Source organism: Fusarium vanettenii (genome assembly GCF_000151355.1).
Source record: "Fusarium vanettenii 77-13-4 chromosome 2 genomic scaffold NECHAsca_18_chr2_1_0, whole genome shotgun sequence".
Classification (NCBI taxonomy): domain Eukaryota; kingdom Fungi; phylum Ascomycota; class Sordariomycetes; order Hypocreales; family Nectriaceae; genus Fusarium; species Fusarium vanettenii.
This window is the reverse complement of record NW_003315867.1, coordinates 1748758-1872588: the sequence shown is the minus strand read 5'-3', so window position 1 is coordinate 1872588 and position 123831 is coordinate 1748758. Positions and strand designations below refer to the sequence as shown.

At 53.4% G+C, this 123831-nt stretch overlaps 31 protein-coding genes across 31 annotated transcripts; 20 read left to right on the top strand and 11 right to left on the bottom strand.

Annotated features, from left to right (window-relative positions):
* The first annotated feature begins 6784 nt into the window (after positions 1-6784).
* Positions 6785-8713, top strand: NECHADRAFT_66380 (uncharacterized protein). Its single transcript, XM_003046526.1, has one exon. The coding sequence runs from the start codon at positions 7003-7005 to the stop codon at positions 8245-8247; it is 1245 nt and encodes a 414-aa protein (XP_003046572.1). The 5' UTR covers positions 6785-7002; the 3' UTR covers positions 8248-8713.
* An 11917-nt stretch (positions 8714-20630) lies between these two features.
* Positions 20631-21739, bottom strand: NECHADRAFT_103421 (uncharacterized protein). The gene is made up of 4 exons (XM_003045953.1): positions 21385-21739; positions 21150-21334; positions 21049-21103; positions 20631-21000 (listed from the first exon to the last, which is right to left on the bottom strand). The coding sequence occupies exons 1-4, from the start codon at positions 21649-21651 to the stop codon at positions 20812-20814; spliced, it is 696 nt and encodes a 231-aa protein (XP_003045999.1). The 5' UTR covers positions 21652-21739; the 3' UTR covers positions 20631-20811.
* Positions 21740-22094: 355 nt separating this feature from the next.
* On the top strand, positions 22095-23796 carry NECHADRAFT_66377 (uncharacterized protein; the record flags this gene model as incomplete). Its single annotated transcript, XM_003046525.1, has 5 exons — positions 22095-22166; positions 22231-22366; positions 22422-22605; positions 22665-23374; positions 23427-23796. 5 exons carry the CDS (start codon positions 22095-22097, stop codon positions 23762-23764), a joined length of 1440 nt encoding a protein of 479 aa, XP_003046571.1. The 3' UTR covers positions 23765-23796.
* Positions 23797-24088: 292 nt separating this feature from the next.
* Positions 24089-25528, bottom strand: NECHADRAFT_66376 (uncharacterized protein). The gene is made up of 3 exons (XM_003045952.1): positions 25442-25528; positions 25103-25364; positions 24089-25008 (listed from the first exon to the last, which is right to left on the bottom strand). The coding sequence occupies exons 1-3, from the start codon at positions 25452-25454 to the stop codon at positions 24198-24200; spliced, it is 1086 nt and encodes a 361-aa protein (XP_003045998.1). The 5' UTR covers positions 25455-25528; the 3' UTR covers positions 24089-24197.
* Positions 25529-26482: 954 nt separating this feature from the next.
* Positions 26483-28014, top strand: NECHADRAFT_32861 (uncharacterized protein; the record flags this gene model as incomplete). Its single annotated transcript, XM_003046524.1, has 3 exons — positions 26483-26728; positions 26786-26994; positions 27051-28014. 3 exons carry the CDS (start codon positions 26483-26485, stop codon positions 28012-28014), a joined length of 1419 nt encoding a protein of 472 aa, XP_003046570.1.
* Positions 28015-31401: 3387 nt separating this feature from the next.
* On the bottom strand, positions 31402-32901 carry NECHADRAFT_33281 (uncharacterized protein; the record flags this gene model as incomplete). Its single annotated transcript, XM_003045951.1, has 1 exon — positions 31402-32901. A coding segment is annotated over one exon (1500 nt), but the record flags the coding sequence as incomplete, so codon positions are not given.
* An 11967-nt stretch (positions 32902-44868) lies between these two features.
* NECHADRAFT_58133 (uncharacterized protein) lies at positions 44869-46682 on the top strand. Its single transcript, XM_003046523.1, has 2 exons — positions 44869-45142; positions 45334-46682. Exons 1-2 carry the CDS (start codon positions 45061-45063, stop codon positions 46650-46652), a joined length of 1401 nt encoding a protein of 466 aa, XP_003046569.1. The 5' UTR covers positions 44869-45060; the 3' UTR covers positions 46653-46682.
* Positions 46683-49466: 2784 nt separating this feature from the next.
* On the top strand, positions 49467-50821 carry NECHADRAFT_58131 (uncharacterized protein). The gene is made up of 2 exons (XM_003046522.1): positions 49467-49563; positions 49614-50821. The coding sequence occupies exon 2, from the start codon at positions 50120-50122 to the stop codon at positions 50681-50683; it is 564 nt and encodes a 187-aa protein (XP_003046568.1). The 5' UTR covers positions 49467-49563; positions 49614-50119; the 3' UTR covers positions 50684-50821.
* A 758-nt stretch (positions 50822-51579) lies between these two features.
* Positions 51580-53974, top strand: NECHADRAFT_90990 (uncharacterized protein; the record flags this gene model as incomplete). Its single annotated transcript, XM_003046521.1, has 5 exons — positions 51580-51663; positions 51714-51882; positions 51943-52137; positions 52193-52385; positions 52438-53974. The coding sequence occupies 5 exons, from the start codon at positions 51580-51582 to the stop codon at positions 53972-53974; spliced, it is 2178 nt and encodes a 725-aa protein (XP_003046567.1).
* A 2151-nt stretch (positions 53975-56125) lies between these two features.
* NECHADRAFT_33053 (uncharacterized protein) lies at positions 56126-58075 on the bottom strand (the record flags this gene model as incomplete). The annotated part of the gene is made up of 2 exons (XM_003045950.1): positions 56126-56337; positions 56434-58075. The coding sequence occupies 2 exons, from the start codon at positions 58073-58075 to the stop codon at positions 56126-56128; spliced, it is 1854 nt and encodes a 617-aa protein (XP_003045996.1).
* A 1133-nt stretch (positions 58076-59208) lies between these two features.
* Positions 59209-59769, top strand: NECHADRAFT_28117 (uncharacterized protein; the record flags this gene model as incomplete). Its single annotated transcript, XM_003046520.1, has 1 exon — positions 59209-59769. A coding segment is annotated over one exon (561 nt), but the record flags the coding sequence as incomplete, so codon positions are not given.
* An 870-nt stretch (positions 59770-60639) lies between these two features.
* On the top strand, positions 60640-62214 carry NECHADRAFT_105900 (uncharacterized protein; the record flags this gene model as incomplete). The annotated part of the gene is made up of 1 exon (XM_003046519.1): positions 60640-62214. The coding sequence occupies one exon, from the start codon at positions 60640-60642 to the stop codon at positions 62212-62214; it is 1575 nt and encodes a 524-aa protein (XP_003046565.1).
* A 1424-nt stretch (positions 62215-63638) lies between these two features.
* On the bottom strand, positions 63639-64548 carry NECHADRAFT_76393 (uncharacterized protein; the record flags this gene model as incomplete). Its single annotated transcript, XM_003045949.1, has 4 exons — positions 63639-63643; positions 63740-63743; positions 63799-63902; positions 63954-64548. 4 exons carry the CDS (start codon positions 64546-64548, stop codon positions 63639-63641), a joined length of 708 nt encoding a protein of 235 aa, XP_003045995.1.
* Positions 64549-68184: 3636 nt separating this feature from the next.
* NECHADRAFT_286 (uncharacterized protein) lies at positions 68185-71864 on the top strand (the record flags this gene model as incomplete). The annotated part of the gene is made up of 2 exons (XM_003046518.2): positions 68185-68300; positions 68351-71864. Coding segments are annotated over 2 exons (3630 nt in total), but the record flags the coding sequence as incomplete, so codon positions are not given.
* Positions 71865-72988: 1124 nt separating this feature from the next.
* Positions 72989-74829, bottom strand: NECHADRAFT_66366 (uncharacterized protein). Its single transcript, XM_003045948.1, has 2 exons — positions 74649-74829; positions 72989-74588 (listed from the first exon to the last, which is right to left on the bottom strand). The coding sequence occupies exons 1-2, from the start codon at positions 74781-74783 to the stop codon at positions 73293-73295; spliced, it is 1431 nt and encodes a 476-aa protein (XP_003045994.1). The 5' UTR covers positions 74784-74829; the 3' UTR covers positions 72989-73292.
* A 1065-nt stretch (positions 74830-75894) lies between these two features.
* NECHADRAFT_4710 (uncharacterized protein) lies at positions 75895-77094 on the top strand (the record flags this gene model as incomplete). The annotated part of the gene is made up of 1 exon (XM_003046517.1): positions 75895-77094. A coding segment is annotated over one exon (1200 nt), but the record flags the coding sequence as incomplete, so codon positions are not given.
* A 595-nt stretch (positions 77095-77689) lies between these two features.
* On the bottom strand, positions 77690-78277 carry NECHADRAFT_29002 (uncharacterized protein; the record flags this gene model as incomplete). Its single annotated transcript, XM_003045947.1, has 1 exon — positions 77690-78277. A coding segment is annotated over one exon (588 nt), but the record flags the coding sequence as incomplete, so codon positions are not given.
* A 1458-nt stretch (positions 78278-79735) lies between these two features.
* On the top strand, positions 79736-81352 carry NECHADRAFT_90985 (uncharacterized protein; the record flags this gene model as incomplete). Its single annotated transcript, XM_003046516.1, has 4 exons — positions 79736-79889; positions 79937-80940; positions 80999-81120; positions 81211-81352. The coding sequence occupies 4 exons, from the start codon at positions 79736-79738 to the stop codon at positions 81350-81352; spliced, it is 1422 nt and encodes a 473-aa protein (XP_003046562.1).
* A 555-nt stretch (positions 81353-81907) lies between these two features.
* On the top strand, positions 81908-83279 carry NECHADRAFT_32404 (uncharacterized protein; the record flags this gene model as incomplete). The annotated part of the gene is made up of 2 exons (XM_003046515.1): positions 81908-82151; positions 82201-83279. The coding sequence occupies 2 exons, from the start codon at positions 81908-81910 to the stop codon at positions 83277-83279; spliced, it is 1323 nt and encodes a 440-aa protein (XP_003046561.1).
* Positions 83280-83312: 33 nt separating this feature from the next.
* NECHADRAFT_99207 (uncharacterized protein) lies at positions 83313-84181 on the bottom strand (the record flags this gene model as incomplete). Its single annotated transcript, XM_003045946.1, has 1 exon — positions 83313-84181. A coding segment is annotated over one exon (450 nt), but the record flags the coding sequence as incomplete, so codon positions are not given.
* A 734-nt stretch (positions 84182-84915) lies between these two features.
* NECHADRAFT_99206 (uncharacterized protein) lies at positions 84916-86118 on the top strand. The gene is made up of 3 exons (XM_003046514.1): positions 84916-85058; positions 85124-85760; positions 85814-86118. The coding sequence occupies exons 1-3, from the start codon at positions 85030-85032 to the stop codon at positions 86036-86038; spliced, it is 891 nt and encodes a 296-aa protein (XP_003046560.1). The 5' UTR covers positions 84916-85029; the 3' UTR covers positions 86039-86118.
* Positions 86119-88962: 2844 nt separating this feature from the next.
* Positions 88963-92014, top strand: NECHADRAFT_76384 (uncharacterized protein; the record flags this gene model as incomplete). The annotated part of the gene is made up of 3 exons (XM_003046513.1): positions 88963-89158; positions 89222-91878; positions 91940-92014. 3 exons carry the CDS (start codon positions 88963-88965, stop codon positions 92012-92014), a joined length of 2928 nt encoding a protein of 975 aa, XP_003046559.1.
* Positions 92015-93097: 1083 nt separating this feature from the next.
* NECHADRAFT_76383 (uncharacterized protein) lies at positions 93098-94476 on the top strand (the record flags this gene model as incomplete). Its single annotated transcript, XM_003046512.1, has 3 exons — positions 93098-93564; positions 93613-94072; positions 94135-94476. 3 exons carry the CDS (start codon positions 93098-93100, stop codon positions 94474-94476), a joined length of 1269 nt encoding a protein of 422 aa, XP_003046558.1.
* Positions 94477-97565: 3089 nt separating this feature from the next.
* On the top strand, positions 97566-99770 carry NECHADRAFT_32419 (uncharacterized protein; the record flags this gene model as incomplete). Its single annotated transcript, XM_003046511.1, has 3 exons — positions 97566-97934; positions 97990-99455; positions 99506-99770. 3 exons carry the CDS (start codon positions 97566-97568, stop codon positions 99768-99770), a joined length of 2100 nt encoding a protein of 699 aa, XP_003046557.1.
* Positions 99771-102148: 2378 nt separating this feature from the next.
* On the top strand, positions 102149-109277 carry NECHADRAFT_66361 (uncharacterized protein; the record flags this gene model as incomplete). The annotated part of the gene is made up of 6 exons (XM_003046510.1): positions 102149-103008; positions 103060-103233; positions 103289-103775; positions 103848-104746; positions 105275-105503; positions 105984-109277. The coding sequence occupies 6 exons, from the start codon at positions 102149-102151 to the stop codon at positions 109275-109277; spliced, it is 5943 nt and encodes a 1980-aa protein (XP_003046556.1).
* Positions 109278-110906: 1629 nt separating this feature from the next.
* On the top strand, positions 110907-112017 carry NECHADRAFT_66358 (uncharacterized protein; the record flags this gene model as incomplete). The annotated part of the gene is made up of 2 exons (XM_003046509.1): positions 110907-111340; positions 111393-112017. The coding sequence occupies 2 exons, from the start codon at positions 110907-110909 to the stop codon at positions 111790-111792; spliced, it is 834 nt and encodes a 277-aa protein (XP_003046555.1). The 3' UTR covers positions 111793-112017.
* A 32-nt stretch (positions 112018-112049) lies between these two features.
* On the bottom strand, positions 112050-112572 carry NECHADRAFT_76378 (uncharacterized protein; the record flags this gene model as incomplete). The annotated part of the gene is made up of 2 exons (XM_003045945.1): positions 112050-112232; positions 112288-112572. 2 exons carry the CDS (start codon positions 112570-112572, stop codon positions 112050-112052), a joined length of 468 nt encoding a protein of 155 aa, XP_003045991.1.
* Positions 112573-113777: 1205 nt separating this feature from the next.
* On the bottom strand, positions 113778-115151 carry NECHADRAFT_32356 (uncharacterized protein; the record flags this gene model as incomplete). The annotated part of the gene is made up of 4 exons (XM_003045944.1): positions 113778-113870; positions 113937-114738; positions 114794-115009; positions 115129-115151. 4 exons carry the CDS (start codon positions 115149-115151, stop codon positions 113778-113780), a joined length of 1134 nt encoding a protein of 377 aa, XP_003045990.1.
* A 2643-nt stretch (positions 115152-117794) lies between these two features.
* NECHADRAFT_90976 (uncharacterized protein) lies at positions 117795-119305 on the top strand (the record flags this gene model as incomplete). Its single annotated transcript, XM_003046508.1, has 4 exons — positions 117795-117839; positions 117971-118165; positions 118232-119044; positions 119090-119305. The coding sequence occupies 4 exons, from the start codon at positions 117795-117797 to the stop codon at positions 119303-119305; spliced, it is 1269 nt and encodes a 422-aa protein (XP_003046554.1).
* A 1214-nt stretch (positions 119306-120519) lies between these two features.
* On the top strand, positions 120520-121281 carry HFO2103 (uncharacterized protein; the record flags this gene model as incomplete). The annotated part of the gene is made up of 6 exons (XM_003046507.1): positions 120520-120665; positions 120724-120755; positions 120808-120823; positions 120911-120998; positions 121055-121117; positions 121171-121281. 6 exons carry the CDS (start codon positions 120520-120522, stop codon positions 121279-121281), a joined length of 456 nt encoding a protein of 151 aa, XP_003046553.1.
* A 765-nt stretch (positions 121282-122046) lies between these two features.
* On the bottom strand, positions 122047-123446 carry NECHADRAFT_32777 (uncharacterized protein; the record flags this gene model as incomplete). Its single annotated transcript, XM_003045943.1, has 2 exons — positions 122047-122918; positions 123338-123446. The coding sequence occupies 2 exons, from the start codon at positions 123444-123446 to the stop codon at positions 122047-122049; spliced, it is 981 nt and encodes a 326-aa protein (XP_003045989.1).
* Between the last annotated feature and the right edge of the window lie 385 nt (positions 123447-123831).

Below are 123831 nucleotides of genomic sequence, written 5' to 3'. Positions count from 1 at the left end.
GCAGCACAGCATAGCTAAAGACGGGGTCAGACGGTGGGTGGGCTCCGTTCTGCGACTTTCCAAGATTCTCGACGGTCTTGGCTCCCCGTTGATGCTTGTGTTACATTCAGACCATGCTTGTCTTGTGCCTTGCATGAGTTACCCCGTGCCAGTTTCAAGTGACACGGCAAAGTTTGCCTGATCGACTCGCAACGGATGTGGAAGCCTCGGCTCTCAAGACACAAACGGACAATTGCTTGTCTTGCCTGAGAGAAAATACGGCCAGTGGAGTCTTGATGGCTGAGACTCACTGATCAAGCTTCTAGACTTGCTGTAGCGATGACTTCGCCTCTTCCCCCAGGTCTGCCCCACCCGATTGCAATGCAGACCAAGGAGTTGACATTACGGCATCAGATTTAGCGCCGCCATTTCCGAGCTTGACCCTCTCCTGGTGGTTTATCACTGTTTGATGTTGTCCCGACTTTCCGCGTGTCCTAGCTTGCTACAGCTCGTCGACAGTGAGGCTTAGTTGGACGTGCACTGGAGACGATGAGACGGCGTGTCCTCTCAAAAACCCTCACCCGGCTAGATGCGGCGGCTCTAAACTGCAAGGTACCGAATACGATTCCAGTCCATGATGGGGCAGCGTGGTGAAAGCCCTGACTTTTATCATGGGTTTGCTGCCCAGACCCTGGGGCCTGGTCGAGGAGCTCCTCCAGGAGGCCTTGAGTCTGGAGAACCAGGTGCCCTTGAAGTAGTAGGGTAGGTGAGTTGCGGGCAAGCGCTAGGCCATGACACCGGCCCGGTCAGATAGCTTCGTCTGGCTGAATGAAGCCATGACCACGGCGGTTCTTGTCCCTTTTTTTGCGGGGAGACAGGTGATTCGGTGCGACAAGTCATCTCACCTGAGGCTCTCAGCACCCACACCGACAGCCATAGAGATGGGCGATTGGACTCGACTGTGCGGCTACTGTGCATCACGGCGGGCGCCAACAGTACTTGCACGGCTCGGCCAATGTCGGGATCGGGAGCTGGAAAACTGGGGATGGCCAGAGACTAGAGGCTCGGCAGCTTGCGTGCTGCTCGCTGCCATGCTGCAGAGGCAGGAAGTATTGGACGATGCCAGTGCAGATGGGCCAGCTTTACCAAGCGTGGCAACTCTCAGTGTCAGAGACCCCCACGGAGAGAGGCCTTTCATGCGACGCACGGCCAGGGCCATGTGAAGCTCTCCCTGGCCTTGACTGTGACAGTTGCTTTCAGCGCCATGCTTGCGCAAGATCTTGGCCGTCTTGCTCAATTGTCCCCCTAAGCGCCGTCTGGGAATGGTCATGACCATGACGAGCTTCATGGTCCTTTCCTGGGACTAGTTCAGCCTTCAATGAGCCGCAGGCCCCTCTGCAAGGGACATCATGGCACGCCGCTGCATTGTGCATGCAAAAAGCTGGAGCCCCGCGAAGGCTTGTTGGAGATCTAGACCCTGGGATCTGCGACGAGGGACCTCCCACAAGCCACCACCGAGGCTCTGGCTCGGTATGCCAGAAGCCGATCAGCGGCTTGCCAGGGCTGCTGTACCAACACGTTTCCTCACCGGATAGCTTCAACTCTCGGTCAACGACCGCTGCAAGGTCACGTCTAGCTCACCTATCACATGCGGCAGAGCACCCCCAGGTCTCCTTCTTCCGCCATCAACGATCCCAATCTCGCGCTGACATTGAAGCCCCCCAGCGGAGCCGCCTCCGATGGTGGTCGGATAGACACCTGGATAGCATCACGTAGCGGCTAGTAACGTAGTGTAGTCGACCCTGATGAAGGCGCACAATACCACCACGTGGGTGGGAACAAGCACTGGGAAGTTTGTCGCCTCAATACGCCCAAGATCCAGCAACCGAGATGACCTGCCCCTAGGAGTTCTCGGGCCTTTAGACGCCTAGTCGGCTACACTGGCTAAACGGCAAATCACACAGCCGGGACTGACACATGAAAAACGCAATTCCTCTCGAGTGTCGTGAAATCCCCAAGCCGCCCCAGGGAACGGGGCTGCTATCGTGGACGGGGGTGTAGTCAAGCGGTCCAGTCAGGGCCGACGTGGCCGTATCCGCACGTGTTGGGTCCCTGAAAGCCACTACTGTGGAAAAGTCGTTCGACGGGCTGGGGTACAGAGCCGGAGACTGAATTCTCTCGGGAGCAGGACGGAGTTGACTGCTGATGCGTCATTGAAATGAAAGTTGTACCCCTTTGGTGTGAAATAGATGACAACCATGACAACCACGAGATCTATCTGGGGAAGGAGAACGTCTCCGTGTGCAAGCCTGAGTCTTAACCGGCTCGTTGGATTCAGGGCAGGCGCATTGGCCGTATCGGCTGGACATGGTTTGCCGCATCTTGCATGTCAGCGCATTATTAACATCGCGGACTAGCAGGCCCTGCTGGATTCCAATGGAGCCCCCTCATGGAGGAGTTGCGCATGGACAGGCCGCTGATGAAAATGGAGGCTCTTCTCAAGCTGGACCCTCTCTCTGGGGCAGCGAATCCGCGACAGCCCAGGCGCAGGGCAAGGACAGTTGGCCGGCGGCGCTACGGAAAGCTGGGCAATCCCGTCGAAACATCTGTTTGCTGACGACAATGCTCGCCTTGTCGAGGTAGAGTTTCAATGCGTCAGGGGTATGGAGTAGAAATACGTGTATCTGTGTTGTCAACAGCTCGCGCCTCGAAGCCACGGCAACCCGAGTGGCCTCGGAATGGTTCATGCCTCTCGTGCGGGAGTTGGAGGCGTCAAATGCCAGCTGCCAAGATAAGGACCAAAAACCTGGAAGGCCTCTGAACTCCGGACCAAATCCGAGGTGTTGACATGCAATGGCGGACATCGCCGTTCCGAATCACCGAGGGTCAGGATAAGATCTGAGATCATTTGCCCCGGAATTGCCGCAATCGGCTAGCTCGTAGGGTTGCGACAGGCATCAGGGGCTCGGGTCTGGGGCGCCATCGCACAAGGGGAAGCTGGAGAAAGATGGAGCACGACAGAGCCTCCTGGCCTGGGGTTTTCTTGGCCGGGCTCAATTGCCTTATCTGCTCGGGGAAGCTCGCTCGCTCAGCAAGGCACACGATGCGGTGGCGCGCTAGGATTCTTGGATAAGGGCGGCCTTGGTCGACAGGCTAAACGGGCTAACACGACAAGGAAGCAAACCAAGCCAAGCAAAGCAAGCACACATCAACAAGGGGCATGGGTCGACCCAGACGCCCGCCCTGTGGTTTGCGAATCCCTACCATCTGCCGGAGGAGGGTGTCTCTCTGCGCCTGTGTTTGGGAACTTGGGCGTGATATCAGCCAGATTAGCTTATCACCCCCACGTTGGAATTGGGAAAGTGTTAGCACCCCTGGCCGGCTATCAGCAACATTGGCAACATTGGCTGGATGCGGAGGGGGGTGAGAGATTCATTGTCCGACACCAGACCAGACCATACTCCTGAAGCCTGGAATCTGGGGAAGACGTTGCCGTCCATCCGCTCTACCGTAGCCGCAGCCGCAATCTGGAGATATGAAGAGGGGATAAGAGGGGAAGGGGAGCAGTCTCGAATCTCTGGATGGATCTCGACTTATCTCGTGATGAAGTTGATTGCGGAGATGGGCAAGATAGGCCTGGGCTGGACGGCCCGCAGACACGGCAGGTGAGAGGAGTCGGCGGCAGACAGACAGAGCAGCGCAGCTCATTTGATTTGGCTTAGACCGAGGGTATTGCCCGGAGATGGGGCGGACATGAGGAAGCTTGCAGAACTGTGAGGAGGCGAATCAACCTCTGGAACCATGTCTTGGAACTGGGCCTCATGGGGATGCCTCATGTGGCTATCTCCCCCCTGGAAGGGACCGGCCCCGGAATACCAAGCAGCACGCGACTGACGATAGGGACCTCGAGGATGATGCACTCGAGACCTTGCAACTCCCTTTCCCCCCAGATGACGGCTTAAGGCGGAACTCTGGGGAGCGCGCTTATCGCGTTGAATGGCCCGATTACAATGGGGCCAACAACCTGATGATGATGGGATGGACTTGCGCCGGTCGGTCTCGTGGCTCCCCAGAAAAAGAGAGTACGGCCCGGGAGGGGTTCAGGAGGAATCTGGAGTTTAGACAACTGACAAGTCCGGAGTAGGGGTCTTGTCTGGTGATTTGATGCCGGAGCTCAGGCTAAGCGGGCTTATCATGGTTCGGCCTGAAGTGGTGAAAGGCCGGCTTGGTGTTGTGGGAGCAGATACCCCACAATCGGACTCGGTCCCGAGGCTGCGATGTCGCTCGATTATTTGCTCGGGTAATCATTTTCGAGCCTGGCTCTCCTCTGCTTGGATCTCACAACCAAGACTAGGACTTGAACCGGCCATAACGACCTGGACCTGCGGCTGATCATGTCACGAGAGAGTTTGCCCCAAATCCCGGGGTAAAAGTGTGTGTGGAATTGTGGTAACCTGGGGTAGGGAGGATACTATCATGAGGGATAGGCTATAGCCCCCTTTGAAGGGGCTGCTAGCCGGCAGCAACAACAGGGACACAAAAGTATTGCCGAAGGGGATAATAAGAAAAAGTAAAGATAGGCCGGATCGATTGATAATGAGAAGCCAATGCCAATGGACCCTGGGACGGGGTAGTGGCGATTCTGAAGCATCGTGAGGTCCTAACCAGGAAGTAATCAACGCCAGCCCTAGTGCAGTGTCCACCTGAGAAGAGGAGAAGAAAGAGGAGGGTCCCACTGGAGCTGTGAGACTAGCTAGCACGATAGCATCAGAAGACGGAGAAACGGAGAGACTGACTTTGACTGGGGGAGTGGCATTGGCATTGGCATGGCATGATGAATGGGATCGAGGACAGGTCCGACGTTGCAGACGGGCGATTACGTACGTTGAGGAGCCCATCTTCACCATGGTTACTCATACCAAGGCGAAATGCATGGCAGAGCATGACAACAGCGCCGCACAGAATGGGCAATATGCCTGATACAGGAGATCGACACGCAATTGCGTCTTCTCTGCCTACCAAGGCGCACAGCCATGGCAACACGAATTATTCACGAATGGCATGTTTGGAAGCAACCACTGCCATGCCATGCCAGCTCAGCCCAGCTTACAACACAGCACAGTAGCCCAGCCTCAACAAGACGACAACCACGAGCGAGTCAACGTGGCGGTCGCATATCGTTTCGGTACAGGTCCCGTAAAAACCGAAAAGGGCTTGAGAGCTCTGAGCAAAAAAATCACCGAGAAAAAAAAAAGGATCAAAGGGGGCAGTCGGAGCCGCTTCATGGAATGGAGACCAATCAGTCGAGCACGACATGAACAAGAGGCCTGATGTGCCCCACGCCCCGGGCCGGCCAGCAGCGAAAGAAAAAAAAAAAAAACCACAGAAGGCTCAGCGAGAGGAAGCCCACGGTGAAGTGGAGCGAGAGAAGGGTGGGCGAAAGGTCTCACCGTCGAACCTCTTCGGGCATTGGCGGCGGCCAGATGGGCTGGGGGGGATCCAAGGACCAAGCGGGCGAACGAGAGGGCTAGGAACAAACTCCACACGCCTCTCCAGGTCGGCATCCCAGGACGAAGGTGAGAGGTCGGCGTTCGGGGCGTGGAGGCCGAGTCTTGTCTCTCGAGGAGGGGGACTCCACGGGCGCAAACAGAGGCCAAAAGATTGAGGATCCTAGAGATGGGGAGAGACTCGGAGGATGGTCGGCGCGGAGGGGTGGACTCCGCGGTCGAAAGGCCATCTCGGGAGGGGTGGCCGTACCAGATCCCCAGCTCATCCAGTCCATCCGTTGTTGTCGTCCCGACACTGGTCGTGACTCGTTCCGTTCACTCTTGTCTCCGGGGGCGGGATCATGAAAGTTTTCTCAATGTTGTACCAGGGGAGATGAGGAGGTAACTTGCAAAATGGATGGATGAGGCTTGGAGTCGCACATTGGGTCCTCTGTGACTCTGACTCTGATTTTTTTCCCTTCCTTCCTCATCTGTTGCTGCTCGCCCCGTTAATGCCCCCAAGGATAAGGCCCGAAGAAACGGGGCATCCAGGTTTCCAGTTGTTCCAGAGCCCCAGCGCAGGTTTCCAGTGGAAGACCCCATCGCACCTTCCATTGGAGCCTCCTGCTTCTCTCGCCGGGGTAAGGAAGGGACGAGCAAGAAAAGGTGGAGGGGCAGGAAGGGTACGTACAGTCCACGCCCCACGCCCCACACGTACTTCCTTACTTGACCTCCCACGCTCATAAGATCACCCCTCATTTTTTCGTCTGGGTGGACCCTCCTTCTTGTATGGCTCTTGCGTGCTTGAGGTGAGAGAGGGAAAAAAAAAAAACTGTGAGAGCCCACTAAGGGGGCCACCCACGGGGCACTCCACTCACTGAACAAACCCACTGGACATTGACATTCCCCTGTAGCTGTAGCGGTGCACCGGACCAACCCCCTAGTCCTCTAGTGACCTGCCCTGCTGGCCCTGAGGGCGCTCCTGTTTTACCGCTGCCTGGCACAAGGCGGGCTCAGGTACCCTCGGGCGGTGCCTACAAGCCAGCGTGGGGTGCAGGGGGGCGTGCATCTAGGTAAGCAAGGCGTGTGTGCGTAGGTTGCTTGTTCCCGTCCCTCGTTCCTTCTTCCCCCCCTCCACGCACCCTCCACCCTCCACCCTCCTCCACTCGCTCCGTTCACTCGCTCGTCCTTCTCCGTCTCGATGTCGCAGTGCGTGGTCTAGTACCGACCCGGCCGAGCCCGGCATTCTTTATAACCATTGGATCCCCCCCGTCCCCTCCTTCACTCCAGATTCCCGTTCTCTCCAAATCGTTACGCCAGATCCTCCAGCTTCCCCGGAACTTGACTCCTCCACCAACCTGCATCAGCTTCAGCTTCAGAGACTTCGGTCCAAAGACAATCACCCAATACACCAGCAACCAAACCGCACACCAACGATCACTATATCGGCTCTCAACTCTGGACTCGATCCACCGACATCGCCAATCTTGATAACCACTATCACGTTGAGCGTTGGGTCCTCCACAAGTCGAATCACATGCAACGAGCACTGGATTTCTCAAGCCTACTGAATCCCACAGCATCGGCTGATACGGAACCCGAGAAACCCCAACAGGGCGACGTCGAGATGGCAACCGCAGCAGTCACTGTTATCAAACCCAACGGGCCCCTCCCGGGTGCCCAGGCCTCAGAGAGCTCCAACGAGCTGCCTCGACCTTACAAGTGCCCTCTCTGCGACAAGGCCTTCCACCGTCTCGAGCATCAGACTCGACACATCCGCACTCACACTGGCGAGAAGCCTCATGCCTGCCAGTTCCCCGGCTGCAGCAAGAAGTTCTCTCGCTCTGATGAGCTCACCCGCCACTCCCGCATTCACAACAACCCAAACTCGAGGAGGGGCAACAAGGCTGCTCAGCAGCACCAGCAACAGCAGCAGCATCAGATGCACCAGCAGCAGGGCCTCCCGCCTCACATGCTTCCCGATGGAATGATGGCGCCGCCTCCCGCTCCCAAGACCATCCGCTCTGCTCCCACATCCACTCTGGCCTCCCCCAATGTCTCTCCTCCCCACTCTTACTCGACATTTGCTCTCCCCGTCTCGGCTGTTCACTACAACCGAAGTGGTGACATTTCCATGCTGGCCAAGGCCGCTACTCAGGTCGAGCGGGAGACCCTCACTGCTCCTCCTCACCACAACTCGCGTCACCACCCCTACTACAGCCACGGAATGCACAGCTCCCGAGGCCACCTCCCTACGCTCTCCTCTTACCACATGTCCCGGTCTCACTCCAACGATGAGCCCAACGACGACCACTACTCTGGCGCTATGCGACACTCCAAGAGGTCGCGGCCCAACTCCCCCAACTCGACGGCTCCCTCTTCGCCAACCTTCTCCCACGACTCTCTGTCTCCTACTCCCGACCACACTCCTATCGCCACTCCCGCTCACTCTCCTCGCCTGCGACCTTTCTCCGGATATGAGCTCCCCAGCCTCCGGAACCTGTCTCTCCAGCACAACACGACCCCTGCCCTGGCCCCTATGGAACCTCATCTCGAGAACCACCACATGCAGGGACCTCCTCCCGCTTCTGCTCCCCGGGCTACTGGCATGTCTCTGACGGACATTATCAGCCGGCCAGATGGATCTCAGCGAAAGCTCCCTGTTCCCCAGGTCCCGAAGGTAGCAGTCCAGGACCTGCTCTCGGATAACGGATTCAGCCACAGCGGCAGGAGCTCCGGCGCCAACAGTCTGGCCGGAGGCGATCTCATGGATCGGATGTAGGACAGACGATTGCTTCGCAGCTCGCACGACATGATGACGAACAACATGGGTTATAGAGGTATAGAAGGAGACGGCGTTTACGGGTTACTACATGGCAATCGATCGAATTTCATCATCTCAAACACAGAATTGAGCACTCGAGGACTTGGGCGGCACTTGTGAAACGAAAGAAGGCAGGCATTTTTCTCCAGGGGCGGCGGACATTGGTTCCAACATGAGTCCCGCCCTCTACGGGGGGCGGCAGAAACTAGATTTCGAATTGCGGAGCACTTGGATTTTTCCCTCGGGCTTGCCTCGGGGCTGTCGGGGCCACCATACCTCGACCGGAAAAGCAGTCTATTTTGATATCCACGGCTGGTTTTTTTCCCTTTCTTTTTTATTTCTTGAGACAAAAAACTCGACTCCTGTCTATTCAAACAAAATTTTTATGTCAAATGTCTAATGTTCATGTCTTCTTCTCTTGTTCAATGTGCGGGATCACTTCTATTGCTTCGGTACTAACTGGAGAGGGTCTTGAAAGATAACTAATGGCGACCAGGGGTTGCAGTATCGGGGGGTCGGCATAATGGGAATGGGCGGAGACGTGCCCCCGGGGGGATTTTGCTCTCCTGAGAATTACGAACCAAGTGTATGATGTATGGTAATAGATAGACGCAGCGCAGCGCATGCAAAGCAAACTAGCTCGAGCTTTACCCACTCAACCCTGACCTGGCCTGTGACTTGCTTGACTTGATCTGATCTGACCTCTGTGATTTGGAATGAAGCACTTGATCCAACATGTGTAAACAACCTGCCCCGGTGACCGACGTCAGGATCTCCTCGTGTGACATAATGAAGACGGAGGGAAGACACTGTGGGAGGGAGCACCCAGATCAGATCGGATGGACAACCCTGCGGAACCGCAGCTGGGAGGGTTGGAATCTGGATCGCGTCCTTACTCAAAGGGGGGAGCAGTCCGGGGGAGAACCAAGCCCAAGGGAAAGCAGAAAAAAGTCAAGTTGAGGTGCTGTAGCTAGTGAAGCACACCTTGGGCCAGGCAACTTGCGCTTTGGCATGTCGTTTGGCCTGTTTGGGTAGCAGGGCCAGCGAGGCGTTCAGCCAGCCCAGATGGACGGCTTTAGTGCGCGCGTCCCTTGGGGGCTTGGGGGGGAGATCTCAGGATGCCGTCATTAGTCGGGGAGTTTGACAGCATCCGTCCCATGGTTGCTAGGGGCTTTGTCGATTGTTACGCACATGTTTTCCCCCTTTGATCCGGGGAACACTCCTTGGTCAAAGACGAAACTCTTTGCTTGTGTTGCGTGTCCCTCGAATCGATGTCCTTTTCTCTCTGGCCATGTCTCTCTTCTCTCCCCCACCCACACACGGGCACACACACGCACACACACACATGCTTCCAAAGGGCTGACGGGACGGCACAAATCAATCTGATCTGCCGCCTTCCCCCACCACTAGACAGCCAAGGCATGGGAAAATCCCACCACCCACACCCATGCCCCCTCCTTGGATCTCTCGTCCAACCCCTGCGCCGGTCAGCTCCAAGTGGGTGAAGATGGGTTGAAAGTCAGATGGTCGCAGTTATCACATGGAGACGAGAGAAAACCGCAGGTGATAAGAGCACAACACCACAAGGGCCTGAGCCTAAACACCATCCACTACCACACACACATAATAGAGAGGAGGGGAGAATAATCACAAATGTCTTTCTCATCCATCGGCTCTGCGGCTAAGGCGTGTATGGGATGGGTTGCGTTGCGTGCAGCACGCGGTGCGAGGTCGGCGCATGAGCGGACCGTAACCGGGCAAGAGAAGGGGAAGCCAGAAAGTTGAACCGGATTCTTTTTCTCCTCTGATGGAAAAAATATTCGCCAGCAGAGTAGAAAACCCCCTCCGGTTTTCGAGGCGCAGCGGCCGCACGCTTCCCCAGTTTGTGGACGCATATACTTTCAGGGCGCTCCAGCAGGAGAGTGGGCTCTGAGTTTCAGGGTACAGCGCCTTGGCCTCGAGTTTATCGGGCAATGGAGAGCCACGAGAACCTGGGAACTTTCAGTGTGCTTGCTTTGGGATGACAAGTCCCTGACAAGGCTTCACCTCGTTTCTGTCTCCCCCAGACTCTTTCTGTGTGTTGTCAGGGGTGGTGGTAACACAAAAAAGCAAAGAACCGACGTGGAATCCCTCCCCCCATACAGACCAAAAAGCTCGTAAAAGCAACTGCAACATTTTGGGGGGGCAGTAACCTTCTGAGTGGCACGCCTCAAAACCTCTGCATCACGTCAGCCTGTGAGGCTTTGGGCGGTGGTGGTGGATGAAAGCTGAGCCCCCTCCCCTGATAAGTGTTTGCCTGTTTTGCCCCCCCCCCCCCTTGGTGGCGGCTTTGTTTGATAACAGGGCCAAAGCGGCCGTCCGTCTTACAGTACAACCAGAAGGAAGGCTCTTGGTTCATCCAAAGACGATGAACCACGTAGGACGGAGAGAAGGGCTGGTTGCGCGTCCCCAAGCCTCTTACTCTTCCTTCTTTAGAACCGTGTACAAGTTCAGGGGTACAGCTATTTAGGATTTGGCAAAGGCAAGGGGAAGCAGCGTCATTGGGTGGACGAGCATTGGGGGCGTACAGTCGTCATGTTTGTGCGTTGTGCCTCTTACTTTACCCCATGGGCCTGTTTGAATGAGGCATCCAATGTTAGGCCTACGCAGTACACGCACGGCAATCCCGCCTATGAATTGTTGGGGGATGGATCAAGGGAAGTCCGCCCTGTCTGGTAAGAGGCAGGTCGGCCGGCTCGTAGGGCCGCTCCACGGTCTCGGTCTCGGGCCGGGATGGTCGGTGAAGGTGAAGAAGGGGGAGGGGAGGCGTTACGCGCGGAGAGGTCGCACAATGGGGCGTATCTCTTGCTCAATCCGGCCGCCCTTCGTGGGCTGAGTGGTCGAGTCGAGTGCTGGCACCCCTGGCACTCACCACGATAAGCAGTCCGGTTTAATTAGAAGGCGGACCAAGATGCAGCACAAAGCACCACACGTGCGTCCTACATACCACCTGCTGTACATGTACAGTACACACCGCCAGAACCGGGGCTGGCGAATGAGGGTTGAGCCGGAAATCGGGAGGGAAATAGAAATAGAGGGAAGTGGTGTGAAGAAATCTTGAGAACCCGAAGGAAGGAGAAGAAGGTATCTAGGCGAGTGTCAGAAATCCGGGGGTGGTGTGTGCGCGCGAAATGCGGGTGTGTAGCCGCCGCTGGCCTCTTTACTTGTTGCTTGCTTTTTGGAGGGTGGTATTCGCGGGGCAGAAAAGAATAAAAAAAAAAGCTGGGGTTGGAATGGGAGCATTTGGCTGGTGGATGGGCGATGACAACGGCATGTCGTCGACGTCAAGTCTTTGTCGATCTTTTCCCCTGGCAAGAAGGGGGAAAACAAATATTTGTTATCACGCCGTTAATGATGACGATGATGATGGATGTCTTATCTTGTGGGTTTCCGGGGCCCCGGAGGAACGGAGTCTCTAATGTTTGACTCAGGGGCCGAGCATTTCTTTTGTGCGTCAGTTTGCCTCTCCCCCAGACCAGGGCTCAGATTGAATTAATGAAGTCTACCATGCAGGTAGGCTTGGGTTTGTCCCACGTCCAGCTGCGGATAGCGGCGGCCGCGGTCTGGGGGAGTGTGTGACTGTGTCACCTCACCTGGGGATGGGTGCAAGCAATGCTGGGTGGGCAGTTGAACAACCTGATCCTGAATCCCGGTATCCTGATCTAACATTGGAAGTCGACCACCGCCGGCCCGCTCGACGATGGCCGAGTCAGTCATGGGAACGGCAGATCTCATACGGGCCGGAGTCTGGCGTGGGGTTGTCTCCCGGACTTTGAATGCCATCAGAGCTGACTAGTCAAATGCTTGGATAGAATAGCCGGGCGAGTACGGAGGAAGCTTTCAAAAGTTCTCGGCCGCCAAGGCGCTAGCAGCAGCCACAAAAAAGCAAGGAGAGCAGGTTTGAAACCCCGCACATACAAATTACCTAGAGAGGGGTTTTCTTGAGCTTCTTTTCAATTTCTGACCTTCCTATCAATGGCCCCGAATACAGATATCGCGACCCGGGCCTTAGTGGTTTCCCTTAAGTCCCCCTGCGGGGGGAAGACTACTGCCGAAGTGATCGAGATCACAGGGCTCTCAAAGAGCACAATTAACGATATCTACACCCGAGCGATTACCCGAGGGTTTAACCCTAATCATCGACCTCTTATTATTCGGAATTCCTTCCTTAAAGATGCCCCCCGGCCCGGCCGCCCGACGAAGCAGACAGAAGAAGCAAAGAAGGCAATTATCGCGAAGGTACGCCGCGACCGATATAGCCGGGAAAAAACCTACGCTGATATTGCTAGGGACCTTAGCTTAGAAGGCCACAACCTCTCTGCTATTACAGTCTAGAGGATCCTTAAGGCTACTGGCTTCTAGAAGACCAAGCCGACGAGGAAGCCTAGGTTAACGAAGAAGATAAGGCAAGAATGTTATAAATGGTGTATTGCCCATCAAGATTGGACCCTTGAAGATTAGAAGAATATCATTTAGTCGGATAAAACCTCTATTATCTTACTCTATCGCCGAGGAGGCTATCATATGTGGAGACGGGCTAATAAACGCTTCCTTCGTAGCTATATTCGAGAGAGATAGAAGGGGGCCAGCGAGTTTATATTCTGGGCCGCCTTTTCCTATGATAAGAAGGGTCCTTATTATTGCTAGGGCCCAGAGACTGCAAAAGAGAGGAAGGAGTTAGACCTACGGCTTAAGGAGATTAATCAAGAGCTCGAGCCGATTATAAAGGAAAAGTAGGAGCTCACAACGGGTATGCGAAGGCTAGGGCTACGAGGCCTGCCGGGCAAGAAGCCTCAGTGGAAGTAGAAGAAGGCAAATAGCAAGCTAACGAGGGGATCAGGGAAAGGTATTGACTGGTGGCGCTATCAACAGACGATTCTTCTTCCAAAGATACTTCCTTTTGCAAAGGAATATCAGAAAGAGAGGCCTAGCACGATCATTCAAGAAGATAAGGCGCCGGCACATAACCACCACGCTCAACAACGCGTTTATGACCTTCATAACATACAGCGGCTTCTTTAGTATGGAAATTCGCCTAATTTAAACGCGATTAAGCCAGCCTGGCCTTATTTAAAGAGAGCAACTACGAAGAAAGGCGCCCCTAAGAGCCAGCAGGAAGCTATTCGGGCTTAGCAGGCAGCTTGGAAGGAGCTTCTGCAAGAGAAGATCTAAGCCTAGATAGAGAGAATCCCTACATATGTGAAGAAAATCATTGAGCTTGAAGGAGGGAATGAATATAAGGAAGGCCGGGAATAGTCTCATAGTAATTTGTATATATGTGTACTTCTCCTTGCTTTTTTTCCTTTTTTGGGATAGTGGCGTATTTAGCGCGGCCGAGAACTTTTGAAAGCTGCCTCCGTATAGCATGCCAATCTTGGTCTCGAACACGGGTCAAGTCTCGGGATCAGCGTGTCTCACGACACAAATAGACATGAGCTCCTTTACGTTGTCTACAAGATGCCGTCAAATGGCTGGCTGACCCGAGACCAATTCACTTCAACTCCCTTCCCTGCGGGGGTGGAGTTTGTGTTGTCGGTTGAATGTAGTCGAGATCGGCCATCGCTTCTCATGCATCATCCCGCCTTGCGTCGCGCGGTTGAGACGAAGCGGCAGACGAGACGAGAAAAAGGGAGCTTTTGTTCTTCAAGGGGCGTGTGAGACGACCCTTTCATCCATTCTTTCAATGTCTAAATTTCTGGGGGAACTAAACGCCCTTCTTTCCTTTTCTCCAGGCCTCTCACCTGCCTACGTAGTAGGTAAGACTTGCCTAGGAAGGCAAGTTCTCGATGGATGCAATTTATGCGCCCACTTAAGCGCTGCCTAGGCTTTTAGTCGAATAACAGCGAGAAGAAGGGTCTCACCTGGTCGATCCCTTATCTTTCATCCTCACATTCATGTCCTCGGTCGATTGACACCGAGCCTGACTCGTATCATATCCTCACCTCGCCATCATTTAGCCGATCATTCAAAGGGCAATCGGCGTACAGAAAAGCCACTCTGCCTTTGTGGAGCTATCCGCGCAAAAACCCCAGGCGATCGGCAAACGCCCGCAGACAGCTAATGACACATCTCCCTGTCCTGCCCGGCCCAGGCAAGACTGTTTCCACAAAAGAAAAAATAACCTGTAAGTTGCGGTACCTGAAATCGGGCAATCTAGCCCGGGACGGAGCGCTGATCAGGGCACCCTGATAGCGAAGAACGGAGAGTCCAGCGTGGTTTTTCTATTGGCGCTAGTTCGATTGTCAAGCGACATTTGATGCTCCTCGTGGCCTGCTTGCGATGTCCATTGGATGGGGCTGCGGATACACACGGCATGAGCATGAGCATGAGTGAGCGAGCGGCCGTTCATCCACACAGACGGGGCGGGCCAGGGAGTTCCAGCGGCTGGGAAATGAGGCCTTCTGAGGCTCCTCTGGCGAAACCGAGAACTGAACTGTCTCGGCCGGCAGGGGGGCTATGAGGGAGAGGGCGAGGCAGAGAGATGTTACAAAGCGGACCCAGGAATGACGACAGGATCCTCCAGCGGCATCGACGAGAAAGAATCTGATGAGGCTGTGTACCTCTACGGAGTATCCGCCGCAGCGCCATCACCTCCAGACGATGGATATGTCCCCCACGCCGCGCCCCGCGAGATGTCAGAACAGCAGGGGTCAGCATGGGGAAGATGTCGTTGGAAACAGCGATGCCCTTGCTAGATAGCTCCATTCAGGGCCCCCAAGGGGTGTGGGTAATCGCACGGGGGTCCTCTGCTCTGGTTTCATGCCCACAGGACAGGCTCCAAGCACCGGGTTCTTTTCACCAACAAACACCTGCTGCTGTCTCGGCCTCTGAGAGGTTTATGCCGTTGAGCAACCCCCATCCAGCATCGTCTCATCTTGCGCCGGGACTGCTCTTGCTGACATTGAGACAGAAATGTATCCATTCGCACATACTGTACAGTAAACTCGCTGCGGCTTGTATGCCGGACGGGTTGCACCCCGATGCCTGACCGGTCTGTCTGAGTCTGCATAGATTGCCGCGAGCAAGTTTGCGCAAGACAAGTGCCAGGCAATGCACAACATTTCCCAGGTGCCCAAGGCAGTTGCTTGCATAAAGCGCAACCCTCTTGTATCTTTATTTGATAAGAGAGCAGAAACCGGCTTCCGGCTAGCGCACGTCGTTGGCTGCTGCTGACAAGCGCAGCGCGCCCGACGTGTTGGACAGCCCAGATTGCCTGTTCCCTGCCAGAGCATGGCATGGCTGCGATCCTGTCGTGTACGTCCCGTCCCGGCAGACGAAACCAATACTGAACGTGGCCTTTGCTTGGCGTGGGAGACAACGGGCTTTGGTCCTACGGGCGTGGGACGGAATCCCAACGTGACGGGACAATCTCCCACGGGTGGTTCGCGCATCTGACTATGGAGCAGGCATTACACAATTTCGCAGTCTGCCTACGACCTCGTCTGATACTTGGACAAGGACCAAATGATGCATCTGCCACCCAGGCCCTCTTTGTTGATGCCCAAGGCGGCCGCAGCGCAGGCATAACGACAAAGAAGCTCCGTGATTGCCCCGACTCGCTTCACGGGCGTATTGTCAAGCAATCACACAACCTTGCCGTGTAACGAAGAGCCTCAGACCGCATGTCCTTGACTGGCTATTGCGCAACCACCAACGACGATATGGCTTCCAGTTGCGCCCGGCATCTGAAGGAACGTGATAAGACGCTGAACTCGCAGCATGTGCTTTGCGGATACTGAGGGAGCCATCTGCATGTGCTCTATCGCGGAACCGAAGACTCTGGGGCCACGATGGATCTTGCGGCCGCGCAATATGGAGCTTATCATGAAGATTGAGACCTTGGTTGGGGATCCATCAACCTGACAGGCCTTATTTCGCCGAGCGTTGTGGGGATCGCGGAAGCAAGGGACCAAACATGGACGCCTGTGGTGAGATTGTAACGCGTGTCTGGGACCCTGAGGCATCCAAAAGCGAGGATTGATGGGATCTTGTTGAGCCGCCATCTATCGCTGAAAAGCTTTCGCAGGGCTGAGATTCCCACTACGAGTCGGTTCCGCCGGCAGCGTTCTGCCGCATCACGGAGCTACATGCTACCTATTGTTGGAACGTGCTGTAGCTATTTGTCACAATCACATGTGAGGAACCATGGCTGGTAGGTACTGTACGTGTACTGAGCAGATGTTGACTAACAAACTCGACGTCTTTCAGAGGTTGGAGATGCACGTTGAGGGTGTAGCAGCCCCGATTGGGCTCACTTGGCATGTGATAATGCTTGCGCAAGCTCTTGGTTTTTACTTTATTGAATAAGTGATGAGTCGGATCTTGATAGTCCATGACGGAAAGGCTCTGAGTGGGCTGATGCAGAGTCGTTGACGGCATCGGCATTGACGAAGATGCCTTGACTTGCACACCATTAACTTCTGTCAACAACCGGCACCTTCTTAGCTGTGGACGCATCCAAGATCGGAACGTTCGGGCACCACGGACCACATCCCGATCTAATCAGGTACGCCCCGGCATGAGCTTGTTGGACGATTCTTTCAGCCTCAATTCCAGGATCACCTCCCCGGGTGTTGGTGCTATTTGCTAATATTTTAGCTCCCAACAACCCAAACCGGGGAACGACAAAGCTGTTCGGACCTGCGGAAAGCCTTCACCTCTGGAGCTTGCACATGGCGAATTTAGCCCTGCAAGCTTAGCTGGTGGGCTCGTATCATTCTCGGCCATAATCCAGACGCTCGAAACAGCCAAGGTGGGCTTGCGTCAAGTCAAAGCCACCACGTTGTCCTCTTTTTTGCAGGGTCCAAGGCTAATCCAAGGTGAGCTTCGCCAGTGAGGAGCAAGCACGTTCTCAGCAGGGATCTTGAGAGGAGCAATCCAGGGTCTCTCTCTCCTCGGAGGAAGACGGAAGATCCGAGCAAGACTTCGGGAAGAGACGTGTTTGCTCGCGGCACTAATCAACCCCTTTACAGGCTCCCGATTCAAAAAGCCAAGAGATAACGTCAGATTTACGGGGCCCGTGGGGATGAATGAAATGCTGGGGGCCGCTCGTCCGAGGCTCTCGCAATTGCCGGACGGCAGCATTTGCTTTGGCGGACGACGCAAGACGCCGGGCGTGGACCGAGATTTGTCTTGAATGGCGGCATCCCGAGGTCAGTGACAGAGACAAAGATCGCGGATCCGACTTCGGATCATGGCTCTACTACGTAGTAGTGGCAAGCCTTTTGTCAATCTCTTTTCAATTTCCCCAGATTTCACTCCGCACGCCCTTGCCCCAGAAAATGCCGATCGCTGAGCCGCAGTACAGTGCTGTAGGCGTGGGCGTATGACGAGTGTGGAAGATGGCCATGATGACTTCGTCGAGGAACTCTCCTCGCAAGGTTTCGCCGACTGTCGACACTTGGGATTACTCCGTCCCAATTATGTAAATGAATAGGTGCTTGAGACGGTAGTGTAAGTGTAGTTCTCAACTTGTGTGTCAATCAATAGAAGACCACCAACCCAACTCCTCAACAAAGCAAGTCAAATCAAACCTCCAGCCTTGAACTTCTCTGACGTCGAGAGGCTCCAATGCGGCTCAAGAAAAACACGAGGTTGTTGGTTTGTCCCCCGCATAATCACATGCCTTGGCCCGTTCTTGGGGAAAAGATGGCTGCCCGGTGGAAACGCGGCCCGTATATCCCACAACCTCGCCGCTACAGTAGCGGGATGCCGAGGTGATACCGTGCACCGCGTTGACCGAGGTGTTTGTGAGTTGCTATGAGTATGTGATTTCGGCTTTGTAGTTCCATTGGAGTTTATGGGGGGTGAAGCTGAGGTGAACAGCTTCACGGCCAGGGTGTGTTGTGGGATGAGGCGTGGACAAACGACCCGAGGTTATTGCCGGCCTCGGTATAGAGTGGTCGATTCGGCATCATGGTTCATGTCACATTATGGAATTCTACGATGAAGGTGTCTGCCGAGGCTGGGATGATCCTGGATGTTGACGAACTACTAGTATACCTTGACTGTGAGAACCAGTTTCTTGGCAGACCAATATCGAACGGTTGGTCATACCACATCCCAATTGAGAGGACTGAATATTTCCGAATTACAAGTCGTTGTAACTCGCTCAGGCCTGAGGTTGACAAAGGTCAACTGGCAAGCTCATCAACGAAGCATCATTCGTCCTACTATCTACGATCCTGGCATCACCTTGGTGACGGAAGAACCCATACAGCTTAGGGATTACCAGCGACTGTCATATCATGGAACTAAAGAAAGTGGCATAACTAACCCATGACACTCGGTTGCAGCCGAGACTTGAGATGCCTTGACATGTCTACTTGATCTGGTTCATACAGCAATGGTTCCAAGGTAGTGAGGTTGATTGTTCAACAAGACCTATGAACCTACCACGTTCTTTTCTGCAGAGATGTGATTGTATTTAAGTCTTATAATAGTCTATAGTTGGTGCAATAACTAGAAGTAGTTGCAGGTACTAGATCCTAGGGAAACAGGCAGTTGTGCTTCTAACCACTCTCTTATATCAACTCCCTCAAGCGGTCGAAACAGCTTTGGATAGTCGGAGTATGGGACCTCAAAGCAGTGAAGTCGCCAGCAGCCACTAGAAGTAGTCTCTCCATTCTCAGAAGCTTACATACTGTTGCCAATGCTTCCTTCTATAGGCGTCAAGTCACCCTGGTGAACTTTCGAGAACACTGGGGGCAGCCATTCTAGATAGAGTCGAAACTCTTCTGTTAACTGTGCTCCTAGGGCTAGCTACAGGAGATCGAACGAATGAGTCGACACACTTTATGGGGCAAGGCTGGCCTTTGCCAATTCGGGGGCTATTGTCAACTGGCTAGAATCTAGTCGTGAGCCTTCTACAGCAACCGACTACGCCGCGACGCCATCAATCGCACAAGTGGAATATGGCCTTTCAAGGTAGGATCAGTGTTGATCCGCAGCTTAGCAGAACGGTTCGCCCCCTACTCACGGCCCAAGTTCGTTGAGCTAAGCGAATGCTGCATCCAGTAGTTTGAAACCAAGGCCAAAGGTAGCACCTTCCAGGCTGCTCATGTAGTGGGCATATTCAACTCGGACTAAAGCTGATGTATATAGCAGAACTGGCTCATTTAAACAACGGCCTCAACATGTTTTGTGCCTTATGTATTCAACTTGTGAGTGTCAAGGAGAAGTTTCTCGATATTTCTGCTCAGCCGACGACGCATGACGTAAACACCCTTTCTTATTCAAGCATCGGAGAGGTTCGTTGAGACAAGTTGTGTACATATGATATGTATGAAAGGCTGGCTAGATGTCAGCCACTCTGTTGAAGAGTATATCGTGGTGATATCATTGTGTTTAGAACTGCGTATCAGTTCTTAGACTGCCTTAGTGTATAGTTTAGGATAGCTCATCCATTGAGCCGGCAAAACATACGCTGTGGTAAGAAAGAGGCCTGGGGTATAGGCTAAAAGGATGAGCAAGCTTAGCCGATATCTTAAGAACGGTTGGATTATTCTTGATCGTTTGGCCAAGTCCTCTCAGTCGTGGGAATAGCCCAGTGGTCTGGGCATGACATTCCCTTACTTAGAAAGGACATGATGAATACAGTATTGACTAAATGTCAAGGGCGGAGCTTTTTATTCTCTTCGGTGATATGTAATTTGTAACGATGAGTAACGCCAATACCTCTTGCTTCTGTTCAAGGTCCAAGATATGGAATCAAGCATGCAACTGTAGTCTCATAGAAACTCATCTCGTCTAAGCGACGCCCGAGTGCGGTGGCCTTTGCAGGATGGAGACTTCAAAACGCATGGATGCCTCGACATGGATACTCCAGTACCGTTGAGTCGACACAACCTCATAAACTGCCCCTCTCGAGTTAAAGAAGACGATACTATCCATCGGTAGAGTGTGTGGCCTAGCAAAGCCGTACAAGGGTGAAATGTTGAGGTGTAGTTGATCAGCTATTGAGAAAGAAAAGGTTCTTATGTTTATAGCGAACACGTTAGCTAGCTATCTGTAGTCACTAGCAAGTAAGGGCTCGACAAAAATGCAGATCTGGCTCAGGGCCGTCTCACTTGAGTGTTGATGAACCAAGGTGAGGATAAGGGTTTAGTTGGGAATGACAGAGTGATTGATCAGAGAGAGGGTTTTAAAGGGGCGATGAGAATTGACCGTGGATTAGCAATAGATGCTGTCCTTCTGCTGCCCTATGAAAGACTCACTTGACATCGACGAGCCCAATGAAAGAGAACATATCTTTAAACATAGATGGCCCATCAAGAACTCCGCACCTGGGCATGAGAATATCCAACATCATCAGCCAAGTTAATAGATACAAGTGGAAGCTGACTGGGGGCCAAGCAACCAGGATATGATACAAGGAAACCACGCCTGCTCATCACATCGTCAACGCCATGGCAGAGGCTTTCCAGACCAAGGACAAATATCGTCCTTGGTGGGAAACGGTATTGATACACTTGGCGCCGTGGTTCAACCCCACTTGACACCAAAGAAGCTGAGCTTCTTTCCCAGTTTCGACGCAGCTGTCTCTTCGTGCTCGAGGTAGACCCTCTCGTGGCCCCTTACATCCACAAAGAAGTACTTGTACTCGTAATCGCCTTGTCCACGATGCCTGATCATGTGCAGTCGCGCAACGCCGTTGTTCAATGGCCCCTCGACCTGCTGTAGTTAGCGTATGTCTGGCTTTATGTATCATTGTGAACTTGCATAAAAATGCATCAGCAAGTGTTGGTTTCCTTGGGCATCAACAGACTCCGTGGACCTGACATTATCAGTGCTTGCCCAATGTAAGTATGCGATATACATACGCAACAGGGCGTGCCCGTCTCCACTTGTTGAACGTTTCGTCTCCATGCGCCGAGATCTTCTTGGCGTCGCCGAGCAGCTCTAAACATCGAGGGTCGTCCTTGATTCTGTCGACGGCGCGATTGAAGTTTGAGATTTTACTATCGGGGGAAAAGACTTCGGTCCACATAAAATATGTCACACCACCCTATTGAGGGTTAGCAACCTGTCGCATGTCTTGGTGGGAAAGTAACTTACAGTGAGCACGAGGCCGATCAGAATCATGCCAAAGTTGACAGTCTGCTGTGTAGCTCGGCCAGCCTTCTCTGCCACCGAGAGCTGGCTCCATGGCACATATCCCGTATCGTTGAATGGTGTTACTGCCCTCCGCTTAGGGCCCTGGGGTGTTGCGCCCACGCCTTTATGTGTCGCATAGCATCGCGAAAGTAAGAGAGGTTGTAGTTTGGAGGGGCACCCCACGAAGATGGTCGATCGGATCGGAATCAAGGAGGTGGTTGGCTTCATCCTGGCGGTCTCACAGCAGCCATGGTATCAGGACTTTTGTCCTGACAATAAATCCAAAGATTGAACCAACAAAAGGCTGACGTAGGAGTTGACTGCATCTCAGGCGTCTCTCAATTGGAGCTCCACGATGGGTTCCATGTTGTAGTTGCTTCACCGCCCGGCAGAACGACGTGGGGAAGAGATGTGGCCAAATCGGGACTAGCGTGACTGATATGCCACTTTACCTTAGAGACACCTGCCCTTGATGACCGACTCCTTATTATTCCTTGAACGATTCCGGCGCCCAACTTGACGTTAAGACCTCCCTAGCCCGACCGACTCTGTCTCTTGTTTGACACGTCGCCTATAGCCGTCGCACCTTAAAGTGGCCTCTCGAGCTCCCGAACTACTCGCCAACCCTTCCAGAACATTGTATCCTGCCTGATCGAGGCCCAAAAGTCAACATGAGCGCTCTTGCGACGAAGCAGCAGTCGCTGAAGATCTTTGAGAAGTTGAAGACCAAGCCTACGAACAAGGTGTGTAGCTGTCAGACACTCTTTGCGCAGTCGTGGCAGCAGCGCTGACCATTACTCAACGTAGATCTGCTTCGACTGCGGCCAAAAGAACCCTACCTGGACATCAGTCCCCTTTGGCATCTACCTCTGCCTGGACTGTTCCGCCAACCACCGAAACCTGGGTGTCCACATCTCATTCGTGCGATCAACCAACCTCGACCGTATGTAGACTGCGACACCTCCCTAATCGCCTACAAGACTGACGACCGAGTACAGAGTGGCAATGGGACCAGCTGCGCATGATGAAGGTCGGTGGCAACGAGTCTGCCACCAAGTTCTTCCAGCAGAATGGCGGCACCGCTGCCCTGAACAGCAAGGACCCCAAGACCAAGTACCAATCTAACGCCGCCACCAAGTACAAGGACGAGCTTAAGCGACGCGCTGCGCGGGATGCCCAAGAGTACGTTTTGATTCTTCCCCTGAGGCGCCCCTTGATATACATACCTGACATGTGTCTAGGTTCCCCGACGAGGTTGTCATCACCGATGCTGTCGATGACGGCTCTGCCACCCCCGCCGGCGAGCCTGACGACGACTTTTTCTCTTCCTGGGACAAGCCTGCCATCAAGAAGCCTACACCCCCCGTTTCTCGCACTGCGACTCCACCTGTTATGGGCCGAACGCCCTCTCCTTTCCTCAATGCTGGCAACGGCAAGGATATTGCCCGCGCTTCTTCGCCTCTTGCCCGAACCGCCTCGAGCGAGTCCAAGCCCGCAAGCAGAATCACGACATCGGCTGCCCTCCGCAAGACTGGTGGCGGCATTGGTGGTCCCCGCAAGGCCAATGTCCTCGGTGCCAAGAAGACTACCAAGCTGGGCGCAAAGAAGGTTACTAGCGACGCCATCGACTTTGACGAGGCCGAGAGGAAGGCCAAGGAGGAGGCCGACAGGATCGCGAAGCTTGGCTACGACCCCGACGCCGAAGAGGACCCTGCGACCAAGGCTGCTACTGGATCTGCTGCTGCCATCATTTCTCCCACTCCTGTCAGCCCCAACAAGAGCAGTTATTCATCGCATACACGCCAGAAGTCGGATGCCGAGGTTGAGCGATTGGGCATGGGCATGGGGCGACTGGGCTTTGGCCAAATTGGTGGTCCCAAGGCTGCCGCCGCCCCCAAGAAGAATGCTGGTGGATTTGGTTCCGTCGGACCTGTCAAGGCTGCGGCTGTTGGTAAGTTTTACCCATGCATCTATCTGAACAAGTATATCCTAACCTAAGACAGATGACTCGGAGCGATATGCCCGCGACAAGTTCGGTGCTCAGAAGGGCATCTCATCAGATGAATTCTTCGGCAAGGGTGCCTTTGACCCCAACGCCCAAGCTGAGGCCAAGACCCGACTTCAAGGCTTCGAGGGCGCGAGTGCCATCTCTTCCAACGCTTACTTTGGACGACCTGAGGATGAGCCTGAGGAGGAGTACGGTGATCTCGAGTCGGCGGCCAAGGATTTTGTGCGCAAGTTTGGCATCACGGCCGGTGATGATCTCGAGAACCTGACACAAATGGCGGGCGAGGTGTCCTCCCGGCTCCAGGGAGCCATCCGATCTTACCTTGGCAACTAAACAGATGTGCAATTGACAAGTTAGAATGTGAAGCATGAGGTTCCTGTGTCTCGAGGGGACGTCGAAGGAGAAGAAAGCAGGAGAGGCATGGACCGGTTCGAGAATATGGCATCGAGCAAATCATGGCGCATATACCCACGTGCGCTCGGCATGGCATGGCATGAATCTGTCTGGGGCGGTGTGCTTTTTGGAGCTGGCGTACATGCGATGTCCCAAGTTGGCTGCTTTGGTTACCTAGTATGAAATAGAGATTTGATGTTTGCTACCTAGTTTACGATAAAAAAGAGTTTTACACTGTTTAAATCTGTGGCATGATTAGACTGGGAGGTGAAGTAAAGCAATGAATTCATGGCGCAATGATGCGTACTACATGGTGATGCTATAGTCTACAATAAGGTATCCAGAAAACAGGAACGTCAAAGCAAAAGGTTGTTTACAGCTTGGCAATCATCTTGTTGCCCTTCTGCAACCAAGCGACGGCATCATCCACAAACTCGTCCACGACGGCCTTGGCCGACTTTTGCTCGTTGACCACGGCAGCACACTTACCCATGAGGTAAGGGCGGTACTTGTCAAAGATGTCCTCCTCCTCGTCATCGTTGTCGTTGGCGTTCTCGGACAGCTTGTCGAGGTCGGCCTCGTAGGGGATGACACCCTTGGCGGCGAGCTCCTTCATCTCAGCCACGCGGTTGGTCTCCCAGTCGTTGATGTACTCATTGTTGCGTACACGCATGGGTCGACCGGTGAAGATGATGGTGCGGACGTTGTCGTCATGACCTGAAGTGCGGACAGCCTCCTTGTGAGCCTTGGGGGCGCCAGCCTCATCAGTCAAGATGAAGCGGGTGCCGACCCAGACGGCGCCAGCGCCCATCATAAGAGAGGCAGCGAGCAGCTGGCCGTTGTGAATGCCACCAGCGGCAATGACCTGAACTGGCTGGCCGGTCAAGGGCGACTTGTGCTTCTTGCAGATGTCGACGACGGCGGGGATAAGGACGGTGGTGGGGATGTCACCAGTGTGGCCGCCACCCTCACCGCCCTGAGCGCAGATGATATCGACGCCGAGGTCGATACACTTCTGAACGTGCTTGACATGGCCGATCATGTTCATATAGACGATGCCATGGGCGTGGAGCTTGTCGACGACGGCCTTGGGGGGAACACCGACGGCCGAGACGAAGAGCTTGGCGCCCTCCTCGATAATAATGTCGACAAGGTCATTGAGCTTGCCCTTGGTGTAGTCGTAGCTGTTTCGGAGTGTCACGAGTCAGCAAAGTGCTCAAATTTGCATGTGATTGGGGAGTGGAGGGCCGGAATGTGGAGGATGTGAGAAAAACGTACTTGGTCTTGCGAGCGCTTCCGCCGACCTGGGGGAGAAGCAGATCAACACCAAAGGGAGCGTTCTTGTCGACGAGGAAGCTCTTGAGCTCGGCGATCTGCTCGCGCAGCATCTCTGGGGTGTAGCCGACGCCTCCGATGACACCGAGGCCGCCAGCGTTGGAGACTGCGGCGGCGAGCTTGGGGCCAGCAGCCACGTTCATGCCGGCGAGCAGAACGGGGTGCTTGATCTTGAACAGATCGGTGATGGGGGTTCGGAGCTTCTCTGCATGGAGGAGAGTTTGGTTAGCGATTGCTTGCGCATCATGGGGGAGAGAATGCGATTCTGGGGTAATGACGTACGTGGGGAGGCCATGATGTCTAGATTGGCGACAGAGGTTTTGTAGATGGAGGACAAGAGCTGCTCGCTTGTTGGATGAAGAAGAGGAGTAGAAAGAAAAGAGTATGGAGAAGTAGCAAGAGTGGTCAGCTAGGGAGTTAAGAGATTATAAGCAAGCCCCTAAAGTTGTTTGATCAGCTGAGGGGGGATGCAAGAAAGAGGCCAGAAGCTGCTTCGTGATGGACGACGGATGGACCACATGCCGAGGCTTGGAGCCGGAGATGGGAGGATGATGCGGGGGGTTAGGCCGGTTTTGGTTTAGCGTGTAAGTGAAAATGAAATCTGGGGAAGATGCCGAGGGACGAGAGTTGCGTGGCTGCCTTTTTTGGCTCGGTTTATCGGTTCATCGCTGAGGAGAAATGAGATGAAACGGACAAAATGAGTTCTTTTTTTTTATTCCCTGTTATAATTATCAGCCAAGACTTGGATCCATCCATTGTTGGACATTTTTTCTGTTTGTGTCTTTGACATGTGCTCTCGGTGCTAAAGTCTTGACTAAGACGAGTCGGACGCTATTCAAGACCCCGTGACATGGACAATGACAACCACTACAAAGTTCAACGTCAGCCCCAAAAGCCACCAAGAGAACAACGACTGAGTCAGATTGTGACAGTATCAGCTCAACTTATTCAAACGCCCAAATGTAAGGGTCCAAAAACTCTAAAGAGACGACTCATGGTCAGTCTAGACGCTTCTCCATGGCGTCCCCGTTCGACACTCAAGGCCCCACCAGCTCGTCAAATTTAGCGCCAAATTTTTGCAACCTCTCTCCATGTGAGGCTCACTCAAACACCATAACCTAGTTCCCGTGAAAGCAGCATGTAGGTAGGTAATAGCGGCAAGACGAAAAATTCGCCATGATAAAACCTTTTCCTTCCCGTCCGCTGATACGCAGCCTCGTCACCACGCGCAATGCTGCATACCCGTCCAGGCGGGCCTTTGCCTCAGCCTCGCCATGCCGGATGTCCTCGGCCTTTGCGGTGCGACCTCGCCTCTGCGCGACAATGCCTGGACTGAAACGCTCGGCCTGCGGGTGTGCGTGCTCGTGTGGTAGCGGCAATAGCGGGCCGCGCAAGACGACGGCGTATATCGCTTTGGGGAGCAATATGGGTGACCGCGTTGCAGAGATTGAGCGTGCTTGCAACGAGATGGACCGTCGAGGCATCAAGGTCAAGAGGACTAGTAGTCTTTGGGAGACGGAGCCCATGTATGTGACGGACCAGGACCGCTTCGTCAATGGAGCTTGCGAGGTGTGTATATCAAAGAAGAAAGAAGATATGGCTCCGGGGGGCTGACCAATCATCCAGGTTGAGACCGAGTTGGAGCCCATGGCTCTGCTCGATCAACTACAAGCCATTGAGAATGAAATGGGTAGAAAAAAGGTCATAGACAAGGGCCCACGCAACATTGACCTAGACATTCTCCTATACGGTGACGAAATGGTCGACAATGAGCGGCTCAGGGTTCCTCACATCGGCATCCTGGAGAGGGAGTTTGTCCTCAGACCCCTGGCCGAGTAAGTTGAATTTTCCTCGTCAACCGTGTGACAAGGAAATCTGACAACAGCCGCAGGCTCATCCCCGCAAAGTCATTGGACCCCTCCAAGCCGTGGAAGCTCATCCAGGACCATTTGAACGAGTTGCCTCTTGGCGAGCCTCTGTCGTCCATGACACCCCTCTCACCGTCTTCGAGTCCCCTGACACCACTCGCGCGCAAGAGAAAGACGCATATCATGGGGATTCTCAACTTGACGCCCGACTCGTTTTCTGACGGCGGGGTGCATGCTCAGGATAGTATCGCTCAGACGGTCATCAACATGGTTAGGGACGGCACGTCTATTATCGATGTCGGCGGCCAGTCTACTGCGCCTGGCCGACCCGAGGTTTCAGCTGACGAGGAGATATCCCGCGTGGTGCCGGCAGTGCAGCTCATCCGTTCCATCCCAGAGGCTCGCGATGTAGTCATCAGTATCGACACGTATCGGGCGTCGGTAGCTGAGCAGGCGATAGCCAGCGGTGCAGACATGATCAACGATGTATCAGCCGGTGTGCTCGACGCCGATATGCTCCCGACTGTGGCCCGGCTCGACAAGACCATCTGTCTGATGCACATGCGCGGGACGCCGCAGACCATGACGGAGCTCACATCGTACCCGGACGGACTTATCCCAACGGTGGCGTCGGAGCTCCTTTCACGGGTGGCGGCGGCCGAGGCGGCGGGGATCCGGCGGTGGCGGATAGTCCTCGACCCGGGCATCGGCTTCGCCAAGACTGCATCACAGAACCTCGAGTTACTCCGACGTCTCGAGGAGCTGAGATACTGGCCTGGTCTCGAGGGTCTGCCGTGGCTAGTAGGATCAAGCCGCAAGGCCTTTGTCGGGAGGATCACGGGAGTGACGGAGCCGGCTCGACGGACGTGGGGCACGGCGGCTACGGTGGCCGCGGCGGTGCAGGGCGGGGCCGACGTGGTGAGGGTGCACGACACGGCCGAGATGGGGGCAGTAGCCAAGATGTCGGATGCAATCTGGAGGTTTTGAGGCACTACATCTCGATTGGAATAAATCAAACAAAATGCCGTGATATGAAGTACGACTTGATGAGTGACTTGCATTCCAGACTTTCCTCTCCCCGCCAAGCTTTCCTCTCTTTTCCCCCCGTCAAAAGCTGTCACATATCAGATTCATCTCAACGAATCATGTCTTTACTTCTCCACATATACAAGACCACGCCCCTCCCTCCCTTTTTCCCTTTGGGGAGATTTTCTAAACCGGCGTCCGAGGAAGGCCTCATCGGTGGAGCCTCTTTTTGCAGGGTTGCTAGGGTGCGACCGGTGTAGCGGCCTGCATGAGGCTCAACCCTGTTTCTTTTGTTTTCGCTTGGCGTCTTTCATTCAATTGTTTTCTCATTCACTTTCGCTTGAGGAGTTGTTTTCTCAGCCTGATTTTGTCATCTACCGAGTGACATTTGCCTCAATACACTCACATTCTCATGTGATCCTTCTATACCCTCCAATTGGCTTCATCACCTACAAGAGCCTGATCTTAACAGGTCAATGCAATACTGCCCATCCACCCACGTCAGCGGGCTTCCTCTCCGCCTCCGCCGACCGGGCTGCTGGCATCAACGAGATGTGACGCTTGACGCAGTAACACGTCGGGAGATGGGTTGCAAAGTGGTGGCAGTAAATGGATGGCAACACAGCGGCACGCAGGAAAAGGAGGCTTGCATGATTTACCCGCCTCGGTGGAGGGGAGAAGGAGACCGGGTAGCAGGGAAGATGGAGGGGATGGCCCCCCTCCTTTGTGTGAATCTCGCCATTGTTTTTTTTTTTTGAGGGTATTTTCAGTCAGCAAAGGTACATAGGCTTGATGCATACAGGGTCTTTGTGAAGAGTGACACGGCACGGACAGTGATAGACCCTGATGCATCTTGTTGATGTGATCTCTCTGGTCGGCCGCCTAATGTAGACATGGCCTGACGTCTTCATGTATGCATGTCTGCGAGCAGCACTTGCAGTTGATCTTTTAGTGTACATACCTAGATAGGTAGGTAGCCGTGCTGAGCTGATCTTCGGTGGTGTTTTTGATTTTCACGCCGCAGTCTCGACTCGGGTATTGTCCAAGAAACTGCAACATCCATCTTTCAAGTGCTCCAGTCTCATCTCACCGTGTTACTCGACGATTAGCTGTCTACTACCATCAACCTCCTCTTCTATACCTCGTCAATACCCGTCTTGGCTTATTCCCGATCTTGATCCACTCTCCCGCTCCAGACTTTCACGATAGCGTCGATCCTCTTTCTCCTCTCAAAGCGCGCCCCCAACCCTAGACCGCGAACCCGCCCGCGCCGATCCCTTCCCCCTTACCAAATTTGTACTGTTTCTAATCCTTGCAAGTTTCTTAGCCACTAAGAAAAGAGAGACGAGCGCTTTCTTTATACAGTGCGTGCGTGCCGATTTTATCCCTGCCTTACCACATTTTTAGACTTCAACCTACCGTCGGGCTAAACTAGGCAATCGACCACCAAAAAAAAACCCATTTGCCATCGTTTGGACTATCAGATGATAATTAATTCCCCGTCCAACTTTGATTGATTGAAATTATTTGTTTGCCCTTCTAACGAATTAATCTAAAGGAGCGGTCCGCGCCGGGAAAATCATCTCTAGCGTGCCAACCTTAATCCAACTCCCGCTTCAAGCACGGGTCATCAAAAAACTCTGCTGATAAACACCATGTACAGGAGTACATACTCGTAACAGCTGAGGGTGGAACACAGGGTTCGGGGCCAGGGGTTCGCTTGCTGGTCTTTCCCCAAGGCTGAGCTGGGGGTGTTACAGCATCATGTTGGCGTGGCCGCCGTTTTTTTTTAAATGCCTGACTACTGATAATCACTATAATAACTACCGACCTCGCCTCCTCAACATATGCACTTGACAATCTTTGACCTCTGAGACCTCGAGATGCCGTCATCTTATGCCATGTTCGAGACAAGACAAGACGAGATAACCCCGTAAAATCACGTTCACGCCCCTCCTCCAAACCCTCGACAAGCCTCCTTTGACTAAATCAACGCCATCCTCGCATCCATCCATCCATACGACGCAGTCGAATCGAATCGAATCGAATCGAGACGATACGATACGACATGAGCTGAACAAGCATCATTCACTCACTCCCTTGCTTCTCGCTCCCTAGACCATGCAAGATCCCTCCTCACCGAAATCAGACGGAGCCGCCGTGCCGTCTTTGGTGGAAATCAAGTCATGGGACAGGCCAAGTGACGAGAAGACATGCATCGATAGTCAGAATAGAGAAATGACCAGACCAGACATCCGAGAAAACCTCCAATCATCACTGGTCCAACGGGTTCCCGCATACCACCGAGCCCCCCAGTATGCCTGTCTGTATGCCTGCCTGCCTAGCCATGTACGTATGTATCCTTGGACTCGACGCCCGGTTACTTCTCTCTCAGCTTGCCAACGCCCACGTCTCCCTCTCATGTCTCATCCCCCTCACACACAGAGTCCGCCTCTTCCTTATACCCCTCCCTCATCGAGCCACAGGAGCCAATCGAAATATCCAAGTAACCAAGCAGAGTATCAAAAGAAACGAAGACTAAGATAAGAACAAGGGGAGGAGCAAGAACACGGGGGAGCTAGAACACGGGGGAGCAAGAACACGGAGAGGAGCAACAAGAAAATACACCAGTTGACTAGGGGCTGTGGGGTGCCAAGATGAAAAATGACCAAAATTACATTCAGTTCAGAGAAAATGAAACTTGTAAATCCATGTGTCAGAAGAAGTGAAGAAATGCACACACTGGGTATCCTCCCATCCCCCCCTCTCTCTGCCTTTGCCTTTGACCTTCTTGTCTGTCGAGCCATCTGCCTCTCTTACAATCTTAGCCCTAGTCAGTCTAGTAGACAGACATCCAAGTCATGCCACACAACCAACTCCTGACCAAGTGTCGTACACATCGTCGTCATTTTGATTCTTCCCCCTGGCCTAGTCTTCCGTCCCTCCATGCTTGCGTACCATCAAAGGTAGTTCGCTTGCTGCTGTCCAAAGCGCCCCTGTCTTTTCAAACGAAAGAACTTTAACCTTGCATTGATCGATCTGGTTCCTGATCCCAAAACCCATGCCATTGTCATGCCCATGTCCATGCCCGTAGTCGTACCTGTTCCTGTTCCTGTAACCGTGCCCATGCCCATGATTCTTTTATTTGTTTTGTTTTGTTTTGTCTTCTTTTGTTCTTTTTTTTGGTGTCTTTTCTCCTTTTCGCTTGCAAAAGATTTGTGTGTCCAACGAAAGTATGCAATTTTGAACCTAAACTTGATTCTTCCATCTTCTTTTCTTCGCTCGTGTGCGGGTTCGTCTCGTCTCGTTTCGTTCCCTAGAGCGTACCTTGAGCCATCCATGTGTGGCTCATGTCATGGTCATGTTGATTCCAGACGAGGGAACCATGGAAGTCGGGTAGTAGCCGGTCGATGTCGACTTGCCCTCGAATGGCGCAGGTGTGCGATCCCCGAGATGTGCCGGAGGTTGAAAGATGCTTGGGAGTGTGGTACTATCGTAGTCGGTCTTGATCTTGGAGCCCACGTCTAGTCCCGTGGCCATGTGAGGAGGCACCACGTCGTTACGCTCTGTTCGAGGGTTGAACAGTTCGACCCGTTCGTTCTGCGCCTCGTAGATGGGTCCTGGGTAGTACTGATACTCTCTGACCGAGTTGATGGCCTTGGCTTCCTCGGTCGTGATCATCGACTCGGGTGGAATGTCATGTTGACGCACGCCATACACGTGTCCTCGGTTATCGAACGCGCCGCCACCGCCGCCGTATCCCGGTGGGTTCATCATGGGGTTGGTGTTGAAATCCATTCCCCCAATGGGTCCAAATGGCCCAAGATTACCGGCCGAGCCACCTGGTCCGCTGCTCTGGCTTCCGCGTCTGTCATTTTGATAATGTCCAGGGGATCGGCCCCGAACAATCATTTTGGCGGATTTGCGTGTGGCCACCTTGACAAACGAATCACCGTTGCTGCCGTTGCTGCCAACGTCAGCCCACAGCTCCACGACCAGCTGGTAGTATTGCTGAGCAGCTCTGCGCTTGCCATTGTTCTGCGTGGCCTGCTTGAACTGGATACGCTCAAAGGTGTGTTCGGTGGGAAGCTGCTGGCCGCCGGGCTGGCTGCTGAAGCTGTCCGAGTAGACTGGGCGGCTGGCCACATCTGGGTACATGCCCATGTGGTGATGGTGGCTCGCCTGGGGTGGTTTGACGCCGAGGCGAACCTTTTCGGGCTTCATGATGGGACCCTTGTCCCGCTTAGGCGTGTGCTGCACGAGTTCAATGTTGTGCTGCTCATTGTCGGATACAACGGCCGAGATGCACATGGCAAAGCCGTAGACTTGGACTGGCTGGTTGGAGCCGGTCGCGGTGTACTGGATAGACACACCGGGAAGATGGGGGTTCAGTGAGAAGGAGCAGATGCAAGAAAAGTAGTTTCTGCGGTAGCAGGTCCATTCGTTTTCCGAGAGGAAGAAGCCCTTGTCGATTACACCCTGGATTTCAGCCTTGACAGGCGTTCCCGCGCCGTCGGCGTACTGAAGATTGCCCATCATGTGGACTGCTTGCAGGGGAGGAATGTTGTTCGGGGCAGGTCGGCTTGTGTAACCACTAGAGCCCATGCTTGGGGCAGCAGTGGAAAAGACGGTGTTGGGGCTCGTCGTCGGAGACAGGGGATGACGGCCTCTATGCTGAGTTGCAAAGGATGGTGAGCGGGTAGCGTGTTCAGACGGCCTTCTGAACGAGGGCGTCGCAGGCGTGTACTGGTCTCGAGTACTGATCTGAGGTCCTGGGTGAGGAAGAGCTGCGGTGCGATGTGAAGGTGGATAGGGATGTGCCATTCCCGTCGAGGAAGTGCTACTGCTGACGGCAGTCAGTTTCTACCTGTTGCTGCTCGAGAGAGCTTCTCGCTGGTGCTTGACATATCCCGCCCGGCACATGTCTCGGACGAGGATGGGGGGAACGGGAGGGAGGGGGCGCCTGGGAGGCCGGCCAAACAGAACAAGCTGATCGGTCGGTTCTAGGCGGCTCCCGACGACTAAAGGGTCAAGACAATTGGGATGAATGATTGATAGACTGATTCTCTATCGGAATGACAAGTGGGCAAGGTAGGGTAGAAGGTGTGCGACTCTGGCCCTGACTCTGGAGGGTGAGGTTGAGGAGTGAGGAGTGAGAGTGAGAAGGACAAGTGAAAGTGAGTGAGAGGGAGAGGTTTAAAAGAAATAGACGACAAGACGTACTTGGAGCCAAGGCGTGAGCGGACGTCGATCCCCGAATACAGCTGAGGAGCGGCAGGTTGAGACTGGAAATAGGCACCGTCCTGGGGGTACTGCGCAGCCGAGTTAAGGACCGGCGGATGGAACAGGTTCAAGAGCGACGACGACTGGGTGGGCTCTATCGTCAAAGAGGAGGTGCTGGCTTCTTGGGGGTATCTGACGCCTCATCAGCGGATCGGTCTTAGGCCAGGGAGTGGCAGACAGCGGTCGCGGTAGCGGTAGCGAGGAAGACGCGGGCAATAGGTAGCAACAGCAACGGCAACGGCAACAGAAGCAGCAAATGGATGGCAATAGCAGCAGCAACGACGGCAACGGCAGAGGACGCGGCCACAGAGACGCTGTATTGCCATTCCCTGGAAATACAGTGTTCCCCGTATCACAGCTTGCAGCGCACCTCAGGTATCACCGTCCACCGTTGGTGTGCCACAGGCAGCCAGCACGGTTTCGAGAGGCTGCGGGAAATGCAGCAGCTCACGGCACTGGGCAGCGGGCAGCAGCGGGCAACGAGGCAACGGCAGCAGGCTTGCAGAGGAGGGGGGGAGAAGAGGGAGAAGAAGAGAGACAAAGTAAGCGCGGGAGTGGCTCCGGGGTGAGGCAGAGAGCCATGGCAAGGCAAGGCAAGGCAAGGGAATCAGAAAAGGTAGCAGAGCCCTCCACCATGCATCCCGTCAGTGGACGGATAGGATATGCACAGTGGATGAGGTTTGATAGGCAAGGTAGGTAGGTAGGTCGTGGGTAGGTCGAAGGCAGGTACGTAGTCAGGTAGACACCGAAGGATAGACTAGATCCTCAGGCGAGGCGGCAACGGCAGTGACAGCGGCACCCCGGGCGTTAAAACAGCGTGCCCATTGCTCAACCTCAAGCCACCGACGAGGGGGGTATGGAGGGGAGGGAAGACGACGTTCGTGGGCTGCACTTGATGGTCGGCGTGTGTGTGTGTGCGTGTGTGTGAGTGTGTGCGTGCGTGCGTGCGAGCGAGAGTGAGTGAGTGAGCAAGCGGGTTGGCTGGCTGGCTGGCTGGATACACCGGCTGGCCTGGTTGGGAAATTCCAACAAGGGAGCGAGAGTGGTGGAGGGACGGGCAGCAGGGATTTGCTCTGCGGGCGACAGCGGGGAGGGGGATAAGAGAGAAAAAAGCACAAGCAAGAGAGAGGGGGAGGCTGGATGGCTGGCTTGCTTGAGCGACTGGATGGATGGATGGACGGATGGGCTGGGGTTGGGGAAGCCGAGTTAAGAATGGGGATTGGAATGCTCGAATGACAAGGACGGGACGACAATGCTGGGGAACTAATCCGACTTGTCGCAGCTGAGCAAGCTGACTCGACGGGGACTGTTGGTTCCAGGGCCTGGCCTGTCTCTGTGTCTGTGATCTGTTCTGGCCTGGTCTGGTTTACAACTCGTATCTTGGCGAGTCCAAGACAAGTTGAGTTGATTTGATTTGATGCGAGGGAAGCCGACAATTGAAGCAATAGCCATCCATGACCATGACCAACTTAGTCTCGGCAGAGATTTCCCCTCTCGCTCGCTCGTTGCCTCTAACTAACGCGTTGAGCGGGGAGGGAGAATAAAGCAACAGAGAGGGTCCGTCCTCGAATCGAATCCAGTATAAGCGGCAGAGACCAAGGCCAACAACCTTGTAGGAAAAAGAAACGAAAATTGACAGGGGTGGTTCTGTAGTGCTAGATCCCGCAGAGAAAACTGCAACAGCAAAATTGACAAGTTACTGAACGAGGCAACTAGCCCGTCCGTGTTGTGTTTATGCCGTCTGTCCATCCATCCATCCATCCATTCATTGTCTGAGAAGCCCGACAACGCCACCACCGACGTGCTGAGGCCTGCAATGAATGACATCCATCGGCTCAACTCGCCAAGTGATAGCTGACGCCTGTAGGTAGAATGTGACGGGACAATAAAAGTGAAATGACGAGACAGGGCAAGCCCAACCTGCAGCAAGGGTGATGATGATGGATAACGTCAAGTACAACACAACGGAGCTGAACGCCCAAGCCAAGGGACAGACGGCAGCACGCACTCGAGTCAACCATTGCCGCCACCGACGTGGGTTATCACATCCAAGTGGTCCCTGGCGGAGCTCACCCCAGATCCTAGATCCCAGTTCCCCGTTCGCAACTTGCGAACGTTGGTGAGCCACTTGTTCTCGAGCCATCAATCAAGTTCAAGGGAAATTAAAATGTGCAATGCGCCTACTAAGCCCACCGCACCGGCATCCATGTTTTGCGGAGTACCGGCCAAGGCGTCAAGAGGTAGGCTGGGGAAACAAGGGTAGAGATACTCAACCAACAGAGTGCGCAGTAAAGAGCTCGAGACAAACAGAACATGCCGCTGACAAGGAGGGTAAAAGGATGAAACAAGATGCAAAGGAAGAAGCGCATGTCATCAAAACTCACCTCATTTCTCCCGCGTGCGTCGCCATATCCATGTAGCCCATCGTGGGCGGCGAAGATTCGAATTCCTGTTTAAGTGACGGCGCATTAGCCCCTGGTCCCAACGGTGATGACAAGTCTCGCGAGTCTTCATTTCCTCCCCCAGAAGGTGAGGAAACCCTCTCTGTTGTTGAAACAGCCATGGATGTGTGTCTGTCGTCTGAGCGGCTACATGGCAACGTGTCTTGCTTTTCAGCCCGGGATGTCTACTGTCTTGTTCAGTTAGCCGAATGTCAATCCATCATCAACGTAGATAACAGCGCAACAACGCCTCCAGGTTGCCCCAGAGTCATGCAGATTGTTTGTCATCCAATCGTAGTTTGTCATGACAGCTTTGAGCACCGGATCCCTCTCGCCATGCGCCATACAAGCATGCCCCGGTGCAACAGAGCACTCCAGACCCCCAGACGCAAGTCCAACTGGGGCTAGGATCTTAGGCTTGCCGTTGTTGGCGCACGAAACACGAAGTACAAAGGTGCACAGCACTACAGCACACAGAACTGCAGCCGAAAACAGGACGCCACAGATTGCTTGCAGAGGGCACAATCCTTGCGTGGATTGGTCTACCCCCAGCAACACTTGGCACTGCTCGAACGACGCAGCTGTCTATTGTTGACCTTGATTGACTGAAAGCCGAGCCGGGGCGGGCATTCAAAGCCACTGCAAGGAACAAGGCGTAGCCGAATACCATTGACTGCAGGTCTGTCTTTCCGAGCTGCAGCTGAGGAAAGCGGCAACAAACCCACCGCGTCGTGGTATGTCAGGAGAAAGAAGCTGATTGTGTTTCTGAAGAGGCAAAAGAAAAGTATCATACGTACCAGTATTGAGTGAGAGTCTTGAGAGTGCTGGCCCTGGTGTACCCGAACCTACTAGATGCCGTTCCCACTCCAGATGGAGATACACAGCCAAGCATCGTCCCCCCCAAATTGGGAACCTCAACGATCCATGAAAGAGAAAGACCTCATATTACCTTGGGAATTTGAGAATTCATGCGCGGCTCTCAAGCGACGCTTCGTTGTCGCAATCGAGATTGTACACCACCTAGCAATTCGCAATAGTAGTTGGCCAGATTCGAACCACCTGTGGTCAAGGCTGGGTTCCGGATAAAGCACTTATCGGCAAGATTTCTTCTTAGCTAACCGCAATTCTCTGCCCGGATCGTGGTAAGTTTGGATAGCGCTCGTACCTGGAGAATCGATAGTTGAGAACGATGAGGGTTCCTTGTCGTTGCCCTCGAATGTGAAGAGCCCTTTGACCCCTATTGTTTCTTAGATGTTCTTGGACCTGCATGAGCGAATAAGTTAGCTCTCAACCTCCGAAAAACTCATTTATACCAGAAAGTGCGTGTCAAGGGCGTGGATGAAAGTCGAAGACGCCAGTGCCATGTTTATGAATCCAGTTACGAAGCTGCCATATTGGAGATGCCAGTCTGACCCTGCTTCCAAGGCATTCTTCTCCAAAGAGCCAGCCTTCAGCATTCTGCTGCTACTGACTTTCGAAGAAAACTGCCCAGGGCCGAGCTGAGGGGGAGAGGTGTGCGTGCCAGATTCGACAATGCTGTAGAAACTGCCCAGCTCAGCTCGTAAGCACGTATGGGTCGACTGATCTTGGCAAGGAACTGGCAACGCCCGGTCCCCCAAGCCCAAGAAACCCAAAAGAGTTTCCGTTGGTTGCGGATAGCTCAGCGGTTGAAACTCTAAACAAGCCCGTCAAAGCATTCAGGGACCGCCAGGTCTTCGATAGTGAATCGAGGAATTCCAGAATAATAGTCGTGTCTCACCCTTGTCTACCTCGTAAATCCTAAACGAGTCTGTTCGTGCTGATAAGGTTTCTCCTTTGTAGGTTACGTTGTTCGAGAGAGGTGGCTGTCTTCGATCCACGGCCGAGTGACGACGTCGTTCGATGAGTTGGTGTAACGGACGACAGGCGGAGAGCTGGGCTGCTGCGAGGGGATTGTGAACAATGACGATACAAGAGAAGGCACAACCGCGCGAGTGCAGGATCTCGCTGTCTATATACCCTCGCTGCGGCTTCAGGCGGCGGTGGCTGACTTAGGATCGTACAGGAACAGACTGAGAAGAAGGGATCAGAGAGGCTCAAGGGGGCGACGGCGAGAACATGTGGTACAGGTCTGAGCAAAGAGTAGAAAGGGAAAGGAGCTTAGTCCCAAGCAGGCAGTCTGCCGATGGTCTCGAAGAAATAATGGCAGACTCGGGGTCACCGGCCGGGGGCAGGGACCTTTGGATGGGGATGACTTTGGGTTGTGCGAGCCTGAGACAACGGGAAGGAGACATGAAAATTATGGGGAGCTCGATGATCCTGGTTCTAATAAAAAGCCAAAATTCTGGACATCTCTTGGATGATCGAGATAGGCAGATCCAGGAGCGGTGTAAGGCATGGCCTAACCTCCATCAATGACTGGCAGCAGTGGAGAGCCGCCGAGGATGCCCGCGATGTTGACGGAGCTCACGGTAACAATCAAAGGCAGGAAGCCGTGTCTAAGTGCAGGGCCATGCTGCAAATCCCCACGGCTCTCGCCATCTAGGCCACACAAAGGCCTCGAGAGCCCTTCCTTGACGCACTCCGGGATGAGATCACGGGCCGCCGAGACGCGGCGAACCATGGCCGCTCGAGAAGAGATCCGTCTGCTCGAGCTAGTCTCGATCAACAGTCTCCCCATAGTAGACATAGCAATTGGGCAGTTGTGCTTCGGTAGGTGAACGCAGAGACCAGCCTCAGGACCGAGCAGAGCGGCACTTGCAGTCGCCGTGCTTCGTATATGGTACAGCCGTGGCGAGAACCATGAACGCTGCCCTGAGCCTGAGAAGCGTAGCCATCCATTCCGGGCGCCAGCCCGAGTGCATGAGTATGCAAGCACCCGGCCGTCAAGGCTTCTACGATACGCCACAAACACTGGCTTTGATTGGGAAAGGTCCGGCTTTGACGAGAGAAAGACGCCAGAGACGGGACACAGCAGGCCAGACCAGGTGTGAGGCGGTGGAGGGACAGCAGCCAGCCACTTGGATCGAAGTGCCTGATTTCTGGGCATTCTGTCTCTGATACGAAGTCGAGGTGGGTGGTCAAGACCTGCGGTCACGGCGCAGGAGAAAATCCGCGGCGAGAACCATTCTGCGTCTGATGACGATCAATATTGACGCAGCGACTGACGGCCTAGCCCATGCTTAATTCGGGACTTTTCTTTTGCCAGGTGCAGCGTTAGGCCGGAGAGTCCTCTGGGAGCATAATCGCCGAGAGATCAAGGCACCGACCAACCAGAGACAGAATAAGCATCCGAGGCCACCTTGAACGGTTCAAGCTTTTCGGCCCTGTGAGCACCTCCACGCGCTTCGACAACCGGGTGGCTTTAAACCCTGACGCCATACGCAGGCATTGCCTGACGTTCAAGTCTGAGTAGGGCGGAGGATGATCGACGGCCCCCTGTCAGATGCCCAGGCCATGTTTCAGGCCCTGACGAGGCTAGTCATCCTTACACAACGACACGTGAGGCCGAAGAAGGTTTCATCTCCACGTACGGCGGATGCGGCATAACGGTTAGGGAACAGCAACACACCTGGCTCTCTGGAGCCGAGAGTCAACGGCTCTTTGGCATAGGGGTTGAAAGCTCTGACCAGGCCAGGGCTATGCCGGATGCTCGTGTGGAGCTGGCCAAAGGGAACGGGTGATCGATCTCAAGATCAGAAGTTCCGAGGGGGCGTTGATGATTGCGTAGCTTGGGGGCGGGCCAATGATATTCTCATCTACCCGAAGTGAGAGGGAGGGGGCGGCGCAGGCGCTTTTCATGCTCCATCGTAGCGAGGACGGACTGATGAGCATGCCCAGAATTGGAAGCGGCAGGAGCTCGCAGACTTGCAGACTCGCAGCCTGCAAGCTCTCGTGTTTCTCCAGTATAAGCCCATCAAAGCCATCTGATGTTGGTGTCGGTTCCCGCTCGACTACCAAGCCTTGGGCGGGTGGGCGTGCAAGATCCATACGTCAACCCCGAGGGCGCCGTTGTCACGCTCCCCATCCGCACAGGGCGCGTACCTTGAAAGGCATATCGTGACATGCATTGCTTTGTCGCCTGAATCACACTTGACCATGGCAGGCCGGCGGCGCAAACAAACGAAAACATAGCGAATAAAATCCAAGTTCGTCCTTGAGTCGGATCGGGCCGTCACTGGAAGCATCTATCAGACCGACGGCTGTAGCCCACAGTGTAGATGTTGTGGCTAGAAGGGAGTGGTGAAACTGGAGCCGTTGAGACCGCTGCAGCAAGCATCAAGCGCGTGAGTTCGCAACAGTAAAGCTGGGGATTTTGGACCGTTCGGCGTGATTCCAGTCAGATCTTTGTACTATGTGACATGTGACTGGGTTTCCAGGTCTCAAGTCGAGCAACCATCCTCTTGTTATGCCTTGCTGATTGAGGCTGGACTGGGCGCGATCCTGCTGCAGCGAGGGAGAGGTGATACAAGAAGCAAGGCCGTACTGTGGGTGTTTCGAAGCAGAAGCAGAGCAGAAGCAGCACGGCGGCGGTGAAAGCAGCAGCTCAGTGCCTAGCAAGCAGGGAAGCAAGCAAACAAGCATGCCAGTGGTGCACTGGGCTACAGGAGGGTGCTGCGCCAGTCGTCCAGGATTCATCTCTGACCAGGCTGCCGGCAGCAGGACCGTGAGTGCTCTCGTAGATGGACAAGGGTGGTTGAATTCCTAAGAGATGCAGGCTGGGCAAATCAGCAAGGATGGCCGATCCTTGCAGCACATCTCACCCAGGAGGTCGTGTTGATGTTGAGCATGGTCCCAGCTTTCTGGGCGACCCTATCCTTCACGCAGGTGCCGTCCGAATAGAACATTGTCGATGTCAGAATCTCCATCCATTGACTGATCAATTCTCGTAGGAGCAAAGTCAAAACCGCCCAGGATGCGAATGACAGACGGGAAAAGGCCGCGGATGGGCCGCGGACGGGCCCGTGATAGAAAGTAGTCAGCCTGTTGGTAATGGGCGTTGTGGGCGCGTCATATCCTACTCTGGGGTCTAGATGCGAGTGGATGATGGTGTTGTTGGAAGCGAAGAGAGTCGTCACGCACGGGCAGTCCCTCACCGGTCAACACATGGCTCCTGCCTCTTGATCTTCGGAGGCGGCTCTTGGCGAAGGCTTTCGAATCGTGATTGGTCAGATCACCCACACAAAGGACCCACCGTTCAGCGCTGCCAAGAGCCTGTCAGAGGGGAACGGTGTGGGTTTGTTCGGCCCCAGCTTGCACTAGCTCAGCGTCAGTGCGCTCTTGGTGGGAACCCCGGGCAGGAGCCATGATGGATCCAATCCAGGCTGAGGAAGTTGCTCCTAAGACCGACTTCCTTTCATCGAGCCAACATTGGAACTAGGGAGCTTCCATCTCATGTGCCATCATCAGCGCTAAACCAGGCACCAGAAGCTTCACTCTTGAAATAACATGACTTTGAGTTTTTCTTTGCTCCACACCGGATGATTTTAGCCTTGGCATCTCGGGGTAGAGCCTGCACTTCACCCAACGGAATCCCTTCTGGATATCCATCCCTCCTCCGACTTGACCAGAATCGCACGGGCTTGATCAAAGATCAAACATGCTGCCTTGACCTCTCATCTCTGTGGCGTGGATGAAGTCGTAAGGCACGTAAGCACAGCTTAGCCAAGTCAGGCAACTGCATCTCCGGAAGCTAAGCTTGCCGACATGCTTGAGACTGGCTTCGAAGATCCCCGTCACAGGCATCTCATGAGCAGCATACTCACGCCCATGATCTCCGATTCAATTGACACCTTGCGCTGTTTGGATGGCCCGGCATAAAGGCCGTCAATAGGGCACTTGACAACGGCTGGTCAACACAAGCACAGTATTGTTATCACGGCGTCGAAGTTCAGCACAGACATGAGGCCTTGTTGCCTTCCTGCAGTGCGAAAATGACCAGTCTTCTCTGTTGACCAAGGTGAGGGGCATGCAGACACAAACAGACCGTGCGTTATGGCTGACATGAAAACTGCCTCTCTAGGGATGGAGCTTATGCCTTAGGCCTGTTGACCCTTTCCCCTGAAGCTCAAGATTCGGACATTGCAAGTACTTCTGCAGAGCATCGCATCTCGACCGTCCTTAGACAAGTGTGCCATCCAACGGCAAGCCGGGGAGTCAGCCGTGGACACTCGATCATTACTCAGTTTCCTATTGCCCGAGAACGCCATTGCAATGGGTCCTACCTTGACTCCAAGACAGGTGGACCTCCAATCATCAAAACCTGTGGTCTGAGTGGCACATTCTTCCCAACCTGGAAGTCAAATGCATGAGATCGTTCCCAAGGTCGCACTACACTTGACGGATTTCCTCCTCCGACGGCGTTAAACCAAATGCAACATGAAGATCAATCAGAAATCCAGGCTCGATACAAGTGTCTCACTTCAAATCAATCATTGCAGCATGCCCGGTTTACCCCGGATGCGAAATGACTGGCGCAGACTGCTTCATGCTCAGAAACACTCGGGAGCGGAGACGACGCCATTCAACTGCATCTGATCTTGGCGGACAGTTGGTTGAGATGTGACTTGGCCTTCAAGATAGGCTATGAGGCCAGCAGAAGTGCATTTGGGCTCTGACAATTATCTGGGACATCTTCATTTCAAGACATGTCGCCTGGAGGGGGGCCGAACCTACACCAGCTTAGTATGTCCCCATCTCGAGTCTCATTAGACTTCGAGATGGGAGCGTCCATGAAAAGACGCAGACAACATAACTTCGGCTATCTTGACTGTCGCGACTGGGGATACAACGATTCCCAACTCCCACCCCTTATTTGGAGAACGCTTTTGGGCGACAGTCCTTATCATGAGTCTGAACTCATGAGGCCTTCGGTTGAAACTACACGGACATCCAACATCCGTTGGAGGTTGAGCTTGAAGGTCTAGACCCTGGGCATGTACCCAGGTAGACAGCCATCCCGACACTCCCTGTGCGACCCAGAAGGAGGAGGATGATGGCTCTCTCTGGACCACCCTGCTGGGAGTGCTTACAACAACCTATGCAGGTCTTTTAACACCAATCTACCGAGCGATATTTGTTGGCCTCAAGCATGCCAGGAGAAATCGCTAGAGTGCTCCATGGTTGCTCAGCTGTCCCCTTGACCTCAAATCGGGCCTGCATTAGAGCCATTTGCCGGATTTGTTCGCTTCTTCTTTCCTGATAAAGCTCTTGTCAAACCAAACTACCCAAGCTAGCTTTGATGCCGGAAACAAGCTGCGGCAAGGAGGCTTTGGCCAAGGGGCCATGACTGCTGTGCCCGCCCTTCTTTCACGGGTGCTTGCCTCTGCGCGCGACAGGGTCTCTAAACAAGCCTGGCGTGACTGAGGCATCATTCCCTATTCAATTGATATCGCAATGGGATGGGGAAGTGATACGTGGCGAACGCCTGGGAGCACAAGTTAAAGCTGAATTGGTAACCAATGAGCCACGCCCAAGCAAGCAGGGCGGCGTATTGGCGCTGCAAATACCCCCTCGAGCATGAGATGGATGTGCTGTCGATTGCTATCCTGATTGCCATGCTCCCTTTGAAACAACACGGACCAGGGTGGTATGGCATGGACCGGCTCATGACCTCTGCTGCATCCTGAGATGAGTCGTCACGGATATTGTTGCCTTAATCTAGGAGACAAGCTTGTCCTTGGATCTGAACTGACTATGAATGCGAGTATTCTTGAGCCTTGAGAGGCACATGGCCGCAAAGGCTGCAGGCACCAAGCCACCACCTCGAATAGAACTCATCATGCCGACTTGGCCAACAACAATGCGGACATTGACCACCAAGCTTCGGCGCCACCCAGCGGTTGTCCGCCATAGATGGCCGGAAGGATAATTTGTACGACCCCCCAGCTTCGATGGATGAAACCAGGTACGCAGGCGCCCGTGGTTCATGAACCCTTGCCGACGGGCAAGGCTTTTCCTGCCTGGGACGATCGAGAAAGTAACGTTCATTGCCACTTGATCCCAACCACGAGTCACTTGCACGCAAAGATTCTTAGAATCGAGACTCCAAAGTTGATGGAACGTAGCAGAAGGCCAGCAGCTATTTCCGGATATCCATCACTGGCCTGAGATGTCGGTCCCCGAAAGTAGTCAAAGCAATCGGGAGGATTTACCAATAGCAACTAGCCATCTCATGCCTACCTATCCAACTCTCCTATGGCAAGGGACCTAGATTGCAGGGTTGGGTGCATGCTGATTTCAGAACTGGATGCTCTAATTCTGGGCGCATGCAGGTTTCCGAACAGTCCATGTCATATATCCTTGCAAGTCCTTAGACACAGCCGTCACTCGTCAACACACTCTATGAGCCCGTCAGGACATGGCTGGTCGAAAAGAGCATGAATGCTCTAAAAGCGGGATTTGGTGAGTGTGCACGACATGATGCTCTTTGAAGCATGGAATCGCGATCCGACATGTAGGGGGGTTTCTCTCCAAGGCTCCAGAGGCCGTTACCCACGCAACAGATGATGACCATCACCCGGTGTTTTCTCGATCCTCGGTGTACACCGGCTTGGTATATGGACGAGTATGCATGCACGTCATTGCTGGGGGCCAGTTGACGCATGAAGGCTGCATTTGGGCCGCGAGACGGCAGCGAGGCGAGGTGAAGCGAGGCGAAGCGAGGAGGCCATGGCGGTTGCGGTTGGCCTTGAGGGCGTATCGGCAAGAGATTGAGTCGGCTGTGCTATTTGCTTAGACATGATCTGACCATGCTCTACGCTGGATCCGTCCAGATGTCAACAATTGCCGCGTGTGATGAGCAACAATGGATGGATCTAGATATCTGCAGTCACATCTCACAGCCTTCCCTCTATGCCTATCCCCGACCAGGACTCCACGCCCAGACGGACTGTCTGCCGGGGGTTTGGGGGCTCTGTCGGTAGTGGCGTTAGCGCCTACTGGGGGCGTGAGACCACTAAGCCCAGCCTGGAGTCACCCTGCCGTCATGGCTTCTCTCCAGTGAGACGAAGCTGATTAGGGCGGCGGCAGGAGAGCTGGAAATGGATGGCTTGGATCAGGATGACTCTTTACGCTGATGACTCTTCCACGGATCCATCTCATCATCGTCATCCCTCAGTTCAACTCCACTATCTCCCACGCGACAAACAGACGCTGGGCGTCAGCTTGACTCATCGAGGTTGATACACGATCCTAGACAAATACCTCTACGTTGCACTTCGATTTCCAGAGGTACTTTCTGCCCTCACTCCCTCTCGGCTCGCCTGCCACTACCCATTAGAGAGAGGCAGCTTCTTCCCCGGGCATGCCGAAGAAAAGAAACCACATCAGGTCCTTCAAGCCAACTCCAGCGGCTTTTCCGACAGCCTCTTCATCTGGCAGCTCTGGTAAGCTCATCCATCCATCCATCCAGTCCCCTTTCCCCCTTGGCTTCTCGCCACACGCACCGCACGGCACCGCACACGCCCCTCCTGTGCTCGCCCGAACCCCCGGCCACCTCTCGGCTTGCTTCCTTTCGAACCCCTCCCCAGATACCTCAGGACCGCGTGGCAGCCAGAGTCTCACAAGTTGTGCTCAGCAGACAAGCCCTCCCGAAGCGTCAACGAGCTCCTAGCAAACCTACGTCGTACCTCGACTGGCCCCTCCGCCGCCGGTGCCGCCGCCTCCCCGTCAGCCCTGCCTGCAACAGCTCCGAGCGTGCCCCCCGCCATCAGAGAGATCCTCCAGATCCCCGAGACGCCAGCCCCTGCTCCCCGACACATCACTCGACAGAGATTCGACGGCCATGGTAGAAGGCTCCCTGCTGGTCCTCCTCCGCCGGGGAGCTGGGTCTCCCGCGGCCCCGCGGATCCCTCTGCTGAGGCCTCCTCAAGCTCCTCACGGTTGAGCCAGAGGGGCCTGCAAGATACCTGCCTGCCGGGGACCTACCTCCCTTCCCGTGGGAGTATGATAGATATCGTTTTGCGGAAGCTCGCATGCGACTGGAGCTTCCACCGAGTCTACAATCAGTACCATCTGTACTTTGTGCCCAACCATCTCAAGTCAGCCCTGATCCGCTACGTCGGAATCGCGAGCGAGGACGGCTTGTCCATCAGTGATCTCAAGATCATTCTGCTGCCGCCGCCGGATACCTTTGATGAGGATGAGTTGGATGAGCTGGCTACTTCAAACCTAGAGGTCAACTATCTTGATCTATCGGGGTCCATTGGCCGTTCGATGAGATTAAAGGATATCAGTGACTTGCTGTTTCCCGTGAAGGAGCAGGAACCCGCGTCAGAGCTTCAGGAGTCCTGGGACGCAGCCGAGGCGATCCCCAGCCCTCCTCGGACTTTGCTGCCCAACCTCACCCACCTGTCGCTCGCCTTGCATCCTCAACATGCCTCGTCTGCATCCTGGAGGCAGCTCATTTCGGTGTCCTCCAAGCTCACGACGCTCACCCACCTTAGCCTCGCGTACTGGCCCGAACCGTGCTTTACGCCACGGGCTCGCATGTCGACGGTGGCCACTCCCCAGGGGGGCCAGATTCCCTACGGCGGCACGAATCTGTACTCCCATTCGCTCGATCACGACTGGAGCGAGGCGTTGCTCGTATTGCGCATGTTTAGTAGGAATCTATACGCGCTCGAGTTTCTGGACCTCACCGGTTGCTCACCCTGGTTCAAGGCCCTGTGTGCTGAATCTGGCCATGACTTTGTCAATTGGTCCGACAGCTGGGGCAAGATCACTGAGCTTCGGCTCTACACGGGATGGACCCCTGGTCCGGATGCCTTGCCTTCTGAGCAAGCGAGTTTCAGGGAATCTATCGAGATAGCCAAGAGCGTGGCGAAACACGTTCGAACGATGAGGGCTGGCAAGGGGCGGTTTATTGCTGTAGAGCACGACCATCTAGACACATAGAACACAAATCTGAAATACAACAACATAATTAATCATCTGATATGGTCTACGTCTACCAATCCCGAGAGTTGGTCTTGACTTGGGACAGGGTCTCGAGTGTGCTGCTTGATGGCAGAAAATCCCTTACTTGTCTACCTCGATAGCGTAGTGTTCCTCCACGTTTCTACCCATGACCTGACGCTTCTTGGTCAAGGGGTAGTTGCAGCATGTCGATGTTAATGCTGGAAACTACCATACGATCCTGTCAAATCACTCATTAAGACAAATTTCGTACCTGTTCCCTAAACCAGTTCTTCCGGTCTCGCCTGGCAGGTTTCTCATGTGTTTGGTCAAGTACCTAATTCAGGCTACCGATTCGATCAAAGTTTTGATCGACGCTTGAAGCTAATTGAGTTTCGCTAAAATGAGCCATGGATGTTATGTGGTAGATACGCCCGTTACACTTGCCTCGTCGTCCCCTCGCAGTCGGACAGCAGAGCCACCGAGATCAGAACTGGTGTATGCCGTAACAGGGCTTTATCTTAAAAGCACAAAAAGTTAAGCTTGAGAAAGTTTCGAGAAACTCTGCGTATGTACACCATCGCTTCGAGGTGACAGGGGCAAACCCAGGGGGAGGTTGAGCAGCGGACATGAGGGCTGGATCGAGAGGATCTAGCACTAGAGACAGCCAACAAACCTGTCCATGTTTACGATAACGCTGAAGAAAATTATTTAAACTGTGATGGTATATACACAACTATTTAAATTGGATTGGTAACTAGAAACAGTTGTGATAACATCAACCGTTCCAGCATTTTGTGTGAATATAGGGTATGTGTCAAACAAGGCAATGACTACAGTTTACGCTAGCCACACTTTGCTGTGATGTGATCTATTGTTCCAAGAAGTCTGAGAATGTTATAATCTCTTGTCAATCATTCCCGCACCAGAATCTTGACGAACTAATGGCTGATCTCAGTTGTGGTTGTAACAAGCTTTCTAGAGTCATGCTTCGCTCGCTTACTGGATGCCACTTCACACTTGACGAAAGGGGCAATTTAATAATCATTCAATTCCTCCTAAAGACGTAGTGACTAGCTAGAGAACTCTCTAACAGCCCGTCAGAACGGCGTGACTACGCAACAACGTCTCGGAGGAGCTCCGGCCGTAATACCGGGCGAGTGGAGCCCGGGCCGGCGACGAGAGTATCTTGGATGCGGAGCTTTGCTCCACCTTTCAAGAACGACAAGTACGGAGTTCAAGAATGAGGTTGGAACGAAGGTAGAATAGTGAGTGTGAAGAGTCAAGATTGAGAGTTGTGGTAAATGGGGAGATGCTATGGTGAGGTACCAAGGCGGGTTCCGCAGAAGACCAAGGATGAAAGGATATGGAAGGGTTTGGCCAGCAACTGGGACAAAAGAGGGAGACAACTGGTTATTCTATTTTGACTTTTAAGATCACTACCTTTGGAAATGTATTGTTAAAGGGAAGTCTCTTAACTTACCCGTTGGCTCATGTGGGTCTAGCGACCCAGGCGAGCCAACCTAGCAAGCTAGGTTGGCCACAAAATTGTGAGACAGCCACAAAATTATGAGACAGCCCCTCACTTGATGATGTCCTCATTTCCATGCAATTACCACCTATTTTGGCCATATTTCACGACATAAACCGGTAGAAATTACCTCTCTTTTGTCCATCTTCATTATGCCGAGTGAGGCGAATCTCAGGGCCGCCCGGGAAGTCGTGGCATCACGTGCCCGGCATGCCCGGGGCCTCCACCGAACCTCTTCCTCCGGCACAACTCAACCTCTCTCACTTCGTGCCGCCAACGCACGCCACCCCGGGTCCTCTGTTGCTTCTATCCAGAGGATCGTGACGAGGATGGAGACCGGATTTACGCCTCAGCAAGTCGGCAGACCGCGGGTCCTCACAGACGAAGAAGATGAAGCTATCGTGGCCTTCGTCATCTGGATGGAGAGGTCCGGATTCCCTGCCTCCAAGCCTGAGTTAGAAGATGCCGCGACAACCCTCCGTCAGCGCAGGAACCCTGATGCCGATCCCGTTAGCAAGATGTGGTATGCTCGCTTCCGTGACGATCATCCTGAGCTTGAGCAGGCATTCCTCAAAGCCGCAGAACAGTCTCGTGAGTCCTGGGAAGCCGGCGGTCTCGATGACCTCAAACAATGGTTCAAGAACCTTGCTGAGACCGTCCGGAGTCATGATATCGGCGCCTCTGAGTGCTGGAATACTGACTAGGCTGGTATTAGGATTGGGATCCTCAGGGAAAGCGTCAAAGTCCTCGTCGTACGGACAAGGCGAAGGACAAGGAAGCAGGTTCTCTCCCCTTCCAACCGGGAGACCTGTACCCTCATCGGTACAGGCAGCGCGGCGGGTGATACGATGCCGCCGTGGCTCATCTTTAAGACATGGCCTACACTAGATTGGGCGTATATAGATGCCGATCCTGATATCCGCTTCGCCCAGTCCGACACGGCCTTCTCCAACGGCGAGATTACTCTCGAGTGGATGATACACTTCAACCGGAGTTCCTGGGCTAAGTCCGCTAAGGCACAGCGTACGGGACAGACATTTGAAGAGTGGTTTGGGTGTGACGAGTTCCTTAGAGATCCTTTGCGAAAGTATATTCAATATGACGTTCCTCCCGTCTCTCAGGCCCCTGACACAACTATCTGGAGACTCATCGTCTTTGACGGCTTCACGGGACATGGAGTCTTCGCCGTTAGAGAGTATTGTGCGAAGTTCTACATCATCATAGCTCCCTTGCCGCCTCACTCTACGCATGTACTACAGCCGATGGATGTTGGAGTCTTTTAGCCGCTGAAGAACGCCCACCAGAAGCTTCTCGGCAGGTGGCTTCGAAAGGGAAATATCTCCTTCTCCCGGGCTGACTTTGTCCGCGGCTTTCAGGCAAGTTACACCTCTTCTTCTATGTCAATAGAGTCACTGAGTTGAAGCAGGAAGTCTTCGAGGAAGGGTTCACGGCACACAACATCATCTCAGGCTTCGAGAAGTCAGGCATCTATCCACCAAATCCCGAGCCGGCGATAGCATACCTAGCCAAGAAGCAGCTTCAGGCGAAGCAGGCTGTGGACCCGGCCTTCGCCTCCCTCCTTCCTCAGGAATCTCGCTTCCAGGCCGCCGCAGATACCGCCAAACGACTCTCAGACCGCTACGGCGATACCTTCAGCTCCCCCACGCGTGCCGGACTTCGTCAGATACGTAATGTCGTCACGGAAGCTGTGGTTCTTGAATCTACAGTCACTGCTTATGTCGATGACCGCCGGGCTCGGATTGAGAAGAGATATAACGCTAAGAAGAGAGGGAAGAGAGCGAAGCCGATAGGAGACTCTAGTCATAACGTCAGTCTACAGGAGATTCGAGACCAGCAGGAGGAGGTTATCGCCGAAGCCCGGCAGAAGGAGGAGAAGGCACAGCTCCGGACCGCTCGCAGCTTCGTCATACAGGAGATGAAGAAGATCAAGGACCAATGGCGGCAAGAGAAAGAGATCACCGTCGACGGCGTAAAGAAGAAGGCATCGTGGGCTCAGTGGTTGGAGCACACAGGGAAGGACATTGAGTATTATTCTATGGAGACACAACGCTCGACTATGCATCAGATGCTTACCCAGAAGCCTAACCCTTTCATGATAGATACCCAACTGCCGCAGGAAGTTCACGAAGCTATTCACAACGCCAGTTTTGCCCCGAAACCCCTCAGCGCGATGGACTGGACCGCTCTCGCAGGAAGTGACGATAGCATCACTTTCCAGCTGGACCCGGCTCCTGCCGAGGAAGAAGAAGAGGAAGAGGAAGAAGAAGATGACGAGGAACTCCCTCTATTCGAGCCTCCACTGCGAATGCCCTCATCGCCGCCGGTTACACCCTCGCCGCCGCGGCTGCCGTCTTTGCCACCTGAACTTCCCTCCACGCCGTGCCCGATACGGCCTCAACACCACATATCAGGGATACAGAGGATCACGAGCATCATCACGCAAGCAAGGGCCGCACAAGAAGCCAGCCCGGAGGGCTGAAAAGACGCTCTCACAGCCAAATTTGTATGAGGAATCGTCCAGGAAGGCGGCGGCCTTGGAGGCTTAGGCGGCGGCTTCTATCATAGCTACAGTCAATATCATCAATATCATCACATCAGGCATCGCCAATAGCTTCAACTTGCTCTTTTGCACCTTCACAAATCACTTTGGACGGCTTCCAAAACCGAGAGACCGAAAAAGGCGGCTTCTCAAGGGGGGAAACGGGGCCCCGGGCTGTCTCATAATTTTGTGGCTGTCTCACAATTTTGTGGCCAACCTAGCTTGCTAGGTTGGCTCGCCTGGGTCGCTAGACCCACATGAGCCAACGGGTACCTAGGTGGGTAGGTAGTTGACTAGTTCGTCTATTGGTGACTTGCCAAGGAATGGGCCGAGGCAAACGCACATCTCGTTGTGACAAGAATTATGAGTCAATCAAGCCATTGTGCATATAAAAACAACAAAACCGACATTTTACACCCAATTCCACATGCTGATCTCTCTCTAACCCCTATAATATGGCCTGTGTGGAGGTTGACTTGCGAGTCACTCGGTGTGAGTCACTGCATTTATTGTGCGGCAAGATGGCGGCATTTTCAGTTGAGCCGGCTTTGGCAAGTGGCGCCAGAAGAAGAGACGGTTTTTGAAAGGGTGTGGCTGATGAGGAGAGAATATCGAACAATTGTTTACCCGCCACATTCGACTCGAGACTTTCAATGATTGAAGAATCTACTTAAACAGCAGCGATAGAATGTCATTTCGATGAGAGCCTGTTCTTTTAGGGCTTTAATCATCAAAGCAAGAGCATCCCTCATTGCACCTTCTCCAAATTGTTTTATTCCCGACTTTATTCCCCTTCCATCTTGCGCCTCGTCTGCTTCTAATTCAACATCTTCAACATGACGTCGATGGCCTCGGAATCCGTAGCAACCATCCTCTGCAACTCCAAGCAGACGCGATTCCAAATCACCAACTACCGTGAGGTATGGCGCCTCTGCCAACCAATTCTTGGTTTAAATGCTAAAATCTTCAGCTCGACATTGAAGGTGTCACCATCACTGTCACCTCGGGTGAGAAGCCCGTTGGCAAGGGTAAAGGCAAGGCCAGAGGTGAAGGCATCGAGATCCTTGCCGGCGCCAAGTTGCGACTGAAGGAGGGCCAGCGCTATGCCCTCGTAGGTCGGAATGGAACGGGAAAGTCCAGTAAGATGAGCCAACCGGAATCGATATTGTACTATTGAGGACTAACACTTCTGTGCGAAGCCTTACTCAAAGCAATTGCTGAAAAGCTCATCCCCGGTATACCCGAGGAGACTCGAATTGCTATCCTCCAGCAGACGAAACTTGTGGATGAGAAACCTAAGGACACGCCAGAAGCTGGTAATGAAGGCCTATCTGTTCTCGAGCAGGTGATCGAGAAGGCCACGGCCAAGCAGGCTGTTGAACAGGACATCAAAGGTAATCTTGATTTGAAACCCCAGAGACAAACAAAGCTCATCTCAGGTGATTTTAGATCTTTCCGAGGGCGTCAACGCCCCTGACCCATTTGCCCCTGTTCGAGCCCTTAGACGGCTCAAACACGAGAAGCACCAGCAGCGCCTCTTTCGTCTCGATAAAGATGCTCGACTTCGCAGTGGTGCACGTGGCATGCAGGCTCGCAAGGCTTTGACGGCATATGAAAAGGTCGTCGCCGAGTCAAACAGTTTGTACGTGTCCCTCGAGAGTTGGGAGTTGACCTTGCCTCTGACACACCAATAGGCTTGAGCAGTCGAACGAGGATATTCCGTCCGAGACTCTTCAAGCTGAAACGCAGGAGGCTGTCGATATGCTTGCTGATCTTCAAATCCAAGTTGACCCAGCTCGAGTTTCAGAGACTGAGTCACAGGCCAAGAAGATCCTCACTGGTTTGGGCTTTAGCGATGCCCTCATGGAGAAGCCAATCTCGAGTCTCTCGGGCGGCTGGCACATGAGAGCTGCTCTAGCAACCGCTCTAGTCCAGGAAACTGATATCCTCATCCTGGACGAACCCACTAACTTCCTCGACCTGCTTGGAATCATGTGGCTTCAGCGCTATCTTCAAAGTCTTGAAGAGTCTGACCAAGCTCCGACGCTCATTCTCGTTTCCCACGATCGCGACTTCATCTCACTTTGCACTGATTTGCTCATACTCAAGGACAAACAGCTCACCTACTTCCATGGTGACTTGCCTACCTATGAAGCATCGCAATCTGAGCGCAAACAATGGCTCACCAAGATGAAGGACGCCCAGGACAAGCAAAAGGCTCACATCGAAAAGTCCATCGCCGCCAACATCAAAGCCGGCAAGGCCAACGATGACACCAACAAGCTCCGCCAGGCAAAGTCGCGACAGAAGAAGCTCGATGATCGCTGGGGACTGCAGGTTAGTGCTAAAGGCGGTCGCTTCAAACTAAACAGGGACCTCGTTGGATACCACTTGACGGCCCGCGAGGAGATTGATATCCCACCCGAGGACCGGCCTGTGGTGGTTTATCTCCCAGAACCCCCTGATCTGCGTTTCCCCGGTGCTCTGATATCCCTTGAGAAAGTTGCTTTCCGATATTCGCCCAAGACACCTCTTGTGGTTCAAGACGTTACCCTTTCTGTTGGCATGGGTGACCGTATTGGTGTTCTCGGCTTGAACGGTGCAGGAAAGTCGACGCTCATCAAGCTCCTGGTCGGCGAGACGCAACCAACATCTGGAACTGTGACGACACATCCTCGCTTGAAGCTTGGATACTACTCGCAGCATGCCGTTGATGCACTACAGGCCCTCGGTCGTTCGGAACCTACCCTAACCGCCCTCGCTCTTCTCACTCGAGAAGTAGATGGGGAACTCACTGAGGGAGATCTTCGCGGCCTATTGGGTCAGCTCGGTCTCCCTGGCCGCATCGCTTCTGATGTACCCATTAGCAAGCTCTCTGGAGGACAAGTAGTCCGCTGCGAACTTGCGCGCCTTTTCTGGCGTCGACCACACTGTCTCGTGCTTGATGAGGTAACTACTCATCTTGACTATGAAACAGTGACAGCTTTGCGGGAGGCGTTGAGGGATTGGGAAGGTGCTGTAATCCTAGTGAGTCACGACCGATGGTTCATGCGCGGTGCGGTTGAGGGTGCGATGGAGGATGACGAAGACGACGAGGATGAAGATGAGGAAGAGGAGAGCTTGAGAAGGCGGGTGGTGTTTCGGTTGAAGGGAGGCAAGATGAGCAAGCTGGAGAACGGAGTGGAAGAGTTTGAGAAGCTCATGGAGAAGAGGGTCAAGAAGCTGCTCTAACGGTGCAATTGATGTGCCAATACGGACTTTGCAAGGAATCTTGGCAACCTATCTCAGTAGTTACTAGTAGCTGGAGCTAGACGCTATCATAGCTCTGAGGACCTTTGTCCCTCCCAGAGATGAGTGTCGGCCAAGACTCTAACAATGATGTGATCCAGCATCTTAACACTCATCTCCCCGCCCTTGGGAATTTCCACAATGGTTCCGTCGATGCAAACCTTGCGCCACCTCTCGTCATCCTCAAGAACAGTAATTCTGACCTCGTCAACTTCATCATAGCCAACACGCTCGCCATCATCCCACTTCATGTTAACATGGCTTCCCTCCTCATATGCCTTTAGCATGACATTCATGGTACGCTCACCGCCGATGGGACCAAAGTGGACAAGCCTGAGCCGCGAATCCAAGGGCCGAGTCGCGGGTGAGATGGTAAACTTGCGCTCGAGGTTCGACACAAGGGCCGTCAGAACGTAGGCGTGCTTGTCGCGAGGGATGACCTCAAAGGCGGTGGAACCACGACGGCGGATAGACACCTCTGCGGCGTACGCGTGAGACTCACGCAGGAGCTCCTGAGCGACCATGCCGAAGCGCTTGTCACCGTGGACGCGGTGCTCAGGGGTATCACTCTCATAGACGATGCTCGCGTGAAAGCCGTAGCTGGCGACGATGGCCCCCTGGAGGTGCGACACTGATGTCTCTTGCTTCTGCAGTTGGGTTGGGTCGACAGCGGCAGAGGGTGACTTGGCAGATTTGTCGGCGAATGTGACGATGCGGGATCCAGGCGAGAAGGATGCCCGGAAGACGGGGAGGTCATGGGCTACTCCTCGGAAGAGAGTTCGCAGACCATGGATGAGCGGTATTGGGCCTGGGTCAGAGTATAGAGGCTTGTGAGTTGAATGGAAAAGAGCATTCCCCGTTCCTAGAGGCAGCAAGGCAATCACAGGAGGGATTTCAGGCGGTTCATCTCCATCAGAGCCATTCAGGAGGTCCACGACACCACCATCACCGCTGAGAAGCACGACAGTCCTCCCACTAGGCCGACCACCCTCAGGAACCCACAGTTGCCGTGAGAATTCCCGAACAGTCTCTGGGTTCTCTGTGACGGTGACCCTGTAGTGCGACTTGGATGAATCGACCGTCAAACCGTCGGTGCGTTCCTTGTGCCTAGCAACCAAGTCCCACAGGGGCTGCAGTACGTCCTGCCAGGCCGTCAGAGCCAGCCCCGTGCCAGACTTTGTCGAGACGATGATGTCGACATGGTTTGTGATTCCAGACTTGCTGGTGACGCCGTGTTGGAGATGAGGAGGCAGGCCAGTGACCATGAGGTCGAGCAGTTCGGAAGGGATCTGCGTGGTCCTCAGGACCGACAGTCGAAAAGGGTGTTCCTTGTTTTCGACATCTTGTTTGAGAAAACAGAGCAGAAAGTCGAGACCGGTGCCGAGTTTGCCTGCCATGAAGACAAACAGGAGCTCATGGCGAGGAGCTTGCTCGGAAACTTCGGCCCGAGTCCATGTCAGATTGTCACCGACGATCGAGACATTGTCGACGATTACAATCTCACTGGAGAGATCAGTGGATGGTTGTTGGGAGCCCATTGTGCCGAGGTAGGGTTCAAGGGATGCAAAGAAGACGATGTGAGGAAAAGAAAGAGGGTCTCGTTAAAGGTGGAAATGAAACAAGAAAGGCTGCGGTGTCTTTAATACTAGGTAGCTAGCAGTGCGATTTGTCGATAGAGGTGATATTGGTGTCTCTTGCTGCGGATAATGCGAGCTATCTAACCAATCGCAAGAGTTAAGGAATGCGACAGGACGCCATCAAGTCGCACGACTCGGCGATGGGCGATATCTGGCAAGACTGAGCGAGGCAGTCGAGGGAGGTTTCGAGAAGCGTGCAATGGATGAGTTTGAGGGTTATACCAAGAAATGCATCTTGGCCTCCTCTCGGCGGTTTTGGTGGGGCTAGCGGCTTTGCTGACGAACATTGAATATCCAATGTCCATAATCGCCGACGCTTGCGCAATCCGTTTGCCTTATTACAGGCCTCGCTCGTCTCGTCTCATCTCGTCTCGTCCAATCCGCCCGCCCGTTGTCGCTTATGATAGCCATCATGAAGAGCAATCAGATCCAATGTATCCCGTCTAGTTGCACAGTATCACCGGCTGCTTGCCTTGCTCAGAGGTCCCCAGTTTTCTCGTGGGTTCATCTGATATCGCACATACTTCTGCTCTCTTGGCCTGCGCGCAAGACGAGCCAGGCTCTCATCAAAGACGAGAGTCTTGCGCAACTCCATCTCGCTTGGGGCACCTTCATCTTTCCCGTTTGTCGCCGTCGCTGTCGCATCCGAAGGCTTTGTGTCGGCGACTGCTGAAGATGGAGCCGACTGTTCCACACCCTCCATTTCCGATCCGTTCTCTGCAGTCACAGTCTCGGCCTTGTCCTGCCCAACGATCCCAGCATCACTCAGAATCTTCCAAGCAGCCGAGTTCTTCTTGATATTGGCTTCCTTGATGGGCGACTTTTGTCGGATCCACTCCGTCATGACCCACCAGATGGTCGACCATGGAGCATCTGTCTTGATGCTACCTGGTCGGCAGTGACTCCGTGCAGTACGGTATCCTAGGTGAATCAGTGCGCCTCGGACCATGTCCTCGCTCGGGGTTGAGCAGCTGACCACATTAGCCAAGCGGCTTGGGATGACAAAGAAAGGATACAGGTCGCGTGTGGCGAGCTGAGCGTCCTTGGGGTCCACGGGCTCCTTGACTTCGGGCCCGGGCAGATATTCTTCAAGCGCCGTTCGGAGCATGCCCTCGAGTCTCGGCATAGTGCCATACACGGAGCGATCGGCGCCAGGAATCTGGTCAAGTAGCCTCTGGATAAACTCCTGAGAGTGAATGTGTCCACCGTACATAGGACCGTTGATATGCATCCTAGTGCCGCAATGTTGGCAGTGTTGATCTGCGGTTGGTCCCTGTACCATGCTATGCTTGTAAAATGCGCCAGTGCCCTTCTTGTTGGGAGCAGGCTTGCTCTTCATCATGGGCTGAGTCTCCCAAGCACCGCAGCCTTGGTCACAGCTGTAGACCAGCATGGTCTTTGCTGCCAAGAACTTGACAGCTTGCGGAGACTTTGTCACCTTGATGAAGAACTTGGTATAGAAGTCGATGGAGAGAGAGAGGAGAGGCTCGATCGAAAGACCGTATCGAGCTGCCGAGGTGGCAACCGCGTTCAGAACAAGTCTCAGGCCAGCTTCATGTGAGTGCAATCCCTTGATCGGGATGCCTCCATACAAAGCAAATGTCTTCTCGCAATAACTGTGTCCTGCCCACACTGCACTATCCGTGCAAGTAATGCAGAGAAGACCCCCGTCATCTCTCACTGACTGTACAGCAGCATCAAAGAAAGGCGCAGCGGTGCCATAAGGGTCGAGATCGATAACGTCAAACTTGTTGGCTCTGCCAGGGTTGCCAGTCCTGTCTCTATTGGAGAGGTCGTCGGCAATCCCCCGATACATGAGACCAAGAGCATCGCCCTGTGTGACAGAAATCTTGTCCTCGAGTCTATTGTGCTTGACATTCATCTTGATCGTCTCTGCGGCCGAGTCAGACAGGTCGTTGGCCTTTACGGAGGTCACGAATGGTAGCTCGTGAGCATATCGGAGCGCGCGTAGTCCTGACGCCGACAGTGCGTCGAGAATTCGGAACTGAGCCTTGTATGGCTTTGACTGTTGAGAGTTCTGAGCTTCCTCAGCCTTGGGGCCCTCCTCAGCCGCTTGCGCATCCTTTGGCGGGGGGTTCGAGGTGGACTCGGTAGGCTTTTGCTCGTCATCGTCGCGCTTTCGCTTCTTGCCCTGCTTGTTCATCCTCGACTCGAACTGCTCCTTTCTCTTCTCGAGAGACATCTCTCCATATGTCTTGATCGCGAGAACCGACAGATCACGGTTGTACTGCTGGATCGGGTTGTAAAAGACCTGCTGCACCTCGCCGCGATCCTCACCAATCTTGGCGCCCTGAGGAACGAGGATGGTCGCCTTTCCCTCCGTTACGGTTCTGTACTCCTTTCCGTCGAGGCTCACGACCTCTGTGTCGACTTTGCTGTCCGCCATGTTGCTCGTGGTTGTGGAAAACAAGCGTTGCGCAGGTGTTTTGTCGCAAAGAATTTGATGGCGGCGATTCAAGTTGGAAAGAACAGTGCGCAATTGGAGGAGGAGGGATGGGTTCCTTGGTCCAAGTCCCGCACTGGCGCGAAGAACTGGCCGTAGTATCCGAGCACTTCGAAGCATGCAAAAGTGTTGCACCAAGAGAATTTGCATTGCTCTTGAGTAGAGCTTCTCGTGGTGGAAGCTGAAAAAATGGAGATTCTGCCACTGGCAGGACGACAACGGCAGGCGGTGAGCGCAAACACTCACATAGAAATCTGGGTGCCTGAAGAAACCTCGTTCTTGAGTGCATCGTTGGCTTCCTATTGGATGTTGTGGATGTCATAGGTTGAAATGACATTCATTAACGAGAATTCATCAATTATGAATTTAATCTGGTCTTCTCGTTCATGCTGCATAGAAATATCCTCTGAGTGAGTAGTTACGTAGTAATCGCCATTTAGAGAACGATGGCCCAGATCAGCATCCTGGAGCATAGCGTCAGGCTAAACCCCCAATCCTTCCTTACCGAGTCTATAAGATCAAGATGAGGTCGAGTGTCCTCGAGTGCCCTGAACAGCTTAACCGAATGCTCTTGCTATGTGCCTACCTTTCCCAATAGCTACTACTCGTGAGGTAGGCGCGAATCTTGTGTTCAAGGGAAGAGCGTACCAGTCACTAAGATGGAGGTCCTCGTCAACTCCCGAGGTGCCATCACACAACTTCTTCATCTTGTGCTAGGTAGTCATCAAAACCTCAAGCATCCAATCGCCTACTCTAATCTCATCAACATCGACACTCTTTTTCTCTCCATCCCTTTCGCCCTGTGAGTTACAAGAATAGCCCATCTCCCCGCGAGACCGGATCTCTAACACCGTCAACAGCCTCGTTCAATGAGCAATAACGCCTCAAATTTCCATTCACTTGGTCAAGATTGCAACATAAATAACATCCCAATGTCGGATCATTCTAGTTCCAGCAAAAACGGCGGCCCGCCAGAACTTCCGCCTCTCCCTCTTCACTCTCCCCGTCAGCCTCCTGCATCTAACGAACAAGGCAATGGGCGTGCCTACTTGAAGACCTCCCGAGAACAAGACCAGATCCAGGTTCCTCGTCACAGATTCCTGACAGCGAACGAGTGGATTATTCTCGCCCGCGGTGTTGGTGCAATTCGAGATGCAGAAGAAAATGCACTCGTGGTTCCGACCAGCTGGTGGTGGCCAGCCAAGGGTATCCCTCCAGGACTTTACTCAGATGTCATTCGTCGGAGGTCTGTTTCTTTCTACTTCTTTCACCTCGCCAGCATCGTCCGCTGGGGTCTCTTAGTTGTGCAGCTTTTTCTCGGCGCCAGTCTCACTGCGCTTGGTGCCTTTAGTTTCGCCAATGGTACATCTATCACTGTTCTTGGCGCAGCAAACACCATAATTGCAGGACTGTTAGCTCTCTTGCACAACAGCGGACTTCCGGATCGATACCGTTACGACATGGCCGAGTTTGAAGAGGTGGAGGACCACATCAGAGAAATTCTCACGACAAGATTAGTGCGCGCTGATCTGACGCTTGATCAAGTACTTGCACAATGCTACGACCTCTTCCACGACGCAAAGACAACCGTCGAGGCCAATATGCCGGCAACGTACACACCAAGCCAGGCCACCCCAGTCAGAAGAGGTAGCGTCTCATCGGTGACACCTGGGACGGTCACACCACCAAAGCCGACTAGAGCTAGCTCTGAAGACGACCAGAGTCCGGCGACGCGACCTGCCACTGGCAAATGATGCAAGGATTGAGAGGGTATGCGCTCTTTTTCAGGGTCGAAGTGAGATGGGTTCCCAAAATCGACTTAATTCGCAATGGCACTTGTACCTGCGTTAGCTTACTTTTGACAAACACCATGTTAGCCAGGCTGTCTACAGCAAAGAAGGGAATTGCGATGTATCATTGAAATCAAAAGATCTGCAACTTTGATACATGCAGGCTCCACGCGTTCTTCAAGATTTGACGTCAACTGGTGATGGCATGTTGAATGCGGCCAACGGCCTTGATATGGAAAAGTGATCGGCTGGCTTCCACGCCATGAACCCTGTCACAGTTTAATTGCCTGCCCTGGATTTCCCCTCTCGAGACGACATGACACGACCAGGGTGCGCAGGGTCATGTCACGCCTAGAAACTGGGGCGCTTAGTTTCATGATGGCCTCGAAGGATGGCCAACCCCCACTGCACCCTATCTACACTAAACAAGGGGACGATGGACCTTTACAATGACTGTGCCGCATGGGGAAATTCGTCGCAACCGTTGATTATCTAGTGTTAATTTGCTTTAAATGGCTCGATCGCCCTTTCTCGCGTGCGACCTTTTATCCCCCCCGTCTTAGAAGTCGTTCATTACTTTGCTTTGCACCACCATGCCTCTGTTGTAGTCGTTGGACGACAACCATCCAGATTCTACCCACCCAAGTCACTCCTTTTTTTACTGGATAGGTAATCAAACCGTCTTTTGGCGGTTTGATTTCTCTTCATTTTTGAACCATGATTATGCTTTCTGGCTTCCCGTCTTTACCCCCAAGAGTTGTTCAGCTGGTGTTATTGGTCGTCTTTGGCCTTCTCTTTATTCATACGCGATGGCTATCACAGTCTCGAGAGGACAGGATCGGTCTCAACCATCGTGAAATTGCCATCAACGGCCCCGTACCGGAAGAGCAATACTTGGACCGACTGACACGACAGATCGGTCTCTCGAATTACACATCATGGACCGCATGGAAAATACGAATCTCGGAGCAGGACTCTGAGTGGACGTCACTTACGAGCATTGACGCAGACTTTCATTCAAACCAACCTAGAGTTGTCGACGTGCGCGAACCTGTCCGCCGAGACTTGGTTGCGAACCAAGAGCTCACCATCCCCGTCCCTGGAGGCCCTCGCCCTGGACAGGTCGACGCTTCGGATTTCTTGTTCGCTGTCTCGACGAGCTTTGAGCGCGTCGCTAGAGATGACTACGCCGTGGTCAAAGACTGGGCGCGTTGGATGACGGGAGGAAATCAACACGGAAACGGAGCAAGCTTTGTGCTTATGCTTGATCAAGCTGATAGCCTGCAAGTCAAGGAGCTCAACAATGTCCTACATACTTTTGGCATTGACGCCCATGTCACCTCGTCTACGAACCCAATGTCGGCGGCGAGGAGATACTTTAGCATGATCGACGCTATCAAAGGATTCGGTGCTAAGCTTACGCAAAACGGCCAGAGGAAGAAGTGGTACGGCATTCTCGACGAGGAGATCTTCCTACCCAACCTGTCATATCTCCAGGAACGGCTGTTTGCCTTCAACTCTGATAAGGAGCTCTACATTGGACTTCCCAGCGAGAGGGGAGACTGGGCTATCGGAGAGGGATTCATGACTACCTACGGAGGTGGTGCCGTCTTTCTTACACGACCTGCTATATCACGCATCCCGCAGCTGCCTTGCTTCGGCGACGCTGTTGATAACCCGACAGACAAGAAGCGATGGGATGGTGTCCTCCAAGAATGCTTGACGCAGCATACGAGAATGAGGATGCATATCCTCCCGAGCTTCTACTCGCCCAGTCACAACGACGAATATACAGCCCACATTGACAGCTACGAGACAGGCGTTCAGCCCCTGGCGCTGCACGACTACGAAGAGAGGCACCACCTCACTCCCAGCCTGGCACACCTCGTTACCGATGTCTGCGGTGAAGCATGTTTCCTGCAGCGCTACCGCTTTCGCGACAACTGGGTTCTCGTCAACGGCTACACCATCACCGAGTACCCAGATGGCATGAACCTAGCAGACATGCCACTGTCCATGGTAGGAAGGTCAGCCGAAGCGAGACGAAAGTCTGTCATCGGCCCAGTTAAGCTAGACGAAGACCCAACAGACCGAAAGATGCTGTTCTGGACTGGGAGACGCAATGTCTGGAAGCTGATGGACTCGGCAATGACCAAGGAAGGAGACGTATGGCAGGCGTACGTCAAGAGGGGCGCAGTGGAGGATGCGACGTCGCGCAAGAGGTCAGTGGAGGATGTGACAGACTCTGTGATTGTGTTGATCTGGGAATCGGCTGCTTCTGCTGCGTCATGAGTCAAAGGAAAGGAATTTCTTACGTTGAACGTGTATCATGTGTATGGCGGGTTAGTTAGTGTCTTTCAAAGCAAGAGAATGATATCCTACGAGTTCCAAAGTGTCGCCATGAGAGGTGGTAACTTGTTAAGCGTTGTGTGATGTTTGTATGAAGTTAGCCCCCGTATCAGAAATGAACATGCACTTAAGAGGATTGATCAAAGTATAGAGTCTAGGTAAGAACGAATGTTATATTGGCTGTCTATTGTTCTCTTAGGCATGTTCCCTGAACAACCCAACTATCTCCTTGTCTTTGTTCACCTAGCTCTTCATGCTCCCTCATTTGTATAGAAGTGAAGCTCCAGCTTTAACCCTGCTAGGCTACCCGTGCTCCATGCATGAAGATGCTTCTGCCTCAACTGCCTCTCCGACTCGTTGAGCAACTCCTTGAGTGTCTCAGACATTTGGATCTGCCACTCAGCTTCAGATCCTGGGGGGATCTCACTTTCAGAGGGCTTGACACAAAATTTAACATCTGGCAAGTGGACAATGGCGCAGATGAAATGATCGGCAGGCGCTGGAGTAGTCAAGATGATCTCGTGGATCAGACATTCGACAACTTCGGCTAGCTCACACATACAGCAGAGCTCTGCGACCTTGCCGCCTTCTGAGAGGGTAGGCAGAACAGTAGATAACTGGGTCGGGCAATTGGGCACGGGGATGCCCAAGCAGGCATGGGAACATTCCGCGTGCTGAAGCGTAGCTCGACACGTAGGACAATTGGGAACGCGCCCCTCCTTCTCCTCACACTTCTTGAGGTACTTGGTTATGCAATTGTCCCCAAAGATGTGTCCGCAGGCCAAGATAGATGCCCTGTGGTCTCGTTCAGGGTCGACATTACTATATTGCGGCCCGCCAACTGTTGTCGGCTCGAAGCAGATCTGGCACGATATATCGAGCCTGCCAAAGTTGTTACTGTCTTGCTCCAGCTTCTTCTTTAGTGATGGCCAAAAGCTATCGCTTACCTTGCTGGATTCCTGGGACATGATGGATACCACGGAGGGCTTTGCTGGGAAGATGAGACGTACTTAGTCAACGTTGTTAGTCAAGATGAAGAAATGTCCAAAAACTGGTACAAAGGTGAGTCTCGAGGCTTGCAGGTGTCAAGACGACTTTTAGTAGAAAGTGTATGAGTCGGCAGGTGCGAAAGTGTCTGCAGGAGTAGGTGTGAGGGGGAAGGAGAAAAGTCAGGGGCAAACCGAAGAGTCAAGGTCTATATATATAGAAAAGCAGAAAGCCTTTACTTCATCTGTGAATTTGCGGGTTATTCCACTTATGTGACTTGGCGGGTCTTATTCTCGAGTTATTCATCTTTGTTCAGCTTCTTTTAAAAACGTTCAGGGTCCCAGCACATGTCTGAAACTTGAGGACATGCGTATCACATCTTAGTCTGTATAGTAAATAGGTTTGTATTAACACACATATAGAAGTTGTACTGTCTTTTTCATGTGTTCTTGTCTTCAATACCTCACATGCTTTAACTTACCCACCTGAACACGCGTCGTTCTGTTACGAATCTTTGATCTCGTCCAGCCTGCGACGCACCGCAATCATTTCGATAGGACCGCTGTACTCGAAAAGGCGAACCTTGAAGTCTCCCTCTCCTATAGACGGGCTAGGGCAGTAGTAGAGAGTGGCCAGGCTAGACTCTAAGTTTCGGCAGTGCTCGCGCATGGTAGCCGGTATTTATGTCTCGGTACTTTCACGCTCATCTCCATCAAAAGCCCCATAGATCTTGTTTTTGATCTGGATCCGATAGGCGAGCTTGAACGATTCCAGATCCTCAAGCATCTTCCCTTCGAGTGCGCCGGTGAGGAGCGTCAAGCTCTGCAGCACATCATCGGATGTGCACGTGTAGCATTTGGGCTTCAGTTTCAGACCCTCGGAGGCAGTGCGCTTGCAGACGCCAACGTCTTCCGCCTTCTCGGGAAATGGCCAGCCCATAAAAAAGCATCCGCACACTGGGTGGAATGACGGCTTGCACGTGTTGAGGGGGCATCCAGGAGGAAGACCATGAGTTTTACGGTACATGAGATGGTCGGCCAAGCAACTAAAGCCGATTAGGTGGCCGCATAGAAGGATAATTGCTCTATGATCACCCCCGTTTTCATCCTTGACATGCTCGTTCTCCTTGGTTGACATGGGAGACTTGCACATCATGCATTCTAGGCTCAGCCGATCCATCCCTGAGGGATCTTCCTCGAGAATCTTCCGAAGGGTTGGCCAGTAAGACTCGTTGATCTGGTTCTCCTCGGGAGGCATGGGGGCGTTCTCGGGCGTCTTGTCTGAATCCATATTGAAATGTGCAGGTGCACTTTTCTAATAAGTAAAAGTTCGTGGGATCTGTGTGTGTGTGTTGTGTTTGGTGTGTGAAAGCTCGTTAATATTGCTCAAGTTCAGTGAGGGAGGCCAAATTGTCGTCTTCTTATACATGGCCAAAATATCAAGCCTTTGTGGCACCCAGGTCAAATTCGAGGCCGGAGATGCTCTGCCGTTCAGAATTTTGGCTCGTTGAGTTCACAGAACAGTTCTAATCACAGAAATGGAATAACAATATGAGCCACCGATGAACACTTGGTTTGAACAAAGGCCATCGCCATCAAGACCATGAGAGCCCTTCTTTGAGCTTAGAATTGTTCATTCCGTAAATGTGATGAAAGATCTCATTGTTACTTTGTTAATCAAGGTATGGACTGGAGACGGTAGTTTCCTTGTCGTTTTTTGCAGGAGGCCACCTCGTGCTTGGGGCATACCTAGAGTTACAGCAACTATTCAGGTAGGTAAACCATATTCTCAATCTCATAATTTCATAACCCAAAGTATGCATCCCTCCTATAATTATCGGTTTTGGAAAAAAGAAATTTGGAGTTGGCTCGGAAGACGGCAGGAAAACAATAAGCTGCTTGCTCATAACCATTTCGGCTGATTTATCCTTCTTAACCTATAGTCTAGGTGATGATGGTGTATAACAGATCGGGCTTAAAAATCTACATGTCCATCGGTTAAATCGAAAAGGCTTTTCTTAAGTTTGGACCTTGCTACGATCTAGTATCGTAGCAATGCTCTTTCGTAGGTGCGCCGGGGTAACTATGCTGGTGAAGAGTTTCAACCTCAGTGTAATATCGGCCAGCATTCTCATCGTCCCATCTCACTTCCATCCAGGCTTAGCATGAAGCAAAGAGATAGAAAAGACATTCTTGTATTTGATAATGCTCTCTTTCCAAGGGTCAGTCTTCCTTTGTCTGTCGGCACATGCACGATTGATGTTGGAGGCAGGACCTCAGCCTCATCCTCCGCAATGGCATCCTGATATGGCGGACGCCTTGAACGTGACTGCGCCACGAGGCCTTGCCCGTTTATTCTATCTGGCAGCCCATAATTAGACGTCAGCCACCTGCATGGCATTCCTCGTATAAGCTCCTAGAACCTCGCTTGTTATGTATCCTGCCCCTATCTTTAGTGGGCTGCATTGCTACCCCAGCCAGTTGAAGGATTCAGCGACTTGGCGACTCCAATCCATCCAGCCAGGTTGACAGCCTCAACCAGCTAAGCTTTGCCGTCTGTTATTGCTCTGGCACTCTTAGCAACGGAGCCTTAATAGAACCTCAGCCCGGCTAGACGTGCATCCTTCGGGGGAGCAGCATGGAAGGAATCACATTCAGTGACCAGGTCTGATTGATACTCACTATTGGGAGCGTTGTCATTGTAACTAATAAGAACACTCCTGCCGGGGCTTCACAGCCACCTATAGACGCCGTTTCTAGGCAGTGATATCTTGACATGGTACCAACAGTGCCTCACTGTATTGTTGTCAGGCACGAATGCGATCATCTATAAAACCTCAATATGCCATCATGTCAGGGACGGAATGATAACTCATCAGACTTATCCATTCAGTTACAGCCGTTAAAAAGGTCCCCCTTTCATCCTGCACGCCATCAGCTTAACTCTACCAAATCTCAATATGCACTTGGCACTACTCATTACCTCCGCCGTTCTCGGCTTCCCATGTTGCATCTCGGCAATGGCCCTAAGAGGTCTCCCATCCAACTACAGAGTCGGAACCCCAGGCATTGCCCACAACGATGGAAATGTCACCAAGCGCGGCGATACTCCCAAGTACTGCTGGGTATCAACCATCGGGAAGGGCACCTACTGGTACGTCCCATATTTCGCCGGAGACGAAAACATTGCCTCTATTATGGGTATGCAACACTATACGGGCTTGTGGTGCCCTGAGGAGAAGTGGTAGCCAAGTGAATACGTCGACGATATCATCGCTACGGGCCAAGAGCAGATCACCAAGAACGGTGGCGGCAAGAGATCTTATAAGGGTGTCTTTGAAGCGCAATGGGAAGGATGGATGAATGCTATCCCTAGTCACGCACCGATGCAGGCCATTTTGGATGTCTACTTTTGATTCACGCTCCCCAACTGCGATACAGCGCCTTTGGCTTGTAGTCACCAGAACCGTCATTACTACTACAACTTTAAGGGGGAGGCGAGTACTTCTTTACTATTGACATCAAATAGAGTACGCTAACAATAATCACGCAGTCTATCGGAATCGTTCACAAGGATGGTGATTGTGGTGGTTTCCTGGGTATTGGAGGCGATCCCCTCGCATATTGCCCAGGAAAAGACCATTGCAAGAAATATGTGGTCGAATGATGCACCAGAGTAGACACACAAGTGTACCATGTAACGATAGACGATGGATTTGACAGCGATGATCATAATTGAAACGATTAAACGTGCCACATTTCCCTGCTTGGAGCGTGTCCTTGATTGCCATATCGACCCATGTCGTTTGGAGATTGTTGAGTGATGCATGGTCCATGTGCCCGGCCCCAGCCGAGAGTGCTGATCAATTCGAAACGAAGGAGCGAGATACAAAGACGAGGATACTAATCAAAGTTATACAAAGGATGAACAAAAAAAAGAACAAAAGAAGCAAGCCGCGTAACGCTCGTGGCGGCAAGCCTTTGATATGAATGTTTCTATTCTAATCCATTTCTTAGGCGCCCAAAGACTTCAACGGCGCTTCACCAACAAGCGCTCACAATACGCGGTAACCAACCAAGATACGACGCACACGAAAATTCCAGGCACAGGGGCCTGTTTCATCGCTGGAGGGTGGCCAATGAAGCCTCTGATGTCATACGGCCTCCCTTACAGCGTCGCATCGCACGGCGTGCCCAGTTTTTGCTGCCTCCCACTCTCAGGGCCTTCCTCGGTGGGGGAGTTGCCCCGTCGGCCAGCGCAGCCAGTTCGGTGGAGACAGCATCACAGCCATCACAATCCGCCAATCAGATGCTGCGCTTCCCCCAACTTGGTATGGACGGTCCCACAATGGACTCCAAGAAGGCAGGGGTCTCCAATCATGACGCGACCGAAGGCGGCAGGCCAAACACCAATATCTTGGAAACCAAACCTTCTAATCGCCTACTCCTGTCTCTTTTTTCTTGACTCTTATCTCTTCTCATGACCTCTTTTGAGACCCTTTATCGTTTAATTTGTTTCTGTTAGTTATTCGTGTTGCTGGCTGCGAGAGCCTTTCACTTGCAACAAAACCTCTGATTATCTGCAGAACATTACAACACACATTGGGGAACATACTTTCGGCTCCCTCCCCCTACTGGGGCACAATAACCTCTCCTCCTCCACGTTTCACCTCCATCAACTCTCTCCTCCTCATCCAACATGTCTTCCACAGCGACAGACACTGCGGACTCGGTGACCGACACGGCGTCGGCCACCGGGACCGATTCCATTGTCAGCTCCCTCGCCAGCTCCATTGCTAGCACGATAGCTTCCTCTGCCCTATCGGCCTCAGAGACTCTCAGCGGGTCAGAAACTCTCTCAACCGGAGCTACCAAGACATCTTCAGGAGGCACAGGTATCACTCCATCGCAAACTAGTGCCGCGGACAAAGACAAGGGCATCGGCATCGTCAGCTTCCTTACTGCGGTGGCTGTTGCCATGGTCGTCTTTGCAGTTCAGATCTTGCTATTCTTATTCCTGCGTAACAAGCTGGCCAGAATTTTGTAAGCTTTGGACTCCATATACCCAATGCGACTCTCTAACCTTTTTGTAGCAAGCCAAAGACATATCTAGTGCCCGAACGCGAACGAACCGAACCTCCTCCCCGAACGGTAGTAGGCATGCTCAAAACCCTATGGCACTACAGCGACCGCGAAGTCATTGAAAAGTGTGGACTTGACGCCTACTTTTTCCTTCGCTACCTCAAGACACTCCTCATCATCTTCATCCCTATCTGTGGCATTGTCATGCCCATCCTGATTCCCATCAACTACGTTGGTGGAAGGGGCAAGAACATTGACATCAAAGACGACGACGCTGGCAGAAACGAAACCGTACCGACGGGCCTGGACACACTTGCGTGGGGAAATGTTAGTAGTAAGAATACGAGCAGATACGGCGCCCACTTGCTTATGGCCATTCTCGTCGTCATCTGGGTTTGCTGGGTCTTCTTCTTCGAGCTTCGAGTCTACATCAAAGTGCGTCAAGATTATCTCACCAGCGCCGAGCACCGACTCAGGGCATCCGCCACCACGGTTCTTGTCAACTCTATTCCCGGAAAATGGCTCAGCGAAGAGGCTCTGATGGGCCTCTTTGATGTATTCCCCGGAGGCATTCGAAATGTCTGGATTAACCGAGATTTGTCGACGCTGCTGGATAAGATTAAGGATCGGAATAAGATTCACCTCATGCTTGAGCAGGCTGAAACGGATCTCATCAAGGCCGCGAAGAAAGCACAGTTGAAGCAGAAACAATCCCAGGAAAAGAAGGAACGCAAGGAGATGAAACTTGGCGCAATCAGCAAGAAAGAAAAGGCCGAGCGTAACGCGCGCGAGGATGCCGAAGCCCAAAGAACTGCCATGAACGCCGAAGGCATGACCGCTGGAGACAAGCACGAGGTACCACATACCATCGACGCCGGAGTGCGTGAATCCCGATACGAGATTCTCAACCAAGCATCAGCAAACAGCACCGAAGAGGAAGACAAGGCCTCATCGAAGGGCTTCAAGGTTCCCCTCCTGGGCGATCCCCTCGCAAAGGTTGGCCACGGCATCATGGGCGTTGTTTCTAAGGCCGGCAACAACGTGGAAGATACTTTGGAGACAACTAATGGCTTCATGGGTCTGAACCAAACCAATGATAACCGTGCCCCCTCTCGGAGCTCTGATCGATATCGAGTTCGTCCTTCGGTTGATGAAGATGACAACCGTATCTCGGCCTCGGAGACGCTCCGCCAGAACAACAATAACTCCCGAAACACTTACAGAGCGTCGGTCGAAAGCACGGCTGAGATCAACCCAAAGCGTTCGCGCGAGCCTATTGGCCTTGGGGGAAATACTGTACGGAAACTTGAGAACCCGGAGGACATCTATACCACCAAGGATTCCAAGTGGTGGCAGTTCTGGAAGCCTCCTCCTGGTGCCTACACGTCTCCTGTGCCCCAGGGAGCTGCAGCTGCGGCATACAAGCAACTAAGGGAGGACAACAAGAAAACCCTCTGGCAAAACATCAAGTACGCGCTCCCATTTGTCAAGCCCGACGTCGAAGAGGAACCCATCGAGTATCCCTTGGCATACAACCCTGATTACACCGAGGAACAAGACCAGCCTGCAGAGTGGGAGAAATATCTTAAGAAGAAAAATCGCCCGTCGCATCGTCTTCCCCTATTTGGCGTCAATTGGCTCTTTGGGGTGCCTTTCGTCACCAAAAAGGTCGACACAATCTATTGGTGTCGAGAGGAGCTTGCTCGTCTCAACTTGGAGATCGAGGAAGATCAGAAGCACCCTGAACGGTTTCCCCTGATGAACTCGGCCTTTATCCAGTTCAACCACCAGGTTGCCGCCCACATGGCTTGCCAGAGCGTCATCCACCATGTTCCCAAGCAGATGGCCCCGAGAATGAACGAGATTTCTCCCAAGGACGTTGTCTGGGATAACATGGCTTTCACTTGGTGGCAGGAGTGGATGCGATCGGCCATCGTTTTCGTTCTTGTTGCCGCTATGGTCTTCCTGTGGGCAATCCCTGTTGCTTGGACGGCGGCATTGAGCCAACTGGACCAGCTCATTCAGGACAATGAGTGGCTTCACTTTCTCAAGGACAACTCGACTGTACACAACATCGCCAAAGCTGTGGCTGGTGTCTTGCCCGCTGTGGTGCTCGGTCTGCTGCTCTTCCTCATCCCCATCATCCTCGACTTTTTGGCCAGTTTCAAGGGGGCCAAGACTGGATCGCAAAAGGTCGAGTTTGTCCAGGTCTTCTACTTTGTCTTCTTGTTCATTCAGGTGTTCCTTATCGTCTCTATCGCATCTTTCTTTGCGGCATCTTTCGACGAGCTGGTGAACAACGTGAAGCAGCTACAAACTGCCAAGGCTGTCCTCGATCTTCTCGCGACGAACCTACCCAGCGCTTCCAACTACTTCTTCTCATACATGATTTTGCAGGCCATGTCGACAAGTTCTGGAACCCTCCTCCAGATTGGAACGCTGGTCATGTGGTACGTCATTGCAAAGATCCTCGACAGCACTGCACGTAACAAGTGGTCACGAAACACCAAGCTCAACCAGGTCAAATGGGGCGCCTTTTTCCCCATCTACACCAACTTTGCCTGTATCGCGCTGATCTACTGCGTGATCGCGCCGCTCATTTCCATCTTTGCTATCATCACCTTTGGGCTCTTGTGGTTTGCCCAACGATACGCGATGCTCTACGTCACCCGGTTTGAGCATGATACCGGCGGTGTCTTGTACCCTCGTGCTATCAACCAGACTTTCACCGGCATCTATTTCATGGAGCTCTGCATCGCGGGTCTGTTCTTTATCGCCAAGGATGAAAAGGGCAGATCTGCATGCACGGCCCACGGAATCGTCATGATTGTTGTCCTCATCCTTACTATCCTCTACCAGGTGCTCCTCAACTACTCTTTCTCGCCTCTTTTCCGATACCTGCCAATCACATTCGAGGACGAGGCAGTGCTGCGTGATGAAGCGTTTCAGAGAGCTCAGGATCGCCGACTCGGTCTTCTTGAGGAGGATGAGCTACCAGAGGAAACTGAAGACGAGCAGGAAAAGACACACAAGCCAGAAACCACTCAAGACATTGAGATGCGCAAGTTCGGTAGCATTCGTCGCCCAGTGAAGCAGGTCGGCACTTGGGCCAGGGACGGAGGACACCAGATTCGCAAGCTGGCAACGGGGGGCAAGTCGAAGGACAAGAACAAGAGGGCCTCGGAATACCGGCGACAACATCGACAGAAGGATATCGAGGCCCAACGAGCTATTGGAGAGGCACTTTTCGGAGGAATTCACGACGAAATCGAGGATCTCACTCCAGATGAGAGAGATGCCCTCGTTCGACACGCGTTCCAACACGAGGCACTTCGAGCACGCCGGCCTACCGTGTGGCTCCCTCGTGATGATTTGGGCGTCAGCGATGACGAGATTCGACGAACACAAGAATACAGCGAGAACATTTGGATCAGCAACGAGGGCACAGCTCTCGACAGCAAGGTCCGCGTCGTCTACGGCAGGGCACCACCCGACTTTTCAGAGGTGGACCTGATCAATCTGTAAAACACAAGACAAGGAAAGGAAAAGACAAGACGAGAAGGGAATGTACAATGATTTTTACGGCCAGGCCTTTGTTACTCTTTTGCGCGGCGTCTCTGGAAGAAGAAGGTTTTCTGTGGCTCGGAGCAGCATCACAAAGCACCTTGCGGGCAAGATGCAGTTTCACTGACAGAATGAACGGCAACAAATACCCTGGCTCTGGAAGGGGGCATTTTGGTCTCGATAGAAAAACAAGCAATGGAGCTGGGGAGATTTCGATATTTTGCTTTTTAGACTTTATGAATACACGTATAACCACGACGTTGAATCGGGCTCTTGTTGTTCTCCTGGTGAGATCCGAGAAAGGCACCTAGCCGTTCGGGGAATGAAGGCGATCTACGGGACCTTGTAAAGCAGAGCCTTAGATGCTCTGCCTGAGACTACGATCGTCACAGTTTTTTTTTTTTAAAATAACAGTCTAAGACTTAATGCAGCCCAGTCAAGGAGCTCTAGCATCCTATGATCAGGAACTGAATAGGTGAGACCCCCAAGGCAGCAAAAGTTTCATGAATTTGGCTTCTCGGGCCGTCCCGACGCCTCATTGTGCCTGCATTAGCCCAAGAGGAAGATCTAACAGGCACAGAAAGAGTTTTTGACTGGTTCAATTCGTACAAAGTGAAGAGGAGAGCCTAGCTACCTCCGGCTTGGGAAAGGAATGGTGATGGGATTCGCCCAAGTTGGTCATGGGCTAGACTAGCCAACTTGGGGGCTCTTTGACCTACTTATTCTCTGATGTATTTCATAATTATCACGTGATAAGAAAGGCGTAATTGGTTTAGTGGTAAAATTCTCCGTTGCCATTCGAGCAGCGTCGGGGAGCCCTGGGTTCGATTCCCAGATTACGCATTACTTTTTGCATTTTTTGCACATTCTCTAAGCCAGGAGAGTGATTTGTATCTTTTTGCAACATTATAGAGGCATCGCTTGACATGATGCGTGTTGTGGTGGGCTCATGTGCTCATGACTATCTGGTGACTGTTTGCCGAGATCACGTACAGCTCTTGAACCATCACTCAACGCCAGTCTTGCAGCTCATATCATGCTAGGAGACCCGAATCAATGCAGGTTAGAGTAGAATTTTTTATGTTATTACAGAAAATGAATCTTTATACCGCTATCTACAACTTTATAATAGCCATGTTAGGCTGTGTATGTCTGTATCCAAGTCTAATGATGCAGCACAAGTGAAAAAAAAACGCCCCTCCAAAGCGGCTCAGCAAACCGGCATGTCGTAACGGTCTGGGTCTCTCTCGACGCGCACGTCAAGGCGCCGCGTGCAAGTCACCCTGGCGCTGGCCTTGGTCAAGCAAGTCCCATTTCAACGCCGATCCAATGAAGCCTTCCCTTATCCTTCTCCTTTTGATGCTCATGGCATATTGAGAGTCATGTCGTCTATAGTTCACGCTTTCGTCGCTCGTCTGCCCTCGTCTCTTCAAGCTCCTTGCGTATCAGGTCGTTAAACTCATCTGGGTTGTCCAGGTACAGGTGGTGGCCGGCCTTGGGAACCAGGTGCACCTTTGTTGTACCGTTCTCATTACGCTTCTCCTCTTCTGTTCCATGGAGCAGTGCCTTGAGTCTTCTCTCATTGAGCTTCTCCTGTGCTGCTAGACCACCAGCCACATCCATCCAGTCATTTTCACCGTACATGAAAACGATGGGGAGACCTGTTTCCCTCTTTGGCGGGGCGCCGTCAGGTTGGGGAATCAGTTGTCGGCCAACCTCCTGGATACGGTTGATGACCGGACGACGAGCGTATGCGCCAGGGGCGAGGATGTATGCCAGCGCATACTCGCCGCTACCCTTTTGCTTAAAGATGGAGAATGAGTAGTCATGGAGAGCCTGAGACTCGAGCTGTGGGAGGTGGTTGAATCTCCGATAACTCCAGCCCGAGACAAATCGGGGGCCAAGAGGGCCACTCATACGAACAATGCTGAAGGGCGAAATGTTCTGATCCCAAAGCCAGACGAACCAGCCAGGAAGAGGGCGTCTCAAAACATTGGAGGCAGGCTTGTGCTTGGAGAGCGTACCGGTAGGCTCGGTGGTACTCTGCTGGTCCTCGGTAAATTCGTTCGCCATCGACGAAGAGTTGGGGTCAGGCATGTCGGCGTTGACAGCGTAAGGGTCCTCCGGTACACCGACCGGCGAGGCCAGAATAAGCTTCTTGAGGCGCCCAGGATACTTGATGGCGTAGGAAACAGCAAGATAACCACCCAGAGAATGACCTAGCAGGGTGAACTGCTCCAGCTTCCTGGCCTTTCGCCATTCCTCCAGTGCGTCGACGAACCAGCTCTCAGCTTCAAGAACCTGGTCCTCCTTCTTCTTGGCATGAATCTTGAATGGCGGCCGGGTCGAGTTACCCATGCCGAGCATGTCCAACGCATACAGCTTCAGTCCCCTCATGCGAGAAAGGGGTTCGAAGTTCTTGTAAAAGAAGCCGAGACCGGCGCCATATCCGTGGATCATGACAAGAGCATCCTCCGTCTCCTCCCCGACCCGTTCGACCGTGACTTCGTTGAGGGCGCGATTTTTGCCGGACAGGTGGACCATTGTCCGTCTCCATACTCGGGTGCCATACGGATCGGGGCGGTCGGGGGTATCGATATTTGTAATGCTGTCGTTGGCCTCCTTAAGGTGAGGCATGAGCTTCAAAAGGTTGCGCTCAACAGCCTGAGGGGCAAGACTCGTCCACTAGATATTTTGTTAGTGCTATTCCCACTGCGCTCCGATATTGCGCCGACTTAGACTTACCCATTGGTAGGCAGCGTCTTTGTAACCAAGAGGGAACAGAAAAGCAGAAGAAGGCTTGAGTTCAGGCTGATGTTTAAATTCCTCAGGGGCATCAGCGGCCCGAGGGGGTCGCACAGCACCGTCTGCGGTAGACATCTTGTAAGAAGAAGCGGGAAGCGAAGCGGCGAGAGTAAGACGCGATAGTTGCAACGCCGCGAAAGTCGGTTGAATCTTGAGCATGGGCGACAAAGCCGGGGCCCTGGCCTCTTTATGAAGCCCCAGGCAGCCAAAGCGACAAAAAAAGGGAGCCCCAATCAATTGATGACGCTTCGACCGTGACGCAAGTCGAGAACCGGAGTTAACGCAGAAATCGGCTTTTGGATGGTCCCGATGCCGACGCCCGGCGGCTGTGTTAATGGTTAATGTGATGAAGTCCGCTGCGGAATGGATGAGACGGGGATACCCATTGCCAAGTCCGCAGCAATGGGTAGGAAGCGGATTGTAAGATGAGGCAGAGAAAAGAGTGTAAAAGGGCTCGCCCCCGAGGTTATGGAGTTGTTGAGCCAAGTAAAAAAAATAGTAGAGAACGTCAAGGAGCCTTGTTAGTGGGAACCTGGAAGACGGGAGGCGGGATATATCGGTTTCTGCCGCTCTTGCCTTGGCTTTGCCTTGTACTGGGTACCGGCTGCACCAACGATGTTTCCCCAACGTGTTGGGAGAATCCACTGCAATTGGCGCTCGGATCACCCTAGCCCAAGAGGTACCCCATACAAGTACCGACAGGCCGAGCTTGGGGCTTTCAAGTTCTTCAACAAGGCCTTCCATCTGCCCTGCGCTGCGCTGCACTGCAGAGCCAGAGGCGCTAACCTAGAGGGGAGCTCCCTGTTCTTTTTGGCTTGTGATGACGATGGACCACCCACCGAGAAACGTTCCACCACCCGCCACGTTCCCCAGAAAAAGTCACCAGTAAAACTAACATCAACCACCACCACCACAACCAACTCTCGCATCGCCCACGTTTTACGCTACCCTGAGCCGTCAGCGGCTACAAGTCCGATTAATCACCCTCGAAGCGACGAATCCCCTTCTCCCGTTCTTCCTTCCCGTCGCTTATCGGACCCGAACTTGACCGCCCATCGATCCCCTCCCTTCGACTCGAACCTTGGCTCCTCTGCAGTGCATGGCCTCGTGCTCTCCCTAATCGGCTGCTCTTCAGCCTCTTGGGACCGACTCGGCCGACTAGACCTCTGGATTCCCCCATTGCGACATGGCCGACGACGTCGATTCCATCGTCAAGGGCGCCTCGGCTCCTAGCCAGGGCGTCAAGGAGGTTGCTGGCTCAAATTCTTTGGGCAAGCAGGGCGACCCTCTTATCCATACTCCGAGTTCGCCTTCCATGATTTACCTAAATCTGTTGATTCTCGAGGCGTCACTACGTGCCCAGTTTCTTGAGCTGCGCGCCAGGAAGCGTCACCATACCTTCTTCCTTGCGCTGCTTACAATCTGGATCGCCATGTTTGGATATGCTCTCTTCTTTGCCCCCCGAGAAGACGGTAGGGGCGTCGGTGGCTCCATCTACTGGGCCGTAGAGGGTGCCGAGAAGGTGTGTTTTATGGGTGGCATCATCACCGCAATTCTTGTGTGGGCAACTGGGATCTGGGAGCGCGGCATCAGGTGGCCGCGACGCTGGTTTGCCGTCTCCAACAGAGGACTGCGCGGCTTTAACTGCAAGCTCGTCATAATACGGCGACCGTGGTGGGCTGAGGCGCTCTCGACCCTTGGGTTTTTCTTGACTTATGGCCTCTTCTCGCATACCGCCAGCTCCTCCTACCGATACGTCGAGCCTAGCCTCTTGCGCGAGGTCGAGAGGGAGCTTCAGATCTCGAACGATAACCATCCTACGTTGATACTCCCCCACGAAGATGAGGAGCGGGGTGGCCATGAAGAGGACCTCGCGCCAGGTGGCGACTATGTCAAACTGCTACTCCTTGCCAAGCCCTTCTCAGCTACCTTTAGAGAGAACTGGGAGCTTTATCGGACCGAGTATTGGGAGAAGGAGAATGAGCGACGCGCATTGCTACGTGAAAAGGTCAAGGAACGGGATCACCAGCTAGCAAGGCAGCAATATGGGTGGTTATGGTGGCTCCCATGGCGACAGCCTCAACTCCGACGACAGGACCCTGAGAAGGCGGCTCACCACCCGCGCCATCCCGTAACCGAAAAGGAACGTAGGCGCCGGGGGAGCAGTGTTCGTCGTGCCTCAACCAGCTCCACCAGGAGCCAGACGCCGACTCTGGATGGTGAAGATCTCCAGGTCAGTCGTCGATCTAGTAGTGGCTCGATTTCTGGACGCCGGAAGAGGCTCTCGACAAGCTCCAAGCCAAAGCGACCCGGAAGCGACTCACGATCCGTCACTCCGGATTTCCCATCGCCCCTGGCTCGAGAGAGCAGCGCAACGCATACTGCAGATTTAGTACCAGAAAGCGGAAGGGAGCTGCGAAGCTCGGGATCGAGATCGACTGTTGGTTCGAGAGAGAGCGCGATAGTTGAGGGACGCGAATAAGTAGGACAAGGGGTTCTAATAACTAGCAAATGATATGTTTACGACTACTCTACGCATGTATGGCATTCGAATATCTGGTGGGGAGTTGAGTTTCTATGGTGAAGTCTCAGAAGTGCGTCACGGCCACCCTGTCAATCTCCCTTGACTCCTGGTCACTGAGAGGTGTTCCCCCTAGGGCAATGAGTGCTTCAGCTGTGTATGGTTTCCATCGCTTGGTTAGGATGGTCACCAGCGAGTGACGAGATCCCGGGTAGAAATCGCTAGGGGCGATATAATTGATATCAGCGCCGAGGTCAAGCAGCGGTTGCATTGAAGCGGCTGAGGCGTCGTTGTTTATGCCCAAGTATCGGGCCGCCCAGAGCAACGGTGGGTATCCATCAGCATCTGGATCGTTTGGTCCTGCGTGCCCTCCCTCTATGATCATCCTGATAGCCTCCACGTTTCCGTTTATGATGGCAACATGCAACGCCGTGGTGCCGCAGGGCCGTTTACTAGCCGTCTCGCGGATCTCTATCGAGGCGCCACGGCGGAGGAGCAGTTCGGTCACATCGTTCCGCCGGCAATGGATGGCTGCAATGAGAGGCGAGAACGAGACGGGAGGCGGCAGCTCGAATATTCCACGGTCTTGGAAATCAATGCTGTAGGAATCTATACCGATTGCAAGGCCCAGGTCTCGCTGCGTCAAAGACTGAGCATCGATATCGGCGCCATGATCCAGCAGGAACTCAACAGCATCGACCTGTCCATGTTCCGCAGCAACGTGTAACGGCGTCCAGTACCACCCGGCCACGGCATCCGTCTGGGGGTCAAAGTCGCCAGAGGTGTCGTATACCCTGTGCGTCCACTCCTCAGCGGCGACGACGCGAACTGTCATGCACTCGGCGATGTGCTTCAGAGTTCCGAGACGACCATGCTCAGCAGCCCAGAATGTGATGTCGTGGTTTCCCTGCTTCGCTTGTCGCTTGTAAAGAAGCGGTATGGCGATGTCATAGAGGTGGTGCGATGTCGCTGCGGTGCTAGCGACTGCTTGGTTCGAGCAGCACTCTAGGACACGGCAGATTATCTCGTTGGGTAGACGCTGAAATGAGGTCATGGTAGTAGCTGCTTGTGAGTAATTATCTCAATGTTCAACATTCGATGCTTTGGAGTTGTAGATCTGATCTGCCAATTGAGGCGATTTAATGCAGGAGGTTGAAAAGGATCATGATCCCCGCTTAGGCAGATGTGCTGTTGTGTCGTCCATCTCGACTCGTATGGCAGAAGATGAGCACTCAAGATGAAGTGAATCTGTTTCATGTAAACAATATTTCACCTGAACAATTTCACCTTGACTGACGATGATTGACAGACAAAATCTTCGTCGGAGCGTCATCTGGCCCGGGCGACACACTATTTCCTGAGTTTTCGTATAGGTTTGAACCAACATACCCTGGAATATGTCGCAATTTCTCTTAACCATCTTGATAACGAACGGCATGACCGAGCACTATAGAGTACGTGAAAGGCTTATAACTTTTCTTATCTTGCCCCAAACCTTATTTCTGCCATAGTGAGATCCGTGCCGTTCGTTATCATGGCGGACTCACCGAGACCAGACCAACTGCCGGAGTCTAGATATACGACCGAACCGCCAATAGCGTCTCAGATCCCGAACCTCGAGGACCAATAAGATGGCGCCCTACCTAGTAGGAGCCATAGCAAACTACCTAAATTGTCGGGGTAGGCAATTTTCGCCGGCAGTGGTTAATTGTTCTTCCCGCAGACACGACAATACACTCAGGCAAGACTCGAACTTCAAGCAAGCATCTTCTATCCGAATAAGTAACCGCGTACTCGGATCAAGGGAGAGATACTCTCTTATTATTACATGGTACAACTTATTCATCTCGCTGCGGGATTTGATACGACCCAACGATCGTCAAACCTGACTCGCTGTAACCCTGACCAAGATCCTGGACCCATATGACACAAGAAAACAGAACCGCATACGTAAAAAACCTAGAATAGAGGGGGCACGGGACTCGTAGACTAATGAGGACGACTCCTGCATCTCACCCCAGCTTTGTCCTGGTCCATATGGTACGAGCTTTCTCCGGGAACCCATACTACCTAGTAGATACCCGCCGGGCACACCTCGCCGTCGGCCACCAACGACGACGAGGCATTCATATCAAAGGTGGACATGTTTTGCGTGCCCAGAGTCTATCATTTCCTCTTACTAGGCTAGCTTATTCGTTGAAATCCGGGGTAAAAAACCTGCATGAGCGGTGCCGCCATCCGCCCGCCGCCCGTTATCTCCCCGGCCTGATCTTGAATTCTTTAACTGCACAGTCACTATCTTGTAGGTCGATCCATTTGGGGTAAGATCAGAGATAAACTATGGAACGAGGTTTTTCTATCTGCAGGTGGGAGGGGATGAACTGGTCTTGTTGGAGTTAAATAAGCTTGCTTCTGCACTACTAACAACGGTTTCTGACCCCTCATCCCTCGTCTTCCCTATTCCCCCAGTGCCGCCTTCTAGAAGATTTTGTAGAAGCTGCTTGCAATGTTTAGCTGGGAAAAGTTTCTCTCTGCGAAGCCGTCTCTGGACGTTCCAAGTCTGGAGACGGTGGATCTCAATGACAAGGAGATGGAGAAGAGGATCGTCAGGAAGCAAGATATCCGTATCCTGCCCTGGATCTGCATCACCTACCTGCTGAGTATGTTCCCATACACACTCAGCTAAGCATCTACTGACATTTTAAAGACTACCTCGATCGAGTTAACCTGGGTAATGCACGCACACTCAACAATGACACCCCCGAGGACAACATCGTGGCCCAGCTCGATCTCACCGGCCAAAAGTACAACATCGCCGTGGCCCTCTTCTTCGTCCCCTACGTCCTGATGGAGTTCCCCAGCAACATTCTCCTCAAGTACTTTTCGCCCAGCAAGTGGATCTCGAGAATCATGGTCTCGTGGGGAATCGTCACCATCTGCACCGCCGCCGTTTCGACATATGCCGGTCTTCTGATTGTCAGAATCTTTCTCGGTCTCGCCGAGGCTGGTTTCTTTCCTGGTGTCATGATGTACCTTTGCTTTTGGTACAAGCCAGAGGAGCGAGCGACTAGAATGGCCATCTTTGCTTCCAGTGTCGCAGTCGCCGGCGCTTTTGGAGGTTTGCTGGCTACTGGCATCTCTTTCCTCAACGGAAAAGCTGGCTTGGCCGGTTGGCAGTGGCTGTTTGTCCTGGAGGGCATTCCCGCTGTTATTGTTGGTGTGCTGGTGTGGTTCTGGCTCCCCGATTACCCCCAGACCGTCTCGTGGCTCTCCCCCGAGGAGCGAGCATTCGCCGTCAAGCGCCTTGGCCCCTACGCGCCCTCAATGGGTGACAAGCACTGGGACAGCAAGGTCGCCAAGGAGACCATCATGGAGCCCTTTTTCTGGCTCTTCGCCATTCAGTACTTCCTCATGACCAACTCGCTCAACGCTTTCGGATACTTTGCTCCCTCGATCGTCGCCTCTCTCGGTTTCGAAGGATACACCGCCCAGCTCCTGACTGTTCCTCCCAACGTCTTTGCCCTGTTCATCATCATTGGCAACTGTCTTCACAGTGACAGGACCAAGGAGCGCTCGAAGCATGTTATTGGTGGCTTGGCCTTTGTTGCTACTGGATATCTTTTGCTCGCTGTTGTCACCAACTGGCGTGTCCGCTACTTTGCCGTCTTTATCATTGCTTGCACCAACGCAGCTGTTTTGCCTTTCGTTGCTGTAAGTGAACTCTCTAGCATCTTTACACGCAGGAATTGGTTATTGACTTTATATCTAGCACCGAACGGCCACTGTCCGAGGCTCAACTGCTACTGCCCTGGCCACTGGAGGCATGATCGCCATCGCAAACACTGGCGGTATCTCTGCTCCCTTCCTGTTCCCCAGCAGCACCTCTCCCATGTACGCCATGGGCAACTGGACAGTCTTTGCCTTCCTCGTCGTGGCAGTCCTTATGACTGGATACGTCTGGTACGTCTTTGGCAGCCACAGCGGTTACCGAACTGGAACGGCGGATGAGGGCGGCAACCTCGAGGTCCTGGACGCGGGCGATCAGGATCCCAACCAGGTCATGAACGAGGCGCTTGCCGTGGAGAAGAAGAAGGAACAGATCAAGGATGATGGCATGGCTTGATGACTTGTGTTAAAAAAAAGTTGGATTTTGGCTCTCATAACTTACATTGTTATGATTCATGAGAACAGAGTATGAAGTTGCAGATGACAAATCAAAGATGCTGCTACTACCGACTTTTCATCCCGAAGATATCTGATCGTGTTCATTGACAGTGTTAGTGACGTTGGTATTGTCTAGAACCTCCGACTTCGCTTGGCATTTGATGCAACTCCTTGTGATGGTTGTCTACTTACAACCAGTAAGCGTACAGTCATTTCCACCCTTGACAATGACAAAGGAAAGATATTGCAAAATCTCAAGCTAAAATCCAACTTGTTCAATTCGTTACGAATTGCTCTTGTAGAAGAGATGACCGAAAATCGGGAGTAAAATGCCCCATTCAGGTGCGTCGGAACTCCCCCGCATCCCGGCATTTACTTCGGATAGTAACTCGACGACGGATGTATAATCGGATAAAGAAACAACCAGTCCAGCCTTTCTTATAAATGCTTCTTATTGTATTTACTTTGATTGATCGAACCCTCGATTATCCAAGACAACGAATTCATCGCCAACATGTCTGACGTTAGAGACTTGGAGATCGCCATTATCGGCTCGGGCATGGGTGGCCTGGGAACCGCCCTCGCCTTGGCCAAACGAGGCTTCAAACACATCAATGTCTACGAGGCTGCCAGTAACCTCGGGTTTGTTGGAGCCGGTATTCAGATGGCTCCCAACATGGGGAGAATTCTTGACAGGCTGGGTTGCTGGGAGGGCATTGAGAAGGAGTCAACCTGTGTGGCAGGGAGCAGCATCAGACGTATACCTCAATCCATTCGCCTCTTCAGAACTTAACTAACACTGATTAGAGGGAGCCACAAATGTCGAACTTGCCCATGTCGATATGCCTGACATCAAGGCCAAGTATGGCTACTCTCACCTTTGTGGCCATCGATCCTCCTTGGCTGGCCACATGTATGAGGCGTGCAAAAAGGAGAGCAGTGTCAAGTTCCACTTCTCAAGCAGCCTACTGGAAATCACCGGCTTCTCCCCGAGGGTATCATTCAAGATCCAGCCCAGAGACTCGGAGCCTTACACGTGCCACGCTGACATTCTGCTCGGCGCCGACGGCATCAAGAGTGTGACACGAGCCCAGCTGCTCCAACAGGTGGGTGCCGAGCCTGAAGAGGCTGAGACTGGACAAGCTGCCTACAGAATCATGCTCAAGAGAGAGGACATGGCCCATGACCCAGAGCTTCTGGCTTTGCTTGACAGTGACGAGGTGGTTAGATGGGTTGGAGAGAAGCGTCACATCATTGCCTACTCCATCGCCAACAAGTCCATCTATAACCTGTCGACAGTCCAGCCAGATGAGAACTTTGCCACAGCTCCATCTATCACCTACACAACCAAGGGGTCGAAGAAGGTCATGCTCAAGGTCTTTGAGACCTTCTGCCCTCTTGTGCAAAAGATGCTCAACCTGGTCCCTGAAGGAGAGGTCTGCGAGTGGCGTCTGAGGATGTACAAGCCTCTGCCAACCTGGACACAAGGATCTGTCGCTCTTGTCGGAGACGCTTGTCATCCGACATTGCCGCATCTGAGCCAGGGAGCAGCCATGGCCATCGAGGACGGCTCGACAATCGCCGAGGTGCTGCTACAAGCCCCTGATGCTCGGCCCGAAACTCTCGCCAGATGCCTCAAGGTGTATGAACTGTCTCGGAAGGAGTGGACCTCCAACCTCGTCCAGATGGCATACATGTCCGGGCGAACGTTGCACCTGGGTGAGGGCAAGGCCAAGGAGGAGAGGGACAGGATGTTCAAGGAGCACAAGAGCAACGGCGCGGTGCCAGACAAGTGGGCATCACCAGACGTGCAAAAGATGATTTACACAAACGACTGCGTCGAAAAGGTCAGGGCGGAATTCGAGACACTCTTTGCCGGGGTGTAGTATCAGATCGGTTTGAGATCTGCGGCCAACACATGCACAACACACACAGCACATACTAGTCTGCATTCGTTCAGGTGAATTATATGATTAGAAGTTCGTGCTTTGATATCAAGGAAACAAGCAAAAAACAGCTGAATGAGTCCTTTCCAGGTACCTAATCAAAACGAAAACCCCAACGCCTTTAACATTCCAGTGAATTCTGCCCCATCTTCAGATGCGCCAACGCTGCGCTCGCCCCCTTAATCTCCTGCCTTTTGCGAAATAGGGCGCCCAATTGCCATCAAAATCTTGAGAGAATCTTGCGCAGTGTAGTGATGGTGATATCGCGGTGGTAGGTCTTTGCGTAGTCGGTTTTTTGTTTTGTTGTTTAGAAGAGGCAGTCCAAGCAGCAGCAGCAGGCTAGACCAGCGAGCAATCCAGTCATGAGGCCACCTCCGGAACCACCACCTCTCCTATCGTCTTCGGGATAGTAACCTTGAGGAGGAGGGCCACCGGGCTGGCCATAAGGACCTGGCTGAGGAGGATAGGGGCCCTGTCCAGCTGGGAAGGGACCTTGCTGCTGGTTGTAGTATCCCATCTGAGGGCCCTGCTGATAGTAGCCTTGCTGACCTGGCGGAGGGCCCTGCTGCTGCTGGTATGGATCTTGCTGATAGCCACCGTAAGTAGGCTGAGGGGCACCTGGGGGAGGGCCGTAGGCGGGCGGCTCGTCTTGCTTGTAGGCCATTGTGAAGCGGTGATGCGCTGTGTGACTCTGAAAAGGAGAGGGAGTGGTGGATTGCGACTAGGGAGCGCGTAGGAATGAGGGTCCGATCTGTGGTTCGCGAGAAAGGATAGGATATCAGTCGATATGAACAGAAGGAGAGATGTAGATATTGAGGAGACGAGACGAGACGAGGAGAAAGGAAAGACGACGGTGAGGAGAGGAAGCTCGTAACTAGTAGTAAAGTAAGTGTGTCTGGTGTCCGTCGGTCGGTGCTAAACTCTCCCTCTCACATGGCCCCTTGCACGCCACAGGCCGCGTTTGCGGGACTACGCGGCACCGGATTGGTGTGCGCAACGAGCTGCGCCACGCTTGGCCCTTCTGGGCCCGAACGCCCCCGTTCACCCAAAAGCTTGGCATCTCAACTCGGAGGGCGCTTGGAAGGCCTCCCACTGTGATTGCCAGCGCCAACGTGCATCTACAACGCTGACTTTTTGGAGATTTGAATGCACATTTGGTCGTCCTCGATGTGTTTCAAATTTCCACCGCTTCTTACACGAGCTATTTTCAAACCAACAGATGCATGGGACAGTCTCGGTTGGGCGAGTATACGAGTTCAACACTGCGCCACTCCATCGAGGCGCTTGTCGCTTCGTGCCGATATTCCCGTGGGAATCAGTGACGTTCTGGCTTGACAGAATGGCACGATTCCAAATCCGAAAGCGGCATACGCCTCCAAAGGTTCAACAAAAAGACTCGGACTTGATGTATCACACTACAATGGCTGGGCAGCTTCTCAGGGGCGGAATAACGTAGGCCCTGTGGCTGGTGCACATCATGTGACTTTGCTCCTTCGGAGCTGCTCTGTGGCTTGACACTTGCCCCACCACCGTTCAATCGCCGCACCACGAAAAAGTGATTAAATTCATCCATCACCGAGAAACCCCACGATCACGAACCGACGCCCCGACGAAGTTCTACGACGCATCCCTACGGCACCGCGAGAAAACGACGATATAGAAACAGTCGCCCGGATACGCTCGATTCATCATGGCTGCCGCCGTTGCGAACAAGCCCAAGTGAGTCCAGCGCAGTTCGGACTGGGGTATCGATATGCCCTCTGACTAACCCCACCATCAAACAGGCACGACTGGGCCGACGACGACGATATCGAGGAGACCTCCACCGAGCTCCCTCCCCCCCAGACCATCTCCAACAAGGACGGCACCAAGACTGTCATCACATACCGCTACAATGACGACGGCGAGAAGGTCAAGACGACTCGCCGCATCCGATTCATCACCCACACCGAGACCGTAAACCCCCGCGTCGCCGACCGAAAAACCTGGTCCAAGTTTGGCCTCAGCGCAAAGGATCCCCCAGGCCCTGCCCCCGATACCACATCCGTCGGTGAGAACATCATCTTCCGACCAAGCATCAACTGGCGCAAGGATGCCAAGGACGAGACGGCCGACCCCAACGCCCAGGCCATGAAGGACAAGCTCAAGGACAAGAAGGTCAAGTGTCGTATTTGCAATGGCGAGCATTTCACTGCCAGGTGTCCGTACAAGGACACCATGGCTCCCATCGGAGAGAGCGGCGCCGCCGACGTTGCCGCTGGCATGGGCGACGAGGCTGCTGCTGCTGCTGCCGCTGGTGGTGCTGGTGCCAAGAAGGGTTCATATGTGCCTCCTGCACTGCGTGGCACCGGAGGAGCTGGAGAGCGGATGGGATCCAAATTTGGAGAGAGGGACGACTTTGCTACGCTGCGCGTCACCAACGTGAGTGCTGCCGCCCCGAGACTGTTGCCTTGTATGCTGACTTTATACCACAGGTCTCCGAGATGGCCGAAGAGGGAGAGCTGCGCGATATGTTCGAGCGGTTCGGTCGTGTCACCCGAGTGTTCCTTGCCAAGGACCGGGAAACCGGCATGGCCAAGGGATTCGCCTTTATCAGCTTCGCAGACCGCGGCGACGCTGTCAAGGCCTGCGCAAAGATGGACGGATTTGGTTTCAAGCATCTCATTCTCCGGGTGGAGTTTGCCAAGAAGGCTCAGTAGGGATTTTAAATTCTTGTCGTCACGGGTTAGTTAGGGGGCACGGTAATGCATTGGTTGAGGGTTTCAACCTCATGATTCGACATCTGGGTATGGTTCTGAGATGGGGACACAAAAGTGATATTGCCTGCTTCGATTTGTGATTTTGGACGAGGCGAGAATGTCTGGGGACCAGATCGTTGAATGATTACTGTTGCATGACAAGTGCTGCGATATGCCTGTGACCAACCTGCGTCGTATCTGTCTGCTCGTGGGTCGTAGATGTCCATGTCGTTCAATTAGGCTCTGGAGAACCCTGGGCAGGTAAGCAGCCATGTTCAGGCCAAGAAAGCTTAGACTTGACAAGGGCCTGGTTATGATGGGGAAAGGCTTCTGCCCATGACTTGAAAGTGTATGTCCTCTGAAGCTGTTGAACACTTGGTTCCGCACTGTTGGAGCCAGCTCACCAAAGCTGTCTGCCAAACACCGACCAGGCTTCATTTCAACAAAGAAGAAAGTACCCAAGACAGAGAATAACACTTGTTTAGTAAAGCTGAAAGGTCTGTTCCAATCATCTCCGTTGCCTGGAGTTTGATGGTCCCTTTGCCTGGTTTCCCTTCTTTGAGGAAAAGGGAGTGGGAGGAATTGCCACGACCAAGCCCCTTTCTTACCAAACAACTTTGTCTGGTCAGGTACTTCAAGTATATTTTGATCAGGAACTTTAGTACCGTCCCAGCTTGCCACTTATTACTTCGTACATACCGAGATAGTCCAATGACCGAATAAAAACTCGATGACGAAATCAGAGAAGCCCAACAGAGTCACTAATCGTCTTTGATCCCCGATCGAAATTGCGGTGTCCTCTTAGTAGGGATAATGCACACCGAACTTGAACACTGCGAGCGGTGATTGACGTGTGGTATGCAAAAGGTCCAATGCATTGCCGAGGCCTTTCATCATGACATTCTGTTCTTCCAACTGGACGATTCGTAAAGCAGGGAACTGCAGACTTTAGCCGTGCCAATAGGGCTCCCTGAGAGTCGGCCCGTGACTCGACCCAAAGATAGGAATTATTTAGCGATTTCCTAGACTTGAGAATTATGTGAGTTGTTAAGAGCTCGTAATTTCAGGGGACTACCGCGAGCTAGTATCCTTGCCCACCAGCAGATGTCTCGACTCCGAGACGGGTGGAATATCAAGGAAGGAGAAAGAGATAGCAATTAAAAGATGACAACAGACCAGGGGCCAATAAGCTTCAGCTTCCCAACAACTCGTGAACCGCTTATTCTAGGATGAAAACTGGCTCAATAGCGGGGACGAGACACTGCGGGATAAATGTCTCTCTCGCCTCCAGCAGTCGGGTCAACGGGATTCATCGAGGCGGATTAGAAAAGGCCACTGTAAGATTAGCCATTGGCGTGTTTTGCTCTCAACAGATTCGACTAGCTCGTGAAAGCAAGGGTCGCAGGTCGAGACCCTTGAAGGCTTGATGACTAGGGCTTGGGGTGATGGACGATCGCGAGAGAGTCGCTTCCGGATCCAGCTCAGGGTCTCGTGCTCACGGCCTTGGGAGGGCTTCAGAGGTGAACAAGCGAGTCTGGGCTGGAATTGAGACTTTGACGGCAGCAACTTTGCAAACGTATCGAGTCACAATGACCTCAATGTTGACTTTGAATCTCAGCCCGTAGCAGGGCGAAGCATTGATCTGAGATGCTGCCTCTTTCCTCTCTGCTGCTCAGATTCACATGTGATTGTACCCCACGGATCTCGTTTAAATGAGGGTCCATTTTGTGTGCTGGCCTTCAAGGATCAGTGAGACGTGAAAGAAGCCACTGGACCTCTTCCATGGTCGAAGCTCACAGGAGTCGCATCCGAGCCCCCACCGCCGACTGGTGGGGTAGCTCCCGCGGTACCTATCGGGAGGCGTCCTCCATCACGGCGCCGGGCGCCGGCTGCAGTCCGTCTCTGCAGCGGCAGGGCAGGTTCCGGGTAGAATCGGCGTCGAGGAGCTGTCGTCGGTCGGGGTCATGTGAGGCCGTAGACGTCAGGAGATGTTCGGCAGAGCAATGGTTCGAGCAGGGAACTCATCCGATGGAGGCTCTGTTCCCAAGTAACGGACCGAGCAGGGAGGGCACGCGACTGAGGCGCCGAGAGGTGGAGAAGTTGATGGAAGTCCAAAGTCTTTCTTTGAGCGGTGTTTGGAGCCATTCCTAGCCCCACGCATTGAGTAAGGCTGGCGGGCTCCACGGTGTCACAGTGGGCTTAGCGGCTCCTGCTCCCATGCAGCGCTCACTCAGTGGCCCCAGGCCCCGTTGAACGGTTGCAGCAGGAGCTGCAGCCGGGAGGGAAACCACTCCCCGCCTGTATTAGAGGTGGCATGTGTTACACGGCGGGCAAGTCTGTCTGCCCGGGCTCTTTGCCTCCGTCAAGTTCTACCACACCCTCTTTCTTCCTTATTCGCATCCAATCCCACAGACCAAACAGATCAGCGACTAACCGCAAGCCCAGACGAACCTTCAAAGTCGCGCCATTGGTGGCTTCTTGCACGTTCTCCTGCAACAGGTCCGGGGAATAAATCGAGGCACAGCGCGGCTCCCCTGCTAAATCCCTCCTCTCCCTCCACTCACGACGCATCAGCTAGCCCCAGCTTCCAGCAGCTCAAGCTCCAGACCCTGTCCTGCCCTGTCGTGTCCAGTTCGGAGCAGACAGAGCAGAGCTCAACCAACTGGCCCCGTGCTCTTTCAGCGGAGCCCTGACGTCGTTTCGAGCGCACGAGGGGCCTCCCCAACAGTTGTCCGTTTCTAGGTTCCGTCCGGTCCTCACTCGCCATTTCTACTTTCTAAACCCTTTCTTTCTCTTTTCCCTTTGTCCTCAAGGGCGTCCAATTCATCAACAACGTTCCGTCAATTCAACATTGCTCTTCTGCTGAGCTCCAAGCAACCTCAGTCATGAGCACTGCCGCCGATCTGCCCTCCACCGGCCCTGGGCTTCGGCTTCGGCAGCCTGGGGTCGAGCCGTTGGTCGATCAAGACAAGCTCCCCTCACAACCAGGGCACAGTCGCGAGTCGTCAGATGCCAATGCCGATGCCAATGTGTCATCCGACAAGGCAAGCAAGACGTATGGACGAACCCCGGACGGCACAGGTACGCTTTGATCGTGGCAGAAGATGGTTTGTCGCGTTGGCTGACTTTCACATGTCAAAACAGTCTTCATTGTCCCCACCACTCATGACATGGTTTCTCAACTTCTTGATCCTCGACAACCAAAGAACTTTTCTGATGCAATTGTCTTGACTATCCTTGGACTTCACATCTTGGCTGCCTATTTCCTTCCCTCTTCCTACAAGCGCATCGTCTTTGCCTTTGTCTTTCTCTTCTGGCGAGCCTGCTACAACATCGGAATTGGCGTTCTCCTTCAGATTCAGTCAAACCATCGCCGTCTCGTCACTTGGGCTCGTCGCTGGAAGCTCTTTGAGAACCCTGCCACCGGCAAGAACCCCCGACCATGGCTCTACAACCTGCTCAAGAACGAGCTCGAGACAAAGATTGAGGAAGATTACGAGTTCGAAAAGGCCCCCATTGAGTACAACACATGGCTGGTCTTCCGGAGGGTAGTTGACTTGATCCTCATGTGTGATTTCGTATCCTACTGCCTCTTTGCAATCGTCTGTGGTCACAGCCCCGAGGGTGAGAACCCCCTGATTGGTTTCTCTCGATGGGCCATTGGCATCTCTCTCATCGGCTTCAACCTCTGGGTCAAATTGGACGCTCACCGCGTCGTCAAGGATTTTGCCTGGTACTGGGGAGATTTCTTCTACCTCATCGACCAGGACTTGACCTTTGACGGTGTCTTTGAGATGGCTCCCCACCCCATGTACTCGATCGGCTACGCGGGTTACTATGGCATCTCCATGATGGCCGCCAGCTACGAGGTGCTCTTCATCTCTATCCTCGCTCATTTGGCCCAGTTCGCCTTCCTCGTGATTGTTGAGAACCCTCACATTGAGAAGACCTACAACCCCCCGCCCCCTCGCAAGCGAACTGCCTCTGAGAGCCAAGGTGATGTTGTGCCCGCCGATGTCAAGTCGCTCGAGGGCGCATTCGATCAGCAGACTCTTGCCCCGACACACAAGGAATCGCCCGCCCCGGTCCACAACCTCGTTGGCTTGAACAACATTGACCTGTTCCGGGTTCCTGACTTTACCGTCATTGTTCTGCCATCCTATGTAGCTGTCCTCACCTTTGTGACGCCCGAAACCCCCGTCTGGCAAGCCATCTTTGTCCTCCACGCACTGGCGTGGCGCGTTTGGTATCATCTCGGCCTCGGCCTCATCCTGGATAAGCAGTCAAAGACCAAGATGTGGACGCGTCACTTCCTCAAGTTCGGCGAGAGTGCTGGCGAGGCTTGGCGTCAGTGGAAGGGCCTTCACCACATCAGTATGATCATGTGCAACACCGCCTTCATTGCTGCGTGCTGGAAGATGTACTCCCCCCCTGAGGACTGGGCCTACGGCTTGGTGATGCTCAAGCACGTTCTCGGTGCCGGACTGGTGGCCCTCCAGCTGTGGACTGCCTTTAGCGTCTATGACTCCCTTGGCGAGTTTGGATGGTTCTGTGGTGACTTCTTCTTTGACCAGCAGGCCAAGCTGACCTACAAGTCCATCTACCGATTCCTCAACAACCCTGACCGATTCTTTGGAACTGCTGGTGTCTGGGGCGCTGCGCTCATCACCTGGAGTCGATCCATCTTCCTCATGGCCCTGGTGACTCAGATCCTGACCGTCTTCTACATCTCGTACATCGAGCGACCGCACATGCAAAAGATCTACGGCCGGAGCCTTCGCAGAGAAGCAGGACTCACCAAGTTCATCAAGCGTTCGCTTCCCCCACCCGTCAAGGGATGGCAGGAGAGCGTCGACAAGGTGCTGGACGATACTACTCAATTTGTCGAAGACTTCCTCGATACTGCTCGACCCAAGTTTGCGGCTGGTGTCAAGACTATTGTCAGGGACACTTCGGCGCTGTTCAACATGGCCCCCGCCCGACTCACCATCACACGAATCGCTCCGGACTTGCAAGGCCACGATCCCAAGCTGTACTCCCTCTCAGTGCAGGGCACACCCTCGATGGGTACCTCTATTGACGACAAGTTCACTGGAAAGGAGAGTTTGACTGGCAGATTCCCCAAGCAAATCAAGACCATGATCTACGAGTACGGCGCGCCTCTTCGAGTCAAGTGGAGGGCACCCGCAGGCCACAGCAAGAAGGATTGGATCGGCCTTTACATGGTCACGGACAACCGTTCTAGGGAAACGACCGAGGTTCCATCTTTGGGACGCTGGGCACCTACAAATGCTGGCGTTTATGACTCTTTGACAGCCGATGTCAGCATCGCCGTGGAAGAGCATCCTGTTTCGACAACAGAGGCAACCGAGATCGACATGGTGGAAGGCGAGGTTGAATTCCGTGGAGACAAGCTGTGGTGGACACAAGGTGTTTTCGAATTCCGATACCACCATGATGGACACCACACTGCTCTCAGCATTTCCGAGCCCTTTGAGATCCGTATCAGCAAATTTGACGAGGAGGACGTTGATGTTGGTGCTAAGGGACTGTACGAGCAAGCAGTCGAGTCAGCTCTTCTGCCCGTCGTTCAGAACTGCCTGGACCGCGACCCTGATATCGCACCTAACCAGCCTGAGGAACCATTTGGTGGCCACGTTGAGCGAGACACAAAGTACGCCAAGAGAATTGTATATGCCATCCGAGAAATGTTTGGCATCGAGTTTGCACCACCTGTCGTGGCTGCAGACGGAAGTGTGAGGAAACTCGCATGGAGAGTCTCCAACGCAAAGGAGGTTTTGGTACGTGCAAAAAAATATTGATCCCATTGATTGTAGCTGGAGACTAACTGACTCTGTCCAGGCACCTTACAGCATGTCCCGCTCAAGAGGAACCACTACGCCTGCAATCCAAGATTTCCCTGCCGAGAAGGCCTGAGTTTAGGAGTGAGAAGAAGTTATGATTGGAGCGTCAAGAGTCTAGGAATGTGTTGTGTTGAAAAGGGGTGATGGCGGCGGGGTGAGTTCAAGATCCATATGATACCAGGAAAATGAATGTGATAAAAGACGAGGAAAAAGGGAGTAAATACGGGCTTGGACATTTTTCCAGCTATAGGAGTTGATACAAAAAAGACAATGGCATCTGGTGTTTATGACCATTTCTTTTGAGGAAGCTGTTGGGTGTAGAAGATGGTGGGCTGATGAAACACGCTTCATGATTCGTGGAATGATGTGAGAATGGAAGCGGCCGTGTCATGATGTGTGGCTCTGCTGCTGCTGCTGCGGCTGCTGATGGATGTCCATGAATGCAGGGCCCTCGGCCGTTGAACCCGCCCACCGGGATATGGTTAATTAAGAATGGAAATGGATGCATGTGAAACGGGCACATGATTCATACGTACGGACAGTGACCCGTTAAAACGTGGAATGGATGGATCTCAGATGTTGGGTGTCACTGCATCCATGGCATGGCACGGCATGGCATCGACCTGAGGGAGGCTTTTGCTGTGGCTGTTGAAGCTGTCACCAGCCCCTGTATGTTCTGTCTGTCTCAGGGCATCCACTGAAAAGAAGGGACAAACAATCCTCCTCAGCTTCAACCAAACTTGACTCTTCCACAGACACTCATTCTTACTCTCATTTCCTTTTATTCCCTTAACCCGCAATCGCTTCCTTCATCACCCGCTCCCCCCTCTCCACCTGCTCCGCATCAAACTCCATTCCATCCCATCCCATCCCCCCTGCAGCAACGTCGGCTAAAAGACCCCCTCCCCCTGTCCAGCCCATTCAGGCAATGCTAGAATCTTTAGCGCCGGATAGCTAGCGTGAAGGGTCAGGTTGCTTTTGCTTTGTCGTTGTTGAACCATCGTCGTCAACTTTCAAAAGAGTTCCCGATCTCCATTATCGACTTGCCGCTTTTAATACGCTCCCGAGAGCCGGAAATCACATCACACACATAATGGGGTTGCTTCACAGGCGGGCTTTCTCGTTAGGGAACCCCTTTCGGGACAACAGCACCGCGATGCTGGTCTCGACCCTGTTCTTCGCGGTGCCGGTATTTCTGCTAATGCTTCACTGCGCGTACCACACCCTTTACCGCGGGTATGCGCCTTGGGGCATGACCCACGGCTATTTGGAAGACCATGTGCTCTCGGAATCTTTCCTCTATGTGGCCTCCTACAGCGGGGTTGTCACTACGCTTAACATCACGGGCGTCAGGCAGCAAGGGGCCGCTGTCGTTGTTCTTCCACCTGTGTCGACAACCGAGGGATGTGCTGGGAGCCCGTCGTGGCTTGCACTAGCTGACCGGGACTCGCTTCTTTACTGTCTCGACGAGGGGCTGGAGGATGGCAAGAATGGCTCGCTCGTGTCCTTTAGGACAAACCGGGATGGGTCCTTGACGCCGTTAGACAAGGTGTCCACTGTCTTTGGGCCTGTCAGCGCTTCGTTGTATGGTGACCGAGGCCAAAGCCTTGTGGTGGCTCATTAGTATGTTACCCCTTTGTGATGAGGTCCAGAAGCTAACAGAGCATCCAGCGGTGGTTCAGCCCTTTCCACTTGGGACATCCGGGATCCAGCCAAGATATCTCCCATTCAAGTTCAAGAGTTTGAACTTACTAAACCAGGCCCGAATCCTTCCCGGCAAGAGGCACCACATCCTCATGCCGCGGTTGTTGACCCAAGTGGTCGATTTGTCCTGGTGCCAGATCTAGGCGCTGACCTCATTCGCGTATATCTTGTCGATCACGCGGGCCCTGGCTTGATAGAGCTTGGGCCTCTGGCCGTTGCTGCTGGCAGCGGGCCTCGACACATCGCCTTTGCTGTCAAGCACAAGACGTTCATGTATGCTGTTACCGAGTTGGGCAACACAATCGTCGGTTATGAGGTGGCGTACGGCCAAGACTCCATCGCTTTTGAGGAAATCTGGAAGAGTGGCGTCCACGGCAAGGACAAGGATGTGCCAGAGGGTGCGGCGGCTTCTGAAGTTGTCATCTCTGTAAGTGCCGACCTCTTGGTTTCTGGAGGATGGTTCAACGTCAGCTAACATTCTTCACACAGCCTGACATGAGATTTCTTATCCTCTCTTCTCGGAACGAGAATGCTCTCGAAGTGCCGAACTTTGATCCCGGCAACACCACGAGTATCGTCTCGGACCCACTCGTCAACTTCGAGATAGATGCTGAGACGGGTCACCTCAACCTACGTCAGGAGGTGCCTTGTGGAGGAGGGTTCCCTCGTCAGTTCACCATCAACAAGGCGGGAACCTTGGTTGCGGTGGCACTTCAGAGTGATGGCCGAGTTGTCGTCATGGAGAGAGATGTCAAAACAGGCTTGCTGGGCAAGTTTGTTGCGTATGCCGAAGTGGAAGGCGGAGTCACAGCTGTCGTGTTTAATGAGTGATCAGGCCATATTTCAAACAAAGTCAGCATTGATCGTCCCCCTTACGAGCGGTTCCGGTCCTCTTCCGTGATGCACCTTGTCTCTGTTGGGCGTGAGGGCATACATGAGAGTCATGTAACTGTCAGACGGCGCCGCCCACATTCCCGAGATGTGCGTCCTGTTAGAGTCGTTCAAGCATCAGCCGCATCCGCATTCGATCAGACGTCAATGCGTAGAACATCGCGTCCGGGTCGACGGCTTCCGAGGCCGATGAAGGATGAAGCCGAGCAAGTTGGGTTGCAGTGCCAGGGGCAGGTCGCCTTGCTCCGCTGCCATGTCCCCAGGTGATCGACCATCTCGGAGCTGTGGCGATCGTGCTATCTGCAGTTTTGATGCAGGGGGAACGCCCTGAAGCATGTTATAGCATCAGTGCATTAATGTTTCTTCCTTGCAGATACATACGAGCGGGATGAACTTGTTTCAAGGCAGCACACGGGGCTCTCGGAGCCGAGTACAGAAGCTTTCTACGGATCCATGCAAGACCCTTATTTTACTTCTACTACAGAACCGACTCGGAAGTTGGCAAGTTCCGATAACCCGGCAAGGTTCTATTCGCAGTTTTCAATAGTCCAACTCGTGGCTGGCAAGCCTTGTGAAGCAACGGTTGGGGTGCATAGACCCCGCCGAAGAAACTGTAGCCATGATGCGCGGTTGAGGTTTTCCGTGTGATGAGACTACAGCAGCTGCATGAGAGCAGGTTCGCAAAGACTCCTGAAGTTGTTGCGGTGAGCGCCGTGGCTGAGACTGTCGTTATCTTCAACATCGAGCGGCTGCTCAAAGGTTGGGTTGTCAACCCAAGTCAAGCTCCTTGAAGTCGCATTAGGCGTGAGCGTCAGCCCGCGTGTCGGTACTTGGACTGAGCGAAATGATCTGGGAGGCGTCAGTCAGACAACCTTGGCCAACCTTTTCCTCTGTTGGAGACAACGTGCCACACCCCAAGCTTCCCCGCAGGTTTGACAGGCATTCCGAACTGGACCAGCATCATGTTCAGCGCCCCCAGACCGGGAGGGGGTGCACTAGGGCCCCAGGTCGGCTACAGGCTGAGGATCGGATTGGGTAGGATTGCAAGGCTCTACCGAAGTTGCCCTCCTATTCGGGCCGTTCGTATGCTGCCATCGTGAGGACGACTCGCAGGACAGTGCGTTCAGATGCTGACCGGCGCCCATTGACGACCTATATTGCCCCAGCGTATTGCCTTGAGAAGAGGCTGTTGGCTCCATCGTAGCTTCATCAGCGTTCCCGTCTTTCCGACGATTCTTGAAGATCTCTGAGAGTTAAAGGACGAGACATGATCCGAGGTATCGTGATGGGTGGAGAGGTTTTTGGTCCCATGGCTCCCGAGTGACAGGGCACGGCTACTATCCGAGGCGATCATCAAGTACCCGAAGCAGCAAGGCTTGATTGACCACGAGGTCTAGACCAAAGCATCTCCATCTCGTCTGGTCAAGCTCTGCCAGACAAGGTACAGATGTTGCAAGACCGAGATACCAAGGAAGCTCACAACAGAGTCGCTTTGCGGTTTTAGCATCCAGTTGCCTCTAGCAACTGAGTTGTGTAATGAAAACTTTTAGATGAAAAGAAATTGGACAAAACCAAACAGTTCAAGGATGTGAAATGACGCAAGTTGGATGGATGGGACGGAGGAGAGCAGGTAAAGGAAGGTATGGCACCGTATACACTTGAGAGCGCACTGGGCTACAGCACGCTAACAACAGCAACATGTCGCGCATACTGCTGCACCCCAGGTGGATCCGGTCCCTGTAAATACAGTGCGGACGTCTCACAACGCACGTGCTTGGCTTCAGATTACAACTTTTGCCTTTCTTCATGCACGCTCTTTGACCTCAAACAACCTGGAACTCGAACATCCAAGATTGTGACAAGTCTCAAGAATATCCCGAGAAAAAAATGGAACGACGAGACTTTCAACGACCGTTCTCGCATGGCCAACTTCTCCACACACAACAACCCGCTGTGATATGACCGGCCCACCAATCCGTCCTTGAGGCGACCCTCCCTCATCAAAAGATTGTCCCCTACCTGGCTGCTTCAACGGGAACAACTGGCTCGGGCTGCCTCGTGCGGGTGATGACAAGCCTGGGCAAGGGGCGAGCGTCAAGCGGCCGATTCCAACTTAGCTTCTGGGGGACGGATCGGGCCAGTGCTCCAGAATGGCCAACGGAGTCTCGCGAAGCCGGCGAAACGAGAGGGCTTCCCCAGATTGGATCACCCGAGCTGCCATGATCAAGTCAAGACGAGACGGAACGAGACGAGACGAGACGACGGCATACACCACCACCATCATCATTGCCCAGAGCTGCGCCCGACACAATCGAGTCCAGCCAGTTCAGTCTTGCCCTCGGTTGTCATGCCATACCCTGCCTTGCCCTACCTACCTCGCGGGCTCTCCATGCTCCGTGGTCTTGGGACTCTGGGGGCCTGGCAGCCGTTGACTCGTCTAATTGGATCCCTCAAACACCCCCTGTGGTAGGCCAGCAAACGGTCCATTTCTCCAGAAGTTCCCAAATCGTTAAATCTCCTCCGCCGATTCTCCACCACCCTCTTCCACCGCCGGCCGCACCAGGGTCCGGGGTTGTCGAGTACAGTGGTAACAGAGTCCTCTCAGACCCTTGTCCTTGCCGCTCCCCCATACATAACCATAGCTCCTCCATTTCGGTCGTCGGACGGAACGCCTCTTGCGACGTCAAATATTTGAACATCGCAATGCCCTCATTGTAACGGTGACGCCTGGCATACATATACTTCGCTCTCAGGCTTGTCGCCCTTCTTGGAAGACACCACTAGTCGCCCGCTGTCAGCTTTGGCCTTGACTCTGCTCTGGAGCTTTCATCCCATCGCCTGACCCTCGTCTTACCGACCACCTCTCCTTTGCCTTGGCCCGAAATGTCGCCTCGCTGACAAACTCTCTGGGATTGTGCGCGCCTTCAGCTCTCTTCCCCTTTGAGACCGACCCAGCATCGACCTCATCCATTGCCGCACTCTGAACCAGAGGCAGCTACCCCATCTCGCCCTATTCGCATTACCACGTCATGTCTCCATCTTCGACGGGCGAATCTCCTCACTCAGCATCCATGACTGCTGCGGCCAGGCCGTTTGCCGTCCCTTCACGCGACAGCTTCTCGCTAGAAATTCCGGCGGCTTCACTCACAGCCATGTCCAACGAGTTAGGAATAAAATCCCCAGTTACTTTCAAGAACCAGCGCACAGCTAGTTTCAGCAGAGACACCATGTTGAGCTCAGCACAAAAACCCCGTCATCTATCCCAGTCATCTGAGAACAGAACCGATACAATGACCAACGGCACACAAAAACTCCCGAGTGATGAAGGCTCGAACCCGCTCAAGAGGAGGAATACCGAAACAGGTGTCGACTACCCTCGGCGCAGAGCCACCATCGCTGTGCGTTGCGACATGAACCCGCTGTTGCTCATTCCGCATGCTTACCATTCTCTAGTGCGAGGTTTGCCGTTCGAGAAAATCCCGCTGTGATGGGACTAAGCCCAAGTGCAAACTATGTACCGAGCTTGGTGCTGAATGCATCTATCGAGAGCCGGGTATCAAACTGGATGCCGGCGACAAGCTGATCCTCGAGCGGTTAAATCGTATCGAAAGCCTGCTGCAGATGAGTATGGTGAGCACATCACCAAACGGTCTTAACTTGACCCAAGACTCGCCTGGCATGAGCAATGGCACGGGGCTTAGTGGTGACAACCTTGTTATGGCCGTCAACCCCACCAACTTTGTCTCTATTCCCAACGGTGGATTTGGCACATGGTCCGCCCAGCCCATTGGAACCAACATCTCTACCATGCCCAAGGTTCACACCAACGCTGCTATGCATTTGTTGCAATGGCCTCTCATCAGAGATTTGGTTTCTCGGCCATATGATCCGCAAATACTCCTCCAGTTGGAAATGGCCCGAGAGCCGCTTCATTCTCTGACGAAAACTCCTTGCGTGGATCTCTCGAACACCCAGGCATATATCGAGGCTTACTTCGAGCGGGTCAACGTTTGGTACGCTTGCGTCAACCCTTACACCTGGAGAAGCCAGTACCGCACCGCCCTTTCCAACGGTTTCAGAGAAGGACCGGAGAGCTGCGTTGTACTTCTTGTTTTGGCACTTGGCCAAGCAAGTCTACATGGAAGCATATCCAGGATCGTCCCTCAAGAGGACCCACCTGGGTTGCAATACTTCACGGCGGCCTGGTCACTTCTTCCGGGCATGATGACCGCCAACAGCGTTGTTGCAGCCCAATGCCACCTACTTGCTGCTGCATATCACTTTTATCTGGTCCGGCCCATGGAAGCGTGGAACCTTCTCTGCACTACCAGCACGAAACTCCAGCTCCTCCTCATGGCACCGAGCCGCATCCCGAGCCATCAAAAAGAGCTTGTGGAGCGCATTTACTGGAACGCTCTCCTGTTCGAGAGTGACCTACTCGCAGAGCTCGACCTACCTCACTCGGGCGTGGTGCAATTTGAAGAAAACGTTGGCCTCCCGTGTGGATTCGAAGGTGAAGAGTCGGAGCAGGCCGTTGGGCGTGACGAGCTTTGGTACTTCCTTGCTGAGATTGCCCTGCGTCGACTCCTGAATAGAGTGAGCCAACTCATCTATTCGAAAGATTCGATCGCATCAACAACAAGTTTGGAGCCAGTTGTCGGGGAACTCGACTACCAGCTAACTCAGTGGTACGAAAGCCTGCCATTACCACTGCAGTTTCCCTTTACACGAACCGTCCTTCAGGACCCTATCCAAACGGTGCTTCGACTTCGGTTCTTCGCTTGCCGCACAATAATCTACCGACCATACATCCTGGCAGTATTGGACAATGAGCAGGCAGTTTTAGACCCTGCTGTGCGGGAGAACTGTCACAAATGTCTCGAGGCTTCCATCCGCCAGTTGGAACACATCCACGAACAGTACGTATCCCGAGCCCCTGTTTTGACTTTGCGATTAACATTCGATATAGTCATGCTGGACACATGCCATATATCTGGCAGGGGGCATTATCCATGGTCTCTCAAACTCTACTCATCATGGGCGCCAGCATGTCACCGTCCTTACTTGGCATCTTGCTGACATTGGTGCCCCATCGAGAAGCTCTGGATCAAATCATCAACGAGGTGGTCCTAGAGGTTGAACGATACGCAACCCTGGCTCCAAGTCTAAGCCTAGCCGCCGAGATCATCAAGGAAGCTGAGGTGAGAAGGCGAGCGTTTCTGGGAACCCCCTAGTCAGGCGGGCAGTTCCTAGTCTCGCAGGCAGTGCAAGCGCGTAACCAAGTGGTTTGCTTGGCGGTCCAGGACCAACTCACGGCCGGTTCGTGAGACCCCGCAGACCTGGTGTGCTTGCCCAACTCAGCCCTCGCCCACGGGGTTAATACGCGTACTTCATTGCATGAGGGCGGCCTCTTTCGATACGATTTCGTTCAAACGACAAAGGCACTGCCTTCTTTCGCTTCGAGTTGGAGGATTACGTGGCTGCGACATGACATTGCAACAAGCTTCTAGGCGGTGTCCCACAGGCTTATCGGCCCTGATCTCGAAGCCCCGAAAGTTGTCCGGGCGCAGCCCCTCGAACTGGGTGGCATTCTTGGGGATCATCCGGGGTGCATGCGTCTGGGTTAACTCAGTACCTGCGGAAGCGGCGGGGGAATGGAAATCGTTGGTTGGCTAGAAGGGTTCCCTAATACGGCTTTCCGGACCGCACACCCGAGACTGTCAACACCACAACGATATTTGTCTTCAAATGGAAGTTCTTAGTTGCATTATTTCCAGGGGTCTCGGTTATGGGTGGGCAAATTAGCAGGAAAGCAGGGCAGGTGCCAAACCTCGGTGTGTGTGGGAGGTTGGATGATGGAGTAAAGGTATCTCGGGTGGATTTCATGTCTATTTGCAAGTTGATGATGACGTCTTGGATGATTGCATCAATACCCATTTGATTGTTCCCGCCTACCATTAGCATCAGCATATACAATCAAAGGCCCTGGAAAGGCCTATATTTATGGTAACGAGCGTCTACTCTGACCGATGTCAATCTATCCCGTGTTCCAATGAGTTGGTTAGAGATGAAACAACGTTTCGGATGGGAGTAAAATCTCGGTTACCATGAAGGGGATCATGGTCATTTCCAGCCGAACAATTGACAAATGAGAGCTGATAGAAATCAGTCTGGGGCCCCAGATGCCGGAGACTCGAGTAAGCCCAGGGGTGACTGATTAGTCTTCCTCTGTAGATAGGCTCAGGAAACGTGATCTCGGGTACAGGCGGGCGAGTGCGGGGAGGGTCGGGACGAGACCGAGTCCCTGCAGACAATGAAGCGGCGCCGCCCGGGATCGGCAGTGACGGTGACATACTTTTTACCCGTCAACAATCCGGGGTGCCGGGCGCTGGCCGGACCGGGCCGAGGGGTCGCCCCACCCAGGATTCCCGGCCTCATGGGGACGGCCGATGCCTGATCCCCACGTCCGGCGGGCTCCCGTACCCTACTACGTAGTATGAAGATCCCAGGGGATTGTTTCATAATAAGGCAGACACGGACCCCATAAGGCATCCATCAATTGGGACGTGTTTTAACGGGGCTAATGGCTGCTTATTGCTGCCAGATATGAAAGGTAGTGTCGGCACTTGTCTGTCATCCATGCCTGAGCTATGTTCTGCATAATGTACACGACAGAGATGAATGACGATACATGTCAGACATGAGGCCTTGAATTCGACCTCATCCTGTGGGCAGGGCAGGATTTTGATCCATCTCGATGATTTGGAGGCGGCACAAGAATGGATACGTACCGTGCGTGCTGTGCAGTCGGCCAGCCACGTGACATCACACCGACAAAACAAATGCACCCACAGCAGCGCCGGCTCTCTAGACGCCAACGCCAGCCACCCAACCACGCGGGCTCGTTGGACAGGATTCTCGTCATAAAGAGCTTGACGCTCCCACGACTCGTATGATCCGGCTCGTACGGTGCTGCAGAGCATACGCAGGGTCCATGGATTCCTGGTCCTCAAGTCACTGACGCCGCCCACGACGTCGACATTCCTCACCAACCCACGCGGGGGAGGGGCTCATTGATTCGCCTTTGGCTGCCCGATGGCTGATGGGGTGACCCTGTGCTGGGTATAAACCGCGCCCAAACTTGGTCTGCCGCGTTTCCCAGCGGCCAGCAGACGCAGCAGAACCTAGGCAGGGGGGGAAATCGCTTGTCCACTTGATCTATTCGTCTTCTCCTCTCCCTTTCCACCGACAATTCCTGTTCGTCTTTCCTCTTGTCTCATCGTCCTCAAGATTAGCATTTCTGCCCTTGGACGACCCCCTCGAAAACCGCTTTCCGTCCCGTCTCGCGGCCCAACTTCCAAGGCTCGCATTTGGCCCTCACCCGACGTGACGCTGCGGTTGCCATGCATGATCAGCCCCCAGACTCCAATCAGCTTTTGGGGGGTGCAATTGCTCGCGCAGCGTGGTCTCCGTTGAGTGGTCCGACTCCGTCATCGCGACTACACTCGCCTGCCAGTGTGCTCCGACAGAGGAGCTAGTCTAGCCTCGGCCGCTTCGAGGCCCAACGCATACGTCCTTTCTGGGCCTTCCAATTCCTCAGAGGCGCCTCAAAATGAGGCTAGGATACGATCGAGACGTTGGCGATGGCCATCCCCGCCTCGTGCGTCGCAGGCCCCTCCGCCCCGAGTCTCGCGATTGGTATGGGCCTGCTGACGTCGTGGACTACCCGATGCCCCATCGGACACGTATCGAGGAGATACAAAGGCCCAGCAGACGGACGCCCAGGGGCTATGCGAAGAGCTCCAGGAGCTTGGATGCGTACCCGCCAACCATGATGCCGCCACCGCACTTGACACGGGCTTCAACAGATGCTTATAAGCGACGCCCTCAGCTTGCCGTCTATGAAGCAGAAGACGATGACGATGAATCCGACGAACGATGGCCGCCCATGAAGCCCCGGGGCCGCTATGCCGAACGGGCCCGACCCCGCCAGCCGCTCCGAAAACCGAGAGAGCCGACCCCGGAGTCGACACCTCCATCGGAGAGTGAAGAGAGTGATAGCGAGGAGGAAGACGACGACGATGACGATGATAGCGATGATAGCAATCAAATAGAAGTGGTGGTTGAAGAGGCGGATGACGACGACGATGATGACGATGATGAAGAAGAGGAGGAAGATCATAGACCACGCCCGAAACACCGACACCATCGACACCACCGACAAGTGAGCCGTGAAGAATATGTTACATCCTCGGATGAGAAAAGAAGACCAAGGCGGCAGAGAGTGCCCTCATCATCCACCTCTGACGAGATAGAAGTAACCTATGCTCGTCGTCAAGCCTCCTCCGAAAGAGGCTCCCCCGATCGGAGACCTTCTCTGAGACGTGAGGTCAGCGATATGCCCAGGCATAGCTTCCCGGCGAGGTACACAAGTGTAATTGGGACCACTCGGCCGCCTGTGTCGTCCAGGAGGTGAGTCGTGGACGCAGCCAAAACTGCAGGGCTCGTATTAATCAAGACCAGGACAACAAAGGTTTACGAATCACGAGAGCTAGTTCGCGAAAGTCGCCCTCGCCGGGCTGGTCCTATTCAGGTCATCAGGGAATCTAGGTCGTCTTCACGACGCCCTCCGAGCCTGGTGGGCAGCATGTTTGGAGACTCATCCCGGAATACATCTCCAGACCGGCCTGCTAAACTGTGAGTGCCCTCTACATGCCAATTCTTTGTAAGCTCTAACAAATTGTGCCTCCAGCCGTGATTGTAAAGGATGCCTAGACGAAGTTCCTGTATCGAGGTGTCCCAAACTTGACTGCGGTCACCGCATGTGCCACAACTGCCTCAGGCGACGGTTCAAGCAGTCCATGACAGATCCTTCGCAGATGCCCCCGAGCTGCTGCCACCCTGAGCCCATTGGCCTAGAATATGTCGACACGCTTTTCAATCCAGAGTTCAAGAAGATGTGGAACAAGAAGTATGTGGAATACTCGATTGGAAACCGACTTTATTGCCCCTCCAGGCGATGCGGAGAATGGATTCGCCCGGCAAATATCTATACCGACCGTGACACGGGACGCAAGGCTGCCCGTTGCGACCATTGCAACACCAAGGTCTGTGTTGCTTGCAATGGCCGGTGGCATTTCTCTAGCAAGTGCCCTAGGGACGACGAAACGGCGAGGTTCCTCGATTACGCTAGAGACGAAGGACAGAGGAGATGCCATAAGTGTGGCGCTCATGCTGAGGTCAGAGATGGCGAGAATCACGCAGCATGGTAAGACAATCCTAGACGACGTAAATTTGTCTGCTAACACAAGAATAGCCGATGCGGTGCCAACTTCTGTATTGTATGCGGACAAAAGCCCAAGAGATGCGAATGTCCTTGGTTCCGTCCCGACAACCCAGATTCTGATCAGGTTGATGATACGGATGGCCCTACCCTCGTACGCCGAGGTGATATCCGAGTCTTCCGCGAGGAGGCTCCAGCGCCGCCAGAGGAGAGGCGAGTCTCTCGACGAGCACGAGGATCTACCAAGCCTCGATCACGAATATATGATGAAGAAGCTCTCATGCGGAAGCAACAAGAGCAACAAGAGGATGAGTTAGCCCGTCGGTCGCAGTACTACAGCAAGGAGGATGAGTATGAGGCCATGGGAGACATCCCAGAGGAGGTTGGCGTTGAAAACCCACCACCGGGGCACTTGATGGACAAGTACCGTGGCACCGGCCGTAGAGTAGTTGGTGCTCCGCCTTCCCCGAACCGGCCAGGGTATGACAGGAACCCTCCTCCTGGAGAGTACTACTCCGGTAGTGACCATATGAGAGGGCCACCGATGGATAGACGACTGGCAGATCGATTCGCGGAACCCCGATATGGTCCAATGCCCCCGATGGAGCCCCCGGTTGGAATGATGCCGCCGGGCTTGATGCCACCACCGATCGGAATGCCGCCTCCGATCCGTGAGAGTGTGTACGGCGGAGGCATGGGACCTGACCGGGTTATCGTGGAGCGAGATCCAAACTACGACGATAACGACTCGTACTACAGCCACAGCTCCCGCAGCCGCAAAAGCGGGCGGCGCAGCGAAACACCCAAATCCTCCGAGCTGGCCGGACTAAGCGGGCGCGGCACGGGCATGGGTCGAGTAGATGTGTGGAGGAAGTTTGTCGAACCCGGAGATCCCGAAGGGGATCTGACTATTGCAGCCGCGTCAGCGTGAGCATTAGATGAGAAGTGCATGACGATTTATGAGGGATGGTGTTTTATTAACGGGTGTGAACAAGAAAGAAAGAGGTGGTTGGACGATAAAAGATTGATTGCATTATAGAGACTGGGTCGTTCCATCTGTCTTGGCTAGGTTTGAGTGGGATTTTGCATCTGGACTTGGATATGGGATAGGGCATTGGACAGAGGCCAACAGAACTAGCATTCTACCTTGAGAACTACTGTTACAATGTACAGTAGCTACTGATGGCATGGCATTGGCATGGATGGTTTGGTATGGATGACATGATGATGGCAGGGGGCATTGGAATGGGTGGTCGTTTGATTCTAGTCTTTTTCAGCTTGTCATGATTAATGCGGTGTCATTTCGTATTTGCTTTTTGAAAAAGAATAGAGGTGCTTCTAGATGGTGCTTGCATTTATTTATATTGCTTTGTATGCTGTCATGTTTCGAGAGTCTTGCAGTATCAGACGTTGAAAGGGTCCAGTCGCGTGACAGGGATGACCTCAGTTTTGAAGCTTGTTGAGAATAAGCCCAACAAAGAGATGCAGGATCGGAGCAGCCCGCGACTCCTGCCCAGGCTCTCCATGCCCGCGGTACCGCGGATTCTCTAGGTTGTATCGCGTGCTGTGGCTTCAGTGGTCTCCAGCGGCCCGCGTGATCAGTCCAGGACTCCTCATGGCCTGGAAGCCCCTAAATCGAAAAAGATGTCACTGGGGCCCCCGCCATGATCGAGGGTTCATGTGTGTCATTGGCTGTCGGGTGGCTTGCTCCCCCTCGACGTGGCCCCCGGGCGAAATTGAGGGCGACTGCTTTTGGCCGTTTTCTGGGAAGCTTGCCGTCATTGTACATTGCTCACAACGCTCTTTTACCCGTCCCGTCGTCTCTTATTCTCGTTTGCTCTAGGTCCCCCACCGACGTCGGGTCCTTCGGTCGGCCTGTTGCAAGACCCCGTCTGCCGTCATGATCGACGCCCCTCCTGTTACCATATCTCAAGCTCGTCTCCTTTACAGCCGACAATAATTTACACTACCAAGCAGATGTTATCCACGCCAGGCATGCTGACGTCAAAAGGCACCTTGTAGCCTCTCTCTTCCTCTCCCCTTCTCCCTCGATCGACATCACCTACATACAATACCTAACTACGCGTCACTCTCATTCGAGAAACCGCCCCTGCCGTCCTACCCTCGCACCTGGGTACATTCGCCTGCTGCCTGTGCAGCGCAGCGCACCGCCGTCACGATGCTCCTCCTCCACCAGGTCGGCAGCCTCAAGACGGGCGAGGTTGTCCGCTATACAGTGACATATACCCCATCCCAGGATCGAATCCTACCGTCCCCCGAGAAGCTCTACCTGCGCGTGCGCAATACTTCGGCCATTGCCCTCCGCGCCGCCTTCGTCCACGGACCCTATACCCTCTCCGTCGCCGCCTACCCCGCCGGCTTCAACCCCAACGAGAAGTTTGAACACCCCGAGGTCTATGGAGTTCCCGAGTTTGAGCCTATGGTCAAGGCTGGTGGCTCGTGGGAGTGCGAGCTGATGGTCCCTGAGAATATTCGACAGAGCGCTGGTCTTGGAAGTCATGGGGGCTTTGGCAAGGGCCCCGCTCACGACGATGAGTGCGCCAGCTGGGTTATTGAGGTGTCGTCGCAGGTCCTCTTCTCGACTTCGGCAGCTGTGGGCTTTGAGGTGGTGCTTGCGCGGGACTACAAGTCCCTGAACCTCAGCAGCTCAAGCCCCGTTGTTAGCGGGCAGACACAAGCGGCGCAACCAGGGAAGATTAGCGACCACCAGCAGAGCCCAGGCTCCAAGGACGGACATCACCCTGCGCAACAGCGCGGTATCTTCTCTCGCGCGATACGGGTCAAGGTGGAGGATACGGCGAGTCTGTGGAATACTCCTAAACTCCCAGAGTGGGAAGATCATAAGCATGAACACTTGCATGAACACTTACAGAAACTCCACAGCCAAGAGAAGCCCGCTGAGGGCGAGGTCAAGACAGGCGAACCACCTCCAACAGAAAAACCAAAGCAAAAGAAGATTCACATGGTGATTCTAACACACGGCCTGCACAGCAACCTTGGCGCCGATATGCTCTTTATGAAGGAGAGCATTGACGCAGCTGTCAGGCAAGCCAAGATCGATGCCAAGGCGCGGCGGGCCCGGGAGCGAGCTGTCAGAGGCCGAAATGGGGAAACAGGCGCCGAATCAGAATGCGCCGATACAAAAGACATGGACAAGACGGAGGGCGATGAGGATTCCGACGACGACGAAGAAGTGATTGTGCGTGGATACTCGGGCAACGCCACCAAGACTGAGCGCGGGATCAAGTATCTCGGGAAGAGGCTTGCTAGATATGTTCTCTCGATGACATTCCCAGATCAGCCCTTCCTACCGTCAGGAAAGGGGGCGACCGACACCATGGTCCATACCATCAAGGGGGACAAGGACGAGTCTGATCTAAAACCAGCACATAAACACAGCACAATCCAACTCGACAAGGAGGGGGCGCACCTTCACAAGGCAGAGAGGCCTTACAAAGTCACCAGCATCAGCTTTATTTCACACTCCCTAGGTGGACTTGTACAAACCTACGCCATCGCATACATACAGAAGCACTCACCTCAATTCTTCGATCTCATCAAGCCTATTAACTTTATCGCCCTGGCTACACCCTTTTTAGGACTCAGCAACGAGAACCCTCTGTACGTCAAGTTTGCTCTTGACTTTGGCCTTGTGGGCAGGACGGGCAAGGACCTCGGCCTGACATGGCGAGCGCCGACTCTCGCGCGGAGTGGATGGGGTGCCATCGTGGGCAACTTGGGAGAGACGGCCCATAAGAAGGTCTATGGAGAGTCGCAGCCCGAGTCGAAGCCCCTCTTGAGAATTCTACCGACTGGCCCTGCTCACACGGCGCTGAAGAAGTTTCGCAATCGGACTGTCTACTCGAATGTGGTCAACGATGGCATCGTGCCCCTTCGCACGAGTTGCCTCTTGTTCTTGGACTGGCAAGGACTCGGACGAGTTGAAAAAGCTCGGCGAGATGCTGGCTTGGTTGAGACGGTTGTTGGATTTGGATGGGCCGAGTTGACAGGCTCCAACCTTGCAGTCTCTCGCCAGAGGCAATTGGCGTTGGGAGATCGTCAAGCTGACTCGGGGTCAACGACACCTCGTGAAACTCATGAGAACATGCACGAGGTTCCACAACCGCCCAGCACGGCCATGATGGAGGATGACAGAGCGAGTCTACGGTCTGTGCCTACACCTTTCGACGATGCCCCGTCCGACTCGGCCGATTCAAACGGTAGCGGACCTCTAGCAGGATTCTTCAACTTCTTCAAGAGCAATGAACCGCCCAAGCCTCCTACCGTATCTCAAAAACAGAAAAAGATCCTTCGACGAAGTCAAACGATCAACTTTGACGAGCTCGGGGACACATCTGCTAGCGATTCAACCCCGAAACCATCGAGGGTAACATCTGGACACGAGGGCGAGGAGGGCATGACAGCTCCGCCGAGGACGACCATCTTTGAGTCTGCTGGGGACCTTCTCAACCCCAAGATGCCAGATACCGAGTACCTCATTGACCCTTCCAAGCGGCCGCGCACCATCTTCCATGACCGTGTCTATCACCCCTCTGACATCCCTGGGCCACCACTAAAGAAACGCCCAGCGACACTGGTGAGGAGAAAGACTGGCCAGCGCTCAAACTCATCGAGGACGGGGTCAATAAGCAGCACCGGCTCATCCCCTTATACCTCGATGAACCATGAGGATACGATGCAGTCAGCTAAGGACTATGACGACACGGCAAACACAAACCCCGACAAGGAGCCTCAGGAAATCATTGATACCTCGGCCATGCGCGTGGAGGAAAAGATTGCCAGGGCTTACCACAGAGATTTGTCTTGGCGAAAGGTCCTTGTCAAGGTGGAACCTGACGCGCACAACAATGTCTTTGTGCGACGCATGTTTGCCAATGCATACGGCTGGCCTGTCGTCAAGCACATGGTTGACGCGCACTTTAGTGACTCTGCTGCGTCACGCCTCCGCGATGAAGACGAGAGCAGTCGAGAAAGGGCACGAGACATGAACCAGCCCCCGGATGAGCACGGAGGTGAGATCAAGAACAGCCGAGATAATCTTGCGGGCATCACCCGGACGGCGAGCGAGAACCGGGAGGCCCTCGATGAGGTGCCAGACTTGCCCAAGGCACCACACTCGCGAGACAGCGACGCTTCAGCGGCCCAACGACCATCCCGACCGGATCGAGACGACTCGACCACGACCACATGGAGTGAGCGGGACTGGGTCGACAGCGAGTGTGATAGTGATCTGGACTTTGGAGGAGACGCGCGTGATCTGCCGCCTCCATCGCCGGTTCAGCAGGACAAGGGCAAGGAGGCGCAGAGGCGGAGCTCAAGCCCACTATCAGCCGGGTGGAACTGGGCGGAGAAGATTGTGGGCAAGGGGGCGACATCACGGGCAAAGAGTCCCGTGCATGAGAGCGGGCGGAGCTGAAGGGCGCCAATATTGGGGATTTTTTAAGATGAGGATTTTGGCAGAAGGGAGCAACAGTGTATAAAGGATAGAAGGCATCCATTGGCGGCGTAATGAGCGGTTCTTTGGCGCATCGCGGGTTGAATAAAAAGACGATAACTCCAGAAAATGTGCGGACGGCGAGAGGTTCCAGGTCTGCATGCACGAACAGGACAGGCCAATGTAGGTCTTAGATGGAGGAAAACGCCGACGATGAGATGTCTCAGGTACAGAGCCGTATTCTCGGATTCAAAAGACGGGGCTCCATTTTGAAGACAGTCTGGAGAAAAGGTGTCAGGCTAAGAAGCAAGTGAGTTTAGTCTGTGGGACTTTTGGGGAGGAAGTCTCCCTGCATATCAAGTCTGTGACGGCTTCAAGAGACTTTGAGGCTCGATCGAGATGGGCGTCGTTTGAGTCTAGACATTACAGATCCATGTTGAGTCTTGTTCAGAGTTGGTAGAGTGGTGTTTTGCCAACTCGAAAGACCTGATGAACTCAGGAGGTATATGGTGCTCAAGCCGGTATGGGCGTTGAGTGAGAACCGGTGATAAAGTGAGTAAGTCAACTAACTAACTTGACAGTTACAAATGATCCAGGCAAAAACAATCAATGGCTGTCATCAAGTTGGAAGCAAAAAATGAGAAACCTTCAAAAAGAAGGCATAACAGCGGGATCAAACCGCCTGAGTTGGACGAACAGGGAATCGAACCCTGGACCACTCCCAGATGATTCGGACAGAACATGCTAAGGGAGTATTATACCACTAAACCATTCGCCCGAGGGGATTGTTGTACGGTTGAGGGATTTTGGTCACTATGTTTGGTGGGTTTGAGCCAAGGTGGGAAGACGAGGTTCTGTGTGGTGGGGCTAAAGTGAATCGAGTGCCGAGATCGAGGCTGCAGAGCAAATCTCTTGGCCAGTAAAGACCAAGCTTTTTAGAAGAAAGGATGAAATAGTCAAGATTGGATGAATTTTTGTATAGAGTCCTTGACGTCGATGGATGAAATGGGAATAATACAACCTCCCCCACTGTGTCTTGATGATGAGGGGAGCAGACCGCATCTCTTGTTCTTGCACGTGTTGTAAAGAGCATCGAACCTTCCCCAACCATGACGACCATGTGCGTCACTCCGAAGGCCTCCAAGGTCAGAGCTTCAAAGCGAGCTAAACTCCATCCAAACCAGCAAAAAAATCCATCCACCGACCGGTTTCTAGTTCTGGCATCGTCGTCAGCTTCGCCACGACTCTAGATTTTTCCGATCAAGGGTTCTTGTTCTGTTGGGTCTTTTGCCTCACTATTTAAATACTTGTCTGTCTGTCTGTCGTGCTTCTTCCGTCGTTGTCTTGCGCCCCTCCGCCGACTACTCCCACCGCGCGCCGCCCGCCACCCCGCCAGCTTAGAATATCTCAGTCTATGATCGTCATGCTGCGATAAATCTCTGACGACTTTGCTGCGCCTCCCAGCTGGAACCTCTTCCTCTCCCTCTGAAGCCCACCGCGAGAAATACCACCCGACGCATCCGCCGAAACGCTTAGCAACATTCCCAATATTCCAACCTCGTCGCTGTCGCATACGGTGTGCGCCCAGGCAGCACCCACCCTCACCAAGCCATGAGGCTATTCCTCCTCCCGCTCTCAACGCGGAGGACGCTCCTGTACGCCAAGCGCGGTCGCATCAACAAGAACGACCACGGCTATGTCGACAGGGCCGCCGACTTCGCCGCAAAGAAGTGGGCTGAGTGGGAGAAGATGGAGTCTGGCTGGAAGCGCAAGGTGGTCGACTACGGTAACCACGCCTTTCGGCGCATCCCCTACGAGGAATGGGGTCTCAAATCGGTCCCGCCTCTGACTTCCCGCCGCCGCGCCGAAGAGCTAGAGGACCGCAAGAAGGTCGAGGTCGTCTTCCCATGGTCGATGATACCGCCCAACAATGCATTGGGTATCCTCAAGACTCTTGCTACGGAGCGGCAGGCGTTGCATCGCAAGCGCTTCATATGGTGCTGTATCGGCATGCCAATCACGATTCCATTCGCATTGGTGCCTGTGTAAGTGCCAATGCCCATGTCTTTCTTGTAATATGAGAGCTGACATTTCTAGAATCCCCAACCTCCCCTTCTTCTACCTCGTTTACAGAGCCTGGTCACATTACAGAGCCATTGCGGGTGGAAAGCACGTTCAATGGCTTATTGAGAACGAATTGCTCTACTCGGTGCCATCAAAGACGCTTGATGATCTTTATGCGCTTCACGCACCGCCCGCTGAGGAGCCAGATAACAAGGAGCGCACTCTTCTAACGCAGAAGGAGGTTCAGACCTTTTCAAAAACCCTCGACATGCCCGCACTCGAGGTTGAGCTCGAAAGGGCCATATGGCAGGTTGAGCAGTCACTCGAAGACCCGTCCGACAAGGGCCCCAACAAGGAGGAGGCAGCCGGCACAGCCTCTGAGAAACCAGGCTCCACTACTCCGGTGGAGGAGAAGAACAAGAAAGATGAATGAGTCAAAGACATGTACGCCTTGGACGATGTATGATAAAGAGTAATTGGCACGGCCTTTTTGGGGGGTTCATGGTTTTTGAAGTAAATGGGTTGTATAGATGGCGGCTTGAAAACAAAAACAGGCGTAGTACGCGGGTATATCCTATAGAAAACTCTCCCAACACCAGCAACACCAAAGCAGAAGAAGGCGGAGCAACAATCGCAAATCCCTAATCCATAAATATCACGCTCACGGTCCTCGTCGTCTTCCAATCTCAGTCATAAAGGCCCCGCCTGCCTCAGCATGTCACGGACCTTGAGGGCGGGCAGCATGCCCATGAGACCCATGGCCAGCAACATTCTCCTTGTCTTGAGGCATGAGAGATCTGGTAGTCGAAGACCACTGGCGATACGGTGGGCGTCTGAGAGGGAGAAGCTCATGCGGAGGGGGGGATAACAGTTCTAAGGGACGTCTTAGCATGTGTACCGCAATATTCTTCATATTATCGAAACTCACCTTTCCCTTGGATCCCTTTGCTAAAGCAGCAGCCGCTGCGCTCTCGTACTGAGCAACTTGGGCACTCAGCACATGTCCTCTCCACGCCTCGGCGGCCTTGACCCGAAGTAGCCGTTGAGTAAGAGTGTGTGATGCCGGGTGGTTCCTCCTCGTAGCCCGACCACGTCTCCGGCGCACGATGCGTCCAGGACCATAGTTGTTCTCGGGTCCATGGTTCGTGGGGTTGAGGGGGGAGGGAATGACGGGAGCGTACGACGACGCATCGCGGTAGGCAAAAGCAGCCATGGCCAGTATTCGTTTGTTGGAACGAAGAAGGAGGAATTGTAAAAAGCTCACGAGGGAGAATGTTGGAGTGGAATCGATGAAATGGAATTATCTTTCTCGAGGAGTTGAGGGAGAGTGAGTTGAGTGAGAGGGATGAAGCCAATTCTTTAAAACTAGGAGAGGGTCAGTCCTCTTTATTCAATTCCTCTGGACACCAAGAAATCGGATCACAAGCCATGTAATAAAAGATACAAGTGAGTAAAAAAGCCCTCTAGGGGCTGGAGACCCAACCCATCCATCAGGTAAAACATTGTGGTCTGGATCCGAAGGAATGTTGACAATCGCGTATAAGTCGCGAACCCCTCAGCCGCGACAATACACACATCATCGATCCATCCCACCTACCCACCCACACATGATCCATCCATCAGCTCTTTCGGGGCTTCTAGTCAGGTACGCCAGGGGTTTTCCCGACTCAGATTATCTGTGTGTTTTGAATGTATGCACGTCAATAAACCCAAAAAGCAAAAAAAGGAGTGAAGAAACAGAAGAGAGGGAGCAGTGGGGAATAAAGGCCAAGATTGTGACGAGACAGCGTAAAGTTTAGAGACGAGAGAACGCCGCGGCGAGACATTTGACTTCCCATGGTTAGTGTGGGTAGGTAAATGAATAGAGGCCCCAATGGTTCGCATTTTGATGGATCGGCCTTCTTTCTCTCTCTCTCCCTCCCTTGAGTATGGCGGGACTTGACCTTAGGTACCTAATAATCGCCTATACTATTGGCTTCCTCCCTCTCCACATTGTGCTCCTCTATGGGCTAATATCTCTCTTGTTCTTGCCCTGCCCTTCCCTTCCTTGGTCACAAGAGACATTGTCAATGGAGCTGGACAATGGAGCTGATTGCGGGACGCGATCCGAGCGAAGGCGAACAAAGGTTCAATTCAATTTACACGACGCGGCGAGACTCCTCCCCACACGCCGTCTAAATGGAAAGTCTGAGTTTCGCGATCGAGCTTATCTTATTAGAGAAAAACCTCAAGGGCATTCATCCATCCATCAGTGACTACTGTATCTAAGCGAGTGACCAAGCCGTCTCCAACGCCGACCCTTTGATTATTGTATTATTACCCAACGTGATGATGGATGCAAAAGTTGTATCTGTATAAGAACAGGGATCCAAGACGGATTCAAGAAAAGGTAGGGGGAAAAACGACCGTCTTGTCTTTTTACGAGATAAAGGTTGCTTCGGTAAAGATGGTGCCCTCCTCGACGATCTCCTGGTCGCCGATCTTGAGCTTCAAGGGAAGCTTCGGGTGGTACTATACGGCCGAGTCAGCAAGGGATATGGCGCATTATCGGATCATGCGGAAATTAATTCAACAAACCTGATAGATGTAGGGCTTGGTTCCAGCTGCCGCTGCAACAATCGTCTTGACAAAACCAGGCACCTCGGCCATGACATCGACGCGGTCAACGCGCTCTTCCAAAGGTCCCTCGGAGGACGCCTCGATGGTCTTGCCGTCCTTGTCCGTGCCCGACCAGGTGTACTTGGCATGGCTCGGCTCCGGCCAGTCATTCTCCGAGTCGTTCTTAACCTGCGTGTGAGTGGCCGTGTTCTTGGAGCCTCCAATGAGGATCTCGCCGTCCTTGGCGATGCCGCCGACGTTGACGAGCGTGGAGCCGTAAGAGGGAGTGCTGGTGAACTCCATCATGACGGCCGAGTAGGTGGGGCCCTGGAAGTTGACAAAGTTCCACCGGCTAGCGGCGTGGTGAGGCTTCATGCCCTGGAGGGCGTAGACATAAAAGCCACGGCCCTTGAAATCAAGGGGACCCTCATCGGTGGTGATGGTGCCCTCGGCCACGCATCGCGGCCAAAAGACATGTCGCATGGAACCCCATGGGTTCTCGAGGTCAGTGCCATACAGAGTCTTTCCGGTGGCGCCGGCCTGGAAGCCGGGAGAGGTGCGGGTGAGCTTGAGGTTGACGATGGCCCGCTCGTCGTTCATGCTCTTGATGGTATAAAAGGTGCCATCCTCGGACAGCTCGACGGCGAGGTCGTCGGCGTAGAAGCTCGCCATGTCCTCGCTAAAGTCATGGTTGCTGAGGGGTGTCGAGCACCAGAGGATGGGCTTGGAGCGGTCGGGGTAAAAGACTTTGCAGTTGAACTGGCAGGTTGTGCGGATGCCGCTTTTGTTTCCATGTTAGCCGGTATGTACAGTATAAACGGGCACGGCGCACATACACAACATTGCTGTAGATGACCTGGAGGAGAGCGACGTGGTTGTTCTCGCCAAAGATGTAGATGGTCTGAGTCTCAACCGACGTCGAGTCCATGGCCTGCCATTTCAGGTCTTCACGCTTAGACTCGGTGAAGGGCGTCGTCTCGGTCTCGACGGCGACCGACTTGATGGCCTCGGGGCCATAGATGGGCTCCTGGGTACCGGCGACATTGGCCAGCCTAGAGCAAGAATCCAATCGTCAGTTTTTTCTGCTGTTTTTTTAGGTCAAGATGAAGGCAGCTGAACTGAACCAGGGTCCAAGCCAAGGTGGGGTTTGGATGGGTGAGGCGTTTCTTACTGCTGCTTGGCCCAGTTGAACATGATGAAGGTATTCTCGCACGGCACTGGATATTTTGGAGCAATAGGGGAGCAGAGGAACAAGAAACTCGACGGGTTCGGCGGAGAAAGGATGTGATGATGGGTCGAGAAATGCTGGGGGAGGTCCCAATTAAGAGTCTTTGAATCGATGGGGATGGATGGATGTCACTTACTCTCACACCGCTGGGGGCATGGTACCTACAGCCTTAGGTTTCTTTTGTGGCTTGACTTGATGCAACCTTGGAGGGGTCAATCATGGAGCATGGGAGTGAGGGCCGAGCGGAGTGTGGCTGAAGCCGTGGGGCCCTCAGCCATAATGACGTGTGTGAGGTGAGAAAACGCGTATTCGAGACGCGTTTTTTCTTACTCGGATCTAAAGGTGCTGGGGGAGGTTGATGACAAGACATACGTTTCCGGTCATTGTTTTCTCTCCATCCAGCCCAGGCAGACGCGGGGAGATTATGCGCCACACTTTGCTCTCGGCCTGGTGGACTTGGTAGTCACTCCGTGCCTTCCGGAATTTGCGGGAGGCCTCGTGGACTCAGCAACGGCCGGTCCCTCAAAAGTAATCTCAGCCATGCCCAATTACATGGTTCTCGTCGCCTTACCCTAGAGGCGCCGAGTCGTCCCAGCAGATCCGGTCAAGAAAAGGCGAATAGGGGCGCTGGGAAAGTGGTACAGGCAGGCATTCTTCGGGGCTCGGCTGTTTGATGCTTGTTTCTTATTTGAACTTCGACGTTACGTCACAATGCCTATGGCCGTGGGAAGGTGAAATTAGTCTCAGCAATGACCAGATCATGCATTCTGTATGCATCCATCTTCCACTACCCCGAGTCCGCTTACACACGACAGCAACCAGTTTGACGGCTTCTACTAATTACTGAACGTCATCACAAGAAGGCATAGCATCAGGCCATTCTGAAAAATTACCAAAAAGGGGCCGACCAACAGAGGGAGGCCAAATCAACGAAATCACTTGCTGCGGATCCCCATCACGAGGGCAGAAAGAGATTTGGGCTCGGCCAGCTGGCGCCCCCCCCCTGGGAAATTGTCGGCCTGTCTGGAAGGCCTCGACGAGGAACCAGGGACTAATAAGTAATAAACCCCACAGGCTGACGGGAGATGGCAATTAAGAATTCTCGTCGATCGATGAGTTTTTGTGTCTCGGCGCGTCCTTGAAGACAGGACGATGAGATCTCGGAGCGCGTGATCTATGATGGCAGCTCTTATACGATTACCAAGACAAGACGGTTTGTCAGATCCGGTATTACCTAGGAATACGAATACTCCCGACTCGCTGGACGGAGTTGCAGTAGAGTACCTAGGTTGTAGGAAGCCGGCCAGTCAGTCAGACAGGCCACATTGCGGAGGGGACAGTAATAATTGCTTGTGTAACGGCCAGCTGTCCAATCAGCAAGTCCCTAAACCTCCCAAGGCTCTTGCTGCAGCCAAAAAAAAACAAAAGTCTGCAACTCTATTGCTCACTCGGCGTGTCGGCCCTTTAATACTAACAATCGTTCACTGAGACTCGGTCGCTGATCAGTGCGCGCGCGCCGCCGTCTCTCAGCTTAGGGGCCCCGGGGAATGTTGATTTTCCAGATCACGCTTGCTCTCTTCTTCAGCTTTCTCATCTCATCTCATCGCATCACATCAAATCATCCATTCAACGCGACATCGCTTCACCTCGCTTCGTCGACACTGCACACCCCCTGCTGGCGCCGACCATCACTTTTCTTTGGCTCTCTGTTTGGCAAGACGTAGCCTATTCCCCGGCTTATTCGCGTCCACTCGCTGTCTCTCAAGCCCGTCCCTGACGCCCGCGCGGCCGCAGGTTGATCAATCTTATCAGCGCGCGGCTACATCTTGATCGATAACGCACTTATCCAGACTACGTATCTCGCAGCAAGCTGCTCTGCAGTGGGGGCGCCAGGTACATATCCGAACCATGGAACCCACGGGCATGACGACCTCGTCGTCAATGGAGGATGAGCTGCAACAGACGACAACTCAACAAGATCACGACCCCAACGGTGCACCACCAGGTCTCGCAGACATTGCAGCAATCTGCGCAGCTTCTGAGAAACTAAGGTACGGAATTATGTCTCTCTGGATGTTATCATGTCGCGATTGTCACACAAAGCCCAAGCTCAACTTCAAGCGACTCGAACCCTTGGCCGTTTACTATCCGTCTGACATAGCACTTACTAACACGTATCCATAGAACATTGTGTGAGCCATATCCATCACTTGGGATGTCTCCTAGCGCACCGCACAGCGCTGCATCGCCAGCTGCAGCACCACCAGCCGCATCGCAAGCTGTTGCATCGCCAGCAGTCGCGCCGCCCACCGCCACATCGCATGCCGCGACGAGTGGGGGTTCCGGTAGTAACCTGGTGAGTCCAGATTGATTTCTTATGTCATCATCTTATCAGTCCCTTCCCGAGATCACACTCCTGGGCCTCCTTCACGACCATCGACCCACGGTTTCCATGTCACCTGGACCGCAAACTTATTACACAAGGGAGCGAGCTCCGAGTGCCCATGCTCCGTGGTGTCCTGGGGTGGCCCACTGCTGTTCACCGTCTTATCGCGGCCGATTGATATGGTCACGTGAAACAGCATATCCTTGATGACACTAAGCCTATCATGGGTTCGAGTGGGCCCCTCCTGTGGGCTTATCAAGCCAGTTACGTTGCAGCCAAAGAATTTTACTCCATCCTCTTATCGTGGTCGAGATAATAATCATCGCCCTCCCTCCCGCTTCGCCTTGGACTTCATCTTCAACAACCGGCGTCATGATGGCAACTAACGGATCAACGCAGCCAACCTGCCAAAACTGCAGCACTTCGACCACGCCGTTATGGCGCCGCGACGAATTTGGCTCCGTCTTGTGCAATGCCTGCGGTCTGTTCCTCAAGCTCCACGGCCGCCCTAGGCCAATCTCTCTAAAGACGGACGTTATCAAGAGCCGCAATCGCGTCAAGACGATGCGCCCGGACTTGGCGAACAAAAAAAAGGTGAGTTTGTTTGCATTCGACACAATACCCCTTACTGACCCCTTCTGGCAATAGCAACAACAACAGTTACAACAGCAGCAGCAACAGCAAGCCCAGAACTTCGTCTCCGCTGATCCCAACGGTGTTGACATTACCGGACAAACTGCTGCCGCCGCGGCGCATGCTGCTCAGGCCGCCCGACGAACATCACAAAAGTCAGCCAATGGGCATGATGGATCCGACTCTCCGATCTCGCGCACCGGAACCCCCTCGATGTATTCGCATAGCCTCTCTTCCTTTATGGTCGAAGACCCATACCAGACTGGCTACGTCGCTACAGGGGAAGGCCGAGCTACATCCCCCCTAAATGGAGACCGCAAGATGGAGGCCCCACAGACCCATGAACAGCTTATCGCTCACAACTCGAGCTTGAAGACTCGAGTCAGTGAGCTTGAAGTTATCATTGAGCTTTTCCGAGGTCGCCTGAGCCAGCTGGAGCAGCAAGAGGCTGTCGCGCGAAGTGGTCAACAAGTCGCAGGCGCAGAACAGACCCAGCTGCGTTCTCAACTGGAAGCCACTAGAGAAAGCGAAGCGCAATTGCGCGCGCAGCTCGAGGATAGCCACAGAAGAGAAAACAGCTTGAAGCGACGACTGGATGACCTCGAACTTGAGCTTAAGGCAGCCCAAGACGCTAGAGAGGCTCTGGAAGAGCGCCCAGCCAAGAAACCCCGCATTGCCGAAGTACAGATTAAGGATGAGGTTGCGGCGGGCATTGAGGCTGCTGCTGAGGCCCTGCTGGCTGCCGAGGCAGTTAAGCCAACCGAGCCCACTGCTACGGAACCTGCTCCAGCTCCTGCTGTCGAAGCTCCTGAAGCACCTGCGGTGTCCCAAGCACCCGAAGTAGCTCAGCCTTCAGAAACAGCCGAGGCCCCTGTCGCGACTGAGACAGTAGATGTCCCTGTCGCGGCTGAAGCCACCGAAGCCACCTCCACTGCTGAAGCCACTGAAACTTCGGAGAGCAAAGAAGTGACCAAGGTGTCGGAAGACATCGAGATTCCTGACGCGCCCGCCGCATCAGAGGTATCCGCGCTAGAGGCATCTGCCCCTGAGACCACCGAAAAAGTGGAAGCAACTGAGCCTGCAATCGCAGCAACAGCATGATAAGAGTGACGTTGCGCATCATCTTGACTATCAGCATGTCGCACGCAGCTGACGCTGGAACGTCGAATTCGGTTCCACTGTCATTGTATCAATACCTGTGTCGGCGGCGCATCAATGCAACTAGCCTCACAAGATGCGACGGCGACGACGGATGATATAATATTTCCGCATCGTTTACTCTTAATTGCTTTATACCCTTGTTCGAGAGGCGTCGGGCGCTCTCACTTTTGTTTTCATGTTATACCTCGGAAGGGGCAGTGGTAGCGAGGAATCTGGCGTTGAGGCCAACTTGTTTTGATTGTGCGAGACAATTGGGGAGCACACACATGGTTTTTTAATGGGACGATGATGATCTCAAGTTTGCTGGGCCCTTCTTTTTTTTTTCAATCGATTGACTGATGGGTTACCAACTACGTAGTACGGGCGACTTGGGAACATGTCGCGCCTGGTCGAAGGCATCATGGAGTTGAGGCTGGCTTACTGGCTTCCTCTGGAGGCTGTGTACGGTTGGGGATTTGAGAAGTGCGCACATTGACCTAGGCTACGAAAAGTTACGCTGCTTGCGAAATGATACAAAATATTCGATCTTGTTGACATGGATTTTGACCGTATTTGTTATGCTGATGTATAGAATCTATGTCTTGATATGGAGAACTCACGCTACAACTACCTAGGTATTTGAACAAAGTACACGATTATTACATAATCCGTCCATGTTGCTCTCACTCACTGCTCGTATATGAAGGTACCTGCTTATCCATGCGTTCTTCTAAACGTATGGTCTTGTAGCGATATAATTCGCTAGACGTGCAAATGGTTTGCATCCATGTTGACTCCTGTTTGCTGTGAAGGTGTTCGTGGTTGCTTGCATAGTGAGGTCACGTGCAGTTCTTTCGCAGATGGGCCTCCCGTCTGCTTGAACCTTAGGTAGGCTTTAGGGTGTGATACGACAGTTCTCTCCCCTCCAACGGCGCCTAAAGCTCGCCACCTCTCTCTCTCTTTGTTATTCTGGAAAACAAGACACTCCGGAATTAAATACCTACATACCTGTCACATTTGGTATTTATTACTCGGAGCCTTTTATAATCGCTTTTTCCTTCACCAAGCTTTTTTTCTTTTTTTTCTTGAGACGCATTTGCTCGCACAAACCATTTCGCGCCAGCCGACTGCAGATCAAACCCAAAAGCTTCTTTTATCGACAACATCTTTTGACCATGCCTCCCACCGCGGCGACTCGCGGGGGTCCTGGGTTGAGGACGATGAATCCTTTGAATCCTCCGGTGCGCAGAGGTGTGGCTCACAAGCCTGGGATGGGTCGGGGGCCGGGCGGGAAGACCCTACCCGGGACGAAGAGACACCGGTGAGACTTTACAAGATGTTGACGTCGCTCAGGGTAGATGCTAATGATCTCATCATAGAAAGGTTCTAAAGGACAGTATCTTCGGAGTTAGTAAGTGCCATCTCACTTGTTTATGCATGGACGCGTCGCTAACATTGTACAGCCAAACCTGCTATCCGGTGAGCTTGACTGCTGTTGGAGGGGAGACTGATCACCAACCTCAAGTCTTCTCTCCAAGAACTACAAATTACTGACTGAGACATTAGACGACTTGCGCGCCGCGGTGGTGTAAAGCGTATCTCTGCCGATATCTACGATGAATCGAGAAAAGTTCTCAAAACTTTCCTCACAAGCGTCAGTAGCCCATCTGTCTTGGATACTTCTGACCCCCGACACTGACATTCAAGCAGGTTATTCGTGATTGCATCATCTACGTCGAGTACAGGAACGCAAAGACTGTCACTATCAGTGACGTATGTTAACCCAAGCAACTTCCACACTGGAGCTCTGCTGATCTGGCGACTAGGTCATTCACAGCCTGAGACGCATCGGCCGTCCCATCTACGGGTTTGACCCAGACACGGCAGAGAACAAGGCAAAGAGGCACAACGCTCACCAACCTCTTCGATACCGCTAAGGGACCCAGGCTTGTAGTAAGCCATCATGTACATGACATGAGATGACGCAACGGGGGGAGTTTACCGGCGCACGGGGGAACAAAACTGTTTCTGTCATTTGGAATTCTGTCTGTCAAATCTTGCGGGCGTGTTTGGCACCGAGATGGACACAAGAGAGGTTGGGCATTTCAACTTCTGGAGGGTAATTTGGACGTTGAAGAACAAAGGGAAAGGAACTGGCATTCTGTTTGAGTTGAGAGATCAGAGATTGTTATTAGCACCAGGTCCATCATGAATGACATGACATGACCCAATGAATTATGAGCTTCTTCTTTAACGAAAGAAATAGGTATGGGGTATCTCAAGTGACAGTACAAGTAGGTATCCAAAAAAAAAAATATAGCAAGCAAGCTCCCGCAATTACGTGCTTCTTCCACTGGCGTAAAGCCTCCATCTGGTATAACCTCCACCTGGTATAACCTCCACCTGGTATAACCTCCACCTGGTATCGCCTCCACCTGGTTGGTGGTATAGTTTCCTCGAGTCTCAGTCATGACTCTTCTTCTAGTGGTATCTGTATATAGTTTGTTTGTTTGTTGATTATAACCGCGTCTTTCCGTCGATAGTGTCGTCTCCTGGACTTTACATCACTCCATCGTCATCGGTTTCATTCTCCGTCTCTTCCTCCTCATCGTCTCACATTGGTCGCCTTTTCTCCATGATGAATTCGTTGTTTAGGACCTTTCGTGTCCTCGTCATGTTGTTGTTTCGTGCCATGGCTGCGTTTACCTCCTTCTCTTGAACATGTCCCAGTCGGCCAGAACTCCGTCCAGAGCCTTGGTGGCCCGCACCTCGTCCCTACGGAAGGGCGCGTTGAAGATACCGGGGAGAAGCATGGCACTGTTGGCGTGCTCCTGGGCGAAGCCGATCTCGGCGTCCTTGCCGCAACGCTCCTTGGTCATGCGAACGGCCTCATGGAGGAGATCCTTGCCAACACCCTTTCCACGGTAGTGGAGGTTGGTAGTCCACGCGCGGATGACACCCTTTCCACCACGGAGCGAGAGAGATCGTCTGCGTCTGTGGCCAGAGGTCGGGTTTGGTTCGAGACGCAGGACGAGCGTTCCGACGATGTCATCGTTGATGCGAGCAGCAAGCAGGGTATCCTCCTCACCATCGTCGGCCCGCAGCCAGTTCCAGCGCAGTCGTTCAGCCAGGGAGATGTATCCACTTGCTAGGTATCGGATCCCCATGAGGTAACTCATGATGACACCGCAGGAGATAGTCATACTAAGGCCGGGGTCGAGACGAGAGACGCCCCCGAGGTGGTAAATGGCAGCGAGGGTAGTAGACAGACCGGCGAGGCATAGTGGGTGAAAGACGAGGTTCAACGAGGCTCGCTGACGCATCTGGGCAATGGAGTCGGCCACCAGGCGAAGACCCTCGATCTTGTCCTGAGGCTTGTCGAGAACCTCGAGGGAAAGTGGTTCAATGTCATCGTCGTCATCGAAGCCGCAGAATGGACCGTGGGCGGCAAGCGGAGAGGGCGATGGCGGGACATAGGAGGAGAACGGGACTGAAGGACCGAGTTGTGGAGAGTTGGTCGCCGAGGTCATGGCCGAGTGAAGGACAAGATTGGCGCGGAGGAATGTGAAGAAGGCTGCGGGCCGAAGTGTTAGCTTTGGCTACAAATGTGTCCCGTCGAGGCCATTTCCAAAACGGTGAAGCGGAAGACCAAGCTCCAAGACAAGAGTTGTTTCAAGCTATCCACCAATGCCATTTCTGAGACCGCCTGCCTTACAAGGACACCATTACAAGCTTCAAGGCAAGGTCTGACTGTGACTCAAGCTCATCGCTTGAGCTTGTCGTCTAGGTTGACCTTGACCTTGAAACTCATGACAGGGGGTCCTTGGTGGTGGTGGCCGAGGTAACGAAGTGACAGGGGATCGAGACAAGCGAAAAAACTCGGGTCCAAGAAGACAAGGGTCCAATCCAACCGCAGCCAAGACGAGTAAGAAAAGAAAAGAAATGAAATACGACAACAACGATAGGCAGAAGGATTGTTGGGGAGAAACTCACCAGCACTCGTCTTGAGCACGGGGACAGCACCGACTCGGTCTGCCATGGTGCTTGGGTGGCAGGTCCTCAGATCGAGCTCTCTGATAGCGATATGGTGAGGACCCTCCATGGTTGTGTAGGTGGTCATGATGGCTGTGGGTAAGAAGGTATTAAAGAAGCAGAAAGAGAACAAGTACAAGGGAGAGATAATAGAGAAGGAAACCAGCCTCCAAGAACAAGTGTGTAGACTGGACAAGCAAGAGATGGTGCAAGAAGAACAAGATGGGTATCAGTAATAGTAATAGTAGGTGTGTATGATAATGTCAAGAGATGAAGTGAGAGAGAAGAGGGAGAGCAAGAAAGAAGTAGGGGTGGAATCTGGGGGATCAAGAAGAAATTTCAAAGTTTTGGATCTCGAGGCATTGGTCGTCAGCTCTTTGTTCTGGGCGACCCGACGCTCTGGTGGCCGTAGCGCCCTTTGCCCTTTGGCCTCTCGAATGCAACACACTCTGCAT

Excerpts from the sequence above, each read along its gene's own strand:
- NECHADRAFT_66380 (XM_003046526.1), top strand. The coding sequence starts at position 7,003 with ATGCAACGAGCACTGGATTTCTCAAGCCTACTGAATCCCACAGCATCG.
- NECHADRAFT_103421 (XM_003045953.1), bottom strand. The coding sequence starts at position 21,651 with ATGAAGCCAACCACCTCCTTGATTCCGATCCGATCGACCATCTTCGTG. Across the intron at positions 21,335-21,384 it reads TGATCGGCCTCGTGCTCACT|GGTGGTGTGACATATTTTAT; the intron begins GTAAGTTACTTT and ends AACCCTCAATAG. Across the intron at positions 21,104-21,149 it reads AGACGGGCACGCCCTGTTGC|GTCCACGGAGTCTGTTGATG; the intron begins GTATGTATATCG and ends TGATAATGTCAG.
- NECHADRAFT_66376 (XM_003045952.1), bottom strand. Across the intron at positions 25,009-25,102 it reads GGAAGCGCTCGCAAGACCAA|CTACGACTACACCAAGGGCA; the intron begins GTACGTTTTTCT and ends ACTCCGAAACAG.
- NECHADRAFT_58133 (XM_003046523.1), top strand. The coding sequence starts at position 45,061 with ATGCCGAAGAAAAGAAACCACATCAGGTCCTTCAAGCCAACTCCAGCG. Across the intron at positions 45,143-45,333 it reads CTCTTCATCTGGCAGCTCTG|CAGACAAGCCCTCCCGAAGC; the intron begins GTAAGCTCATCC and ends AGTTGTGCTCAG.
- NECHADRAFT_58131 (XM_003046522.1), top strand. The coding sequence starts at position 50,120 with ATGAAGAAGATCAAGGACCAATGGCGGCAAGAGAAAGAGATCACCGTC.
- NECHADRAFT_66366 (XM_003045948.1), bottom strand. The coding sequence starts at position 74,783 with ATGTCTACCGCAGACGGTGCTGTGCGACCCCCTCGGGCCGCTGATGCC. Across the intron at positions 74,589-74,648 it reads AAGACGCTGCCTACCAATGG|TGGACGAGTCTTGCCCCTCA; the intron begins GTAAGTCTAAGT and ends CAAAATATCTAG.
- NECHADRAFT_99206 (XM_003046514.1), top strand. The coding sequence starts at position 85,030 with ATGGCTGCCGCCGTTGCGAACAAGCCCAA. Across the intron at positions 85,059-85,123 it reads GCCGTTGCGAACAAGCCCAA|GCACGACTGGGCCGACGACG; the intron begins GTGAGTCCAGCG and ends ACCATCAAACAG. Across the intron at positions 85,761-85,813 it reads CTACGCTGCGCGTCACCAAC|GTCTCCGAGATGGCCGAAGA; the intron begins GTGAGTGCTGCC and ends TTTATACCACAG.